The sequence below is a fragment of the Leptinotarsa decemlineata genome, unplaced genomic scaffold (assembly GCF_025532065.1).
Source record: "Leptinotarsa decemlineata unplaced genomic scaffold, Ldec_3_MD MMD2_tig00026369_RagTag_RagTag, whole genome shotgun sequence".
Lineage (NCBI taxonomy): Eukaryota > Metazoa > Arthropoda > Insecta > Coleoptera > Chrysomelidae > Leptinotarsa > Leptinotarsa decemlineata.
In genome coordinates, this window is record NW_027412709.1 from 5,372,058 (window position 1) to 5,516,236 (window position 144,179).

General features: G+C 34.5%; 2 protein-coding genes and 1 non-coding gene across 4 annotated transcripts; 1 reads left to right on the plus strand and 2 right to left on the minus strand.

Moving 5' to 3' along the window:
* The first annotated feature begins 12,844 nt into the window (after positions 1-12,844).
* Positions 12,845-43,962, plus strand: LOC111510407 (sensory neuron membrane protein 1). Its single transcript, XM_074185216.1, has 8 exons — positions 12,845-13,069; positions 14,336-14,493; positions 16,712-16,859; positions 20,301-20,555; positions 25,717-25,928; positions 33,835-34,120; positions 39,209-39,334; positions 43,564-43,962. The coding sequence occupies exons 1-8, from the start codon at positions 12,962-12,964 to the stop codon at positions 43,867-43,869; spliced, it is 1,599 nt and encodes a 532-aa protein (XP_074041317.1). The 5' UTR covers positions 12,845-12,961; the 3' UTR covers positions 43,870-43,962.
* An 11,197-nt stretch (positions 43,963-55,159) lies between these two features.
* Positions 55,160-120,601, minus strand: Ugt50B3 (UDP-glycosyltransferase family 50 member B3). Of its 2 annotated transcripts, none has more exons than XM_023166316.2 (6): positions 120,244-120,601; positions 73,716-74,050; positions 70,240-70,548; positions 63,291-63,482; positions 61,036-61,264; positions 55,160-55,731 (listed from the first exon to the last, which is right to left on the minus strand). In XM_023166316.2, exons 2-6 carry the CDS (start codon positions 74,043-74,045, stop codon positions 55,214-55,216), a joined length of 1,578 nt encoding a protein of 525 aa, XP_023022084.2. In that variant the 5' UTR covers positions 74,046-74,050; positions 120,244-120,601; the 3' UTR covers positions 55,160-55,213. The 2 variants fall into 2 exon arrangements, with proteins under 2 accessions (XP_023022084.2, XP_023022085.2); XM_023166317.2 differs by having other exon boundaries at positions 120,234-120,601.
* On the minus strand, positions 74,619-74,690 carry TRNAQ-UUG (transfer RNA glutamine (anticodon UUG)). Its single transcript has one exon. It is a non-coding gene; the product is annotated as a tRNA-Gln (tRNA).
* Positions 120,602-144,179: the final 23,578 nt, after the last annotated feature.

Consider the following 144,179-nt stretch of genomic DNA (forward strand, 5'->3'; position numbering starts at 1 on the left):
GGTATTCCATCAAATGTAGGAATCGATCATGCAGCCATTGAATGAAATGAAGAGAATTTTCAGCTGAGTGAAAAATGAAACATGGATTGGTAGCAAAGAAATATTTACGAAAACAAGTTTTATTATATATTTCAAGAAGAAAAAATAAATTGAATCAAACCAATCAATTCCTCATATTCACAATGTACCTATATAAAATGATTGTAAAATTTAGCTGTATTACCAATAACAAAAATACATTATGTTACTTTATTCTGAAATAACTAATTCTTAGAGGAAAATCTATGTTTTTGTGAAGTACTATCTAGACACACTTTCAATAGGGTTTTGTTGTTCTTACATTCATTTTTTTCTTCTGTTTTTACTGATAATCGGTTTTTTGTTGGTTCTGTCTGAATTTATATTTTGTGTTAAGTTAGTTATTTATAGTGTTATATTGTTATTTAGTATTATTTCATCTATGTTTTATTCATCAGTCTCGAAAATGGACTCAAGTGCTGATCCCGCGTGACATTTACAATATTACATTTCTGGCACAAACTAACATAACCCTGATCTCATACGAATAAAAAAATCTTATTAACAAAATTTTCTAGTTGTCATAACAAAAAAAGGAATCGGCGTCTCGGGTGAGTATACAGTTTCAGTTAGGCAGCGAATACGTTAATGAGTGTTATGTTTCACTGTTATAATGACAATCATAAAATTTAGTCGGGTTACGATGACTTATAGGAATGCTTTTCGGCATGTTGAAGTTCAAATTTTGCATGGTGTATGTTAACAAAAATCTTCCTTTATGTCAGATAACAAATGCTTTCAAACCCACTTATCCCCATTCGATTATGATTTGCAATATTACATTTCTGGCACAAACTAACATAACTCTGATCTCATACGAATCAAAAAATCTTATTAACAAAATTTTCTACTTGTCATAACAAAAAAAGGAATCGGCGTCTCGAGTGAGTATACAGTTTCAGTTAGGCAGCGAATATGTTAATGAATGTTATGTTTCACTGTTATAATGCAATCATAAAATCTAGTCGGGTTACGATGACTTATAGGAATGATTTTCGGAACGTTGAAGTTCAAATTTTGCATGGAGTATGTTAACAAAAATCTTCCTTTATGTCAGATAATAAATGCTTTGAAAACCCTCTTATCCCCATTCGATTATTATTTGCTACATGAAGACATATGAATGGGCCAAATTGGACACTCTTAAAGGAAAACTCCTGTTTTCAAACTGGATAGATGAGAACTGATAGCTGTGTCTGAATGTCAAATTTTATGACAAACTTAATGGTGAAAACCGCATATCGAGTTATCTAAGTTACAGCATGTTTTTGGAAAATGTGCACTTTCGAAAAGTTGCTGTTACTTTTTTTCTATAAAAATTTTTTTTCTCTATAAAAATTTTCTGAGCACTTTTTACTTAGAATTCAATGGTGTGAAAACATTTCTTCAAATGAGATATCAAATAAATATCAAAAATAAACATACAACACTACATAGTTATTGATGTGATACTATATTTTCAATAAGACACCCTGTATATTCCTGCATATTTCAATAGAGCTCAAAATTACTTTTCCAACAATGTAGCACACTTGATGCTGCTAGAGTCATCTTTGAAATATAGAGATTTTAGGTTTTTTCATGTAGACTATGAAACGCACACTTTGATTAAGTAGGTAGGCTTTGTACGATGCAGCGATAAAACAGAATGCAAATCTTTACTGGTAGGTATCAAATTTTGATTCAAGCAGTAAAGACGCTTGTTAATCAGTGGTTTTTGTTCAATTTTCAAGCATATTCGCAATGAAGTATTAACATTATAAAAAATGGGATATGATAGTTTTTTTTATACAAACCGGAAAAAATGCAGGAGCAGCAAGAAATTTGTATCTCGATAGGTATCCAGAGAGAAGATCATCTTTTAGAGACTTTTTCGCAAGATTGCGACACTATCTGATTTATACTGGTCAATTCGAGAAGGAAAGGTCAAAATCAAATGAATCAAATGGGGATAAGTAGTTGGAAGAAATTATCGTTTTAGGAGTTCTTAAAAATAATTCCAAATTGTTAACCGGAAATTTAAAAATATCAACAGGCCTACCAAGAACAAACGTTAGGGAGATTTTGGAAAAAAACAAATTCAATCCATAGAGGACCAAAAGAGTTCATCAACTCAGACCAGTAGATTTTGACTCTGCATAGCTTTTTGCCAGTGGTCCCTGGAAAATTGTAACCAAGTGCGATATTTTTCATTAAATTGTATTTGGACAGACGAAGCTTGTGTGGGCAGGGCTGGCATTCTCAATCGCTATAATTCTTATAATTAGTCACAACATTCTATTGTGGAGCAGAAAAGTCAAGAAAGATTTAAGCTCAGTGTGTGAGCAGGTGTATTTGGTGGAGAAATTATCGGCCCGTTCATTTATAATGGCATATATTGGCACTCTGACATCTCAGAGAGGTATTTAGAAATTTTGAGGCGAAGTACTCAACCCCTTCATGATGAATTGCCACTAATGGAGCTCACAAAAATATATTTTCAACAAGACGGGGCTTCGCCCCACATCACTGTAATGGTCACCAATTTTTTGGCTGCAAATTTCAGTAATAACTAAATATGGCCTTTCACCTCTAGGAAAGGTCGAAAGATCTCATTTTTGAATTTCCGATAAATCTAAATCACTCCTAACGAACCAATTAATTCGGCAAAAAAAACGTTTAGAAAAGGTGTCGCCTGACGCTAGTTAACATTTTATAACCCCCCAAATTTTGAAAATGCAAATTTGATATTCCAAACGGTTGGTGTGCCAACACTTGTTGCTGATAGGATGCCCAGTTTGATACGGGAGGGTGTGAGTAAGTTCAACACATGTTTGATTGATAGCTATAACTGATCAGTCAAATAAACCATGAGTTTACTTGACTAATTCTGGTAGTTGGACGCCAGGTTGCAAAAGACAAAACCAAAGAGGAAGGTATAACTTATATCTAGATTGAAAAGGAAGGCAACTTTATTTTCTTGGTTGACAATATGGCTAAAAGCCGAAAATATATATGGTGATGTTGATATATCTACACATATATACTTATATAAAAAATGACTATGCTAGAATAACAATAAAAGTGAAAATATTCACAGTTGTTCTCTAATTCGATTTCGCTGTGGTTGTAGGGAATACCTGGGGTGGCTGATGTCTAGTAGTTGGTCCTTAAGAGAGTTGCAGAGACTTGTAACTATCTGATCTGCCTGAAGATGTATTAAGAGCTCACCGTGGAGTATCTCTTTGACTGGATTAGATATGGAACCACCTTATGGTATCAGTACACAGTTTTTCGATATCATGCGAAGCAATGAAATTAATCAGTTACAGTCATACATAGATGAGGGAAACAAAAGACCTGAATACTATATTCTGAATAATATATTCTGAATTTATTAAACAAAATTCCAATAGAAATTCAGTCACATCAAAATGTAATGAATATTCAAAACTAGAAAAATGAAGGACATAATAGTTGGATACTAATCAACTATTTCAACTCTAGACTGAAAATTATCAAAAAGATATTGACAACTAATCCAAGAAAATATCAAAAGTAAGGTACTGAATACAAATGGAAAATAATCTTAGATAGATTGTTAATATACCTTGAGAGAAACAAAATATATTGATTTTAATCAACGAAGGGTGGCAAATCGTTCTAACAAGAAATACCAGATGAATAACGAAAGCAAAAGTGCATATAGACAGAGAGAATGATATCTGTTTGACGTTGTAAGATAAAGGTAATTTAGATAGAGTTGACTGATTGAGTATTCTGAATAAGATAATTCTCAAAACAAATTTGAACCTAAAGATAAAATTTAATTAATCAAATACTAGGTAACAAATCAGGCCAGAGAAACAAATTCCCTCAAGTTGGCATTTATTTCTCAGAGAGAAATTAATTTGACCAAAAATAGATCAGACAGAAAATAAATGCTTACCTAAGGAATTGTCCTTGAATGTTACTGCCTGAATGTTACAAAGCAATCAACTTCAATTCTCCTCTTCATTTCCAAACGTCCTAGTAATAATGATAAACTCACTGCAGCAACAGGTAGCTCGAGAATAATATTTTACAGAAATAAATTATCAATTATCTGATATCTGAAATTGTACTAAGCGTAGATACTGATTTTTACAATTCAAAGATAAAAGAGGTATGTAAAGCAAATACTTCAAGCTGAATGTATTCAGTGCAAAATTCAATTTTGGGAGAAAAATGTCACAATGGTAATTTCATGTGAACTAGAAGAAACTCTGTGATCTCACTGTATTCAGACGCTGACTTGAGATTACGATAATGGAAGAGAAATTAATCATCTAACCTAAAAAAAATGTATGATGCAGAATTTCGTCCTAGGTCAATTCTAGCCGAAAATACATTAAGAAATAGGTGATTTAGTGAACTAGCAATCTAAATTTCATCGAAGATTGAATGAAAGCCAGCCTAAGATAAATTGAAAGTTATAACCTCCAATCACATGCAGCTTAATTATCACAAATTAAGTAATTAAACGGATTTCTATTACTGAATAGCAAAATCCAGGAAAAGGCAAAAAATATACTCAAACAGATCGCATCAAATTTACTATGACTGAACATAATATGGAACAACAGGTCAAAACATACCAGATATCAACCGTTCTCGCCAAACGCTGGGAAGGAAGAGATTATTTCTAAGTTCACTTCGAAAACGAATCCATTCGGTCTTTTCGCTTTTTCAGATACGGCCGGCAGTGACTAATTATACCGTTTACAGAGTATAAAGATGATGAAAATTTTTGTGATGGAGCTATTGGTATTATAGATATCATTAGGAGTATATGAATGTAACGAAATATTCGTTACAATTTCGAACCCCTTCTCTGAAGAAATATATTTCATTACTTGTTCTTTATCATTATTGTTGAAGTTTCATTAATTATTAGTGAATATAATATCAATTTTCATCAGTTTCAATGAAATTATATGTTTCAGTTACTGCTATCAAAAGGTTCCTCAACATTTGGTACTAATCAATTTCTGATTGTTTTATCGCCGCGCCTTCCAAAGCCTGCTTCTTGATTGAAGTGCGCATTTCAAAGGCTACATGGATAACCTACAAGTACTATATTTCGAAGATGACTCTAGCAAAACATCAAATTTAGTGTGCCACATTTTTGGAAAGGTAAATTTGAGCTCTATTGAAGTATGCAGAAATATACAGGATGTTCTATTGAAAAAATAGTTTCACATCAATAACAATTGATATCTCACTTGCAAAAAAAGTCTTTTACACCATTGAATTACGTAAAAAAGTGCTTCGAAAATGTTTTCATAGAAACAAGAAATTTTTGACAGGAAAAGTTTCGTAAATGCACATTTTGGAAAAAAATGTTTCAACTCAGAAACGATGATAGATATCTATATGGTTTTCAGCATCAAGTTTGTCATAAAATTTAACCTCCAGTCAAAACCATCAGTTTTCATGTATCTAGTTTGAAAACAGGAGTTTTTTTTCAAAAGTGTCCAATTCGACCCACTCTATAAAATGAAATAATCGATCTTCTTCAGGACGCTGAAAAATTTTTCAAATCAAATAATTTTACATACAAGTGAGTATTTTCTGAATATTTTCTGTACGAAAAAATTATGGAAAATTTGTCATCGCAACAAAAGCATTTTGTGAAATAATGAGTGGATTTCATATTTGAACATGGAGATTTAGGATCCAGATCAATCGTTCGAATCGAATTCACTGCAGAATCAAAACTAGCATACACCACGCAAGGAATTTTTGAAAATCAATGTATTACCAAGCAGAATTTTTAAATTTTTTTCCAATCTGAAAGCACTTGAAGGTGTTGGTGTACATACATGATTACAATCCTGCAATTGGTGACCTAACTGGGCTTATTTATCTGAGGAATACAACAAACGCACATGACTGAAATTAATGTATGTATATGAGAAGAAAGCTGACTCGATACCAGTCTTGATATTGGCGGAATCATTAGAAATAAGTAGTCTAAGTATCCTCTGAGAATAGCGCCCTACCACTTGTTATTTCGACTCATTATTCTTGAATATTCATTAAAATGTCATTAACACATCCGAAACAGTTTCATAGTATGGAATACATAGAAACTTCTGACACTATTCCATTTGAACACCTCCCGTGAAAGTATCTGAAAAATAGAGACAAATCTGAATCCTTTCTTCAATGTTTCAAACTATTGAGATTACAAGTGATGTTCTTGTCTCCAATCAGACGAATTACTTTTTTCTGGATGGAATCCAATACCTTCAGGGTATGCTTAGGGGCGAAGCTTCTACATGTGAACAATATTCCAGAGAAAGTCTGATCTGAGCTTGATAAAGCATCAAAATTGCTAGGGATTGTACAGTTTTCTGATTCGAAACAGTGTTCCAAGCTTTTGAGAAGCGGACTTTGCAATTCTAGTGACATGATTGTGCCAAGACATTGTTGTTCATTCTAACACCCAACAAACTTATGGAAGCAGTAAGCGGAATTGTCTGTCCTGACATTATTATATCAAGTTCGGATACATTTTTGTTTTCGAACAGTTCTATGTTTTTTGATTGCGTTTTTCCAGATATGCGACGGTACAAGGTCGCATGGTAGTCTTCGTTTCCGAAAGCCATATAGATACTCGCTCAGTATGTTAAACATACAAACATCTAGTCGTGGGAAATTCCGAAAATGGTCGTGAAGGTCCTCTCACTCAGCAGATCTGTAATTCCAAACTATGAGGGGCTTTGATTGGTCCCCAATATCTATCAGTGATCTACTCAATACTGAAATGAGCTGATATCAGTCTTAAGTTCCGCATAAAATACGAGAAGGAATTCTCTCTAGAGACTCTAGAGATCATATGTATGCCACAATGACTTTTTCAGTTGAGACAACGATCTAAAGTGAGTCCTGAAAATTCACATACCTCTACCTGAAATACTTTTTCATCATTCACAGATATTTCTTTATCAGAGAAGTTTCTTTGACTGTGGTGAAATTGTGGAGTGAGAATTCAATCTGGGTGAAAATAGAGAAAGGTTGCATTGCACCAAGAAAATCTATAACCCTGTTGTATTTTTTGCAAGATCGTTATCTCCATCCGAAATCAGGAGAGATGTGTTGTCTGCATACATGGCGCATGTAGCGTCAGCAATTTTACTATTCATGTCATTGCAATATAGTATAAACCATATGGGTCCCAATATCTATCCTTGTGAAATTTTACGTCGAAAATGAATTTTCATTAATTTCCATCCGGTCTGTGGCTCGAAGAGACGTATCAAAATCTAATTCTCATAGAAAATTCAATCCAATCAATTGCATTATCGCTCATTCCAAATGAATATAATCTATTCAATGAAGTCGTAATGTCAACGCAGCCGAATGCCCTGCTCAGATCACAAAATATCCTCCCAACAGGAAATTCTTTCTCCTCAATAGTTTCCCAAAAGTACTGGAGTTATTGCACCGATTTCTTCGATCTGATGTTTAGAATATTATGGTTCTCAATGAAGTTCACGAATCTATCTCAGAAAGCAAACTCCAATATTACTTGGTGTTACAGTTGAGTCTATAGTTCTGCAAGCGATGAAAGTCTCATTTTTTTATTTGAAATGATTTTTCTAGTTTTCAGGATAGTAGAAAACATTCCTGATTTGGATGATGAATCAACTGAATCAGTTAAAACATTCATTTTAAATGGTTAACTTTCAATAACTGAGAAAACTGGGATTTTATTCGGTTTAGATGAACTCTTATTCTAGAGCTTATTTGTAAGGATAGTTCAGTTTCTTGAAAAATTTCAAGAAAAATTATCTTGTCGATACTGTGAGTATAATGGTACTTAAAATTTGCTGTGCTCGTGATTTCGATATCTTTCGTGATTTCAATTGGAGCCGTAAGAAAGAAGTTGTTGAGTAAATTGAAGGTTTCGTGGGGATAACTTACATTCTGATTATCCTTCAGCAATAGGATATTTTTATCGTTGAGGAAAAGTTTGTGTAACTGTTCGTCACATGCCGGGCCATGTTTTATGTATTTTCAGCTTTCAAGATACTAGTACATTCACTAAGTATTGGATATCGAATTGGAATGTTCTTTCTCTGCTACTTTATATGTTTCAGCAAGTTCAGGATGACTGTGTTTCGGAATAAAAAAGTCATAAAGGTTTCTGCTTGAAATTGTGACTTCACAAGATGTACACTTTCTATTAGTATCAGGTATACAGCTTGTTTATAGGGCAAAAAAGAATCGAAGCGATGAAGGTATGAGTGATAACAAATATCGAGTATTTCATTCTTTGTACACTTTTCAAAAATATGTAGCCAAATTCCTTCCTGGAGAGCTGAGAAAACTTCTATTTAATTTTGTTGATGACAGAACGTTTCAAAAATAGATTCATATGATAAGACAGGTTATTGAAGTATAATATGTTTCGCCTGACGATTTTATGATCCACGACTATATTGTCAATATCTCATATGGTAGGCCAGCTCACCTTCAAACCCAGTCCAAAAGTTGAAAATATCACCTTCGTACTTTGAAATTGATCTGAATTACGGGCGTTGGAAGATGAGTCTAGATTTTTACATCACCGACAAATATCACGTCAACGTTAGGCTTGTATGATTCTTCCATAATAAAAGACATATCTTCATTGGAACGTGCAGACTCACAAATTCAAGTACTTTTGCCAATTAGACACTTCATTCGTGGACGTTTATGGGAAACACTCTGACAGTTTTCTGAATTCGCTGGGTTTTCTATTGCGATTTTCCCTCCATTTACTTTCACTTTTTCAGTTTTTGTATAGATTTATTCATTTAGCGTATGGCTTATTCATATCCCAAAACTTAACATAACTAAAATAATTGTATAAAAGCATTAAAAGTCAGGAAGCTAGTTCGCCTCCGTATTAGAATACTACAGGTTCACCATCTACATACCACCATCTACAATACGATGTTCGAGCCTGTCATCATGTATCCTTCAGGCGTCTGGGGACAAGCGGCTCCGTCCAACATCTCCATCTTGGAGAGATTACAAAACAAGTTAATTAGGATGATTGTGAATACTCCTTAGTTCGTATGGAATGAAGCCATCTGCAGAGATTTACAGCTGTCTTCCATTCGACAGTCCATTCAGTCGAGGAATCGGCGAGTTTTTGAAGGTGCGGAAACTCACGAAAATCCGTTAGTTAGGGAAGCTATAGACTATGCTGTAGACGACCCCTTCCGATATAGAAGGCCCCGACAATCTGTGGAATGAGGCCCTCGTGTCCTCCGTTAACGGATGAATAGTTTTTCCATCCATCCCACCCCAGCTAGGTAGAGGTACACCGTGAAGGGCGGTACTGATGTCTGAGGACTTCATACCGCCAACATCCTCTCAGTCCTGAACCCATTTGTTGTTTTCCGACAAAAATCAGCTAAAAAGGTAAGGGATCTGGGCTCCAACCGAATTGAACTGAAGATATTGGTCAGAGAACAGGTACACTCTAGGTAACGATAAATGAACTAGCAAAACTGGCAGCCAGACAATCGGCTGGATCTCCTGGCATACATCATTCTCACTATGACACAATAGAATTATCTTTGGAAAGAGAACTGGTTGTTTTACTGCTTGTGGATTGCACCAAGTAAATAACCTCTTTGTGCTTTTTCTGGGTTTGAATTTTCAGAATATTCACAGAAATTCTTTTTACTCTTATGTGTGAGTTTTCAAATTCTTTACTGGATTTGTCAGCTTTCGAAAGGTTTACAGTGTTTGGTTTATTTTCGAAATATTCTGCTGCGGCCTTATCGACCCATTTTTCATCCGCAGGGTACAGCTGTTCGGTTTTTGTTTGCCATTTATCATTCAATAATTCTAGTTGTTTTTTCAGGATATCAATTTCATCAATGAACTGATCCATGTTCCTCAAATTCCTTAGTTCGTGTTATGATACCATCACCAAAACCATCAAGTGTGGCTTTTGAATCGACTCAATGATTTCACATTACATTTCGGTTTTTGAATGAGATAGCGATCAATCACCTCCACAATCACTTTAATGACGTTATGAATTTCATTGGCTTAATTAAAGGAAAACTATTCCAGAATCAGTATGAACTTCTGAAATTTGCATTCTCTAACTGACGATTCGACATTTGAATGCCTTCGTTATCCTCTCCATCATGACTCAACTGAAAACTTGGTGGAACAGTTAATTCTTTATGCTGATGGACCACCAAACCTGAGATTGGGGTAAACTGTCAAAAAGGGCGAAAGATTCACCACAATCACAAAAATACATCTTGACAGTGTTAACAGTACGCAGTAGAAAGTTATTTGATATATTATAAGGAAAAGTGAAAACAGTCCGTTTTCCCTTCGGATGTATTTGCTACGTTCAGAGTGTACACGTACACCACCAATGCCATACTTGTATCAAGCTAGAGCATCGTTTACGCACATTCCTTGGTTCGAAACTGGGAATGCACCCCACTATTTGAATCAACATCTCACCAATCGGCCACCCTCAATAATGAGAATTTTACAACCGGAACATTCAATGAATAGATGGCTGCATGGAAGTATACAGTCCACATAGACTCCCAGCGTAGGAAATACTGCAAAAAGTAGAGTTTGATATGCAGGCAGTGCGGACTCAATTGAGTATTGAGGCATTTCACATTCACGATAGCGGTTCTTCAACACCTCATACAAAGGTCAATAGTACCTACATGAATAGTTCCGCATTTCAACTAAGGATATTTTCATTATAAGCTGCTCCATGCATGCAATATTTTCTGGAAGACATACATTTTTTCAACTATCTTGCATTTCTAAAAATCCTTTGAAGTTAACTCAACTTGAAAGAGATTTTTGCCCGAGACCGGCCCCCTGGATATAAAATCGAAGCTTCTGTAATATCATAGCGGTGGGTAGAAACCAGAACTGGCTGAAATATTCTACTTATTGGTCATATTCATTTCATGGTCATAATCATTACACTGTCATAATCATCAGACGGTCATAATCATTACGGTCATCAAAAATTCTACCATCGCACTCTTAATGACGCTGACAAAATATACTGAGGTCAAAACTCACGTTCAGATAAAAAAAAACAAAAATTCAATTACCTGCATTTTGTTTTTCTTGGAGAAAATGAGAAAAGTGTAGAACATGTGTGAAATTGAACGTGGAGTTCACCATATAAATACACAATTTGTAACGAAATGAGTCAAGAATGATTGTTAACGGGCCATACACTGGGGAGATAATAATAATAGTTATAATATTAATAATATCTATTCACGTAGGGAAGAAAAATGCAGAACAATATAGTAAGAAGATGAAGGTGAATAAATGAGTACTCGATTAGTTTTTTTCCACACTTGTTTCGAGAAATTACAATGCAATAAATCTTATAAATAATAAACATCCTGACTGACAATTGTGTAAATATGAAAAAATCCAATGAGGATCAAACTTGTCTAAATCTAAGATGAATGTATATCAAACAGTTCTCTGGAAATGGGTCGTACTTTGCTACTCGTCCTGAAGAAAGACGTATAGGTACATGACAAAAAACTAGTATTAGAAAACACCTTGGCCCCCATCGAATAATTCAAAACTGAATCAGCGAATTTGACGAATTTGACATACCTCTATCATATGTCAAATATTTTTTGACTTCTGCTGAAAAATCTGAAAACGAGCCGAATTTTGAAAAGAGATATTTATGGCAATCTCAGCTTTTCCGAAACGATTGTGATCTCAGTTCAATATAGTTGAAGAAGAAACTGGGAACATGATCCGTAAGTCATAGTCCAACTCTTTTTTCTCCTCTCTTTCAACAATTTTTTTTCTCTCTGAATTAATTAAAACACTGCAACAGGGTTGCATGTTGTGATGCTCAATCCCAATTTAGCCTATAATGACATTTCGAAATCCCTGAAAGATTCTGTGAAAATTAAAAAGATTAGCTGAAAAATAGCAATTATATTAGGCGAAAAAACTTAAAGTCACAATGAAATAAAATACAAGCAACAATGAAAAAATAGAAATATTAACACAAGACGTAAATAAAAAAAAATATGAACAAGAAATGAAAATTAAAAAGTTAAAGATTCCAAGCCAAGTTAATTCACGACGTTTCGATTGTTAGTATCCACAATCGTCTTCGGGTGATAACTGGGTGATAATTTACATCTCGTGTCAATATTTCAATTTTTTATTATTGCTTGTATTTTATTCCATTGTAATTTCAGCTTTTTGCTTAATATAATTGTTATTTTTCATCTAATCTTTTTAATTTCGACAGATTCTTTCAAGGATAATGAAATGCAAGTCAGAATACCTTCTAATTATATTAAACATCGAACTGTTGTGTATCATTTCGTTGAAATGCTATCAAGCAGAGAACTATTCTCAAAGTTATGACTATTTTCTACATAATCAGTTTCATGCTTGCCAGCATAGCTTCGTGGATAGCAACCGGTCGATAATAGATTATGAAAAAGGCATTACCATTCTGGAAAATGGGGTAAATATAGCAAGCTTTATAAATTAGTCGATAAGCTTACTCAGGGATCCTTGAATACCAAGCAAGTGAAGTCGTTCAATGAATAATATATGAATTGAAATAAACATCTCTCGATTCTTAATGACAGTTTTTATTATTGATGACAACACAACCTTCAACTTCAGATCATGCTAGTCATCCCCTCTACATTACGAACTCAATAAAGTTAGTCAAAGTTTGACCAACTCGATAGATAATTCATTTCACTGCATTCAAATGTCGCCTGTTTGCCACAGATTTGCGAGATGTTATGAGATATTTTCATGTTACTGAAATGACATTTCAATAAGTCTTGACTAATTCGATGAAATGAAGTTACCTCTGAAGCTTGGAATAGGTGGATTGAGTTTGGCTCTGTTTTCGGCACTGATGGGATTTTTAGCATTTGATCCGATATTACGATTTGGAGTGAGAGATGTGAGTTGTTTTTGTTTTCTCAACAATAATTACTTCGAGGAGTAAAGTTTACAAAATATTTGAAAATGATTTGTTGCGTTTTCTGATTAACTTTCTACATCTCAAGAAAATGGCACACTCAAAAAAATGTTCTAATCATTTTCCAAATGTTTGGGACTTTTGTTGAATATTTCTAGTTGAGAAATTTTGTTACCCATCTTATGCTTGACCAATTTTAGTATATCTGACAATTTTTCACTGTGAAGATTTAACTGATTGATGGAAAAACAAGGCGTTTTTGAAAATATTTGTCTGGAAAAAGGAATTTTTGCAGATATCTTTGATCTCATACCAGATTATAATTCCGCTAGTTGCTTTGAATAATCTATTGAATTTCCAATAAGTTGATGAAAGTAGCCCTTAGTTACTACGTGGTAGGAAATCATCTTAAAAATGATAAATAAAACTTCCTATGTTTGTTGTATGTTCCTACATATATCGTTCCACTCTCCGAAAATATAGCGGTATGAAGAAACAGTGATGAAAAACTGATTTTTATATGTTCTCGCGCCCCTTTCATTCTCAGGGGGGCGCCCCGTTGCAAAATTCAAAAATTCTTTTTTATTGCACATCCACTGAGTGAGTCAACAACAATCCCTCGATCAATTGCTATCAAGGAAAACAATTTTATTTTTCGAATTGTTCAGCCTTCGAAAATATAAAGGTACCGAGAAACAGTGATGAAAAGGTAATTTTCATATGTAAAGGCGCCCCTTTTACCCCCCACGGGGGGCGTCCAAGTTGGAACACATTCACCACAGAAAGGGGTATATTTACAGAAGAGATTAGTTTTTATGAAAAAACTATTTTCTACTTCTTCATCTTTATAGGAATAATGTTGGAAAGTCTGAAAGAAAGAGATATATTAATTTTATATTGAACTCTCCACAAAGACTACTGTGCATGATCTAGTACACATCATGCATTGAAGTTACTTTCAGACACGAAGTGAGCACTCAAAACCCTCTCAATCTCTCTCGATCCAAAAATTATACTTTCATATAAACAATATTGATATATAAACAAGAAAACGTACTTTCAAAACGATGACAGTTTACTGTGCATGTTTTATTTCTGAAGTATCAATAATAAACTAGATTCAAAGATTCTGGAGCTCAAGAAATTAAGTAATTGAAAAACATACTGAAATTTTCTCAAAGTCTAGTGCAGAATTTTTTGTTTCAAACATTGGAGTTATGAAAATGTTCAGAATAATATTCATTTCAGCAAGTCGCTTTGAAAAAACGAAACGAAATTAGAGATATATATCTAAAACTGCCATTCCCTTTGGATTTTCGAGTATACTTTTTCAACGTTTCCAACCCCATGGAGGTTCAAAAAGGAGCCATACCGATTTTGAAAGAAGTTGGACCTTATTGTTATGAGTAAGTTAATTTTTCATCGATATCTACATACGTATATTTGTTTTACGGGATTTTTGACAATTATCAATTTTCATCTAGTTTTTTTACGTTCCGTCGCGGTTTTGTTCTTCAAGAGTGAAAAATCTGCAGTTGTCGTAAATATGGAGATGATAACCATGAAGGGTTGAGCATGAGATCCCTAATAAACAGCAAGTACACATTTATTTCGAGGGTGATTTTCTTTGAAACCGATGATTTCAGTAATTCATGGTTATCATATGATTCAAGGAAAATATGAATCAACGTGTTTGACAAAATAACAGACTCAAACGTATCATTATTATCGTATGCAATTTATGGTACAATTACATACGAGGTATTGGATAATTGACTGTAGTAGGACATTCTCCAATGAGTTCAGTATTGCTAATGCATCAAACTAAAACATTAGACATTCTTGACCCATTACATATATTTCATTTTATGATGGAATAATGAATATAAAAAGTGACGGAAGTAAAGTAATCCCAATAATTCAAAAATGGAACACTTGATTTTTGTGGTTCATTGACAGTAACGAAAAATTCTGAAGTATAATTTCTTTTTCTGTAACTGTCATTTTCATTTTGGTATTGAAGAAGTTCAAAAACATATTGCTTCCACCCTTGATATGTAGGATACATGTCATCAAGCAACAAATATAAAACTTCAATACACAAGTAATTCTGTTTTATATGTTTTATAGCTTAAGGCTAGCATATAGAATCCGTATCCTTGCTGTACCATTCAGATATAAATTTATTTCAGACATTACATAACAACAAACTATAGAAGAACAAATATCTTGTTGGAGAACGTCATATGTATTCAAGAGACATTCTGATACACTTCAAACAATTCTGAGATGAATACAATACACATTTTTCCAAAAAGAAATGTATTATTCATCAATGAATTTATATCATAGCAATTCAAAACCTGAATTTTTTCGAATATAAGAAAAATAATTACAATTGGGAATTTTTGGTAATTGTGTAATCCAGATTTCTACGATATTTTGTCCCGAATAATACCTCGAATAATACGGCCTTTTGTAAATCAATCTGGGGAATCGCTCCATGAAATTAAACTGATTGGAAAGAAGAGAAAAGTAGGTGAACATAGGTAAAGAAATTTATTTTACTAAAGAAATCATGGGAAAACAGTTTACATATCAATTATTATGCGGCGACAAAGTCTGTTCATTAAATAATGAAAATTTTTGTACTCATACATTACCATAATTTCCACAAAGACAAGTTCCAACCCTTCCTTCTGGAAATGAAGAGGTTTCAATCCATGGTTCAACTCATGTACTTTTGTGAAGAGGTGAGTAGCATAAGTTGAATTCATGTTTACATTCTAGAAACTGTTTCTGTGATCATTTAGGCGTGCTTACAAAGTTCTTCCAGTTCCACCTATGTTTACATATGATACAGATACAGATAATTTATTCATCATTGAAGTTTTTCACACAATGGTATAAAACTTACCAATATTACCAATATTATAGTATTACAACTCATAAAAACATTATAGAGCTCACATCGATTTTTATACACTTTCACATCATTATTAACATTAATGATTATTTTTGAAAACTTTTGAATAACTATTTTACAATAGTTATTCATCTTCTTAAAATAATTTTGTTATCTATGCAATATTCAATTGGGGTCAAACTCACAGGTTGATTTTTCAAAACTTTTGTAGTTATGAAGCTTTTTCAGATACACATTTGTCCCAATATAGTTGTGCACATTGTTTTGAACTCAATTCAATTTTCCGCTTCAGTGATTCTGTTGTGTTGGTTTCAGATTCAAGAAAATTTTGATCACACCACGCAATTGCATCCAGTTCAAATTACTTGATAATTATCCATATTAACGTAAACGAATCAGTAACCTGATAAATGAAAAACGTTATGTTACGTTATATAAATTTTAATGATTTGTAGTTCAAAATATCATTATTCTGAATTCATACTATTCTCAACTACTCACTTCTGAGACATCCCAAAAAGTAATATGATATTCTATCCTTTGGGAGTATAAAATACAATTTTTTGGGATGTCACTGAATTGAATAAAAATAGTTGAATTGGCTGTATTTGTGAGGTGTTCGATTCCACATTTCATCATTTATAATTTGAAGATACTTCCTTTGGGTACTTCGATTCATGATATTAATTTTTCCATAGCGAGTTTAAAGAAAAGATTGATGTAGTTGACAATGATGCAGAGGATAGTTTGATTTATTACCCTTATGATATATACAAGTTCAACACAAATAGATCAGGAAAGTTATCAGATGAAGACTTCGTTACAATTCTACACCCAGCGATTGTCGTGAGTACCTACTTTTTTTTATAAAATATGTGTAAGCATTCTCTAGTATCTACTGAGGCAGAAATTGACTATACCACCCATTCCGTTCCTTAAATTGATCAAATTTCATTATCGAATTATTGAAAATCAGTTGAACTATGGATAATATTGCCTCCATTATGCTTTGTTCTCAGAAAAATTCGTTGAGTGTTATCTAATAATATCTGAATATGTAATTAGCACACAACCAAATGTTTATTTCAATTGCCTTATTTCCACTTTCTTTTCATTGAATTCAATCGACACGTGATTTGAAAACTATTGATGAAAACAAAATTCTCTGAGTGAATTCAATCCTTCAGGATACACCATTCAGTCGACTGAAACGGTTCACATTTATTTGTCAGTGAACTGTCACTACTGGACCTGGAAACATACTTCTAAAATGCGCATCACAACTTCCTTGCGCAAGAAATAAGAACAATTGAGCAGCTCAATTACCTTACTAATAAAATTGGTATCTGAATTTTTCATCAATTCGTTGTGTTGCCACCAAGACAAGATATTTTTGTCTCATGTTTCCTCTTGTCTTGTCTCGAACGAACCAAGAGAAGATTTTTCTCATCTCTTTACAAGACAAGAAATTGAGACATCTTGGTCGAGACAAGATAAGAAAATGGTGGCCTCTCTTTTGACAGAAGAGGATAAGAAAAGTCAAGGGGTAAGTAAAAGTGTAAAAACCCACTTTATTTTTTATCCTCAGGACCCTGAATAAACACTTTATTCTCAATAGGTACTGAACGAACATTCAAGGAGGTGATTCTTCATCGAAAAAAAGATAGGATCTTTCATATAAAGGAACTTCATTGGAGCATCGCTTGTTAAGATGCAGCCCCTTAAAGGGAATACATAAAATTTGTATAACAATTTTTTTCACAAGCACTGAAATAGTTACAATATTGAAATTAACCTGACATTTTGTACTACCAAAAAGACACTTAGACAGTAATTTATTTGGTTTACCCCATGGTTGTGAGGGGTGGAAAATGTAACCCCTAAAATTTATTTCTAATGTAACTTTTTGTCTCATTATTTGTTTACCATTTAAAAATGTATTTCCGATAGCCTGTTTCATTCTAGACAAATAATGTCTTCTGGGTTTTTTTCCCGATATAAACCAGTTCGCAGCAAAAAATTATTTTACGAACAACTACAGAGATTCATCTTCATAAATGCGTCATAATTTATTGTTTTTATGTAGTTAGTACCTACATCAAGCGATTAAAGGGTAACAAACAATACTAATTTATCAATAACAGAACACAAAACATGTAGAAATCCTAGTTAATGTTCAATATGTCTATCTTCAGACATTACGCATGCGTCTAGATGTCGGCGCATTGAGCCACGTATTCGCTCAAATATTCCTGGAGTCTCTCTGATTACCCTGATCCGAGGATCAAGCGGGCCAGTTCTGTGGTTCTCATCGACCTGTCCACTGATTTGCATATGTTTCAGTTGAATGCTGACGTGCTACTTGACTAAAATGCGCGGTAGCCCCATCATGCATAAAAAACATATCCCTTCTGACGCCCAAAGAAACTTCCTTCAGCAGTACTGGATGCACTTCTCTTAAAAATTGAACGTATGCCTCACCATTTAATCGAGGAGGTAGAAAATGAGGCCCAATTAAATTATCCCCAATAACTTCGAGCCACGCGTTAAGAGAAAACTGTTCTTGATGGTTAGTTTCGACAATAGCGTGGGGGTTTTCATCAGCCCATATGTGATAATTATGAAAATTAATAATCTTGTCCTGAGAAAAAATACATTTGTGAGTGAATTCTATCGTCTTCAGAAAGTCACAATTTCTTCTAATCTTTCCAGCATCCAATTGCAAAATTCAAGACGGTTCGGAAAGTCTCATGGTAACAGTGCCTGTACTCGTTGCAGACGGTAAGGGTATAAGAGTTGTTCCTTCAAAATCGAAATACCGTCATATGATCAACATTTAGCTGGAAAGCAATCTTTCTAGTACTGGTAGTAGGTTGTTTTTCTATCAAATTAAGTACTGCTTTCTCAAGCTGTGGTGTTCGTACTTCTCGATGGCGACCACAATCCTGCGTTCTTTTGTCGAATGAACCATATTCTCGTAATCCTTGATGAAGTCGAGCATATATTCTATATGAAGGATGCTGCCGTTGAGGATACATTTCAGCATATCTTCTAGAAGCTTTTAACCCATTCCCCTGCGACAGACCGTAAACGTGATGCATATCAGCCACTTCCTCATTTGTGTATGCCATTTTAATAACGAGTGAATTATTAAAGTAACAAATTAAGAACAGAACAACAACACACAATTAGTATCAATTCAATTTCGAAAATTCACAAACTGACAGCGTCATACCAATTCAATTGTCACTATCGCTAATAGCAACCTACTAGATAGATTCGTTTCTTATTTTCGCATTTATGACGAGGTATCTCTGTAGTTGTTCCTAAAATAATTTTTTGCTGCGAACTGGTTTATTTTGGCCAAAAAACGCAAGAGACATTTTTTGTTCAGAATGAAACAGGTTATCGGAAGTGAATTTTCAAATGGTAAACAAATGATAAAACAAAAAGTTACAATGGAAAAAACTTTAGGGGTTGCGTTTTCCTCCCCATACAACCATGGGGTAAACCAAATGAATTTCTGGCTGAGTGTCTTTTTGGTAGTACAAATCGTCAGGTTGATTTCAATATTGTAACTTTTTCAGTGTTTGTGAAAAAAATTGTTATACAAATTCTATGTACCCCCTTCAAGCGGCTTCTTAACAAGGGATGTTCCAATGAAAATTTTTTATATGATAGATCCTATCTTTCCTCGATGAGGAAACACCTTCTTAAATGTTTTACACTTATTTAGTTACACCCTGTATAACATATTCAATATTTCTATTTGTTATGTATTGATGAAATTTCCTGAATGGAATCAAACTGTTTTCTCAGGACGAAGTGATTCCTGATGAATTCTAGTTGTGACTTTTCTGGAACTTTTCATACGAGGAAATCTGATGCGGAAGTATCATCAGAGTACTTCTGAAATTATGGATCCTCCAAGAAATTGATGGATTAGACATTACCCTGAAAAATTAGACAGGAATGAAAAATATTTTGAACAGAAACTGAATTTTTTCATTGACTTCATACATAGTCATTGATGCTTCTGACCCATTTTCGGATTGAAAATCATAAGATAATAATCAAAACATTCAGTGAGGAATTAGATGATTCTCTAAATTATTTCCTATAGTAAAAAACAATAAAGTTTAATTTCAAAGATTTGTTAGCACATGCTTAAATCATTTTATATATGCAAATACAATACAATACTGTGTCACATAATTCTCTGTGATCATTTTGTCAAAGAGGATATTGAAAATTTCCATATTGTATTCTGTCTCTTTTGAATTTCAGGGGATGGTAAATCAAGTGTCTAGAGACTCACCGGCCCTTTTGTCCATTGTTAATCAAGCTATAGGTCCAATATTCAAAAATCCTGAGTCAATATATTTAACGGACAAAGTGAAGAATATTCTCTTTGATGGAGTAGAGCTCAACTGCAAAGTAACTGAATTTGCTGCAAAAGCCGTCTGTACACAAATGAAATCTCAATTGCCGGGTATCAAAACCGGACCGGAGAATAATCCCTTGTTCTCGCTTCTTGGAGTGGTAAGATTCAATTTTAACAGGAGGAAGTTGAAAGGGAAATTTCACTGAGTGTGTGTACCCACGGATCAGAAATTTCAGACATCAGACATGAGAGCACTTTGGCACATTGTTTTGAAATATAAAAAAATGAAATATCCATGAATTGACTGTATATGTCACGAGAGGTGTGGTATACTAAATGTGGTATTTTATTTTTTTCAATTCCATTTCGAAATTCTGTATTCTGCTTAATGAGATCAATGAATTTCAAATTCAATTTCAGTCACAAGTTGACCTTACCGGTGGATTGTTTTCAGGTGATGTATTATTTTTTCTTCATTTACTGTAACGAAAAAAACTTGTTCGGAATGAGAAATCATGACTAAATACAGCATTTTACGATGATTCAACTACTTTCTTTTTCTCAAATTGAATAAAAATTGTATTTTCTCATGAATAAAATAAACAAACTCAATATAATCATTTTTTCCCGCGACATCATTCGCGATTACTTTGATAATCAGTAAAATTAATTCATTATTAATGTTCTATCAAAATTTTGTGTGACTGGAAACTCTATGAACAGAAGGGATACGTTACCTGGAAACAAAATGATTTTTGCTTAACCGTTACTGCCAATTTATTTTTCGAAAACTGAAAATATTCATTAAATTCATTTTTCACCATTCTATTCTAGAATGCTATCGAAAAATGAATCCACATGTTTCTAGAAATGATATGAAATCGAGAATGGTTAATGCAGTCAAACTGCTGAAAAATATATCCATAAAAATCAAAATATAAATAGATAAGTACTATCCTGATCATTCCCATATTGATTTCAATTCAAGAGCCACCGGTAGACAGCTGTTTCAGCCTATTGGGCATCGTCAGTACCGGGCAGGCGGTCCTCGATTGAAGACAAAATATGAATAAAAAAGATAGGTAGGTCGGAACCCGGGCGGTTCGACGTGGATGATTTGTTCACTCTCTCAATCGATCGATGTGTGAGTCGGTGGTTCGAACTGCAGGCTGAACGATCGATTTTCACTTGATATAGTCCAACCCATGTTAGGAATTACACGTTGACAGGTAGTCCTCGTTAGTCCCTAGCTAGCACAAGTTTCGACTTCTGAGGGTTGTGGTTCATAGATGGCGAGAGATGGTTAACGGAAAAACATGAATTTTAGGTCTTGTTGAGTTTTGATTTGTACTTGTTCCTCGATAAGTGATTTTTGATTGTTAAATTTATGGGTGTTTAAGTTTTCCCAAATGTCCATACGGTTTCCCTCATTAACTTGTTTTATGAGTTTTATGTTTTCTGGTGGGGAAAAGTTATGTTTGTTTTGTATGGCGTGAATTGCGAGGTTTCATTTATATACTATTGGGTATGCCTTTTTGTGTTCATCGTACCTTTGGATCAGTTTTTTCTTGGTTTGGACGATATAGAATTTGTTGCAGTCCGAGCATTGTATACTGTATATCCCGTTTTGGTTTTTGTCTTCTTCTTTTTCATAGCTGTTTATTTTATGTGTTATTTTCGTGTTTGGCTTGTATGTGATGTTGATGTTCAATGACTTGAAGATGTTTGTTAGTTTTTTGGTTTGGTGTCCTACGTACGTAAATGCTGTCCATCGTTGTGTTGTTTTGTCTGTTGGGTTGGCTTGATCCTTGTTCTATATTTTTTGTTTGATTCTGTTTTCTAATTTATCTATTGTCTTTTGGGTGTATCCGTTTTCGTTCGCCATTTGGTATATGATTTTCCGTTCTTTGTTCCGGGCTTCATTGCTGAGTGGTATCCTTAACATTCTATATATGAATGCCTTATATGCAGCCATTTTTTGTGATAGTGGATGGTTTGAACTTGCGGGAATGGTGGAGCTTATTTGTATTGTTTTCCTGAATATTGCCATTTGAAATTGTGTTTTGTTTTTCTACTTCCAACCAATCACTGCTGTAGAGGTGTGTAATGTAATCATCTGCATGAGAAATAATATATCTGTAGGTTTCGACCAGTTACGTAATAAATGAGTTTGTCGAAGAAGAAACGTTTTCAGATACTTCAAAAATATGAAAAATCATTCCATTATTTAAGAAAAATGATCCGCTTACCCTGAACAATTATCGACCCATCACGAATCCAAGTACTATAAGTAAAATCATCGAAAAATTTATTCATAATAAATTGCTTCATTTTTTGTTGAACAAGTTTCAGTACGGGTTTTGTCCGAATGGATCGACGAAAGGAGCGACTGCTGCTTTCATGGAACGCATTTACAACAATGTTGACAAGGGAAAGTATGTCGGTGCGCTTTTCTTCGATTTATCTAAGGCATTTGACTCTATTAACTTTGATATTCTATCGGAAAAAATATGCACTATAGGAAATCGTGCTACAATTCTACTGGAATAAATTCAGTAGAATTGTAGCAGAATGTTTCTTGCAAAATTCCTGAGACAGGTCGATTTTGTTTTCAAGAGAGATACATTTCTACATTCTAATGAACTAAATTACATGCATCCCTTACATAGGGTAGCTACCCCCTAAATTTTTTTAAATAGCAATAAAGGTTTCTTTGCTTTAAATTTTAAAGACATATTATTCCTCTAAACAACAGTGGTTGATTTTTAAAATTTCGTCGATTAGTTTCCGAGATACTATCAATTTAATAATTTGTTTCAAGGGAGAAACATTTTAACAATGTAATAAATCAAATTACGTACACTCCTAAGCAGGGTAGCTACCCCTAGAAAATTATTAAATAGCAAAAAAGAAACCATACATGAACTCCAAGAACGCATTAGGCATGAAATCCGTCAAATATCTCCAGACATCTTGAAAAATGTAGAAAATTAATTTTACCATCGGCTTGGACTATGCCAGCATGTACTTGGTGAACACTTTGAGCATCTATTGAATTAAATCTTATTTGTACCATTTTTTTTAACCGTTACCCTTATGTTTATTGTAAAACTAGATAGTTCACTATAATCTCCTTGATCAAATTTTAAAAATCGATTACTGTTAAGGGAAATAAATTATTTCTAAAGCACATCACAGCCCAACCTTTATTGCTATTCAATAATTTTCTAGGGGTAGCTACCCTGCTTAGGAGTGTACGTAATTTGATTTATTACATTGTTAAAATGTTTCTCCCTTGAAGGCAAAAGCGACCTATTTAAACATTTTTTTCAAAGTTGCGCATTTTTCATAAGACATGAGGATAATTTGAAAAATGCTACTGTTTTATGCAAATTATTAAATTGATAGTATCTCGGAAACTAATCGACGAAATTCCAAAAATCGAGCACTGCTGTTTAGAGGAATAATATGTCTTTAAAATTTAAAGCAAAGAAACCTTTATTGCTATTTAAAAAAATTTAGGGGGTAGCTACCCTATGTAAGGGATGCATGTAATTTGGCTCATTAGAATGTATAAATGTATCTCTCTTGAAAACAAAATCGACCTGTCCCAGGAATTTTACAAGAAACGTTCGGCTACAATTCTACTGAATTTATTCCAGTTGAAGGTACCACACTGTATATAAAGTACAGAAGGGTATACGTTAGATGGAATGGTGTTGATTCGGACATGTTTGACACTTCACTTGAAGTTCCCCAGGGATTCATTTTGGGGCCGCTTATATTTCTGCTATACATTAATGACCTGCCAGAGTATATTGTAACATCCTCGATTGTACTTTATACTGATGACACATCGATTTCTGCAGCAGCAGATAGTCCTGAAGAGCTCGAAGAGAGGCTGAATTTGGTGTCATGATAATAAGCTTGTCGTAAATGCAGAAAAATCAATATTTATAGAATTTTTTGGTAGAAAAAGATTTGTTAATCATAAACAGGTTTTAGTCAATAATGTCACAATTCTTTCAATTGAAACAACCATTTATATATATATATATATATATATATATATATATATATATATATATATATATATATATATATATATATATTAACTTTCTTCGAAAGCTTCTGATAATTCATCTTCCGTATTCTATGTTTCACTATCACTGTCGTCATTTAAATCAATAATGAATTTATTTCTTTCTTTATCTACTAAAATTACTTTTGTGAAAAACAATAAATTGAAGATATAAATTGACGTAAAAGTTAACATGTATACGATTTTTTTGTGAGTATACATGTTAACTTTTACGTCAATTTATATCTTCAATTTATTGTTTTTCACTCATTTTTACTGCCCTGAAGAAGCTTCCCATTAGAAGCGAAAGCTTGGCAAAGTAAAGCAGAGTTTGATTTTTGATTCTTTGACTGAGAGACCCTGTTCTTGGGTTTCTCTCTATGTTTGTGTATTTTATCTTCAGGAGAATTATTTTCACAACGTTTCGGCAAAGTCTCATTTGCCATTCAGACATCACCAGAAGATGGGGATAAAATACACAGAAGACAGAGCGAAACCCGAGAGAAATGCTCATCATATACTATATATGATGAAAACGAAATCATTCAGTTGTTTATGAGACAAACCATTTCAAATTAGAAAGAAAAATATTAGCCGAAATTCACCATGAAAAAAATACTTGAAAATCTATACAAGGTTAACCGGAAATGAACTGGAGTCAGAAATTTTCAATGTAAATCTTTATATATTTTCCATCCATATACTTTTTGGTATTTTTTTTTCCAATCCCTAATAGAAAGTAATATTTTTTAAACTTCGACATCAAATTGTACCTCTTTTATTACCTACAGAAAATGTCGAAGATACTATGCTGTTCAACGAATTTGAAGAAAATTGCTCTTGAGCCGTTGTTTTCGATGGAAGTGGCCATATGTATCACATCGTTAAAAAAAGAATCGCATATCAGACCAAATAGTTGAAATGATATATATAGTGTTCCTTTCAAAATTATTGACTTGTGTTTATTCCTGGTTAACCCTGTATAGATTTTCTTTCAAATTCCAAAATCATCACCTCATGAGTATTATTCATTGTTCATCAGTTGTTTTCATTCGTTGTGAATTAATCCGTCGTGTATTCTTGAAAGGTCGACGTTTCGCCTTCATCTCAGATGGCATTATCAAGTCTTGTTATCGTTCGATCTTCGTGAGACGTAACTTATTGAAAATTGTTTAATGTCTTTATAATAAAAAAACCCCTCATAATTTTAATATTGTAATAATTAATCTGAATTTCAGAGGAATGCAACTTTAGGTAAGAGTATGAAGGTATCAAGAGGTATTTCGAATGCTAGAGACGTAGGTAGGGTGATAGAGTTCGATGGTCAGAGAGCAGTTAAATTTTGGAGTACAGAGAGATGCAACCACTTCAAAGGAACTGATGGATGGATAATACCTCCTTTGCTCCGTCCTGAAGAGGGGATTTGGAGTTTTTCAGGAGAACTCTGCAGGTGAATACACGCTATAATTTTCTAGAAAATTATCGAAACGACTCCAAATAAAAAATTGGTTTCAATAGTGAAACCAGATGAAGAATATTTCTCTCACTTTGAATGATTTGAACTTCCAAGTCGTTCTACAAGCCTCTCTCTAAATTATTATTTTCTGAATATTTTTAATTGAATTCTGTTATTTATTTCTCAAATATAACTCTGAAATGCTCAAAAACTCGAGAACGTTAACATGAAAGTCATGAATATTTCCACTGCAAGTTTTCCGTTGACTTGAAAGAGAAACATCAGGAGAGATCGGTTTTGGAGAAAATAACAAAACAAACATAATTTCCCCCCACCAGAGAACATAAAACTAATAAAACAAATCAACAAGGGAAACCGCATGGACATTTGGGAAAACTTGAACATCCATAAATTCAACAGTCATAAATCACTTATCGAGGAATAAGTACAAATCAAAACACAACAAGATCTCACATTCAATATATAAAACAAAACCATACACATTCCTAGAGAAGATATAACATGAAGAAGAGTACTTGATGCAGAACAAATACAGGCAAATTTACCTAAAGTACCTGAAATACCTGAGTTAAGACGCTCTGACCGTATAGAGAGACAGACAACAGAATGACCAGTTCAGTTTGAGGAGTGCCAGAAGATGACAGTACTACCAACTGTCGAAAGCGCTCGCAGATAATCAATAGAAGATATAAAGCTTCAAATCCTTTTTGTAGAATTAGAATTTATAGAATTAGAATATATATATATATATATATATATATATATATATATATATATATATAAATATATATGTCGTTCATATAGATGGGTGGGAAAGTAGGGATTCAAATAACACAGTACTACTCACTCACATATATATATATATATATATATATATATATATATATATATATATATATATATATATATATATATATACAATCGATCGCTTCGAAATCACTTCACTAACTTTCTTCGATAATTCTTCTGATAATTCCTCTTCCATATTCTATGTTTCACTATCACTGTCGTTATTTAAATCAATAATGAATTTATTTCTTTCTTTTTCTACTAAAATTACTTTTTCAATCCTTTTCTGCCAGTCTTCTTGGATAATATAAGATACTCCTTCTTTAAGTAGCTCTATTTCCTTCTTATCGAATTTTGAAAAATTATTTTCACGCCTGATGCTTTGTTTCAATTTTCCCTAAATCATCTCGATGGGATTGAAAACACAAAAATAAGGGGGCAGTCTCAGTTTGGTGTGTCCATACTTTTCAGCAATACTCTCAAGGGCATATATTTTTTTCAAATGTTTTTGCCTGTAAAACTTCAAGTAGTTGGTGTTTGGTATATTTATCTTCAGAATACAAAGTGTTATTCATTTAAAAAACTTTGTATTTCATCTTTCCTCGAATTTTTATTCGGTACTTTGATGAGCTGTCGTGAATGATAGGAAGCGTTGTCAAGAACTATCACACTATTCGCATCCAAATTTGGGATCAATGTGTTTCCAAACCATTCCTCAAAAATATTAGCTTCCATGTTCTTATGATAGTCAACATTGCAGTCCTCAAGTTTTTTCCACATAATTTCAAAGAATTCGGAACCCATCGTCACTTCCTCCGCAATGCATAATGATCAGTCGCGATCCTTTGTTGCAGGCATGTTAGGCGTACACATTCTCGAACCATCAGTACACCCTTTCGTAACTGTGTCTTGAGTGTCATACCAAGTTTCGTCCAAATAGAAAATTTGCCGTTGTTCTTGTCTATATTTAGTTATTTGTTCTAAGTATTTATAACGCAATTCCACTATTCTTCTGCTTTCCATTACTGCTTGACGTTTGTTTATTGTTTCAAATCCAAATCTTAGTTTCTTTATCCAATTCTGAAGAGTTTTGTCACAGCAGCTCACATTATGGCCGAAAGTATTCAATTTCTTCCTTATGATTTCAGTTGTAGGAATGTTATAGCTTTTGTGACAGTCGTATATTGTTTTTGTTCAATGATTTTATCAGATGAACATCTAAAGGATCTGGTAGTACCGCATCACATCGCGTTTTGCGTTCATAAGATCTGTTTTTGACTATTTTAGGTACAGTTGAGAAAGGAGTATCGATGAAATCTGATGTTGTTTGTAATAATTTTTTTCCTGGAATCCAAACTTGAGATGTAGATTCTTATATACATTGAAGCACACTCTCTTTGTTTCAATTTTCGAATGCATCCGAATCTTATTCACTGGTTTCTCTTTTTCGCATTATTCACCATGGCTATTGGAATCACTACACAGGAAAAAGTCTGCGTTGTTATCACACTCATTATTACATTTAGTACTTGTCCAAGGATGCCACATTTTGAAAAGATAACAAAAATTTTAAATAATTATAACTGCACCAATATCGAAATTCAATACTCAAATCGCGTTCAGTTCCTGAACTGAACATTGACGACACAACGGCGATACTCATCCCCACATTATATTCGTTACCGTAACATGACTTCGAATTTAATTTCATGACTCTTCAGTCAATCATAAAACACGGTTAGTAGAAATTATCCAATACGAACCGCCAATTCTTCAGTCCACGTGGACTAGTTCGCAGCGGCATTATTCCTCTGTGTTGTTTTTTTTAGTCTTTGAGATGGCGATAGCTTTAAATATTCATAATAAAGGTTACTTCGACTATACATAGGTACTTCCTATGTATAGTCGAATATAGGATTTTCAAATAATCCAACTAGGGCGGCCCCCGATGGGATAAAATGGGAGCGTTTACTTATGAAAATTACCTTTCATCACTGTTTCTTCGTACCGCTATATTTTCGAAGGCTGAAATTTTGTTTGTGTGTTCGTTTTATCTTGCAGATGTGCAATGAGAATTTTTAAGTATTTCAACTAGGGTGCCACCCGCAGTGAAAAAGGCGCGTTAACATATGAAATTTACTTTTTCATCACTGTGTGTCTGTCTGAACGTTTATATTTTCGGAGGTTGAAATTATATATGTAGATTTGCTTCATGTTCTTAATGGCCAATAAGGAAAGATTTTTGAATATTCCAACTGGTGACCCAGCTGCGGGGAAAAGAGGCGCGGTCATAGAATAAAGTTACATTTTCATTACTGTTTCTCCATACTGGTAAATTTCCAGATGCGGATTTTTTTATGTAGGTTCGTTTTATTTAGGAGATGTGCAATGAAAGATGATTTTCAAAAAATCCTAAGGCGCGTCCATAAAACAAAATTATCTTCTCATCACTGTTTCTTTATGCCCTCAAATTTCCTGTGGGTGAATTTTTGTATGTAGCTCCGTTTTATGTTCCAGTCAAGACTGAATGATCGAAAAAAAAAATAATAGAGGGAGTATGAAAAAGTATGCTGCAAAAACACAGATGTGAATAGAAAGTGTGTGAAGAGGTATATTGAGAAATATCCGAAAGTGAATAGATATAGTATGAAGAGATATAGGGAGAAAAATCCAGAGATTATTGAAAAAAGTATGAAGAGATATTGTGAAAAAAATGCTGAAGTGAATATAGAGGGTGTGAGGAGGTATACAATGAGAGAACGGACACCATGTCTATTTTGTGAAGCCGAGAAATGAAGAGATGAAACTCCTGGCTTTTGTTGTAATAATGAACATCCATTGAACATTATTCGGAACCCTTACATAGTCTTCTAACAAATTGTCTCCTTGAATTTTTCCACATTTTGAACAGTTTGAGAAAATAGGATGGTTGTTTCCAGATTACTTCATTTGGAGGCAAGGAGATTCGACAGGGAAACTTTATGCTCACCTTCAAAGTTCAAGGACAAGTTAACACAGAATTGAGAGTTTACAGTTGAGGACGCCTCTTTTCTGCAAGTATATATTGTTAGCGATGAGGTGAAAGAAACCTCATTGGAGTGTGGAATTTTCCATCTGTGAACTCATCTTTCCCAACTTTAATTGATGCTCCATCAAAAAACCCGTACATTGACGATTTCAAAACCTTCATTGAGAATGTTCAAGAGAGAGAAGATTTCAGGGTAGTCATTGAAGCGGATCAAAGGCCTTCTGATGCCAACAAAGGTCGTTTCAATCAACCAACGGTTTCAGAGGTGGCTTTGGTGATTGTGGGTCAAAAGTTTGAGGAATAGGAGGAATTCTAATCTGCAATGTATTCAACAAAATACATCATTCATATGATGCTTCGCAGTATCTTCCGATGTTTTGCCGAAGAGAGGATGGCTACTCTATAAATATGACCCAAGTAGTAAAGACGCCCTCAATAAAACTGTTTCTGCTTCTGATTTCTATACCTACATGTTAATGGAGAGAAATGATGAAATGAATTACATTTTACTCATTCAAAATCTCCTAATTAAGTATTTAGACATGGATGCTAAAATAGGAGAAAGAAAGTCTGAAATGCATTCGAAATAATCGAAGTAGATTGAGGGCGGAACACGATGTGGACTCACGAGATGCAAAATGTAGGACTTAAGGTCAGGTTTCTGATGTGTAACTGACGATAGTACTTTCATCCAGTTTTATTGGTGAACCGCGCAATATGCACGAACGAGCTCAAAACTTCATGATCGTATGGTCGTCCTGAATTCTTCATTACATTTACAAAACAGAAATGACCTTATAGGTCGCATCTTCAACTTGGAAATTACGACATTGATGCATCTTTTGACTAAAGCTAACGGAGGTGTAACAATTATATGTTTGAGTGACGAAAGCGGGGTTCACCACATGTGCATTTTTTACAGAATATTGCAATCTAAAATTGACAATGTCATATCTCTAGGGATTCCAGATTCTGATACAGATTCTGCACTTTATGAAATTGTCGAAGCCACGATATCCATGTGGAAGTTTGGACAGTTATTTACCCTGCATCTTGGACGTCTCTTGTAGCAAAAGACATCTACGTCCTTTCTGTAATTTCACTCAAACGGCTGACTATGGATACCCTCAATACCGGTACCGCTTCCTTGCTGATGGTGGCTTCACCTTTACTACTGATAGTATTGTTTTTAATATTCGATTGGTGGTACCATAAACCCAGTTTTGTTACGTATATTCCTGGCAACTATCAACGTAGAACTTTGTAATCATGCCAAATCCATCAATTATTGGAGAATTGGGTTGATGAGGTGTCCAACAATTTAGTTGGGCGTTACATTAGCAATTCTGAGGCTGTGTGGAGAATCTTTTGTTTCTTTATCCACGAGAGATATCCTCATGTGATGCATCTAGCCGTCCATCTTGAGAATAGCCGAAGAGTATATTTCATTGCTGACAACATATCAAACAAATCACAAATAAATCTTCATTACAATTCGGCCTTCCTTGACCCACTAGAACAGACACTACAGCAAGTAATAATCGCGAATACTTGAGAGCGCTTTCTTATGACATTAAAGAGTTATCGTTGACGGTAAAGAACAATGTACCCAAATTGAACGAAGAGCAGAGACAAGCGTATGAAATAGTTCTCCTCAACATTCATACAAATGCGGGACAGTTGTTTTCCCGGGACGCTGCAGAAGGAACAGGAAAAAGTCTCCTCATTAACCTATCGCTTGCCAGTGTCAGAAAAAAATCATAATATCACTGATCTCGTCAAATATCAGTCTGTAGACACAGCAGTAGATTTGGCCGCGGTGGTAGTGCGCCCAACTCACGATCGGAAGGCCGTGGGTTCAATTCCCGCCTTGACCAGATATTTTGCTAGAGCTGGTTGAAGCTGGGATGATTCTGCAACGGTGTTAGGAATCATACGTTGAAAGGTAAGACCTCGTTAGTCCTTAGCTCGCACAAGTTAGACCGCTGATTGACGGAAAAACAGATTTTGAACAGATACAAACAGATCCTGTGGAGTTTTTAAATACTTTCAATCCACCTGATATTTCAGCTCACCATCTAAGTTTGAAAGTTGGAGCTCCTGTCATGCTTTTACGAAATTTGATTCCGCCAAAACTTTGTAACTGCACCATACTTCAGGTGAAAGCTTCACATAGACACGTTACGAAAGCCGTCATTTTTACAGGATGTGGTACGGGAGAAACCGTCTTCATGCCACGCTTCCCATTGATTCCCTCCTATTACCAGTTTTAATTGAACGACTTCAATTTTCTGTTAAATCATGTTTTGGCATAACTATCAACAAATCACAGGGTCAATCTTTGAAACTGGCCGGAGTTGATTTGAGACATGACTGTTTCTTACATGGTCAATTATATTATGCCTCTTCCTGCGTGAGTACACCTGCAAGTCTGGTGATTCTTCAACCAGATGGAAAAGTGAATGATATTGTTTATTATAAAGTTTAAGACCCATAGAGAAAGCGAATGCTCACACTCAGATAATTTCAACATTGAAATATAGGGAAAATCCTGTCTAACAGAGTAAATTACCTATTCCATATAATATTTCTTTCATTCACAACAACTTCGCCAGTGTTTAGTGTTGACAATGTCTACACTGTGATCACCGACTTGACAACGACACTTTTTTTGTCGGAGTGAAACATTTCCTCCCCAGCTAGCAGAATTTTCAAAGCAACTTCCTTACGAACCAAATTTGCAAGTTATACATATGAGTTCCATCCAGATTTCAGCCTCATGGGACTTCCTAAAAATCGAAATGTGTTTACCATAAGAGGTGCTGGAAAAAATGCCCTTTTATAATAACCATAATATGTGGAACATATTTTTATATTTTTTAACAATATAGAAACAATATTTGCGCCACCTGAAATTTGCCGGTAGGGAGAAACAGTGAGGAAAAGGTGATTTCGATTTCTTAACGCAGCTTTTTTACTGCGACTGGCGGCGTCCCAGTTGAAATATTTGAAAATCTAGAACGTGTACATAAGAAACCTACATTTTTATTTATACTCGAATTTAAGCCTTCTAGGAATATGGATATAGGATATAGATGAGAATCATCGATGCCTAATCTTCCAATATTATCGTCCGTAGTGAAACACGGGTAAAACAGCTAGTGTGATATAATGCTATATGGTTGTATTATGAAGCACTCAAGAGTTTCTGAAAACCTAACGTGATCTCTTTTCAATTTGAGAGGCATGTATATTGAATCAATCCCAATAGCATTCAAATCATTATTTGGGTATGAATATATCCGAAATATGACGAAATTTTAGAATTGATGAAAACCATTTTGAGCGACTTGTGAAGTTTTCATATATAAAACAAAATCATTCCCCTCATTATTTCAAAACAGAATACAAAAAATTTTAAATGGATACTCAAAGATTCCGTAACGATTATTCATCAGTCTTCATGCAACATTGCACTGGATATCACAGGGAAATTTTTTACCTCAGAATATCATAATAACAAACGAATCACGATATACTTGACAATGTATTCCTTTCATGGAAAGATCGACTGGCCAGAAATCTTATAAATATTCGTCAACAAGAAACAACAAAACCTCTTTAAAGTCATACTTATATACTTTGTCTTTTCATGTAATTATTGATATGATAGTATAATATACAATTACTATATTGTAACCGTATGATTCTGTTCATTTTGTTTATTTTATTTTAGGACATGCTCGAAATCACCAGTATTATTTACTTCAACACTTCAACTTGTTGACGTGTGTGGAGTATTGTTATATATTTTTTCATTATTACTATCATCTATTTCGTTATAAATCACTAATGTGTTTTGTGTTAACTCACCTGAAATACCCCTCAATATTTTATTCACGTGTAGATATATGTTATTATCTTTCAATGTGCATAATGCGTGAATGAATTATTATTATTATAAAATAATTCATATGAAATAATAATAATAGTCTAATTTGATGTTATCTTTTGATGCTGGATGAGACTTCGTAATGATTAAAAGTTTTTTTTCTATTTCAGAAACGTACATGCCGATTACGTGGAAGATATGGTGACGAAAGGAGTCAACACTCGTAGATACGAAGCCACTCTAGGGGACATGCAATCCAATGAAGAGGATAAATGTTACTGTCCCACACCTAAAACATGTTTGAGAAAGGGAGTTTTTGATTTATCCAAATGTATGGGAGTACCCATTTATGCTACCCTACCTCATTTCTTAGAAGCAGATGAAATATATCTCAAGCAAGTGCAAGGATTAAAGCCATCGGCTGAAGAACATATTATTTATCTTCTCTTAGAGCCGGTGAGTTTGAGCAATCGGAATCATCATTTCCATGGGAAAACAGCAGACTATATAAATATTAGAAAAAAATCCATTGTCTCATTTTCGATGAAGTTATTCTGAAATCATTCAGAAGATACCCTTTTACAGAAGAATAGTTTCAATAAAACATATATTTTCCAATTCTGGTCATGGAAAATTGACTAAATGATAAAAATGAAACAACTTCTTGTCCTCTGTGAAGGAAAAAATATTTTTTGTGATATGAATATATTCTCCATTTCAATTTCATCAATGACAAACACCTATAATAATTTTCACTTCAACCGTTCCTACTTTTTTCATTGAGAATTCGTTAATGACGAAAAACATTTGCACAATGATGAAAAACTACCTTTTCAAGTATAAGAGCTAAATCCTGAAGACTAGCATCACGAGAAATAATTTCGGAATACATTCTTTCGAATGAAGTAAAGATGAAAATATTGGCCAGCTTTGAAGTGAATGTAACGCTCCGAAGGAATATGCTGAGAACCAGTTTGAATGTTGAGAAGTTTAGAGCTTATATCCATCAGACTAGAAAATGGTAGATTGTTTAGAGTCACAGAGTTTTTGAGGTGTGGAAAGTGGTATCTGTAGAAAATATCATACACCGAAGGACAGCTAACTGAAAGTCAAAATGACTTGTATTAGAACGTTCAGATTTGGAGAGTTCAAAACATAACCGGATTCTGTTTCGTTCAAATGATCATGATATATTATTTTCAATTGTCATCGTTTCAATCTAGAATGTATTCTAATCCTGTTCATCACTTGTTGTGTTGTTGTTGAACTGACAACTCTGCTAAGAGTTGAATGATAAGACAGTACCTACATAGGGAAAGTTAAAGAATCCTAAACAAATCTCAGTTACCTCTTTCTGGTTTAGAAGAAAAAATTATAAAAAACACGTCATCAAGATGGATTTGTATCATATTCGTATCATTTTCACACTCGTTCCTTGAATTAGAGCAAGAAAGCAGTATTTGTGCCCAGTTGAAATGACCAACTCTTGATTTGCGGGAGCAAGGGCGCAGGTGGGTTCTTTATTTTTTTATGAATTTTGAGTGCTGAAAAGGGTTACCAGATTGTGAGCTTTCATTTGGACGCCATCTACAGAAGTTTCTAGAAATACTGTAGTACTTTTCAATACTTCTCACAGTGGACCAACTCAGTTACATCAGGACAAAAGATACTCCAAGCATACCAATGAAATAAGAAATACAGTTGACTTTAGAGTTTCAATAGGGGTTTGCACCCCTAACCGTGAAATGGAAAAATTAATGAAAATAATGAATAATGACATTTTCTGATCGAAAACCTATTTTCAGAAACCATCAAGGAAATTTCAAACTCCTCCAACTAGACTCCTCTGATTTTTGAGATCCGGGATGATGGCAGTCTACTAATAGCCATCTGACAGTGCAGCCATACACGTCAAAGACAATTTCTTTCCCGCATATAATGAAACTTCTGAATATTCAATATTCGTTGATTTTCCAATGTATTCATGTTTTTATGTTTCAGCGGTTTTTATACTTCTGTCTGTTTTTATGCTTTTGAAAAATTTTATTCAAATCACCACTGTGTGTTCTTAGGCGAAGCGAGGCACCGAGAGACTTTCTCAAAAAGTGTATCCTTCACACATAAAATCGGTATCGATTCAACATTCAGGCAATGCTACCACCTGTTCCATCAGTCCTTTTGAACATATACATGGCTAATACATGACATCACTGACATCACTGAAAGTAGATATCTCACCACTCTACTTCAATAACTATGAAAAACAAGTATATGACTGAACAAAAGAAGAAGACAACTTGTTGACATCTATTTGTGTACATTACTGTGAAATGTATGAAGATGACCAAAATAAACAATATGGACTTTGAAAAGGTGTCTGCATTCTGATAGTGATTTATTTGGAGTCATACTGCAGGCAGTGCAGACTGCTCAGAGGAATACCAAATCTGAGAAAATAGATATTTAAATAATTGTCATTATGTCACAATCTACGAGTTAGAATTGGCAAAGAAAGGTTTTTTGTGTTTAGATGGTCTCGCAAACAGTATAAAATAAAAAGTGGTAAATGAAATGGTTCAATTATGGATAGAGAAAGTGTTTTAATTAGTCTCATTCAATGCCAGAATTTTTGAAATTCTTGGGTAGACCGGGGCGAATCGGATCACTTTTTCGTTGAGGTTGAGCAAATCATACTAAAGTGTTGAGTATAATGTTAATTTCATTGATAAAAATATAAGCTGTAACAATCAGCTATGAAATGAACATTCTGAAACTTAGATCATCCATATTTTCTCCTAATCAACTATTAAAAACTGAAAATAATGTGGGAAGTGTCCTAATTTTCAGGGCGAATCGTATCGTACACATGTGAGTTTCTTAACACATAAGCTTTGGAATCAGTAGAAAATTATTGATGAGATCAATTTCAATTATCGGTACATAAATCACATATATGTTTTTTCCCTTTCATATCAGAAAATTTTTCGTGGCACCATTAGCAGGCATTGCACTGAATCCAATCCTCTGATAGTGGATGAACGAATATTTTGGAACAGTAAATTCATAGTATTTCCTTATCCGACATTCTTTTTCTTATTTTTCTCGCTTTTATTGTTGAGCTTGAATTTCTTCATTGTTTCTTTTTCGCAAAGAGTAGTATTACTCTTAGGTGATGTTAAATGCAACACCAGTTTTGAAACTTTACGAATACTCTTAGAAGCAATTGGTAACCTCACAGGTGGTAGAATAATCTCTTCAATTATTTCTGTACAGGCTTTGTCAGACTGTTGCGAAGTTGTGGATAGCACTATATTATCAAGTGGTTTTGTATTTTTAGAGATTGGTTTCGTGGCTGCGCCTGACACTCTCTCTGTTTTGCTGATGAATTTGGGACTCCACAATGTCCGACTCATGATCACCGATTTACTTGTGGTCAGTTATTGCATTGGCGTTTGATGGAAGTAGTTCAGTCTTTTCGAAGCCCATTGGGAGAGTGCTTCGAAAGCGACTCTTATCGCTTCCTTGATTTGGATGTGAATATTACCATGCTATAGCTTGTTGGTTTTGAGCGGTTTGAAAAACGACACAGCGAGCGGTTGCAGAGCATGTGATGTGTGGAGAAAGAAATACAAGTTCAATTCCGAAAAAGTCACACAAGTCTACCACTGAGTAGTTACCACTGAGTCATTTTATTGAGGTTCGATAGCGATTGAAATGTGATGTAGCCTTGTTGACCTAGCCCTTTTCTGTCATGGCAACTTCAGTAACAGGTGGAATACTTAGGAGAAAATCATCACGTTGTGTTGAAATCGTAATCGTTCTCTTAAAGGTAGCACGCTTTGGTGGATTTGGTCTTCTCAACAAAAAACACTTTTTATATTCGGAGACTTTCGTTTTGAAATTTCTTGAAGTTTTTACTGCATACACTTCTGGACATGATCCGCATGTATAAAAACTGAACAACACTATGTACGAAATACTCCATGTAGGTAGAAGCAAACAGACAGAAGTTGAACCTGCTGGAGTCTCTGGAAATAGATAAGGGGAAACATTCGGGTTCCCTGCTGAACAACCAACAGTAGGTCAAACATTGTTGAAGATTTTTTCATGAAACCAATAATTCATATTGAAAAAATCCACCTGTTGTCTGAAAACTGAAAGTATAATAAGTTTTTATAATTTTGCCTGGTATCGCTGGCACTACCAACCAATTGAGTTAGGTACTCACTGTAGTTCTATATAAGAATTGTAGCACTGTTTGTGATTTTCATTCCTACTAATTAAGCTACGATGTTAGCGAAACGCGTCCAAAAATAAAAATGTTTGCATAAATTGTGTAATTCTCATCATGGATTGTGTTATTGATTCTCATCAATGTTCACTTGAAAAGCGGTGAACACTCAATTGGTACTAATGATGAAATGGAAAGGAAGTTAACATGGTTGTAAGAACATGTATTCTGCTTTTCAAAGATATTTCATTGTTCTTCTGATGGTTATTACATATATGTAGGTGAAATTTGATGTTGCAGAAAAACGATCGATTCGACAGTCAGAAAAACACACTTCAGTTGTTACTTCTATATATTCCTACAGTGATATATAAAACGTTTCGTGTTTTTCATCCCATAATTGCGTGGTACTGTATCTCAAAAAATTATTCAACACCAATTAAGAAAAATGTCATTTCGTTATTTTCGTTTCGTCCATTCGTAATAATTAATCTCCTCCAGGCTATCAAGTATAAGAAATTATTCCAAAACTGTATTTTGTAAGCAAAAAACATTTTGTAAAACATATTGATGAGTGAGTATCGGTTGCAAATACATGGTGTTTTGCTGAAACAGAAGGAGAGAAAAGAAAATTCTTACGAAATAACTTTTTGACTAAAAAAAATATAGATTCAATTCATAGAGTTTGTTCGAAACGTATCTTTTATTGTTGACAGATACCACTTTTGCGAAAAAATACTTTTTGAATAATTGATAATCGTTGAGTACCCTTTTCTTTTCGAAAACAAAGTGGAAAACAATTATTTTCACAATAATTCACAAAATGGTCGGAGCAAAAAGCTGTCAATGAATTTAATATTTGCATAGGCACTACGATTCAGATAATGTAATAGTGTTGGAATACGAAATGAGGTGAAAAAATATCAGTTTTCGTGTTTTTTCGCAAGTGAAAAACTCAGATTACCATTAAAGTACATTGCATGAAATTTTTCGAAAAGTTTAACGAGTATTTCCAATAGATCCAAATGTAAAAAACCGTTCACTGAAGTAGATAGAAAATAAATACCGTATGTTATTTAATGTGCCGACGAAATTATATAAATCATTTTTTGTAATTTATCTCATATCATGTGTCCTGACCCACGTTGCCGATTCTAAAAATGAAATTCATTGATTTGAACTGAAAATAAACGCAATTTCATATGTGTACGATGTGAATTGAAACGAATTATCATAATTCAGGAATTATATTCCTCATATCAAATGGTTTTCACCGAAAGATGCAATTTTAAAATAGTATTTTCAAATTTCAGCTCACAGGGACTCCAATAATAGCGAAAAAAAGAATGCAACTCAATTTACCCGTATTTGCCAATGAGAAAATATCGCTGATGAAAAATGTATCAGAATCACTCCATCCTATATTTTGGATAGAAGAGGTAAGATATAATGGGTACATGTTTCTCCAAAAACAGAATTATAAAGAATTTTCATAAATTTTATTATCAACAATTATAGTGGTGGGTTAGTGAAACTATTGATGATGATGAATCGAATAATATATCTCAAGAAACATACATGTTCATACAGGAAATTGAAAGAGTTAAATATGTATCAAGTTTATGAATAGATTAAAAAAAAATAACAATTCATAAAAGCAAAAGATATATTCAGTCAAATGGGACATCATAAACGCCAATACAAAATTATATAACGTAACGATATTATCCACAACTCATCAGATAAAAATCTGATGAGTTGTGGATAATATCGTTATATTCTTTTATTTCTGTCCTAAATTCAGTAATAAGATTGATATTTCTATGTAACTGAATAGACAGTTTTCTGGTTTATACAGTCGATAGGATTGTTTCTGTTGAACGGTTGAAAAATAAGGTAAATGTTCAAATTTCTAGTACATTTCATTAGCGACTTCAATTTATTTATGTTGGTACACTTGTTTCGAACATATTTTCACAGTTTTAGTGGCATAAAAGTTAGAAGTGTTTTGCGTGTCCGGCATTTTTCTGCATCCGAAAAAATTTGATCAGAGAATTTACATCAAATTTTTGGTAAAAAAAGAAATGAAGTGCTCAGGAACAGTAACATGATTGTTCTCTGAGTCAGAAAAAATTCTACAAGTGTTGCAAGCTCCTCACAGATGATCGAAAAGATATGAATGACGACGCTCGCCCTGGACGATTACCAGCACATCAACAATCAATGAAAATGATGAGAAAGTGGAGAAAATCGTTATCTACAATCGTCCAGTCACCATTAGAGGAGTTGACGAGGATGTCGACATATTGGTTGACTCATGCCATGCAATTTCTTAGAAAATTTTGGGCATGAAGTGTGCGCCAGCGCAATTCGCCAAAAAAGTACGTCAAGTTTGATCAAATGACAAGCAATACGAAGAATACGTCCGGTATTGTGTAGAAAAAATTTCGTGGTTTTGGCATCACGATAATACACCTGCCCACTTGTTATTGCCTGTTCGTAGGTTCGTAGTTTTTTGGCCGAAAACAACACCGTTGTTTACCTCACCGGTGGCCTTAGCCACCGCATTCATCGGATCTGCCCCTACGACTTTTTACGTTTTCGAATTTGAAAAGACACATGAAACGATGACGTTTTGTGACAATTGAGGAAAAAAAAACCGAATTCCTGGTAGAGCTCAAGGATATACCAAGTGCATGTCAGAACTGCTCAAAGTATTGAAAAAACGCCATCACAAGTTTATAATCTGAGGGGAAATATTTTTTGTGTGGAATGAACCCTAATTTTTCAGCTGACAGCGTATTTCGTGGCGTATATCCACACTTTGCCTTTTGATGCCACCTCTTCATGTTCTCCTTCATCTACTATTATTTCAAAACCTGGACAGGTTCGTTTACTATCCTGACTCAAACTTCAAAACTCATTCAGTCTTCAAGTTTGGTGTACGTCATAAGTGGACAGGCAGTTGACAGAGAAAGTCATTTTACCCCCATCTATAGTTAACTGGTACTTTTGGATTTTGAATATGAGTCCACAGCTATATAGTGCCTTTTCGGGCTTCTTCTCATTATCACTTTGGTATCACCTTTTCAGTCTGAAGTATGAGATGATTGATCTAATTAATTTTTCATTTGGTTCAAGATTTCAATCATGTTACTTACAGCGGAGATACAGGTTTTGTGAAGTTTATTAGATTTCAAAAAATTTCAGAACCGAAAAATGTTGTAATGATTACGTCCTATTCATGGTTCTATTGAACCATTTGAAAGTGATCAATTGATAGTCTATAAATCATTTCCTCTCGAAGACATTTCCTTGGCATTATTCAGTTCAACTTGCATTGCCATATCAATTGTTCATTGGTGTATTTGATGAATTGAAAAACCATTGGAATTTATGGAAAACTGTTTTTCAGAATGAGTTGGTGAAATATAATGACCAGAACGAAACTCAAAATATAGAAGAGGTTATATTGGAAAATTATCAACACATAAATTCCTTTCCTCCGTAATGCAGAATATATCTGGAAGCATTTTATGAAAAAGCAGAACGATCACATATTTGGAACACTTGTTTCTTGGAGATTACGACCTTGAAATTCAAAATATTGACTTCAATTTCGAAATTTTGATTTTCAACTCGGATATTTCAGACTGAAGTTATAATTTTGAAATTAAAGTCGTGATTTCGAATTTTAAAGTCATTACTTCTAAGGAACAAATGATGAAAATTTGTGACTCATCTGCGTTTCGTAGTTTTTACATATTATGGCGTATCATTCGTTGTTGAGCCTTACACGAAAATAAAATTTCTGATGAAAGTGCTCAGACAATAAGAGCTCCATGAGTAATCAGTTTCAATTCGGTCGTATGTACACTCTACAAAGTATTTGTATGACTTGATGGTAATTTTTCAGTACGTAACCGTAGATAGGCACACCTTCAATAAGATTTTATGTGATGTCATAATCACGTGGAATTTAATTGGTAGCAAAATAATCTGAAGTTCAGCATAATATTTATTCTATTTACTCATTTCTCTTCACTTCTCCTTTTAATAGATAATGTTTCTTGAAAGGAAGAAAATGAAAGAAGAGAATATTTTTGTAAAAATAAAAGATAGCGGCTTTCACGTTTTTTTTTTCACATCTGTTGACACTATGCGATACCAGCTTAGAAATTGTGGAGATTTTAATTTTTTTCGTCTCTTAGAGTTTGACAGTATTGTCAGATGTCAAACTTTGAATTCTGAAAAAGAAATATCTGACTGCGGTTGGTATGAAAATTGACTTTAGGGAGCAAACTCTATTCAAGATAAATCCATATAATATAGAGAAAACAACACTAATCAACAAAATATTTAGGTTAATTTGTAGTGAGGATGATATACACAAAGTAATTTACAATGAATATCATATCTGATTTGAAAGGGTTATATTTTTAGGAGTGATTAATTTTTTGGGAAAGAAAGTTTTTGGCTTTCTATATATGAAAGTAGCTGTTTCAGGAGGACTTTCTTTCAGTTTGTGCCTGAAAGTTACTTCTTTGCATGATCTACACATCCATGTATAGAGTTATTTATTTTCAAATTGATTATTCCTTCCTTTCTTGGAAGATTCTCTCATCCATTTTTTTTTGTATCAGATGGAGTAGTAGAAAGCCAAAAACTTTCTTTCCCAAAAAATTAATCACTCCTAAAAATATAACCCTTTCAAATCAAATAAGATTCCTCATGGCTGGGATTAAATCAAATAGGTGAATGAATGTCATTACGATGTCATCGATGACATAAGCAGATCAAGCTTATTCCGTGACATTCAAAATCGTAATTCATGAATGAAGTGTGTGTATTTTCTATAATGTTATCCAATTTGGTACTGAAGAGCCTTAGGGCAAGTGTCTTAAGGCGAAACACGTGTATACCAGTTAGGGTGACAGTGTTCCATGTGAGTACAATTTATTACCATTCAAAGTAGAACTCATGTGAATGATATCTGATTCTTATTCCTCCACGAATGTTCGATAATCAAACTGAATAGAGGAAAGTATCTTCTGTATAATTCAGTGTTCATATAGAAGTATTTGTTTCGAAAGAATTTTTTCTTTCGTGTAATTCAATGTTTATATGAAAGTAGCTGTTTCAGGAGGACTTTCTTTCAGTTTGTGTCTGAAAGTTACTTCTTTGCATGATCTACACATCCATGTATAGAGTTATTCATTTTCAAATTGATTATTCCTTCCTTTCTTGGAAGATTCTCTCATCCATTTTTTTTTTTTTTGTATCAGATGGAGTAGTAGAAAGCCAAAAACTTTCTTTCCCAAAGAATATCATATCATTCCTTTCTTTTCACTTTCTGAATTTCATATATCATCATTCATTCTCTATTTTTTGACGTACTCATTCATATATGTTGGAGTTGAATATATTCAACTCATTTATTATTTATATTTTCTCATGTCTCAGATGTGTTGATGATTTCATTTAATGAAATTCCAAATAACTCAGAATGAATTCAATTTCTTCTATGAAATTGCCACCAATTTTTTTGTTGAGTTTAATTTCAGTGTCTACATTCTGCAATAAATTCAATGTCAAAAATTTATTTAACAAAATCAGTTTTATACATAAACTCCATTATTCCAGTTTACTCAAGTTTTTTATTTTTCAGGGAGTTGAATTGGAGGGGCCACTCCTCAAGAAACTCACCGATATTTTCTTGCTTATCAAACTGGTTAAAATATCTTGCTGGATAGGAATTGGACTTGGATTAGCCATTGTGGCTTATAGTGCATATTTACACACCAAAAATTCGAAAGTCGTTCAAATTACCCCAGTCCACGAAGTCTCCAGTGATGAATCTGACATCAAAAGAACAACGAATGAACTCGTAGCTAAAATGAGACAAGAATTCATGAACGACAGAGGACATGTTATCCCTGTAATGACCGGACATGAATTTGATAGGTATCATTGACATGGTGTGTGGCATAGACATGAGAAGGTCGGGAATAATTAATATTCATGTTTGATTGAATAAAAACTCTCAATTGGAAAAACTATGTTTATTAGGTTCCTTTGAAGGTGATTGACAATGTTTCATGATGACTTTTACTAGTTTGGACTTCCATTGTCTGATATTATATAAAATGATTTGAAATCCCTGAAATAACTAAAATAAAAGAATAAATAATTAATGAAGAAGAGTAAAAATGAATATCTGAAAAAAAAACAATTAAATTGAGCAAAAACCTGAAATGAATAAGTAGTGAAACAAAATACAAGTGGAATTGAACAAATTTAACAAAAAATAAATTAAATGAAATTAAAAAGTCAAGAAATTCCAATCCAAGTTGATTAACGACGTTTCGATTGTTAGCATCCACAATCGTCTTCAGGTGATGACTGTCATCAACCGAAGACGATTGTGGATACTAACAATCGAAACGTCATGAATTAACTTGGCTTGGAATCTCTTAACTTTTTAATTTTATTTTATTTATTTTTTGTTCAATTTGTTCAATTTTACTTGTATTTTATTCCACTATTATTTCATTTCAGGTTTTTGCTTAATATAATTTTTTTTTCAGCTATTCATTTCTATTTTTCTTCTTCAATTTTTAATTATTCTTTATCAGTCATTTCAGGGATTCCAAATCATTTTATATAATATCAGACAATTGATGTCCGAACTAGTGAAATTCATTATGTTTATCAGAATATCATAACATATTGAAATATGGCATTCAGTTTCCGAGCAGAGTAATGCCCAATTTTTTCTTTGTCCCCATGAATATTACTAGAGATCTTTAAGTGATCATCTTCAAGAGGAAATTCAAAACAATCAGTTACAAAACTAACTTTAATTATACCATAGATACCTGTCCTAGGTACCTGCTTCTTGAAATCTTGAATTGATTTCACAATATTGCCTTATCTGCTAGTCTTTATTTTACAATTTGTCCTTATGTAATAGTTAGGTGAATCTAAGGTGAAGGTTACTTTTATGAACAACAGGAGAAAACGGCTATATGTAACCCCTTGTCCCCTTACCTGGCAAACCTGTTCATGAGCAGAGTAGAAATGGAAACCAAAGAAAAGTCAAAGTATTTTCCTAGTATATGGATATGGACGATATTTTCTCGATATTCGAAAGCAAAAAATTGAATATTGGGGACTATGTTTCTTTTCTAATTAATAGATTTCCATCAATAAAATTCACGTATGAGTTAGAAAATAAAGGACAACTTCAATTTCTTGACGTTCTGGTAATAAGGAGCCAATATGGAAAGTCAGAATACGATGTAGTTAGAGAAGAAACAAGTACGTACAGGTATAATCCTGACAGTTCACATCACTGTGGACAGCACAAAAGAGCTGGATTAATTTATCTAGTGCATCGTCTTTTGAATTTTCCTCCAACATATGATAGGTTCACAAAAGAAGAACGTACAATACAGGAAAAAGCAGCCAGTAACGGTTTTTTGAGGGGTGTTGTAGATGACACAATGAGGAAGAAGAAGTTTAGGTTGAGAATGAACGAAACCTTGACTCTTAGGAAGGACAAAAACCAAAATAAATATATCCCAGCTCCATACCACCAATATACAAAGAACTTTGGAAAATTTTTCGAAGAACTAGGTATAAAGGTGGTTTTTCAAACAAGTCATACAATACAGAGCCTTTAAAGATGTTCAAAAGACAAAGTCGAGAATTCCGATAAGTCTGAAACTTACGAAATTGAATATAAGGACTGCGATGCAAAATATTGTGGACAGACTAAAAGATCTAATGAAATAAGATATAAGGAACACTTAGTACTCTTAAAATATGGAAAACCTGATAAATCAGCAGTCACCCATTCCATAGACTTCAGTTCATTAAGATTAGTTAGAGAAGTTAACAACAACAGGCATCTAGATGCCTATGAGAGTGTAGAAATAAGTAAACATAATCATATTATGATTAACGATGGTGGACCAATACCTGATAGTATACTATATGTATAGGTTGTCAAAATAATATTTTATTCATTATATTCACCTGACTATCACATAAAGACACATTGTAAAATCAATTCAAAACTAGATAGGGCAATATTGTGAAATGATTTCTATATAACTCATCATATCTCAATTATTAGATATACCTGACTATTATCTATGTACCATAGATAGTATAAATAAAGATAGCTTTGTAAGTATGATTAGTTTGATCTTTCTCTTGAAGATGATCACTTGGTGATCAAAACACGCATCGAGATGTTAAAAATGAAGTTTCAGTGTTGAAAAAAAATTCCCGTAATATTCATTAATACATCAAAGGTTCTCCAAATAGTGCATCACAAGTACTTTGTCCTCTTGTTGCATCAGCTTGTTACTGATAATGATGACATTTGATGAAGTTAACTGAAAGAGAAGTTCTTTCACAACCATCAAATTAAATTTCATAGTGTGAGTATCAAGTGAGTATTTTTATGCCAGAAGACAACACAAAAGACAAATGCGACTTCAACCTTTGAAGTAATTCACGACGGAAAACGAAACCAATGCAATTGCAACGTTTTTCCATTACGCATGTGAGGCCTATTGTATTTATTACTTATGAAATATTTTTTTTTTATTTTGCGAACTTTGAACAGATAAATTTAAATTTCATGATGTAGAAGGCAAAGGAAATGTACATGAAATGCTTAATCATATTTTATGTCCAGGCTTCAAAATTATAATTATGCAGTATATATTCACTTGTATTACATATTTGGATTGGAAGAAAAGGCAAAAGTCGGCCTTGTCCATCAAGCTAGTCCATTACCAGGGTTGTGCTGATTATTATAATCGTGATAATTCAATCACAGCTGCCTTTTCTCATTAAATCATCACGTAAATTCCATAAAAGAGATGAATTCATTCTATTTCCTGATTTAGAAGTTCAGGGTGGAAGATATTGAATTGTGAAGGGGAGAGAAAAGAAACATCTAACATTAGTTGAGAAATAATAATTGACAGTGAACAAATGTGTAATACACCCAAACTAGGGAAAGATAATTGACAGAGGAAAAACTGTATGTTATATCGTTGTTTTTAATGTTTATGATTGTTTAGGTTTTTCTTCATCAAACAAATATTCACAATATTGTGATGACATAATAGTAATGATAATTTATTCCCACATGTTTTTCAATAATGTTATTAAAATTAATGTGTTGCGAATCAATAAAGATAACTCACAAAAGGTAAACTTGAGCTTCGTAACAAAGAAATTCAACCTTAATTACTTTTTGGAAAATCGTATGATGAAGATTTCTTTGAAAGAGAGATGCTAGTACTGCTAGTCTAGAACCAGTAACATCCGACAGTGGAGAAAATGATGTTGGCATGGACATGGACTAAGAAAGTAGTGATATTGAAAATCTAACTGAGACTATGAGGAAAAAAAATAGGATTTCCAAAGCGCTTGGATAACCACCAGCAAAGAAGTGTGGCATGCTGAAACAATTCAAAAAACCATTCTGTTAATATTATAGTGAGATCATAAAAGGAGGCATAATATTGAAGAATATACATTGTGTCACTGAGTTCGTTGTTGAAGCAACATTCAGAAACTTCCAAAATAGATCAAGGAGCAAGAACTTGAATTGGTGATTTTGGTTAATAAGCACAACTTATCGTTTTCAGTAGTAGAATGCTCATTACAATATATATCCTCTTTATGCGATGACTATCATTGCAAAAAATATTGAATGTGGAAGGAAGACGGCAACTAGTAATTGTTAAAATGTTATTGGCCCAACAGGTCAAACAATTATTGGTATTTTTCCATAATAGATGAAGAACAAATGTTTCGAAAACACAATACTTGACAATCATTGAGAGGTACCGTAATAAGTATGATACAGCGGAAGATATATGTTCAGGATTATGACAGGTGGAAGTGACTACTTGTGAAGAACTATTTCATTTAGTCAAAAAAACTTGTGGATATCTATGAAATTTCGCAAGAGAAGTTAATTGATTTTACTGTTGGCGGTTATTGTCTTACTTGGCGAAATAATTTAGAATGGTTCAGAGACTGATTCAAAAATTAATGCCCAGTTCATGAACAAGGGTGTTTCTGGCATTTTTTTCCCTTTTCTCCTCAAATGCTTGGTAACAACCCCCTAGATCAGTGGAAGCTATGTCAGAAGATGGAGTGAATTATTTTCGTCAAATTTCAAGAAGACTAACTGATTTTACTATAGTTTGTTTCGAAAGTTTCATGTTTCATATGTGTCTGTAGATTTTATCGTGTTATCTTCAAGAAAAACTCGGACGTTAATACCAACTGGTTTCATTTCAACTCTCATTAACAACTGAAAATCTCTGAATGTCAACAAACCATCGGTGAGAATGCAACCAAGTATACGGGGTGCGTTTAATAACTTTTAGGCTTAATGGCACATCACCCCTTTTTTCAGAAAACTCATTTTCACCGGTAGCTCAACTTAAAACGCAATTAACATAATCTGATAAATAGGCAGACTTTTTAATTGTTCTTTTAGGCCTGCAGAAATGTTTATTTCTTGTTTACCACAACACTCGCGAACTACTTTACTTAAACCGCTCATTTTTTCTTCTATGACGGTTTCACTAATTTCACCACTTTTTTCGCAGCACTCTAAATTTTGCGGTTTGAAAGATATATCGCTACTTACACAATTATCAGGACATACAGGTAATTCCATATGTGTATCATGGGTATTGGGAAAATAACTAGGCGCATGAATTAAATGCCACCGATTTCTTTGGTATTGACCTACATCAGTCTCCACAATATAAGAACGTGGTTCTTCACAAATTTCTATAATTTTCCATACTTTCGAATGTCTACAACCCATACGGAATCTCCTATATTTAATGTGTCCGTATTTTTAGCATTATGTCTTTTATTGAAATTTGTCTCCATTTTATCTTTCAGGTGTTTCTCTTTCTGTAAAAATGTTGATTTAGTATTTAGCGTCTCCTCCTATTTACTAGGTAAAATAGAAAGTGTTGACCTTAATTTTCTATTCATGAGGAGCTCACTTGGTGAGAACCCTCGATCCAAAGGACTCGTTCTGTAAGCTAGCATTGCTAAAAATATGTCATCATCTTTATTCTTTTTAATCAGCCGCTTAGCTGTTTGCACCGCTCTTTCTACCCCTCCATTACTTTGAGAGAATTTGGGACTACAAGTGACGTGAAGAAAGTCATAATTATGTGCAAACTCTTTAAATTTTCTAGAAAACTGTGTCCTGTTGTCAGATCTGACTACCTCTGGAATACCGAATCAAGAAAACAGCTCTTTAATTTTAGGAATTATAGATTCCCCTGTTGAGCTACTTAACTCAAAAATCTCAAAATATCGAGAGTAATAATAAACTATGATTATATACCATTTTTCATGTTTGAAAAAGTCTACTGCAACTTTCTGCCATGATCTACTTAGTGTTTCGTCTTTGTAAAAAGTTTCTTGGATGTTTTGGCGATTTTCAATGCCTTTCGCACAGTGTTTTACAAGATTTTCTATTCGAGTGGACAGACCAATAATGAATAAATTCCAGAACTTTTAGCTGTAAGCTTTTAGGGATTATTATTCGAGTATCTTTTAACAAAAAAATCTCTGTATAGGAACTATCATATCTATGTTGATAGTAAGAGAAAAATTCAGGAGGTAATTTAGATTTTTCTGGCCAAGAAAGAATAGAATATTCTTAGAGTTTTTTTTTACAGACAAAATCATTTTGCTGCTCTTGTCTAATCAACTTCAAAAAATATAATTTTATTGTCAAATTTTTTATCATCGCTCGAACGAAAGTATCGACTTCAACCTGTAATTCATCATCAAACTTAAGTTTGTTGATAGGTCCGCTACTCAAAGTGTCTGGTATAATTAAGTTCTTCCCCGGTATGTATATAACAGAATATTTATACCTCATTAAACGCATCCTGAATGTTTGTAATGTAGGTGTCAAAGAATCTAAATTCTTGGTTTGTAAAATTTGTACCAAAGGTTAATGGTCAGTTTCGAAAATAAGATTTCTAACCCCTGAAATGTAGTCTGAAAAATGCCCTGCAGCCCATGTCAGCGCAAGAGCCTCTTTTTCGATCTGTGCATAGCGTGTTTCTGCCTGGCTTAACAATCTTGACCCAAAGCCCACTATTTCCCGTGATTTATCATTGCATAAGACAACAACCTTAACCGTATGAACTCGTATCGGCGCTAACAATAGTCGTTTTGTTAGGATCAAAGAATGCTAAATTCGAAGGTTTTTCTACTATTAATTCAATTGTATTGAAGGCTTTGTCTAGTGAAGGTCCCTATAAAAATTCTCAATCCTTTTTCAAGAAAGTTGTGAAAGGTTCTAAAAGCTCAGATTTGTTGTTAATATATTTTGCTGTGAAATTTATCATCCCTAGTGAACACATTAAATCTGTCTTATTACGCGGAATAGGAAACTCTCTAATTGCTTCTACTCGATCTGGATCAACCGCAATACCATGTTCAGAAGTCAAATGACCCAAATATTTTAATGATTTCACCCCAATGATACACTTTTCTGGGTTTAAAGTTATACCCACTGTATGTAATTTTGACAAAATCTATTCAATATTTCATCGTGTTTCTCTATACTGCCTGCATGTATCAATATATCGTCTATATGGCAAACTACTCCTTCTAGCCTTGTTAGAATTTTGAAAAAAATCAGAGCAAAATATTCTGGCGCACAAGAGATTCCAAAGGGAAGTCATTTAAAGAAAAATCTACATTATGGTGTAATGAAAGTAGTTGAATGCTGACTGTTCAACTTGATTTGATAAAATCCACTAGTTGCATCTAGTTTTGAAAAATACATCAAACCACCTAATTGTGCTAGAGTATGCTCGATTTTTGCTGGTGGGAAGTGAGAACGAAGCACACTTTCGTTTAGCTTAGTGTAATCGCAGCAGAAGCGCACTGTATCGCCTTTATCCATGCAAACTATTGGACTCACCCACGTAGTTGGAGTCTCAATCGATTCAATATCTAACCTTAGTAATCTATCTAACTCAACTCTTAACTTTGGAAGCAAAGCTGAAGGAACGGTTCGAAGTACAGATTGTACGAACGGTTTAGCGTCTGGTTTAATCTTTATAGACATTTCCTTTTTGAACTCTCCAATATCACCAAATATTTCCTGAAACTGCTCGGATATTACATCTAAACTATATCTAGATAATCTTTGACTTCTTTTGCAATCAAAATCATAATCATTAATCAGGCATAGAGAAATTTAGAACTTTGAACCAAGTTATGGTATTTCTACACAAAATAGGTTGTCGTAACTTCCTAACTACATAAATAATATCTTTATTTGTGTCTCCCTCGTATGTCATATCAATTTTAATTTTACCCACGGTATCTAACTTGTGATTATCTGCTGCTCCCACAGATTCACATGGATTTAACTTATTTATGAATTCCCCTGGTAACATTTCATAAGGAAAGCAATTGACATCTGCCCCGGTATCGACGAAAAATGGAATCATATGTTAGTGATTGAGCAAAATATCTACATACCATCTGTCTTGCCTATCTAGATATACCTGTCCTATGAAACTTCCTTCTGCAGCATCCTTTTCGATCACCGGTGATACCCTCCGCTCTTGTGACTCCTCTGAACTGCTGCCAGAATCACTGCGTTCGACTACACGAATGGATTTTTTGTTGCTTCTACACATGGCGCTCCAATGCCCACGTTTGCCACAAGCTCTGCAAATAGATGTCTTCGCTGGCCATTTTTTCCTATCTTTGCAAGTATGCGCACCGCAGTAGCCACACTTCTTGACATCATTCGTAGATGTAGATTGTTTTTCTTCATTTTTGTACTGAAATGTCTTATTGTTTGCTCCACTTTTGACTGTACATATAGACTGTTCTTGTCGTAATATCTTATTCTGCGTATTTTGTAGCTCTGCTTGTCTAACTGATGTTATTCCTTCTGTCAATGTCAACTCATCTCGTAGCTGCAGCCTTTCACTGAGTTTTATATCTGCTACCCCAATGACTATCCTATAACGGATTAGTTCTTCTTTCGAAGCATTTCGCAGTGCTCTGCTAAGGTGTGTGAACTGGTGATGAAATTTTCTACTGGTTCACCTGATCTTTGTACTCGAACTTTGAATTGATATCGCTCGAAAATGGAATGAAATATCTGTCAAATTTTTCTAGTACTTCTGCATATGTTTCGTTGCCGCTCAGGTTTTGTTGCAGTAAAATCTACTCTGCCTTATTTCCCATTTGGTAGATGAACATGTCAATTTTGTCTTTATCAGCTTTCTTATTGAACCCACTTACTGACATATAGTGTTCAAAACGGGAACATTGACTCAGCAGAAGTCGACACTGGTCAACAGAAGAGGTTTGATCCTGCTTCATGACAACGCTCGTCCGCACGTTACACAAATCACCACCCAAAAATTGAATGAATTGAGCGTCAAACTTCTGCCTCACTGACCACCTCTCGCCAATCTCGTTTGAAGTAAACTGAAAGTAATACTGGACAAAACTTTCGAAACAACCAATATATTTGAAATATTTGCAGAAACCAAACCTTATTTTCTACTGAAACATAGCCAGACGAAATGTTTTTGACTTGATGCAGTTGTAACTCACATTTTAGAGTATGTAGGTAGGTCTGAAGTAATTATGTCTATTCGACCTCCACCGCAACCCGCAAGGGTTTACTGTGGCTGACACCTATTCACACTCTGCCAAATAAACCCAGCTTCTTAACGAAGCCGATTAGTTTGTATGATGAGTGGTCTTTCAGGTCGGATGGTGAGAGTACGGATCTACCGATTCCAAAGAACATGATTCGGTCCCCAGCGGGGCAGGCACAAAGTATATGCTCTGCTGTTTCATAATTTTTCAGACAGAGGCGACACACACTGTCTTCCGACAGTCCAAGTCTCTGCATATGATGATTCAAATGATAGTGACCTGTGAGAAGGCCTGTTAGACATCGTTGTTCATCCCTACTGTAGTCCAACAACTGTTTGGAATCAAGCTTCGAAGGGTGAATAAACACTTTGGAGTGAGCCAATCCTGGAAGATTCTGCCAGAAATCTATAAATCTTCTCGCCATCCAGGTGTTCAGTGTTTGTTTGGCAAAGCCCAAAGCGATGCCAATGACTGGTTCTGATCAAATGAAGCCGCTTGCAGCACCCTCCTTTGCAAGAGAGTCCACAGCTTCATTGCCTTCCAGACCAGAGACAATCTGTTAAGTCTTGCTTCCCAGGAGCCAAGAGCTTACAACGCCGCTTGACTGTCCGGGAATATTTTTATTGACTTGTGAGTGAGGTTGGATTTATCCAATCTCTCCGCATACAATTCAATAGCGTAAATTTCCGTTTGAAATACAGTCGCATAAGTTCGCATAGGCAGGTAGAGAACTCTGTCCTGGGTCTGCGACTGAAAACACCTGCACCAGAATCGGAAGGTGTTTTTGATCCATCATTGAACCAACAATTATCTGCTCTTAATATTTCCTTCTCCCGGAGGATCCAGTCCCCTCTACTCGGAAATAGTTCTCTATAAGGCAGTTCGTAGTTGACAGTTGGAGGCATAAAGTCAGAGGTCATTTCCAGAATGATGTGACTTCCAATATCAACCAACAGTCTGTTGCACTCTGCATTGAATTGATTTGTGCAATTGGCAATGTGCACAAGTCTGTATGAAGTCCATCTAGCCACTCTTTCCAGAAAAATGTGAAGAGGAGGTACATCTAGAAGGATCTCCATGGCCGCTGACGGTGTGGTACTGATGGCACCACTGATTGCCATATAAGCCTGTCTCTTTAAGCCAGAGAGCTTCGCTTGGGCCGTTTTAGAGTAGTGGCCTGAACTTATACTTCATTTCACAAGTGAAGTTTATGAAAGCGAAAATTTTAATTATCCGAAGAATATTCTGGAAGGTCTCAAAAATGATATTCCCAGATAATATTCAAATTTTCCATAATACATTTTAGACATGAGGAATGTAATCGAAAAGTATTCCAGAGTGAATCTCCAAAATTTTTGTGAAGTGTCTTTCCATAGGAAATAATGTTTTTGGCTTTCTACTACTCCATCTTGATACAGAAAAATATGAGAATCTTCCAAAGATGTCATCGATGACATAACTAGATCAAACTTATTCCGTGACATGAAAATCGTAATTTATGAATGGATTGTATGTTTTTTCTAATAATGTTATCCAGGTTTACCGCATTAGGAATCACACGTTGAAAGGTAAGACCTCATCAGTCCTTAGCCCGCACAAGTTTCTCAACTTCTGAGAGTTGTCGTTCGTATGAGCGCGACAGCTGATTAACGGAAAAACAGATATTTTTTTAACAGATTGGTACTGAAGAGCCCTATGGTGTCTTACGGCGAAACATCGATGTCTACCAGTGAGCATGACAGTGTTCCATGTAAGTAAAAGTTTTACTTTTCATTCAGTATATTATTTAGAAATCCTGTGAATGATATCTGATTTGAATCCATAACGAATGTTTGGAATACAAACTGAGTAGAGAAAAGTGTTTTCTGTAGAATTCAGTGTTCATATAAAAGTATTTGTTTCAAACGAATTTTTCTTTTCTGTAAATCAATGTTTATATGGAAGTGGCTCTTTCAGGAAGGTTTTTTTCCAGTTTGTTTCTGATAGTTACTTCTTTGCATGATTTATAAATCTATGTATGAAGTTACCTTTCTTTAAAATTGATTACTTCCTTTCTTTCTTTGGAAGATTCCCACATGTTTCTGTATCAAAATGGAGTAGTAGAAAGCCAAAATCTTTTTTCTCAAAAAATTAGTCACTCCTGAAAATATAACCCTTTCAAATTAAAGATAAGGGCAAACTCTGCCATTTTACTAGATTTACTGCGTGAACTCAAAGTATTTTCCACATTTTTTTTCATCAGTATCTTATTATATATGGTGACTTTTTTTATGAAAAACAGCTAAGAAGTTATACAGATACCCATCTCGAAGTTTCGGATAATTAAATTACTCTCCGTCTTCAGGATTCCCTTCATTCCTGAACTACCATGACAGATGTCATCAGATTTTGATATGTTAAATATGTAAATGTTATGTTTCTTCAAGTTGGGTAGCCAAGAACAATGCATTACTGAGTAGCTGTTCGAAATACACTTTTTCCGTGTATTATTTTACGTCTTTAATGACTGACTTAGGTTGGTTTGGATTGTCAGGTAAACTAGCTAATGAAGAAATAACATTTATTTACAAATGAACACAATAGTTAAGCAAATAAAAATGTCAATCAAATTTTAAATTTTTTGCACTTCCTGCATTAACACTACTTGTAACAAAATAGTGAACAAGAGATTTGAGAGCATATTTCACAACGTAATACAGTAACACTAAACTGGCGAATAACAAAGCCGCTACATCCAGTAAGTAATATTGTATAACTCCCAGATTTCTTGAAGGTGACTGTAGATGTTTAGCGCCCCGATGTCTCAGAACGTATTCAGTCCAATAAACTGCTCTTTGCAGTGGAGTTACAGGCTGATCTAGCAGCAGATATTGTCGCTTTTTCACTTCTTCCCGGTATTTGGGGTCACGGATGACTTTTCTAATGGCCCATAGAAGTTTTTCAGCGGTGAGTGAGCCTAAATCTAGTTTCAGAGCGTAGCCATCGTCTTCCGCTTTGGCCGCGTTCGAGTCGTGATCGCAGAAAACTGGGAGTGAAACAATTGGAACTCCATGAAAAACAGTTTCGAACATGCTGAGGAGGCCGCCGTGAGTGACGAAAGCTCTCAATTTTGGATGACCTGGAACAACAAATCATGTGAATTAGAATTATAATTTTTTTTGATCACAAGGACAATTGATATGAAGTTGTTAAATCCGGTTGTATCTTTATCATACATACATACAAACTATTGAATTATCCAGCACCGAATAAAAAAAAACGTAATTTCTTCTATGTGGAGACTTTTTATAGTTCCCCAAGAATTGAATACACTTGCGTCGAAAATTAAGTACATAGTGAAGTCTATTCTGAGATGGCTCTATGTATAAGGAGTTTCATTTGAGAAAACCGAGAAAAAAGATGATAATACACTATCTTCAAAAATATTGAGTATTTTCATTCCATTTGATCATAAAGGAGATGTTGAATGAACCCTTATTCCAACAAGAATTTCACCATTACTTCTTAACCAATTCCAATATTTCGTTAAAGTTTATTATCATTATCAAGGAAATGCTACAAAAAAGTTATGCAATAATATAATTTTTTTTACAAAAAGGCTCAACTTACTGTTGGTGAGGATAGCCGTGTCTAAAAGAATGTTACATTTAAACAGTTGAAACATGCCAATAAAATAAAACAAGTTACCACATTAAAAAAAAAGTTTTGACTCCTCACTGATACAACGAGGATTATTCAAATTCACATGATGAAATCGTTATATGGTTTGAAATTATAACTTACTGGTGAAAGCCATGTGACTGCAGACCACAGAGAGAAATAAAAAACAATCGACACTGAGAGCTGTCCTGTCAGTTTGAAAAATCGTTCGTTTGTAAGTTTATGTTTGAGTGTAGAATGAAAGAGAACAGTTATGGTGCAAGTGTGATCAGAGTCATCTGTTGTTTTGTGAAATTATCAATGAGAAAACTTAATGTCAAAAACATGAAAATTTATTATTAAAATGAAGTAAAGCCCTGCCTTGGGGAGGTTGTATATTCGTTATTTTCTTTAAATATTTTGTTATTAGTTAAGATATTGAGAATTCAGCAATGTTACTGATTTGAAAATCATGTAAATTTTTATCAATATCAAATAAGAAGGCATAGATATCGCTGAGGTGATCAATGTCTGATCTTTTATTGAGACAACTATTTGATTGCAATATAAATGACATTTCTGAAAACAACCTTTTAGATGTATTTCTTTCAAATGCTAAGTTTTTAGTTGAATTGTAGTCCATATCGTGACCTTCTTTAAAAACATGATTGCTTAGAGCACATCTCTCAGGATATTTTCTACTATCACTTTTGTGTGAAGTGTTTCCATCTTCAAGTGGTATTGACGTTTGACCAATATATTCATTACTACAATTTATTGAAACATGGTATGGAATAAACTAAATGAGATTGAAAATTTCAAGGAGTTTTATCATTAAGTTTTGAGACTGCCATCCTCACCAAGAGTAAGTTGAGCCTTTCTGTAACAAACTAGTTTTCCTCAGAATAAAAAGTGTTTCGAATTTGTTGCTCACCAGGAGTATACTAAATACCCCTTGAGTATCAGCAACAAAATAGTTGAAACCGATCGGCTGATTTTTGTATTTTTTTCTTTTTCTTCGTTCTTGCTATCTTGGAACTGGTTAAACTGGATACTGAAACTGGACAGTAAGAACAAGGAAAATAATTTTAAAAAAATCAGCCTATCAGTGTCAACTATTTTGTTGCTGATACTCAAGGTGTATTTGAGTATACTCCTAAGGAAAACCAGTTTCAAGATAGCAAGAACGAGGAAGATGAAAAAAAGAATTAAAATTCGGCCGATCGGTTTCAACTATTTTGTTGAATTTCACTAGTTCAGACTTTCATTGTTTACTATATAAAATGATTTGAAATCCCTGAAACAACTAAAAAAAAAGAACTTAAAATGAATAGCTGAAAATAAGAATTATATTAACCAAAATAAACCTGAAATGAAATAAAATACAAGTAAAAATAGAACAATTGAATAAATAAAAATAAAGAAAAGAAAAAAGAAAATAAAAATAAAAAGTGGAGAGATTCCAAGTCACGTTAGTTCACGACGTTTCGATTGTTAGTATCTACAATCGTCTTCGGGTGATGACTGGACTGATTCCTCCGAGAGATGACTATTTATAGGTCGTTCGAGTACTTTCACTTATCCCCGCTTTCCATTTTCCGCTCTCCTGGTTCCGTGGGAGATGACCGTTTTGGCGGGAGTTGGCCATTTTTCGCTTGATGATGGGTTTCCATATGTTGCGTATTTCTACGCTGGCTTGGCTGAATACGTTGTTGGACAACATGTATGCAGCTTCCTTGAATTTTCTCCTAAACCAATGTTCCTCTCTGTGCAACATCTCAGCTTGGGACCACTCGATGTTGTGTTGATGAGTCCAAACTTGGTCTGCTATTCCTGATTTGCTGGTTTCCCCTCGCTGTGTGTGTTTCTTGTGCTCGGCAATGCGAACATTCAATGGCCTCTTAGTTTCACCAATATAGGATTTTCCACACTCACAGGGTATTCGGTGAATGCAATTCTTGGAATCGCAGTCCGCGTTTGGTAGCCTGGTTTTCGTGAGGCTGCTACGGATAGTGTTACCGGATCTGAAGCAGGTTCTGATGTTGTACTTGGAACCAATTCTTCTTATCCTCTCCGATAATCCTCTGATATAGGGAAGTGCAAGCATTGGTTGTGACGGCTTCTCTTTCTTGCGAGGCTCCTGCTGTCTTCTAGCCAAAGTCTTTTCTACCATCGCTTTGGAGTAGCCATTCCGTTGAAGATCATTTTTGATGATGTCTAGTTCCTTCTCGAGACCTTCCTTCGTATTACCAAGCTCAAAAGCACGGTCTAATAGAGTCTTGATGATTTCTCTTTTAGTCGATTCATGGTGGTTGGATTCGTGGTTCAGATACTGTCCCGTATGAGTGGGTTTTCGGTATACAGATGTTTTCCACTTAGTGTCGATCCTCTTCACCAAAACGTCTAAGAATGGCAATTCGTTGTGGATTTTCTTCTCCATTGTGAAATTGATGGAAGGTCTCACGCTGTTGATGTGTTTCAGGAAGGCGTTTAGTTCAGTATTCCCATGGTTCCATATTATGAAGGTGTCGTCAACATATCTCAACCAGACTCGAAGTTTCTTGTGGGCTTCTTCAATGGCCAGAGTTTCAAACCCTGCCATTGAAGCGGGGATAAGTGAAAGTACTCGAACGACCTATAAATAGTCATCTCTCGGAGGAATCAGTCCAGTCATCACCCGAAGACGATTGTAGATACTAACAATCGAAACGTCGTGAACTAACGTGACTTGGAATCTCTCCAATTCTTATTTTCTTTTTTCTCTTCTTTATTTTTATTTATTGAATTGTTCTATTTTTGCTTGTATTTTATTTCACTATCATTTCATTTCAGGTTTATTTTGGTTAATATAATTCTTATTTTCAACTATTCATTTTTAATTCTTCTTTTTTAGTTGTTTCAGGGATTTCAAATCATTTTATATAGTAGACAATGAAAGTCCGAACTAGTGAAATTCATCATGAAACATTGTCAATCACCTTCAAACAAACTATTTTGTTGCTGATACTCAAGGTGTATTTGAGTATACTCCTGATGAGTAACAAATTTGAAACACTTTTTATCCTAAGGAAAACCAGTTTGAAGATAGCAAGAAAGTGGAAAATGAAAGACAGAAAATTTAAATCGGCCGATCAGTTTCAACTATTTTGTTGCTGATAATCAAGGTGTATTTGAGTATACTTCTGTGTTACCATCAAATCCATCAAATCTGAAACACTTTTTATTCTAAAGAAAACCAGTTTCAAGATAACAAGAACGTGGAAAATGGAAAAAAAATTTAAATCGGCCGATCAGTTTCAACTATTTTGTTGCTGATACTCAAGGTGTATTTGAGTATACTCCTAATGAGCAACAAATTTGAAACACTTTTTATTCTAAGGAAAACTAGTTTGAAGTTAGCAAGAACGAGGAAAATTTAAAAAAAAATTAAATCGGCCGATCTGTTTGAACTATTTTGTTGCTGATACTCAAGATGTATTCGAGTATACTCCTGGCGAGCAACAAATCTGAAACACTTTTTATTCTAAAGAAAACCAGTTCCAAGATAGAACGTGGAAAATGGAAAAAAAAAATTCAAATCGGCCGATCAGTTTCAACGATTTTGTTGCTGATAATCAAGTTGTATCTGAGTATACTCCTAGTGTGCAACAAATTTGAAACACTTTTTGTTCTAAGAAAAACCAGTTTCAAGATAGCAAGAACGAGGAAAAAGAAAAAAAATAAAAATCGGCCGATTGGTTTCAACTACTTTGTTGCTGATACTCAAGATGTATTTGAGTATACTCCCGGCGAGTAACAATTTTGAAACACTTTTCATTCTAAGGTAAACCAGTTTCGAGATAGCAAGAACGAGAAAAATGAAAAAAAAAAATTAAAATCGGCCGATCAGTTTCAACTATTTTGTTGCTGATACTCGAGGTGTATTTGAGTATACTCCTAGTGTACAACAAATTTCAAACACTTTTTATTCTAACGAAAACCAGTTTCAAGATAGCAAGATCGAGGAAAGAGAAAAAAAAATTAAAATTGGCCGATCGGTTTCACCTATTTTGTTGCTGATACTCAAGGTATATTTCAGTTCCCTCCTGATGAGCAATGAATTCAAAATACTTTTCATTCCAAAAAAAGCAGTTTCAAGGTAGCAAGAATAAGGAAACTGAAAAATAAATTTGAAATCGACCGATCGGTTTCTAATATTTGTTGCTGATAGTCAAGGTGTATTTGAGTATACTCCTGGTGAGCAACACATTTGAAATACTTTTTATTCTGAGGAAAACCAGTTTCAAGATAGCAAGAACGTGGAAAATAAAAAAAATTGAAAATCGGCCGTTCGGTTTCAACTATTTTGTTGCTGTTACTCAAGGTGTATCAAGTTCACTCTTGGTGAGTAACAAATTCAGAACATCTTCAATTCCAGGAAAAAACAGTTTCAAGATAGCAAGATCATAAAAAATTAAAAAAAAAAATATTTAAACATTTTTCGCTATATCCAAAGTTTAGCAACTAAATAGCAACTGAATATTCTGTAACGATCAAAGGGAAACTATATAATTCATTGAGTTACCTTGCTACCTTGATATCCCGATAGCATTATTTGAGATTTCTAGGAATCGGCACGAGTAACAAAATCGTTGGTTTGGTAACTAATTAGCTGATTAGCTAATTAGCCTGACGTTTCGTTGGCTAGAGTCGTTAATTCCTTAGAGGTTTATTCATCCTGAAATATTATCTCCGATGACGGAGTTATGTTTTCAACAATTTGCACACTAGAATCGATACTCACCCAAAATATCTTGTTGTGGCAACCATTTTCCAAGTTTTACATTCGCTGGTAAATCGGACATATTGTCAGCAGCTTCGTATTTCCATAATACCCTTTGAGGTAGGCTCCTAAAGACCATCATGAGCATTTTTCTCAAGTAGATAGGCATGTTGGCAGCCTTCACTGAGGACCCCATGCTGAAGTAAATGAATCCTGCTTCACCCGAACCCCTGATGAACTCTTCAAGGTCCTTCATAAAAAAACATAGTATTGACAAAAAATAATGGCATTCTAACAATCGTAACTTTGATAATCAACTGATGAAGACGATGATAATGTAAGATTCACTTTGAATTCATAATGATTGAGGTAAAAATGAAAAAAAGAAACGTATCGTACTAGTACTTTGGAAATCGAACAAGGTTTAGTTGAAGAAGTATCATTTTCATATAAAAATATTTGTGTGACGTTACTCGTAACAAAAAGGATAACTATTTTCTTATAAAAAAGGAGACTCAATTGAAACTCCATAGATTTCATTGATGTTACTGATGTAGTGCAACAGAAGTATTCCGGCCCTAGTATTATCTAGTTGCCTACTTGTAGTGGAATCTGCAGTAAGAGTTAGAAAACAATCGATGTTTGAGATTGGCTTCACAACATATGGCCGTTGAGGATATAGTTCATCAAAACTAATATCACAAGATCTCAAAATTTTATCAATATTTAATTTTTTTTCTGAGAACTTTGTTTAGCAATGTCAATTATCATAATAGTAGATCATGGTGCTCATTTTGGATGTTCATTAAAACTGCCACTATTCAGAATGAAGTTCGAATTGAAAATGCTTTATTATATGTTCGATATATTCGGTCTTTCATTATCTAAAAAGGTGGACGAAATCTATGGATGATGAAACTGAATGGACAAGGTATGATGAACAATACATTCTCATTCTTCAAAATAATGTTCGGATTGAACTGGAATCTCTCACGGAGTATGTGTGACATAAGCTCCATTCATTCACAACAAATTATTATACTCAATGGGCTTATTCAGGCTAATTTAGTTTTTTATTTAAAATTATATATTATAAAAGTAAATCATCTTCCAAGTGTTCCACAAAATTTTCGGGTTGATATGTCAATTAACAACTGAGCAAGAGCAATTGAAAATGTGAGATCGCCTGCGGTACATCTTGACGTCACACCAGGCAACGAGTTTCGAGCGGTGGCAACCGGGCCTGTAGTTGGAGATTATAAATCGCTGCTATCGTCAATTCAATTTAATTTTCTTCAAAGTAATGTATATATCAACTAGCGTTACGCTAGTTGCACACACACCGATTTTGGACGGCCGACTTTGTACCGGTCGTCCAAATTCCAATAGTGAACCACATGTGGGAACGGGACCTTGCACACATGCCTACCGGTGATCGTCGTCGGTAAAATATCGGTGAGCAGCCGTCCACTACCACTGTATCGCCGGCAGTACCGGGAAGTAGTGGCGTACATGACTAAATACACTCTTGCATACTCACCGGTTTTTTACCAACCATTCCAGTCTCGAATACTCGGTGAAATTGTAGTTACTACGCATTAACTTCGTTCTGGTAGTGCGTGCTAATCACGACAACAAAGCAACTGCTTGTTTGACCGATAAGAATCCGGTGAGTGTGCAAGCACCCGCTACCAATAAAATATCGGCCGATTTTATACTGGCCGTCCAAAATCGGTGTGTGTGCAACTAGCGTTACTTGGAAGTGAAATAAAGATTTTGTCTGGTGCAGTTACCAAAGAATTCTTGTATTTAGGAACGATGCAATTCTTTTTTATCATTATTCATATTCACGCAGTTGACACACTGCAGTAAACAACACACAACTTGCTTTCTACTGCTTTAGCACACGTATTTCGCTTATCCGCCAGCACTCCCTTGTCGCCGAGTCGACTGATGTGACGTCAAGCTTGACCACGCCCCGTTTTGGTGAACGCCACATTGACTATTAATTTGAGGGGGAAGATAAAAAGTGTAAATTCAGATTTTTTACAAATGTACTATTTGAAACATAAACGTTCAAATAATGAAATTAAAAAATAAGTTAAATGAGCCCATTGATTTATGTTGACTATTTAGATTAGGAATCACACAGGTAAGATTCGACTTCTGAGATTTATCGTTCGTAGGGGTGCCTCAGCTGGTTAACGGAAAAAACATATTTCATATTTGACCATATGACTAGAATTCTCTGGCATGGTATGGGATACGAAACTTACTTGTGGTAATGACTTTGCCCTCTTACAATGAATACAGGCTATTTCAGCCACATTAGGAAGATACGGCCTTGGATATGTCATTGTAGCATGTCCATTTTGCAGAATAAAGCTGACGTTTTTTGACAGTTCGTAAATTGGTGGCGTGTCACTTCCAAAATGTTTCCTGACGATATCCTGCATTGTCCATCGCACCTGTCATGTAAAATATATTAAACGATTTCATGCACAGTAGTCAACTTATTCGGGTTAGCGATGAATAATATTTTAAGGAAGAGTCACCTATAAAATTCAGGAATATTTCGTTAAAAAAATGAACAACGAGTACTGTTCAAGTACATCCTCTGTGAAAGACCTGAAAACATTATTTCAAAATTGTGTTTAGAATTCTTGAATGATAAATATTGAAAGGAAGAAGTTTAAAAGTAGCACTTCAAAGTTTTTTATTATATTAGAACTGACTTATTTCATAGTGTTGGGAATATAAATAAAATTCAAATTGAGTTTTCTAAACACTGTTACGTTACTGTGTAATTGTCTATGTCTGGTTGTCAAGGGATACCAACCTACCATAGGGAACCAATAGTGTGGGTCCTTTTTTCTTTACCTCTCGTTGAAAGAGTACCTTCGTTCACACGGTTTCAATATACGGTAAGAAAGGTCAAGTTAAATACGAAGTGTTAGTTTATTGTGGAGAATATCCAAGGTTCTCATTTGTATAAGCTTAGTGATAGTGTGTCTCACATCAAATTAAACGGATCAAACCAATTGTCGTATTCGACATTCTGTGGAATCTGTAAACTAGGTGTGACAGAATAAAGTGTGTTATAGTCTATTTCAAAAAAGTGTAGAGTAATAAATCATGAAGTGTCATAAAATTTGCCTGAATTTCGTTGTCGTCCATGGGCGTAGGCAAATCTTAGGATTATTAAACTTAATAATTAAAGTAAATTAAAAATTACAGACATAGATAATAATAAAAGGCCATTTTTGGGAAGTAATTTGGTCTAAAACTAAGTACCTACATGTATTTAGGTAAGTAAAATTTCTTAAAAAAAGATTAAGATTAATTTTAGTGGTTCTTGTAAACTTATTTAATATGCAATTTGGGTTCATATACTTGAGCATGATTTCTCAAAAAAGGGTTAACACTTAGTTCCGAGGTGCCATGTCATTATAATAATCCCTTTTTGACCCTGCCCACCAATCATGCAATACCTATTAAACCCAGGTAATTAAGAAAAAGGGTTTAAATATATTGTAATGGTGTCTTAAACATTCGAGTTATAATAGTAATTGTTACTACACCAATTAAACGTACAGTGATATTGTGATATAGAAATAGTGAAAAAGTTATAAAATGGGGACATTTACTCCAAAGAAAAGAAGTGTAAAAAATTCTCCGCTATCTGTTTGCGAAAAAGTTATAATTTTAAATGTATATGATTGCATAAAACACGATCACCCTAGTTTGTCTGTGCAAGAAAGTGTTGAGCGATGTGCCCGAATGACTGGAATTGGACAGTCCACGATTTTTAAATTATTGCGAGAAAGAAAGATATCAGGCCAGGTAAGTCCATGCAAGAGAAAATCAGGAAGACCAATAAAAATCTTAGATGAAGACACCAAATGTGACATTCGAAGAAAAGTTCATTCGTTTTATTTTAAAAAGGAAATACCCACTCTTGAAAAAATATTTATCGAGATAAGCCAAGATAACGATATTCCTTTGATATCCAGAAAACTTTTATGGAAAACTTTAAAAAGTATGAATTTTGCCTGGGAAAAGCACAATCGAAAGGCACTATTACTGGAAAGTGATGAAATTGTTTGCTGGAGACGAAAATATTTGACAACTATAAAGCAGTACCGCAGAGAGCAAAAGAAAATTTTTTATCTTGATGAGACGTGGATAAACGAAGGTTATATAGTCAAAAAAATGTGGCAAGATAAAAATATAACAAGTTCTCGCCAAGCTTTCATAGAAGGCCTTTCGACGGGTATTAAAGTGCCTTCGGGAAAAGGGAAGAGGCTTATAATTGCTCACATTGGAAGCGAAGACGGATTTTTAAAAGAAGGTTTGTTAAGCATTGAGTCGTGCCGGACGGGAGATTATCATGAGGACATGAATTCGGATGTCTTCGAAGACTACTTCGGGGAAATGTTAAAATTTCTTTCAGCTGATTCGGTCGTGGTTATGGATAATGCAAGCTACCATTCAAGGCGCTTAGAGAAGGTACCAACTTCAGCTTGGAGAAAGCAAGAAATTATTAACTGGCTGTCAAATAAAGGTATTCAGTTTGAGACGAATTCAGTAAAGAAGGAACTACTAGCCATAGTAAAACAACATAAATCTCGCTTCATGAAATATGCCGTAGAAGATGTAGCAGAAAAGTATAAAGTAACTGTGCTGCGCCTACCGCCATATCATTGCGAATTAAATCCTATAGAACTTATATGGGCACAAGTTAAAGGATATGTTGCAAGGCACAATACCACATTTAAAATGAAAGATGTCAAGGTATTGTTTGATCAAGTCATTATGGAAATCACATCAGAAAACTGGCAAAAAGCAATCCAGCATGTTTTAAAAGAGGAAGATAAAATGTGGGAACTGGACAACTTGGTCGATCAGGTGGTTGACCCTATAATTATAACACCAGGGGATGATGACAGTTCTTCGGATGAAGACTATACTGATGTAGAATAATTTAATTGAATTGTAAATATACTGTAGCGGGATAAGCAATCTGGACAGAGACCAGTGTATCAGTGACAGTGACACTTTTGCTTAGGTTAGGGTTTAGAATTTAGGGTAGTCTGAATAATTATTTTCTCGGAAGGTTCTCGAAAATTGTACCTAGTAATCTCTAGAACATTCAATTAGGGTATAAATAGAGTGTTGTTAAACGTTAAGGGAAGTTCACAGTTTTAGTATTGTTCAAGTGTCAAATTGTAATAACGTATCCAGTAAAGTTCTTGTCGTTTTTGTGAATAAATTGATTTAAAGTCCCCACAAGTGTTTCAATACGTAAAGTTCGTTCGTGTGTGTTTGTGAGTATTTCCCGATTTCGGTTCGTATATATTTTATTGTTACATTTTATATTTTTTTAATAACACAAGTGTTTCAATACGTAAAGTTCGTTCGTGTGTGTTTGTGAGTATTTCCCGATTTCGGTTCGTATATATTTTATTGTTACATTTTATATTTTTTTAATAACACTGTTCTGCTGTATTAAATTTTTATTTCCTTTAATATAATTTTTATGAATGCATATTCTTTTGGCAATTATCCCACTAGCGCGCCTCTGGCTCAGTATTTATCCGTCGATAACAATGGACAAATCCCTTAAAACAGGGTGATACCTACCTGCTCTTTATGAAACGACATAATTTTGCAATGCGGACTAGGGAAGTGACAGAATTTATTGACGGATCACCCTGTAGCGCTTTTGAATACTTAATGAGATTTTATTACTCTACACTCTTTTGAAATAGACTATAACTCATTATCTACGTCGCATTATTTAATAGTATACAGTCCACTGCAAGGGGGCCAGCAAGCCCAGAAACCAAAATTGGTACCCAACACATAGATTGAAATATCATACCAGTTGAAAATGTTCACCTGGAGTTTCTGACAAATGTTGGCCTTTTCTGTATAGTTGGTGTTCCAACATCTTTAAAGTCCTCGGTTTTTGGCGAATATGAATTTCACATGCAATTATTGTACGCCTGATAATGAAAAACAAAATGAAAACTTGGACGTAGTGAATATCAACAGTCTTACCTTTCACGCAAGAATAGCATAAAAGCTGACGTAGGAATTGAATATTTGGCGAATCAGATCAAATCAAGTTCGGAGGTGCCAGGCTTCTTAAAAAATATAGGCAATAGAAAAGTAAATAGATGTGCTAGACATGGACTATCAACTTCTCATAGGAGAATTGATCCAACTGTGGAAGTACCAAAATACATAATTTGAGACCAGATCATAAAATAACACAATGAGTATTTTGAGTGTACAACCGGGTGTACATACGGGTACAACTGAACATTGAGAGTAACTTAATTAAAATTGGGCTAGAACAATTTCTAACAGAGTACACTTACAAATTGGGGAAGGAAATAAATTCAAAGGAATCGGTGTCATGGAAAGATGAAAAAAATGCAATTCGACCTAGCATGGATCAGTATTCACAATAGCGAGATTTCCTGAGCAAAGTTCACGACGTACATAATAATGTCCACATTTCTGCAAGTCGAGAGTGACTGAATGAAGTTCATTTGCCAACCGGCTACCGTCTGAAAGGTATGTGTTCGAAAACAGTAGTTTTAGAATTGTCAACATCTTCACCTGAAAATTTGAAGCCAGTGTTCTCTCATGTCAGGCCTATCGTTTCGTAAGAACTTTCATACGAATACGTAAACGATGATTTTAAGGAGATTTCAACGGGTAGTTATAATTTGAGATTCAAGTTAAGGAAGCTGGCACTTCTTTTCGATTACAGCATATCGACTACCTTCAAAAAAGTGGTGGTCGACATGAATTAGATGCGAAGGACCAATCTTGTATTGCAGGAAACGGTTCACATTATGAATACGTGGAGAAATATTTAATATTCATCAAAAACTATCAGTTATGAAGTTGAATATTTGTGTTATTCTAACACGTGTGATATGTTTCAGAAGCTACTGACATATTCTTCTCATTATTAAGCTGTGTTAAAAATGTGTGAGAAAAATGTGATTGATGAATGGCAAGTTTTCGAAATTCAATGATGATACAACATTAACGAAATTAAATGTAAATAACATTATGAATAATAATGGTGGACCAAATACCTAATAGTATACTATAAACCTTGTTGAAATAATATTTCAATTATCATATATACCTGACTATTACATAAGGACACTTTGTAAAATCAATTTAAGACTAGTAGATAAGGCAATATTGTGAAATTAATTTAAGACACTCAAGAGGCTGGTACCTAGAAAAGATATCTGTGGTATAAATAAGGACAACATTGTAAATATATTTAATTCAATCTTCCTCTTGAAGATGATCACTTGGTGATCGAAATACGTGTCGAGGTAATGAAATAACGAATTTGTGTTTGGAAAAATCTCCAGTAATATTCGGAAATAGTAGTTAATGCGCTAAATACAACAGGAAAACAACCAGAGCACCAACTCGGGTATTGTGACCGTTAGCACATCGCCATTGAAGATCTCTACCGCAGCAGTAGACGACACGTTAGGCATAAAAACCTGCAGACCACGGCCAGAAACCCAAAAAATGACCTTCATATGATTATCTCCTACCGTGAAATTTAATATTATTCAATGAACCGTTCGCAATGGAGTTTATTGAATGAGTTATCGTGAATGTTTTTGAAATATCATCATGTTTTTCACTATTGATGCAAAACTTGAGTGTTTATAATTTGTATTGAAATAAACATTGTTTCTTTCACCCCCTCAGCGGAATGTATTCCATTCCTTAAATCTTAAGAAGAACACCTTTGCTTTGAACCTTTGACCCCATAAAGATGTGGTAATGAAAATCGAAATTTCACTAATTAACTTTTCATTTTGGAAATTGTTCAAAATGCAGTACTGCAGTACTGGTTTTGTTCAAAGCATTTTCATGAGGTGCAGCAATAATTTTTAACGATAATTATCTAGTAAGGCAGGTTTATATTTTTGAATTGTAGAAAAACATAAAAATCTTCTTTTTTATAGTTTATTCTCCAGAAATATCGCATGAAATACAAATAAAGAATCAATAATTGCTCGACCCTCGTAATTAACCTCAATACTATTGAAAGTTCAAGTATTCTATTGCGTCTTGGTGAAGGGGTGAAAATAATAAGTTGAAAAAATAATAAGTTGAAAGTGGGCTTGAAATAGAAATCTAAGTGTTTGAGTGATTTCTCTTTCTAGACGTCAACTATGACCAACAACCTTGTTTTGTTTTCATGGGCCCAGCCTTTTTGAAAACATCTGATGTTTGCTCAAAATTGAAAGGTATTTCATTTGCAACTGGACTTCAACTTTACCATAAATCAATCATTAACTCTACAGGCTCAATTGATTTCAATGTTTCTTTGTTGTCTTAGATTCTACGAACAAAACTATCAGTGTGGATATAAAAAGTTCCAGATAACAGGGTCAGATGAAATATTCATTTGCAATTATTTTCTCGTCACCGGGAAAGCAATACAATTTTTTTTTCTCCAAATGTAAAGGATATATCTCATTTGATATATATATATATTTTATCTGACCATGCTTCAATTATCAGTTTTATAGAATAATCTGCAAACAAACGATAAATATATTAATTTCAGAAGCAAATGCATATAAAATTCATTACAGTTTATTTCAGTTGTGATTCATTTCATAGATCATGAAATGTTCCTGGTGTTAACTCCATTGCAATAACCTATTTTTCTATCTACATGGTCCGAAATGAAGTGATGCGGTTGTGTTACGTATATTATGTCACGTATCACTTTTTAAACATCTAGAGATATCGTATCAGATGATATAGTGGGCCAGTATCGTTATTCAACCGCAATTAATTATAGAGCTCATGAATCGAATGAAAGGTGATCACAATCAAATTACTACTGAAATATTTCATAATGAAAGAAATGTATTTGTAAACAAACTTTATTATTGCCAGAACGTGAATGAGTAACGTCTTCAACATTTATTGATACGAACTGGAGTTTTGATTATATTTTTCCTGAAATTTTGATATTATAATATGTCACTTGTTTGTAGATTCTCAAAACAAATATTCAATTCTTATTGAGAAAAGTTAGCTTGGTATCGCCATGTTTTTACCTCTACACTATATAAATATTCTGTTGTATGTTGCCAGATGTCACTTTCAGTGATTGTTGAGTAACTTAACGACAGCAAACCTCAAGGCACTTACCATAACGGAGTGCATAACATTTCCAGCCAGGTGCCATATTGTGTTTCTAGTTCGCTGATACAAATTCATTTCATCTGTAGCGGCATATGCCAGAAAAGGGGTGACCGAATATGGTGTTGGGTTGCCAGCCAGAGAAAGAGAGCCGGTATAGAATCCGACTGTGTTGATATACATGAAGGGGACGTTGAAATGATGTACGAATCCCAGAGCACACTCTGGAAAGGCTCCATCAAGGATAAGTAGGTCGAATTTCTTCTGCTGATAAAGAAAATCTTTTGTTTCTGGGTCAGAGAGAAAGACGTCGCAACTCTGAAAATACGATAGTATTAGTAAAACACGCTTTTGTATTGTTGGAGGGTGGGTTAATGATTTGTTAGAATGTCTGTTCAAATATATGTACATGAGAAATAGCTGGGTAATGATTCTGATGGAAATCTGTTAATCAACTTTGCAGTATCCTAAAATTTTCAACATTTCATCGTGGTACATGGTTATATTCATCGTGACTAGTTCGAAAGAGTCTTGATTATTCGCGGGTTTTTTTGTGGAAACTCCTTTCACTCACAAAATTCTTTTACTCCAACAGAATTTATGGAAATCACTACTACTGATAGAAAGATAACAGGATTATTTTCAGGAACGTAGGCTTTTAGGGCTGGCGTCAATGTTTTGATTGGCTTCCGGGTTTTTGCCGTGATCTTCTTTCGTTATCATCCCCAAACATTTCAACTGCAACTGTGGCAGTCATATTCAGTGGCGTAGTCAAAGTACTCTTCTTGACGTTTCAGTTGATACGTCAAGAGTACTGCGACCATGCCACTGGAAATGACTGTCGCAGTTGATATATTTGGAAATTTTATCCAAAGCAGACCACGGCAAAATTCGCAGATCAACCAAAACAAAATTGTTTCTTACAGTAGGACGATAACCTGATGGATTGACGTTGGCGGTCAACTTCACTGAGTCAATCTACTGCTGTGCGAACCGGTGGTTCGAATCGCAAGGCTGGACGATAAAATCTTTTCTCGATTCGGTTAATTACTGATTAAAGATGCAATGTTGAGATATTAAAATATGTGCTGGGATATTCTAGTTGTGATGAATGCGTAAAAGTGGTATACGGTGAACGGTGAGAGATAGAGAGTAAGTTGAATTGTCGAAAAATTGACCAAAATACTTCAAATTGTTATAAAGTCACATTGTAATTGAAAGATACCAAATAATCCACCCTACTTTTGATTCTGAAGATATGAGTACGGGAATATCCAAAAATTTCAAAATTTTATTTTGGCCTTATCTTCTTGATCTGCATCCTCTAGTTTTCCAGCAATTTTCTGATCATTGAAGTTCAAAAGGTAAAGTGTTTACGAAGTATTCTTACTATCCTTCGGTAACATGATGATCAAATTACTTTTTCATTACGAACCAGTTCCAACTAACAAGCACAGCTGATTTTCAAAAACTACACCTTTACAAAATCTGTTTATATTACAAATCTTTAATATTTCCAGAGGTTTATCAAAAGTATATACTTCAATATACAACATTATTCTTTGCGGCTCCCGCCGGGCTCATATTCTTTAACACCAGGAGTTGATCAGTATTGAAATATACGACTCTTTAATGGCAAGGACTCTTTAATGGAAGGAAGGAAATCATCTTTTCCAATTGAAAGATTATAAGCATAAAGTTCTAGGGCAAAATTGCATATTCCGTGAATTGATAATGAGAGTTTCTACAGGTTCTGAAGGACTGATATCTTTCATTTCGGTGAATTTTCCGAACAGTTTTCAAAATTTTTCAGACACTGTGCAGGCATCTGATTAAAAAAATAAATCCATCTACATGATGAAATCGATACCAGCTGAGTTTTCAAAGCACCGATAGATATTTTCCAATGTTTGAAAATAGAATTGATAAACAAACAATCTGAGTAGAAAAATGTTCACCAAAATCAGATATCTGAGTTTATTTCCACAGTATCTTCGAAACTGAGAACTTGCCGAAACTTTCATTATTGGGTTATATAATATACAATTTCTCCCAGAAAACTAACATAAACTTATAATTGGGAAAGGTAGTCATTTACAGTTTAAGTTTAATAGCGTGTGAGTTTTCTTGAACAAAAACTCTAGTAATTTGCAATTTGAAGGTTGGAAATTAGAATTCAAGTTTCTCTAAAAGTTCTGCTCAACCTGCAAAGTAGTTTTATAATTTCATGGTGCTGCAACAGTTTTATTTTGTTGGTATTTTATAATCACTTCCAAAATGCTGATTGATTATATTAGACGAGCCGTGAACATAATACAGTTGTGAGCAATAAAAGTATTTTATAAATTTGTCATAGAAACGTTTATAAAATAAAATTGGAAATCCCTTATAAAATAGTCACGAAATTATCGCAGAAAAGTTTTTACAATTGAATTATAAAACATATTTTCCTATAAAAGTAAACTGTTTTTAGCAGTTTCATAGCACTTTTCTGTGAGGTTTCAATGCTCTTCATAGAACTATTTCAAGATCATTTTATAACTGCTTCCTGTAGATTTAATGAAATTATTTCATTGGGATGCTTTCAAACACAATTTTGTGTTTATTACCATATTGTCATTTTAATGATAGTTTTCCAACTATTTCATAGTATGGTATATTTACTACAATTTCAAAATAATAAAATACCTGTTATAAAATCAAATTGCTTCCGCTAATATATATTTGCTGTTGCTAAGTATAAAATGCAGCATTTCGAAATTCAGCCTTCATAATCGATGCAAGAAGCTTTTTAGCCAAAACATCTCGAAAGATAATATTTATACAAACAATACGTGAGAAATCATATCTTGATGTTTATAGAAATCTAGAGCTTCAAAAGTAGAGCGACTCTGCCGTAATACCATCACTTCTAGCACTATGTGTTTTTAACAGTTTTATAGGGGTAATATATAAGCTGAAATACGTTAAAACTCTTGCTATTGATAACAAATCATTTCATAGAACGACGCCATTTTAAAATGATAGCAATTCGGAATACTGGCATTAGATGCGTTGAAAATATGAAATACTGCACATATAGTGTTAGGAATCATACGTTGAAAGGTAAGACCTCGTTAGTCCTTAGCTCGCACAAGTTTCTCAACTTCTGAGAGTTGTCGTTCGTATGGGGGCGAAAGCTGATTACCGAAAAAATAGATTTTTTAAAACAGATATTACTCGCATCCACGTTAGGATGGAAGTGAAGGAATAAACTTATGAAATTTCAGTTCCTTAGGTTTTGCACTAGAAGAAACTTGGGGAAAATGGGAGGATGTACCCCTTGCTCTGTTATAGCATTTACCTATACTGAGCTTGCAGTTATTGTACAAGATTTTTTTTTCACATCTTGAAAGACAGTAATGCATATTTATTGGGTGGAAAATATTATAATCACACCCATATAATGATTACAATGTCAAAAATGAAAAGTTAATACATCTCACCTCATATCCGTATCTAATCATATCCAGTGGGTGAACCGGATCGTCTCCCTTCATCCTAGCTCCCACTAAGTCCCAGTTGGTGAAATTTCGGACGTAAAACACCAGTTCTGCAGGTGATATCTCTTCTAAACCAGGAAGAAGAAAATCAGCAGGAAAGGCGCTCATGAAAGTGATGTTGTGTCCTCGTGGAATCAGCCCTCTTGCCAATTCCCAGAAGGGAATTTTGTGAGATTTTGTCCCACCCATGGTTATCATGAGAATGTTTGCACAGGTACAAATATTTATCACAGCCAATGACGCCGTCACTATCGACAGGCGTTTTCCATACATCGTTTCTGAAATTCGTAAAATATCATTATAGGTCAGAGAGAAATCCACTTATTTCTTTTATTTCACAATGAGTAACAAAATTAGGCGTATAGACACGCCTGAAGAAGCTATTTTATAGCGAAACGCGTGATGGGTCCTTGTGAAACTGTGTAGTGAAAATCTCATAATGAAATGTTTCTTGAATACGTCGTGGATTTTCATCAAGAAATGGCCGATTGATCACATATAAAAATAATATCTATATGGTTCAATTGATATTATATTGTTTTCACTACCAGATGTTTCTGTTTTCAAAAAATTCAGAATAACAATCATTTGGAAAAAAGTCGTCAAAATCGGAGCTGTGCTTGTATCAAATCTGAGAAAATAAAAAAAAAAATACTTGTACGATTGGCAAATTTATGTAGCAATCCTTTTTCTTTGGGTGTCAAATTTGGGGATATTTTTATATATTCGAATGTTTTTTCAAAACTAAAAATTAAAGAATGTTGTATGCAAGATGATTCATATAATGGATTTATTCCATATTCCACTCATCTTTTTGATTCAGCATACAGATGAAAAAAAAAAGGTAGGTTCCACCGAGATTTGAACTCGGATCGCTGGATTCAAAGTCCAGAGTGCTAACCATTACACCATGGAACCTGTATGATGATTGCTGTCAAACAATCACACGCAGGGTACTATTTCTGATTATTTCAAATACCTACTCGAAAAGATTCCTAAAATGTAAAAAGTAATTAAATTAAGTAAGAAATGGTCGAACTTTTCTAATAATCATTCTGATTTGTTTAATGTTGATCTAATAGAAAATGTTCTTGTCATTAAATTTGAAAATATTTTTATTGAAGTTTGGGGACTTCATTATGAATCTTAAAGAATATAAGCAATATATGCAAGTACTACCAACCTTTATGGATTCATATAGAGTTGAAAAGTATTAAAATATCGAATCGGTTAGTCGAAGAAGTGAAAATAATATACGAAAGAAGAAATGAACAATGATAATGACTATGAAAATATTACCTACAGGTACTTATATGATTTCTGAATAAAACCAAAATACCTTTCAATTGTCTTCTGAAATTAAATTAAATTTGTAGTATGAGTTAGAATGCATAGTAATTATCTACTTATCATCTTGACATGTGTCCAAAAACATTAATTTAATCAACACCTAAGTAGGTATATCAGATGAAGGAGTGAAGTGGATAATGAAATCACTGGAAATTAACCAACAATATTGTATCAGAAGACATCATAAAAATATAGGCCCATAGTTTTTTCCATAACTGATTTTAAGTTAAATCTTTTTTTAATTCAATTTAATTTTTCCAAATAGGCCAACGACTGAGCTGTGTTTTTCGAGATTGAGTTTATGATGACTTGTATTTTTATGGATTTATCATTATTTAAATAATATTTTTGATTCTCTTTGGTTCATAAATGTAAAAGAAAAACATTTATATTCTTTGTTTTCTATGGTTGATAAATGTAAAAGAAAACTTGGTATGAATCGGCCATGAAAATTGCTATGAAAGAAGCAAGTAAAACATCATCAGATATTGCCGCAGTCAAGAAATATGGAATGAATTTGTCATATTACAAAGTCTTTTTGAAGAAGAGAGCGCACAATAAAATTAGTTAACCACTCTCTTCACCGAAGGTCATTCATATGAGCTTTCAGAATACCCACCTAAGTGTTTCTTATGGATTATATACTTTGGGACTCAGAAAAATCAACTAGCACTTATACAGGCTGATTCACGGTGGATGGCACATTAGACGTTTCTGGTGAACCAGACAACGGATCACTTTGAAAATTCAATGGAGGGCATATTCGGACATTCTCTAGCCAACTAAAATATTTTCGACAATGCGGTGTTGCCGCTTCTATTAGAAAGCAGTAGCAACTTTGATTTTTCAAATGGAACACTCTGTATATAATATTCTTTTTGGAATCTCCAACAATTGCCCGACAACTTTTCTTGATATTTCCCTATACCTATCTGTTACCGTTTTCGAAATAAAAATTAATTTCAGTTTTTTTCTTCGAAAATCATGACTTCTAAAAATGCCGATATCTTTCAGTTAAGAAGTACTATGATATCGAAATTTGGTTTGGAGTTAGGTGATACTTGGACACTTCCCACACGTCAGCGTAATCTCCGTTACTTCAATACAGGGTGGTAAAAAAATACAGTTTTTTCGTTTGCTTGAAAAAGTTGCTGAAATTTGATTATTTTAAATGGAACACCCTGTATATTATTATGTTATGAACATTCGGAAAGCTGCTGAAATTTGCTTTCTTTCTATGTATATCATACCTATACCTAACTAGTCAAGTTTCGGACTTATGAACATTTATTTGTGAAAATGTCCCTTCAGAATGGTATTTCCATTCGGTATTTGCTAAGCAGGCCATGATTACTATTTGACAGTAGCGTTGTGACATTCTCCTGATAATATCGACATTTTCGTCACTTCAGAAGTTGCAAATACCTTCAAAACGATGGAACAAAACTATTCAAACGAAGTTCTTATGAATTTGTTTAGTATTTTTGGACAGTGTGACAAAATTATCAGCAGAACATGTAGAAAGTTCAATGAAATGTATCCGAATCTACCGCTAATGAACCTCAAGAAATGTATACGAATTCAGAACAATTTCAATGCATTTGGATCAATTTTAAAAGCACCAAGAAACTTGCCTCGACCCGTAACTTTCGAAGACAACCAGATTAATGTCTTAGCATATTTTCACGCATTTCCCGAGTCATCGATAAGAAGTGCTGAAGAAGATTTGGGTATAAAATATTCATCGGTTCAAAGAATCTTGCGAAGACATAAAATGCATGATTATAAATTCACCAAAATTCAAGCAATGAAGCCTCAAAATCCTCAACAGAGAGTAGAATTTTGTGAAATGTTGTTGACACGCATTCAAGAAGATCCACTTTTTTTAAATAAAATTATTTGGACTGATGAATCGAAATTTTCGAGAGAAGGGATTTTCAATAGAAAAAATCGTCATTATTGGTCCAGTGAAAATCCTCACGTCACAAAAGAAGCCAGATTTCAAGAAAAATTTAGTTTTAATGTCTTCTGCATGTTGATGGACAACAAATTGAGGTACGTGATATACGAGGAGTCATTAACATCCAGAAGCTACCTGAATATTTTGGAGAATACTGTAGACAGTTTCGTGGATAATCTGCCACTCGAAGATTATCGAAACTGTTGGTACCAACTAGACGGAGCTCCTGCACATTGCACAAGAGAAGTGAGCGCAGAACTGGCTAGACTATTTGACGATCGGTGGATGAGGCGCTTGGGACCATGGAATTGGCCAGCGAGATCACCCGATCTTAATCCATTAGATTTTTATTTGTGGGGAATGTTTGAAGAAAAAGTTTACAAAATACCCGTGCGTTCGAGAGATGAATTGTTAGAAACGATTGCCCAAACATTTGAAGATTTGGATCCCAATGAAATCAGATCCGCCACCACGAAAGCAGTCAACACCCGCATTTTAAAGTGCTTGGAAGTGAACGGCCAGCGATTCGAACATATTTTGAAATATTCCACATGATTGTTTTACTTTTTTATAATTATTCATATCAATATTTCCAATTTCAAGTTTCTTGGTGTTTTTTTAAAGTTTATCCAAACATATTGAAATTGTTCTGAATTCGTATAAATTTCTTGAGGTTCATTGGCGGTAGATTCGGATACATTTCATTGAACTTTCTACATGTTCTGCTGATAATTTTGTCACACTGTCCAAAAATAATAAACAAATTCATAAGAACTTCGTTTGAATAGTTTTGTTCCATCGTTTTGAAGGTATTTGCAACTTCTGAAGTGACGAAAATGTCGATATTATTAGGAGAATGTCACAACGCTACTGTCAAATAGTAATCATGGCCTGCTTAGCAAATACCGAATGGAAATACCATTCTGAAGAGACATTTTCACAAATAAATGTTCATAAGTCCGAAACTTGACTAGTTAGGTATAGGTATGATATACATAGAAAGAAAGCAAATTTCAACAGCTGTTCCATTTGAAATAATCAAATTTCAGCAACTTTTTCAAGCAAACGAAAAAACTGTATTTTTTTACCACCCTGTATTGAAGTAACGGAGATTAGGCTGACGTGTGGGAAGTGTCCAAGTATCACCTAACTCCAAACCAAATTTCGATATCATAGTACTTCTTAACTAAAAGATATCGGCATTTTTAGAAGTCATGATTTTCGAAGAAAAAAATTTAAATTAATTTTTATTTCGAAAACGGTAACAGATAGGTATAGGGAAATATCGAGAAAAGTTGTCGGGCAATTATTGGAGATTCCAAAAATAATATTATATACAGAGTGTTCCATTTGAAAAATCAAAGTTGCTACTGCTTTCTAATAGAAGCGGCAACACCGCATTGTCAAAAATATTTTAGTTGGCTAGAGAATGTCCGAATATGCCCTTCATTAAATTTTCAAAGTGATCCGTTGTCTGGTTCACCAGAAACGTCTAATGTGCCATCCACCGTGAATCAGCCTGTGTATCATTACGCCAAACAAATTGTAGGTGAAGATTGGATTGGGTTTAAAATACATCACTCTTAGTTGAGTTTACGTCGTCCGGAGCCCACACAAATACCAAAAGTATAAGGTATTGATAAACCTTAAGTTCAAAGATTTTCAGATATACTGAGATAAGAGACTAAAATCATTTAATCCTGACATGACGTGCATCTACAATGTCCGTGAAACTGGACATCAATGAAACTGGGATTCACACGAACATCCATATACCTTCTAGAAATCCTACTAGAACAAGAAATAACAATTCGGTGTTGTCTTAGGTGTAGAACCATCACCTATAATTTTTTATGAACCGGACGCCAGCCTCCAACAACTTCCCTGATGTGCAGTTACAATCGTTTGATTGGTAAATTTTAAAACTTCTTTTGAATAAACTGTGGAATGGATGAATATTTCCTAATTTAACCGACAAAATTGATTAACATGATAAGTACGAACATAAAAAAGCTAATATTTGAGATAATTGAGGTTTCGACATAGGTATTTCAAAGTAGTCTGTCACAAGGTGTGTCTCGCAGCTATATTATTATGCAAATTGTAAATGTTTCGAGGGTAGATACGTGGGTAGAAGTATGTTTATGCAATTCGCTTATCGTAAATGTGCAAAACCAAATCAAAAATATAGAATACTTTTTTTTAGGTTATCAAAAAATGCATCGGAAAATATATCATTTCCAACATTGATTTTCATTTCCAGCAAATATGAATGATATGAATTTGAATCAAATCTACAGGTAATCTACTCTATTGGAAACATGAAAGAGATATATGTAATGACAAATCGTTTGCCAAACCCCATCCAGAATGAAAATAATACTCAACACAAAATTTTGACAACACTATCTCTCGGGTGATAACAGTTATCACCCGAAGACGTTTGTGAATACTAACAATCGAAACGTCGTGACGTAACTTGGTTTGGAATCTTTTAATTTAAATTTTTAATTTTTTGTTAATAATATTTTTTAATTTATTTAATTTTCAGCTTTTATTAATATTTCAATTTTTTTTGTTCGTTGCTTGTATGTTATTTCTTTGTAATTTCAGTTTTTGTTCAATAATTAATAATTATTTTCGGTTGATCTTTTGAAATTTTTTTTCAGGGATTTCAAATAAATTTATATTTTATTAAATAATGGAAGTCCGAAGTGATGAAATACACCACGAAACATTGTCAACCACCTTCAAACATTCTCGTGCTTGTTCATCGTTGAAACCTCTTTGTCAAAATTTTCATCACGAAATGCTTGTAAAATGCTATTCATTTAGCGAGTGTTTCCTAAATTATCGAATCCAATTTTCTTCGCAAGATTTTCAAGACAACTATCTACTGATTCGTAAGGAAGAACATGTTCCATAAAATCATTTCTTAAGCTACAACCGATCCTTCCTAGTGATGAAGGATTTCGTAGAGAGATCGATTCGGCTCTTGCTATTATTGAAATGACTAAATATCAACAAAATATTTCTTGTTACATTTTCAATTTTGAATACGAACCACTCTGGTACTCGATCAATTTTAGTGTGGTTCGACTGCATGTATGAAATCTTCGTTTCAGAGAAAAATTTTGAACTATATACTAACATATCCATCGAGATCTGGGCATTTTGCTGTTTGACACTTGACAGAGTTATATTCGTTGAACAAAAATTACCAAAAATTACTCTCTTCAAGAAAGTACGTAGATCGAGCGAAAACATTACTTCCAATTAAAACTGACAAAATAATAGTCCACAAACATCAGTTCTGTTTCTCAGTTTTTCTAATCAATATTCATGGAGCAATTTGATATCTCTTTACTGTTTTATGAAAACTGAACCTCATTACAAAATTTCGAAGCTTTCATATCGATGACTTATTGGAAATTTGGCAACACTTCGCCAATTAGTTGGAGACGGCAAAACAGTCATTAAAATTTATATTTGGTATTCTTACATAAGACTTCGACGTCATGCCATATAATAGATTAAGCACAACTTTCTTCTTTGCATTTTTGTTGCGTTATGATACAGGTGTACTAGCGTATGATTACCTTGATACAAATTACCTACTTCGCTACTGAATATATTAATTTGTCTGTAGTTTGTTTTTATGATTAGGTTGCTTCAAACGGTTGGGTTGATATATGGAATACTTTTTGCGGAAGAAAATTGTGTTATTTCAATCATAATTATAATAATAATACTGATGATTTCTTTACTATTTTCAGATAAAAAAACAGAAATGTTCAATAAAGTAAACATAATGATTATTGTATTCATATCCAACCTGAAACATAAATCGCAAAACAAAAATCACAAACATTTATGATAATACAAGAAGACTTGGTTCAAGTTGAGAAGGATATATTATTAGGAGAGATCAGGAAGGTTTCAGCTTTCAATTCTCCATCTTGATACAAAAAATGTAAAAAACTTTCAAAGGGTAAAGAAAGCAATTGCTGCCAAAAACAAAGATGAGTAGGTCTTTCATAGAAGTAACATTCAGATACAAACTGAAGAAAAAAATAACCTCGAAACAAGAACATTGAATGACACGACAGAAAAAGTACGTTCCAAACAACTACTTCTATGTGAACACTGAATTATACAAAAAAATTAATCTTTCCTATTCATAACATTCGTTATGAATAGGATATTGAATTGAAATTGAATCAGATATCCTTCACAGGAACGCCAGCCAATATTGTAAATAATAGCGATTAAATTTCACTTACATGTAACACCGCCATTCGCAATGACGGACATCGATGTTTCGGAATAAGACTGTTGTCTTATTGACACTTCAGCACCAATCTGTTACGACATGAAGCACCCGATTTATTCATGACATAACAACTTTATGTCACAGATGACTTAAATCTACTCATGTCAAGATGACAGTACGTAATGACATTCAAACGCTTATCCGACTTAATCCAAGCCATAGTAATTTAGTATGAATTGGAAGGGGTATATGTTTTTGGAGAGATTAGTTTTTATAAAATAAATCTGATGTTTTTCCACTTCTTCATATGTATACCAAACATGTGGGAAACATCCGAAGGAAGTGAGAAAGATCAATTGATTACAAAATGAACTGAATATTACTGGATCAAAACTCAGTTTTAATCTTCCTCTTTGAAGATGATCACTTGGTGATCGAAACACGTGTCGAGGTGTTAAAAATAACGATTTAGTGTTGGGAAAAAACTCCAGTGATATTCATTACTACACCAAAGGTTCCAAACAGTGCATCATAAGTACAAAATGAACTCTTTACAAAGATGTTTATGTCTTGCATATGCAAACAATAAAAATGATCTCTTGAAAAGAATACTTTTATATGAATATTGAATCATACGAAATAAGAAGTACTTTCGAAACTGGAATAAAAAGCCCTCTCAAAATAACTACTTTAATGAACATTGAAATGAACAAAAGAAATATTCTTCCTATTCCCTAACATTCGTTTTGGAATTGAATAAAATATCAACGCTACCCAATATGATATACTCCTATGATATGATATGAAATATGATATTCAAACAAGATTTCTCTGACTGGAATTGAATCAAAAACGAATCAACGTCATCACGTACTGTCATCGATGACATGAGTAGATTCAACTCATTCGTGACATGAGGTCGTAAATTTATGAGTGATTTGAGTGCTCCCTCTTGCAATATCATTCGGAATGGTGGTGAACGGGCAACTAGAAAGTTGCATTATTCGAAAACATCGATATCCACCATCGAGGAACTTCAACTTCCTTAAAACTCACTTGAAATTTCGCTTGAAAAAAAAATCTGCATATGGAAATTTGATCGAATTAGTCATGAAGTTTGGTCAATTTTTTATAAAAGCTAAATAACTTCTGGATATGGAAAGAACTTGAACCTTTGGTGTATTAACGAATATTACTGGAGTTTTATCCCAACACCAAACTGTTATTTTCACCAAGTGAATATTTTCAAGAAGAAGATTAAACTATAAATACGTATGATGTTATCCTTATTCATACCACAAATACCTCTTCTAGGTACCTGCGTCCTAAATGTCTAACATTAATTTCACAATTTTGCCTTATCTGCTAGTCTTGAATTGATTTTACAATAGTCAGGTAAATATAATAATTATTTTAACAAGCTATATAGTATACTATCAGGTATTATTTGTCCACCATCGTTATTCATAATATATTATGTTTACTTATTTATTCACTCTCATAAGCATCTAGATACCTGTTGTTGTTAACTTGTCCAACTAATATTGATTTACTGAAGTCCATGGAATGGTTTTATTACAAAATATGATGGGCGTCGAAAAGATTTTCAAGAAACTAGGTATGATGGTGGTTTTTGAAAAAGGCATACACTGCAGACGTGTTTAGGAAATCCAAAAGACAAATTCGAGAATTCGGAAAAGTCTGGAATTTACGAATATATTAAGAATTACGAAAATATTAAGAACAGAGGGGAAGATCTATTGAAATAAGATATAAAGAACACTTAGCACACCTAAAATATGGAAAATCAGAAAAATAAGCGGTCGCCCATCATATTTTGCAACAAAACCATTCCATAGACTTCAGTTCATTAAGATTAGTTATACAAGTTAACAACAACAGGCATATAGATGCCTATAAGAGTATACAAATAAATAAACATAATGATATTATCAATAACGATGGTGGATCAATATCTAATAGTATATATATAGCTGGTTAGAATTATTATCAGATTTACCTGACTTCTACATAAGGACACATTGTAAAACAGATTAAATACTAGTAGATAACTTGTAGTAGTGAACTTAATTTATGAGGATAAATGAGGATAACATTGTACGTATTTTTTGTTTAATCTTTCCCTTGAAGATGATCACTTGCTGATCGAAATACGTGTCGTGGTGTTTAAATAACGGTTTTGTGTTTGGATAAAACTCCAGTGATATTCAAGTAATCTACTCACATGGATAATGAGGAATAGGGTTTTCCATAAACGGTATTAAACAATACATTCGTAGCATATCATCATTTGATAAACGATCGATTCCTTGTCAAAAAATAATAACTGACTTGGAAGAAATTATCAGAATAAAAAAATCTAAGTATGTGAATCCACTACGTAGTATGAAACAAAGTGGCTTTCCGCTGCCTGTCCCTATGTATCCTTAGATCCTTGAAACTACGCAACGGAATTTGATACTGATTTCTTCAATAGCTAGAGTGTGTATGTATGAAGAAACAAACAAACAAACAGCAAACTGAATAAAACCGTTTAATAAAATGCATAATATAGTAGAGAAACACTATTCATTTTGGAGGTTTCTATTGCAAACGCTGGCTGAACCCTACCGATTTGAAATCTAGGGAAATAACGGTTGCGGCGGTATCGGCCGGAAGGCCAGCGACGCGTGCCAATAAATAGCGCACAGCACCTATGATTAGCAGCGATCGCATGCGTTTATATGTATATTCAGTATTAGCATTTCACCCGTGTGACGCTAGGACGGTTCGCTAGTAGAATATAATCGAAATCTAATGGCTTTTTTAAAAAAATCGAAATCTGACTGTAGCTTTCAATAAAATCAACGTTAACAGCATTCAAAGTATAACGACCCACTTCTAAGATGTTCTCATTTTCATTGCAAGTCAAATTCTTAGTTTTTTTTTGTATTTTACATGATCTGGTCTTCAATTTCAGTTTTATGTTAATGATAAAATTTTCTCAACTTCTACTTTCATTGCTTTCAAGAGGTAATGATATCTATCGACAGTGCTGAATACTCCAGATCTACTGAAGAATACAACGCATTTGGAAAATACTACATGAAAAACTTCTAATGTTTCCATTATCAGATAAATATCACTACACTCCTGATATTCATTTCACATTAATGTTCCAGAGTTGCTGATTCGATGATTGACAAAATTATCTAGGAAGTTTTTCAATTGAAAGAAAAAAATGTGATGGATTACAACGTAGCATTATATCACATCTAGTCCATAAACATCCTGGAACAGGAACGTAAATAACTCACGATCATATCTTGACCATAATTCAACATCTATTTCAAGGTTGACGAAAGAGAAATGTATTCACTTTCATAATCAATACTTGATGTCATTCCTAATAATGTTGTACACCGGGAAAAATGATTGAAATTTACCTCGGAATTTTCATTTCGAACGAAGAAAATTACTTCAGTTTTATTGAAAATATACTTTCTCTATTGAATAATTCACATCCCCGAGCGTAATTTCAGTAGGCAATGTACTTTTCATTGAGAATTAAATATTCCTCTAATATATGTGTGAAATCATAACGTATTATTTCTTGTGAAGAGAAGAACTAACTGGACGATGGGTATTCCCCCTTAGTGAAATGTATATTTTCGCCATCTCTTTATCGAATGTAAAATTACGCTTGTATTTGTGAGTGATTATTGTATTGTTCATTCTTGTCTACAGAAGCGCATCGGTTTGTCTGACGTGTGCATTAGAATATTTTTGTTGTTGGTGAAAATAAGTAAAGAAGGTGAGTACATTTCTTGTAAAATTTCAATAACTACTTAGTCCAATAAACAGATGAATTCATTGAGTTTTCTCGTTATGCATTATAGAGTATTTTTTATTACAAGTATATCCTAACCTCACAACGCGAATTATTTCATACTGTATGGAATAGTACAACATATTTTAACTGATTTTCAAATAATAACAGAACATATATTTGAAAATGTTTGTGATAATTACTGAATGGTATTGAGAAAAAGAGATATACTCGATAGCAGTGGCGTAAATCATCAGTGACGCCGTATGCACTATCCATTTTAAAAATGAATTTCGATGAGGAATAAAGTTTCGTATTGGTGATTGCAAATATCGGACAATGTTAAATCGTAATTTCATTAACCTAAAAAATATCTGAACGTTTTATTCGTATCTCTCATAATTTTGGATAAATTTGAGGATTTGTGATTCTTATTATTGAACTTGAAAACATTTTTGCGATGGAAGGCAAGTTGAAATTGAAGGAATCGAGAAACACTTTAGGACCTTTTTGTTTCTGTTGAAGAGGTGAACAAAACACTTCATCACCACTTCATACCATATCATTATAGCTATATTTCAGAAAATGTTGGAAAACATTTGGAAAAATCTAATTTTTTATTTAAACGGTTGAATATGTATCAAAAATTTTTGAGAAATATTAATATTGAATTCAAACTAGTAGTAGTTTTTCTCTAGGAATGTGTGTTCGTCAACTTACTGTGTTTTTAGATTTCTAAACCTATTCATTTGATGATATTTCATTTCTCTTTTAGGATAATACCACCATGAGCAAGAAAGAAAATGTGTTAATTTGAAGAATGGTTTTTTTATTTTGTACTGTTATTTGACTTTTTTGAAAATGAAAAAAAAATGTTTTGTAGAATTTCATTTCAAGAATGTATATGAACTTATTTTGTATATACATATTTTTTTTAATATATCAATGTGTAATATGTCTTGTGCATTCAATTATCTAAATTATGAGGAAAAATGGTCACTTAAGAGTCAAGAGTCAACATCCGATTGAGGTATATATAGGTATATATAGTGTATTCAAAACTACTCTGAATACGGACCTTCTTACAACGGAATATCCCAAGGTAATATAACCCGTAAATGAAAAATTACAATGTAAAATGTTATCAGACTATAGAATTCCACTGTGAAATTATATAAAAGTGTAAAATTCTACTGTAAAATTCTGTGAAGAGTGTAATATCTCGATATAAATTTATATCGCAAATTTACCCTATAAAGTTTTATTTCAACACAAAAGTACACTCAAAATGAAAAATTACACTGAAAAATTCCACACTTGTCTTCGGGGTAGAATTTCCATCGGTACCGGTGGAAATTTTTTTACCAGTGTAAACTAACATATATTATGTTATTTTAGAATTCTTGTTGAATTGCATCTAGTAGAAGGAATTTGATCAATCAATGCATTCCACTCATCCGGTGCATCGAGTGAATTCCATATATTCCATATAATAGACTTGTTAATGCAGTATGCTCGAAAATAGATTTATGAATGACGAAATATTCAGTACATCAAACTCTTTATGGACCTGAGAAACAAAATTTGTGAGAAACTGCACGGACTGATTATCAGTTATATTAGGAAATGCTAGTTGAAGTTCCAGGAAATCACATACGTTTTTGCTACCTTTCGAACATTTACTACAAAGTAAACAAATGAGGATTTTTCTGGCAAAATATCTATAAACACAAGACAAGACGATAAATTCAATCCAGAGTGGTCAGAAGTATTGATTTTCGCATTTGTTTGCTCACGAAGAGTATTCAACAAGAACCCCAAGAATTCGGGGCATTCTTCTGGAGTTTCAAACAAGAGAAGGTCGTAGCGCTAAATTTTCGCCAATTAATTGCTTTCTTCATTTCTCTGGAAGAATGAAGAGTTAGAAGGCCAAAACATTTCTTTCCCCAATATCAATCTCTACCAAAAGTATACCTCTTTCAATTCAATTTTGAATAATCTATAATAAATTGTACCACTTCATTTATCACTTCATTATTGGTCATTTAGAAGTACTTGATGTTGTTACATAATTAAGTTCGTTGCTCTTTCATAAGAAGGAAGTACGTGAAGGCTACCTCTCCTCTCCCCACTTCCTTGCAACGGGTGCTAAAACTAGGATCACGAGTACGTTCATTCGTTTATAAGGAATTATTTTAGTAGTTTGTCACGAGAAATGCGAATTTACATTGTGTGATTAGTGATTTGAAGACAGTTGTACAACATGTTGTACAAGAGGGCGAAGATAGAGAAACGGAAAGTGTCGCAAAGGTGTCTACATCAAGGAGTGAGTCTTATATGGGTTAAGCTGAAATTGAAGCAGAAAAAAGAAGTTGTATGATTGGAGGAAGTGAGGGAGTACCCAAATTCAACTTCAACTTCAGTCTGAAAGAAAACTAACCAGCTACATGTGATTTGGAAATCGTTTGTTTATTATTTGTTGTGGTATAGTAATTCTCGATAACCAGTAGCGATACAAATCTACACTTCTGCCTACAGAATCTACTGAAACGAACTAGGAGCCGGAAGAGAAACATGCAGACAGAAATGACGGCTGTCCCCATCCCCTCTCAATTTTAGTGTAATTAACCCCCTTCCAATTGTCATGACTCCTTTAATCAATAATGAATGCTTCACTCAAATTGAAAGGGTATATTTTTAGGAGACGTTAATTTTTGGGAAAGAGAGTTTTTGGCCTTGTACTTCTCCATCTTGATACAAAAATGTGGGAATCTTCCAAAGAAAGGAAGTAATCAATTTCAAAAAATTACCTCCATACAAATATGTATAGATCATGTAAAGAAGTAACTTTCAGAGACAAACTAGAAAAAATCCCTCTCATATGAATATTGAATTACCGGAAAGAAAAATACTTTCCAAACAAATACTTGTATATCAACGCTGAATTACAATAAAAACACTTTTCTCTATTCCGTTAGTATTTGAAACATTCGCAAGGGAATGAAATCCGATATCATTCACAGGATTTCTACACAATATAATTAATGAAATAAGTGAAATTTCGCTCACAAGGAGCACTGTCATCCTCACTGCTAGACATTCGATGTTTCGCCGTAAGACACTTGCCTTATCGGCTCTGCCGATATCGGATCCGGCATAGGTCTCCTCAGTAGTGTTAGGCTGAACAGCTGAAGTATTGCTGAACTCGACTGTCCTAAAGGTGGATATCAAAGATGAACGAGGCTCCCCAGCCAGTCAGTTGCCAAGTCAGCTTCGACATCGATACCGACAAAATTTGTCCTCTGTCTTTCACTGCAGTTTTCAGTGCAAGGCAGCAAGTTGAGAACCAGAGCCCAAACATATCGCATTATAAGCGCTGTTTTGATCTACCATAGGTCTGATCAGTAGTGTTAGGCGGAACCACAAATGTAACTTCCTTGAAGACCAAGACTGAGTTCAGTCTGTGCTTTATTCAGCCTAGTGCAGTCAAGTGTTGAATTATAAATGCATTGTGTTTGAGCTCTAGTTCAGAACTAGTTTCGATGTTGTAGTGGAAGACATAGAACAAATCCCGTCGGCTGTCGGAGCTTGGCTTGGTAACTGTCTGCCTTGGTATACTTGGTTTATAATCAATTTGTCCCACAATTATCTTCAAATTCAAATACTGGACTGGTTGATAGACCATCACTTTTTGCTGTCATCGAAATGGTAAACAAAATCTTTCGAAGTCGGTATAAGAAGAGAAACGGAAGAGTAGCTCCCTACATCCCATTAGACTTTCGTTATGGGAATATTATGAATCTGAAGTCTCCACCAACAAACATTGCATATTCATCATCAAAATATCTTAATCAGGTAAAAAACGCAGAACATAACAGCCGCTATGCTACAAAATAATATAGACGAATTCATGTCATTGTCTAGCGGTCAGTGAAGAACACTTTGAATATTAACATTCGCTTATTTTTGGTGGAGACTACCTGCAAAATGAAGATTTTTTTTTATAATTATGTTTTTACCCCTGAACGCGCGAAGTAACTTTAACGTATACTCTCTAACTGAATTTTCAAAACACGTGTTGTATCGTTGTACAGTTTGATATCACTTGAGATTCATTTTTGAATAACTTCTGGAATTCAAAGAAGAAAGAAATGTGTCATTCAGAAAGACAGATAATTACGTTATTTTCAATGGTAGTTCACTGAGTATACATCATTATCATCTCAAAAAAACTGTGAGTTCTTCCAGGATATTTGATGATATTTTTTGCAAGGACGCACTGTATAATAACAAAAAATATTCATTCATCCGAGAGAATATTGTGAATCTTTTTATATTACTTTTGAAAGGATTTCATTTAATTTCAATCTACTTATGTTCGAACCCCCTTTTTATAGTAGTGCATAATTGAATACTGAGCCACCAAAACACATCAATGGTATATTGTAGAAAGGACAAGTTTGATTTCCTTCTTCTTCAGTATGTATTAGAGAATAATACCAGTTATACCAGGTCAGGACTCTTCTGAGCTATTATTTCAACATAATTATTTTAACGATTTACATTAAATTCACCATTTCCTGCTTTCAAGCACTTATTCAATGATAATTCTTCGATAGTTTCATGACTTCCTGACATCCGGCAAAATATATGAATTGTACATTCATGAAAATCATATCAACAAACACAAAATGGTAATCATTCCATTGAATTTTGATTATTCTGGAAATTATACTTAATTGAATTCTATAATGAGAGTTACACATATAGGGGTATCCTATATCTTATTCGACAATCAAAAACACATTTTGGCAGACACACAAGTTATATATTCACAAAAATGTAATCATTGATAACTGATATAAATTTTTGAACGACACTCAGCCGTTCCTGAGACTTCGAAATATAACTCTCGTCTTCGCAATCAATGCACATACCACTGATGATGTCTGCCGCAATAGCAGAAGAAACGTTTGGTATTTAAGGTTCCATTCGACCATGGCTGACCAGCCCGGATTTTTTTCTCTTTAATAAAGAAGAGAGAATACGAGAAAAATATGCCATGTACCCCAGATGTATTCAAAGAGATTGATACATAGACTTCAGTAATACAAAAAAGCATGATTTTGCTACAGACAACAGAACATTTCATGATTCCAGTCATTATTTCGCCGTGAAATGGCTTCTTCGCGCGTGTCTTTACTAACTGTATTCTACATATTCAATACTTAATATACCTAATTTTAAAATTTAAAGTACTTACATTTCAAGTACCTGGGTTTTACCTGAGTTTGTAATGAATTAAATTACCAAAGCTCATGTCCCAGTTTCCCCATTTGAAAAAATATTTAGTAACGGGAGTTATTCAATTCTAATCGATATTTCAGTGAATTACCCGAATTCTTCACGGGAAAAAAAGATTTGTTACTTCAAAGAAATTCATTTAGTCTAATTTATTTCATCATTTTGATTAAATACCATTTATTCCAAACGACGTGTGTATTGTATCGATTAGATGATAATTTTGAGGAGACAAAATGAAATTCTCATTTTGATTTCTCTAATATTTCAATTCAAGAGGTCTTTTACTTTATCAAATGAATTGTGGATCATTTCAAGAATAACATTTATTGAGTTCTCAAAATAATTCGGTTGAGTCAAACAATATAATTTCATCAAATCAAAAATACGTCTGTTGAAAAAAACTTTCCAATTCAGTTTAGCAGTATGGGGTGATGTTTTGACACTAATATATAATTGAATCAGCTGAATATTTATTTTCACTTCAACAATACATATCAATACATGTAACTAATTTTGGAAATAATTAAAGTCTATGGATAATTTCATTTCAATATTTTTATTATTTGTTGGTTTGAAAAATTAAATTATTTCCTTGAAACAAAAAATTGTATAATTGAAACACTTCTAAGGAATAGAGTGCCGGTCGGCACCATTTGCGTTTGCGCAAGAACCGTAAACTAATCACGAATGGAATAAGAATTGGAATAAGAATTGCAAGGAAATGACGAAGATGTTTACAGTTTCTTTTTGATTATACATGGATTGAAGTTTTTCAGTGTTTTCACAGGTATGTTCATATTTATATACTTTGTTTCATTCCTTATTTTGAAATAATTATGAATAGCATGTATTGGATGAACGGACATCGTTTTTTTCAAGCACGTGCCCATACATTCTTCTCGACAGCTATCCTCTATAAAAATGGCTTGAAGTTCTTATTGTTTGATGTAATGACTGAAGGAAAGCTTCGATGTTCTCAATTCTGTTTTTGAAGTTGAAGTTGTCGAGTGAAATGATTATCATTGAGAGGTAGATAGGTATGCCTACACTGGGTACCTATTTGACCTTTGATCTTTGGATACGGAGGAATTGGACATTTTCAGAGTAAATACAATTAAGGTGTTTGCCACAGAAGTAGGTGTAGGTATACAATGTCAGCTAAGAACTGTACCTTCATTTCGAATTGTAAATTTCTTACAACATAAATAATGGAATGGCGCCGTAAACAATGATTTGATTTTCATCATGATAGTATGACGAAGGAACCTCTTTTTAAGATTTTTCTTATAAAGAACATTGTGAAATAATAACAGTTTCCTTTTACATTACTTTAATAAAATCAATAAGACCGAAAAAGGAAAGTTATTTGTAACATATTATATTTATAAAATTATTACAATGTGTTAAAACAACGATAAAAATAAAATAAATATAACAATAAAAATTAATTGGCGCTCCGGGGCGACTTCATTGATTCCAGTGGCGCATTTGCTTTTTCAGCTGCAGGAAAACCCGGAAAAACCTGCAGCACCACATCATCTGAAGATCTAACAATGTCCTCTCTCTCATAAAACAAAATGTAGGGTGTCTCCAGAGGCTCCAATAAATTCAATGCATCGCCAGAACACTTCGTGACACGACTATCGTCAAACTTAAACCAGTCCGTTTCTGTAACATATTTACAGAAATGATGACATACAACAAAACTGCACAACAACAAAACTAACTTGGGATTAAATGACCTGATTGGCATTTTTAAAGGTAAAAAAATACATAAATTATTTATCTCCAACTAATATACTCAAAACACATACTTTTCAAACAGAAAATGATGTAACCTAAGACATACCTAAAAGGCTCACCGATGAAGAAATCAAAGAAATGATTCCCTCAATTGGCAAAAGAAAAATATTCAATCAAGGAAGCAATTGATGGAATAAATTAAGAATCAAATATGTCTTTCATTCATAACTTTTATAATAAATATGTATACCATTACAATTGAAAACATATTCAGTTTTCTCAATTAACTATATATTTTTCGATTTGCTGCAGATACTTATTATTATTCAGGTCTGTACCTAAGCAATTGAATGCTAGAATTCTCAAATTTAGTATATTTGAAGGCCTGAAAGTTATGGTTGGAGAGCCAAGTAAATTTTGTCATCACAGTCATATTTCTAATCAAATTTTTTTGTGATGAAGTACGTCATTGTTTTTTTCCTATTATCAAAAAATAAGGATACCTCCGTTTGTTAAATTGAATTTGTACAAAAAAAATCTATTTCTATGAGATAAAATCCAAGCTAGTTAGTAGAAATTGATCCAATAGTATTATTGCGAAAATGTATACAATCATCAATCTCTGTTCTCTTTCATTTAGAACATTACTTCACTAAAAGATTTCAAAATTGACTCTAATTGTTTTTTAGTAGATATCACCAATAATAACAATGAATAATGAAATATGTAAATGTTTTAGATTAGGATTATCTATTTGTGAAGAATTTATATTTTTATTTAAATATTTGTAGAAGTTTATTATAATATATTAATTGTTTGAATAAATTTGTTACTGAAATTTCTCGATTTTTATTTATATTTTGCTCATTCTTATATTGAAAAATTCACCATGGCATTTACATAATCAGTATCTATCGAATATAAAATATTATCCGCAGGACTCCCATCAGCAGCAGCATGATACGTAATTAGATCAATTATCGAATTGAGAAAATGATACAAATTGTGTTTCATGTATTAAGAAATTGGGTTGTTGAACAAACTATAATATATTCTCACAATTATTCAATAACTTCATCTATTTCGATTGGAGATTCATGTAAATTCAATCACGGACTCTCTGTATTTCTGATTCTGCCGAAAAGTACTTTCCTCAATACTAAAACTACGTAATGCTTTTTATCTACAAACTTCATGTACTAATTGAATCAGCATCAGCAGGAGATGACAAAAATCGATGGTCTAATGATGTTTTTCATGGGAAAATATTTGATGGTGAAAAGCATATTGAAGTTTTAGAGAAGAGAAAAGTAATTTTCAAAAGAACCGATCTGAAGCTTCATTACTACCAACGAGATGCTGGTACTCAAATTAGTACAATATTTGGTTGATTGAATCCAATAACCAAATTCAAACAAGAGGAAATGATTTTGATTTGTAACTTCATTTCATTTGGTTCATCATTATTCATACCTATTTTGAACTTTCGAAATGATTTACTCCATCAGCAAGATACTCACAATGAGGTATAAACATTGTTCGTTCAACTACTATTCATTATTTGTTCAACAAAATCATTACTTCAGTGGAAATTTTCCCATTATCGAAAGAAGCATATTTCTCCATCATCCTGCAGATATGTTATGTTTCTTCAACATAACTTTCACTCAAATAGAAAATACATTCGATTATTTTAATCAGTTTCACTACTTCACCCATTTTTAAATTTTGTTTGTTTAATAGAATATTCGAATTACTCTAAATCATTCTCGCTATCAATTAGACAAAATATTACTTGAATTCAATTCTTCTTTAAATTGAAATAACTGATCGATGTGATTGTTTCAATCAAATTTTTGTTTGATACAATGAACATATGCTTGAAGAAATAGTTGGGAGTCAAGAATTCTTTTTTCTTGCATCAACAAAATATTTTGTCGTGCATATATGACACTTTTATTTCTTTGAACAAATCATTTTTTTCCGTGTATGCTCTTTAATTCTTTGAGAAAATGTTTTCCCTGTTTAGCTAATGTACAGTTTCGGGAAAGAATCACAAGTCAGTTCATATACTCCTGATCTATTCGACATTGAAGTTTTGTCTTATTACTTTCAATAAATTTACTTAGGCTATTCATTCTGTAAGCTACGTTTACGCATTCTCTCTTTAAAAAACGGGAAATATTATTGGTTGAAATATGACAATGACCTATAAATGACTTTATCGCATCTTAAATTTGGGTAGATCATGGCTTGCTTTTGTAGATTTTTGGAAAAAATTGGGTCTGTAGTATCTACTTCATAACCGTTGTTGACCGTGATTTGCTTGATCCTACTCAGCTCTCTCTGGAAATCACTCTAAGGCAGTGCAATATTCATTAGCTTGTGAAGCATACTATTGAGTGCAGCAACTTTAGGAAGGAATTAGTTATGATAATGTCCTTGTAAGATGGATTATGGAAAATTGCAAATTCATGTTCATTGTTAATTTTCGTAATGATTAGATTGAAGTAATTCATAGTCAGATATGTTAGGTAGATATTTCAGACTCCATTCTTTCCAAAAAACTACAAAAGCCAGCCATGGACCAGGTCTACCTAATATCAAGATGCGATAGCGTCAGTTATAGGACATTGTCATATTTGGGTGAACCGTTTTTTGAATAAAGAATGCATTAACGTAGCTTGCAGAACGAATAATAGTCTCAAGTGAATTCATTGAAGGCAATAAAGATAAAAGTTCGATGTCGGATAGATCAGGAGTATATGAGCTGACTTGTGGCTCTTGCCCAAAACTGTATATTACCAAACAGGGAGAACATTTTCCCAAACGATTGAAGAGCATAGAAGTAGTTTTGTAAATAGAAAGTCCAATTCCACATTTGCGAACCACCTTTTAGCAGACGGACATGAGTTTGAAACTCAATCTTCTAGAATGTTTAGAAATCAAAAGATTCAAGAATTCGGGTAATTTACTGAATGATCAATCAGAATCCGTTACTTAATATTTTTTCAAATTTGGAAACTTGGACATGAGCTCAGGTAATTTAACTCATTACAAACTCAGGTGAAACTTGAAATGTAACTACTTCAAATTGTAAAAGTATATAGGTATATAATAGGAACTGAATATGTAGAATATAGTTAGTAAAAGACACTCCCGGAGAAACTATTGCATGGCGAAACATGTGTTGCATTTTTATAAAACTGTTTAGTGGAAACCTCACAATAAAGTGTTTTTTGAATACGCAAATGGAGGGGGGGGGGGAACGGTGATTAGTAATCGGTTCTTCTTCATGGTTGGAGCTGTATGTTTCCAGTTTCTGCACAACTTTTGGATCAGTTGTGTGTTTTTGCGTGCGTGTAATATTTCAAGAAATGAATTGTGAATTAAATTCCAAAAGAGGTTATTTTTCCACACTTGTGGAAGCATAAAAATGTCTAGTATCCTAGAGTAGTTCAACAATTCGTTGTAGTGTTTTTCAGAGCGTGCTAAACGATATCACCTTGTTGTAAGGTACATGTATATTCAGCCAAATAATCACTTCATTTTTGTTCATAAAGAATTGGTATCAACTTCAACTTATTGCTTTTCCACGAGTTCATACTCTCTGGATTTACCCACGGATACCAGAGCCTATAAGATAATATTTTCCTTTTGTTATTTCTGTCATTATCCCTGTCGTAACTTGTAACCAATAATAATGTAATTTGATAAAATTCACTGAAGATATATAAAATACTATCAATTTCAATGCCAAAATAGGGTAATGCCAATCTGACTGAAAACAACACGAAACGAAAATTCAACCTCAACCTTGACAAAAGTTCATAAGTAAAACAAAGCTAACGCAACCTGTCCTAATCATATATGTCCCATAGGTTTGTGAGGCCAGTTGAATACGTTTGTCGCCCGATAGATTCAATTTTAATAATTTATGATATATCAATAAAAATTGTATGGTGTGACTCATACAAAAAATCCATTATGAACATTCTTGATGATGAACGTTAGGAAACCTGAATATTATATTTTGTCTATGGCATACTATGAAACGGATGATAATGGTTCATCTCAGATTAGTTTGAATAAAAATGCTCTCGAATTTGAGTTGCATACAGTTTAGCTACCAATTTTAAGCAATTGTTATCGGGATAATTAGATTACATTAGATTGTAGCTAAATTATTGAGCATCGGTTTGGTTAGATTCCATTAGATTTTCAACCTCACAACTTGATTTGGACAAAAAATTTCAGCGCAGCCAATTTCAATGTTTTCGAGAGATAATTTTAGCTGTGAAAATGATAGGTATGATTGGGCTTTAGGTGAGGTGGAGTTCAAGGGGTGTTTTCCAAGGGCTTTTCGCCGTCAGTACTCAATGCCGATATACATTTTTTCCACGACCGAAACAGATATTCATATTTTCCAATCTCGTGTCCAGAAATAAAAAATATTCTATTAAGATTATATCCAATGACGAAAGCTGTTACATATTGCATGTATGGGGAAATATTCCAATTGTAAAAATGAAATGGGTTATTGTATTTCAACTTAAATGAGATCAACTTAGGTTGAGTTGACTTGAAGTTGTATTCAGCTTAACGCCCGAATTTGAGTAATTATTGTGGTATGACTAGTGTTTTTGTCAGGTTCAAGTTGGATTTAGCTCAGTGAATATTGTAAAAATGATAAGGGTTGACGTTAGATTAGGTTGGGTTTAACTTAAGTTCAGCTTACGTTATATGTTGTTTCCAAAAGTCATATGAGACAAATTAAGTCTGTGGAAGAAAATTTCAACTATGAGAATGAGATGCATGATGAAAGCTCAGCATGTGGAAGGTTAGAACTGAGTTACATTCAGAATAGCGATATTCTAAGGAATTTCCTGATACCGTTTACAATAAACCTTGCGTGGATAGTACCGTCGTACTGCCCAGGCTCTGAACGAATAACATCACCATATTCCAACACATCTACAGATGAAAAAAATAAAATTATGCACATAAACCTTCCTCTTCGAATCAATACTTTGATCATTGATGAAAACCGTATGAAAATCCGTTCGGTATTTTTTGAGTCAATCGCGTTTAGACAGACGAAGCAAAGAAACTTTTTTTAGAATATGTAATAATGTTGCTATAATGGTAACTCCTTGAAATTCATTCTGAACAACATTTTATCTTCTTTATCTAATTTGCACTGCCAACATCAAGAATATGATCAGTATTCAACTAAGCTTAAATTATTTATAAACATAGACCAATTAATATATCCTTGTACAAAATAGATATTTTTTTCTTCTGGGATTTTGCAATGTCACATATATGAATATTGTTATCCTTATTTCATTAATTGACATTTATAAACACATTGCACTGGATAAGAAATGGTTACAAAATATTGAGAAATATGTTCAGAGTCAGCTAATGGAAATCGATTATTTTGTAAATGTAAGTCAGCGCACAATTCAATTTCGGGATTCTAATAGAAAGAAAGGTAATATCAATATCACTGGAACTGTAATCCTGAAAATTGTATAGGCGGCAAATAATTTACTAGCTGAACAATTTGCGTCCCAATCCACAGTCGATTTTCTGGGAAAGACACCACCCAATATTCCCACACTAGAATCCACAATGCCGGAAATAACTTTTGGACAACATCTAGTCAGGCAAATTCTGATTCATACAAGAAAAGGGTTTTTTCTTCTAGTTGGAAAAATGTACGCGTTTAGTCCTTCTCCCAAAAACGGACAAGAACATTTTTACAAATAACTATAGATCAGTCGCTTTGCTATCAGTGATAGCAGAAATCACGGAGAAAGCCGTAAACCACAATTTTCTGAAATATATGGAGGACTTCAACATCTTGAACTATCATGACTGTCGAAAACAAAGATCAACAAGCGATTTTCTATCGTATGTCACCTATATTTGGAATAACGCAATCGAGAAACATGAATAGTCAAGAGTTGTAGTAGCACTTGACATTTCTAAGGCCTTTGACCATGTGTGGCATGAGGGTTTGCTGGGCAAACTTTGAATCTATGGCTTGTCGGATCATTTTTGAGTATGGCTCTTCAGCTTCCTGAAAGAACATTTTCTACAAGTCGCTGTCGATGGATATCTGTCGGATACTTTCACCATCAACGCTGGTGTTTTCCAGGGATTTATATTATCTCCAACCTTCTTTCTATTGTATATCAATGACTGATTGGAAAAAAAAAAGCAAGAATCCAATATATTGCTTTGCTGACGACAGCACACTTGTTTCGTCATTCCATTTGGATTCCAGGACATCGGCGGCTGCACATCTTCACCGGCAGCAAGAGGTTGCATATTTTAGTGAGGATCTAGAAGTTATTTCGAATTGGAGTGAAAGTTACCAGGTTCAATTCAATGCCACATAAATCCAGGCATCGGTTTTCTCCAAAAAACAAATGTCTACGAACGGGATATAATAATGTCAGGTCAGACACTTCCACTTTCTGCTTCGATAAGTTTCGGCACAATTGTGTTACTGGAATTGCAAAAGTCGCTTCTCAAAAGCTTGAAACACTGTTACAAACTAGAAAACTGTACACACCTTGGCAACTTTTGATGATTTTCGAAGCTCAGATCAGATCGTCTTTGGAGTTTTGTTCTCATGTATGGAGCTCCACCCCGAAGTATACCCTGAAGCTGCTGGATTCCATCCAGAAAAGAATTATCCGCCTGATTGGAGACGCGAACATCACTTGCAACTTCGATAGTCTGGAACATCGGAGGAAGGTTGGAAATTTGTCTCTCTTCTATAGATACTTTCACGGAGAGTGTTTAAGTGATTTGGTACATTTGATTCCATCAAGAGCGATACGTTTCAGAAATACGATACGGAGTTCAAATCACTACACCTCAAACTCCACTGTTCAAGAACTTTTTCGTTTGTAGAATGACGTTTATGTGAAATAAACTTCCTGAAAATGTTTTTTCAAATGGATTCAATCTGCAGCAATTCAAATCCTATATGAATCACTACTTTCGCATGGGCACCGCCCTTAGAGCGCCTTGAGGATTTTCCTGTAGCGCTTGAATTTTTGGGTTATAACATCCGTCCAAATGGAATTAATATTACAGAAAAAAGAATCCAAACAATAAATGAAATCAAGCCTCAAATTTATTAAGCAAGGCTCCAAAGAATTTTTATTTTTATCCACTACTTATCTGAGCAATTTCATTTCTGAAAAAATGAAAAAACGTATGTATTTTGGCCACGTCTGAGGAACAACATGCAGTTGATTCAGGGACCAGATGGAGAGAAATATTTCAATAATATGAAAGAGTCCATATCAGCCAAAGCTGCAGATATTTTTGATAGAAACGAACCCATAAGTTCATAGATAAATGCTAATTAGGTATGGACTTGAATCTGTTTCAACTCGAAACTGCAGACCATTAGCATATTCCTCACTTTCACTCACTTCAGCAAAATCAAGATATCTGCAAACATTTTCAAACTTCTTTTGATAATGGATTTAGCTCATCAGATCATTAGTATTGATTCCACAAACCAGTATTATAATGAATAACTCAGATGACCGCTCAGATAAAATCCAAAATTAATTTATACACGAGTCTTCACATGTTTAGAAATGAAACTGTTTATACTACATATATGAAAAAAATTATGTTGCACGTGTTGACTCACTCATTTCAATTTAAAGAATCACATCAAACACTTATTGGAATAAAAGAAGTATAACAATACTGTGCAACTGATACATTGGTTAACAATATTTTTAGTTTGTGAAACGATTTTCTCATGAATCAAAGATAGATGAATTCATGAGATCATTCAACAGACGGAAAATCTGGAAAAACGCAAATATAAATATAATTATATTAATTTTTGGGATTTAGTCAAATTTTGTCGACAAAAATAATATTCAAATTTTATCGGTTTTGATGGCAAGCACGATAACTTACTATAATTTCATACTAACTGAAGAGAAAAAAAAATGTTGAATAACAGTAGATATACCTGTCCCACTGAATTTCTGTAAATTTTATTCAATCACACAAAAGTTGAATGTGTTGTTGCTCTTATCTACCTTCAAAACAAATTAACTTCTCTGTATTTATTTACCACCATTTAGCAATAAGAAATGATAACAACTTGAGCTCCTGGTAACCACTGTATCGGATTTGTTTTGGACATGATAAAAAAACATTTAGCGATATTCCAATGCAAATGCAAACTGTGGGAATTCGATGGAGAAGTCACAGAACCTCATTAAACTTTCCAAAATTGGATTGCAGAATTTTTCAATGTCAACCTTGGAAATAAATTGATATCAAACGAAATGATCACGTTTTGGCAATCAAATCAATCAACAATAAAAATGCTAATGATAGATTCATGCAATTGACGCCTTATATTGAAATTTAATATGTTTTTGTTCAGTTAAACTCTGGTGAGTGTTTTCAATTCAAATTTTGAATCATGCAAGTGATTTAATAAGTGTTATCGAAATGGGGATTGAACTAAAATAATTTCGACTATACATATTCAAAGCATGCCGGTAATGTTTTGAATATAACTGAGAAGGGACCGTGGGTTGAGAATGATCAAAACTGCTCATTGAGTTCAACCCAACTTGCACAAAAATGAAACAAATTCGATTTATGCATCAAAAATCAATTCAACATTGAGACCAGCAATGCAGTTTTGGTTTAGCCCAGTACCAGTGATGAGACCTATGGAGGGTCGAAACATCGCTGTTTGGTATTCAACTATAATACGTTGTGTTTGAGCTTTGGTTTTCCGCTAGTTGCCCTGTAGTGAAAGCTGCAGTGATAGACAGAGGGCGAATTTCGTCAGCGATCGATGTCGAACTTTAGTTTTGCAGCTGTCCGCCTTGGAGAGCCTCTTTTATTTTTGATGTTCGAGGAATGAGGTCTCAGTCAACCTCATAGATGACGTCTTCGTAAGGGGATACTTCATCGCCCTGATGAACCTGATGAGTTTTGAATTGGTCTTCAAATATATGGCATATGTCGAGTTTCATTGAGCCATCCCAAATACTTCTATCCAACGAGTGTTTCATTATTTCACCTGGCATGGAAATTTAGGTAGATTGTTTCTTTCCTTGAATCGATTTGATGTGGTGTGGATTGATATAAATAAATGAGATTCCTGCAAAATGATTGCAGGAATCTTATTGTTCGTTAAGCTTTGGGTGGATTGGTAGGTCGGATGTTAAACACCACTATTCAATGAGAAAGACAGTTTTTGGCTTTCTATTATTCTATCTTGATACAAAAAAATGTTGGAATATTTCAAAGAAAAGAAGCAATCCATTTTGAAAGAAGTAACTCAAACATATAGTTCAAAAACTACACCTCACGATTTGATCTCCACTATAAATTGATATATAGATCATGCGAAAAAGTAACTTTCAGAAAAAACTGAAATTATACGAAAGAAAAATTCTTTCGAAACAAATACTTCCACATGAACACTGAATTATATAAAAAACAATTTTCTTCACTCAGCTTGTATTCCAAACATTCGTTATAGAATTGAATCAGATATCATTTACAGGATTTTACACAATATACTGAATGAAAGGTGAAAATTTCACTTACATGGAATACTGTCATCCTCACTGGTAGACATCGATTTTTTGCCGTAAGACACTTGCCTTGGGGCTCCTCAATTCATACATAAATTACGATCTTCATATCTACTTGATCTTGATCTTGATCTACTCATGTCATCGATGATTTCGTAATGACATTTATACACTCATTTGATGGAATCCCAGCCAAAAAAGGATCTTCAATAAATTGAAAGGTTATATTTTCAAGAGTGACTGATTTTTGGTAAAGGAAGTTATTGGCTTTCTACTACTCCATCTTGATACAAAATGTGGGAATCTTCCAAAGGAAGGAAGAAAGCAATCAATTTTAAGAGAAGTAACTCTTCACATAGATGTGTAGATCATGCAAAGAAGTAAGTTTCAGACCCAAACTGGAAGAAAAATCCTTCCTGAAACATTTACTTCCGTACAAATATTGAATTAAACGAAATAAAAATTCCTCCGTAACAAATACTTCTATATGAACACTGAATTATACAAAAATCACTTCTCTCCATTCAGTTTGAATTCCAAACATTCGTTCTGGAATTGAATCAGATATCATACACAGGATTTCTACACAATATACTAAATTAAAGAAAAAATTTCACTCACATGGAACACTGTCATCCTCACTGGTAAGACACTTGTCTTAGGGCTCTTCAGATTCCCACAGTTTTTTTGTATGAAGATGGAGTAACCTAGTAGAAAGCCAAAAATTTTTTTCCCGAAAATTAGTCACTCCTAAAAATATAACCCTTTCAATCTACACTATTTAATGAAATATAGTTTTTTCACCCCTAAATTTATTTTCGAAAACTGATGAGAATATTCATTTCTACAAATACATCTTTTCTTTGTACCTACTTACTTACACCTGGTTCTGATTCTCCATGATCGATCCATAGATGGAAACCGTGTGAAAATTTGTTAGGTGATTTTTGAATTGAATGCTTTCAGACAGACAGGGATGGTTTTCTAATAGGTATGTCATAGACATTTGAGCATCGATACAATTATGTTCTTCGTTTATGCATATTTTTCATGTTGTTGATTTTAAATTGAATTATATTTATGCATCGTGGGAAATTGAGATAGCATAAATACATCATTATGATACTGTCTATCATATTCGAAACGAAAGACATATTTTTTTCAATTCATATACAGATAAAAATGTTTACCCGGGCTATCCCGGCTGAATGTTCGTAGATATATGTTTCAAGAAGAAATATATATATATATATATATATATATATATATATATATATATATATATATATATATATATCTATGTAATCATAGTAATTTGTTAGCAGAGATTTGTTTCAGAATTTTAGTAAGGTATATAACTTCTAATTACAAAGAAGACCGACAAACATTTCACAGAGATGATGTAATTGGTAATAAATATTATCTTGGAACGAACTATACAAATCCTGTTTGTGAAGCGTCAGACGGTTAGCAAATAGCTGAAAGCAAGATATGTTAGTGATAATTGAATAATTCAAATCTAGAAAAGTAAATCTTATTTGAATAATTCGATGTGTTTATGATCAAATATATTTTTATAAAAGAAATAGAGATCAATGAACTTTTAGGATGTATATCTATTTAATTTTCGAGTGAATGCTAAAATAGTTTTATGATATTTGCAATATAGGTAATATTTCGTTAATTTTATGATTGTCCATATTTTTTAATTCAATTGTGTTTCAAAAGTGAGTGCATAAGGTTAAAACGGATAAATTGATGGATGTAGCCGTTACTACATGGTAGGAAATCATAATGAAGAAAAGAGAATAGAAACTTTCTATGTTTTTTACCACGTTTATTTGTAACTAACGTTACTGCAGTTTCGTCCTATAAGGACATTTTCAAACTTGTACACTAAAGTTTAATGTATACCTACCTACGTTTGAAAATGTCCTTATAGGACGACAGTTACGAATAAAAGTGGTAAAAAAAAGTTTCTATTCTCTTTTCTTTGTTAAAACGAGTCTTTTATGACACACATTTTTGAAACAATCGAAAAGCATGTAGAAGTTTTTTATGGAGATGTGGTACGGCAAAATGAATTTCAAAATTCCACGAGAGCGGTAAGTGTATGAAAGGCTACTGATTTCCAAAGCGAAATATTTTCAAGAAGTGTAGTTTATTGAGAGTGCGGATTGATAGTTTCACTTTGTCACGTACTGGTGGTTAGGTGGTCACCACCCTGGTGAATTTCACTACCCTGACTTAATCGAATACTTTTCGTGAAAATATATATCAGTTAAAAATGAGTTCCCAGTTTACCTTTCACTGCGTGGATGTAGATGGATGCTTCATAAAAATTCGGAATTATTTCATGATTAATAGGTTTTTCTGAATTTCTTTGTTTACTTTCAATTTGTTCCTCGAAGATAGAGTTGCAAATCAAGGATATACAAGATCTTGTAGCGAAATTCCGCCCAAAAATTGTTCAACAGTTTAGCTGAATGTAAAGTTTGGTCAACTTTCAGTTGACCAAACTTTACATTTAAAATAATTTGATGAAAAATGAAGGACTCACGTATTTCTGATCAATTTGAGGTGGAAAGTATGACACCAGAACCCAAAAGAGTTGCATTCAATTTCTACACCAGCGAGCGATGTTTCTAGACCATCACTAGAATAAAAATTGAACATGACTTTTGAAATTTTTCACCAACCATTCATCTATACTTACATCCATATCAATATAAAATAGCAGCATTTAATGATATGGTTCACAGACTACTGAATATTTCACTTCCAGAAAGCAATTTTCAAAGATAACTGAATTTTATTACACATTTTGCTGTCAACAACTATTACGAGGTGCATATCTATTATTGACTTGATTCTTCCTTAAAAATCACAGAAAGAAGCTATGAACCAGGTCTATCCAGTGTCAATGAATGATACCAAACATCCTAGTAATATTATAGCTCATGTTAAAAAAAATTAAAACTAAGAATTGGACGTAGCCTACAGAACAAATAGTAATTCATTAAAAATAGTTCAGACATAACTCCAGTGTGTGATAGATCAGAAGTATATAAGTTGACTTGTGGTTTTTGTCTTAAATTTTATATCGGACAAACTGGAAACACTATTTCCAAAACAAAAAAATAAACGAGCATAATAGTAGTTTTCGGAAAGGAATAACCTATTCAACATTTGTGAACAGTGAGGCACGAGTTCAATCACGATTATGACGTATTGCATTTGGAAAAGAAAGGTTCAAAACTCAACGTTTTGGAATATTCAGAAATCAATAGATTTGAAAAATCGAAATTATTGCTCAGTGATCAAAAATATTTGAATTGTTCTTCTTTATTGAATTCAGTTTGCAACGTGGAAATTGGTTATTGGGATGGATATTTTAAATAGATAAAATGATGGCACAGGTTAAAATTGATTTCATTTTTCTTCAGTTTCATGAGTCGTTTTTAAAAAGGTGAATAGTTCAGGTGATTAATTCATCATGTAGAAATTTGTCATGAAGTGGAAGTCATAATGATTCAAATTACTACCAAATCACAACACATTATTTCCCACATAATATTGAAGTGTGTTTTTCGAGGATCGGTTCTAGGTCCAATTCTCTTCTTGTTACATATTAACGACCTAGCCCGCATTAATATAACTGCAGAAATAACCTAATTCGGTGATGACACTACATTATTTTGACATTGCAAGAATGAAAGGGAACTGCATGATTTGATCAGCATTGATATTATGAAAATAAAAGACTGGTGTGATGCTAATCTCTTATCATTCAATATCTCAAAAACTAGCATCATCACCCTCAAGTGCTCCAAACTAGATATCTACCTGGGTACTCAATTAATAGAGAACAAAATGTCAGCAAGATTTCTGTGATTACAAATCGATAAAAATTTGGATTTTGAAGGTCACATAAGTAACCTATGTAGAAAATTTCATCAGGATGCTTTGCAGTCAGAGTATAAGTAAATGAATTGGGCACTAATATGGCAAAAAATGTGTACTTTGCTCTCATCGATTCCCATCTGAGATATGGTATCTGTTTTTGGGGAACGTGTTGCCAATACATGTTTGGTATGGTGTTTGTACTACAAAAAAGAGGATTTAAAAATATGTGTAGAGTTGAATTCAGGGATTCCTGTCAACCTTTATTCAAAAAGCATAATAATACAGGACGGAAAATTTTAATTTCACCACAGCGAAATACCAGAAATGAGCTCAATATAGGTTTACTGATTCCAATATCATCAAAAATGGAGGAGTCTTTCATATATAATGGAAAAAAATGTTCAACCATTTACCAATTAAGATCAAAGGAATAACAGGTACCACTAAATTTAGAAAGTCTGTAAAAAAGCTTCTGATTTCAAATGCATTTTATTCTTTGGAAGATTCTATTCAGATAGAAATTTAAATTATATAAACAATTAATTCTAATTATTGTGTTTCAGTACCTACTGGTATTTAAACTTCGTTACTTTTTTATTATTTTGTTGATGTTTACATTCGCTCTGAACTGTATAGTTGAAAATGTTTACGAAGTTGATAGTGTCATTTTCTTTGCATTCATTTTTATATTTTTATGCTCTATAGTTTTCATATTTTCATACTTACATTTACGTGTTGCATGAGAATATTCATTATTATCATTATTTATTTCAATATGTAGCATATATAGTATTACACTCTGACTACTTTTTCACCCCAAAATGCTGAAATCACCAAATGTTCAAATATTACTTTCAATTTGTATAACTTATATTCTTCAAAATAATAACACTTTGACAATGATAATTTATTCGACAATATCTTTTAAGTTGTGTATCTTATATTTCTTAGAGTACTAACACTTTGTCAATGAGATTTCATCTTCGCCAATAAATTACATTTTGATTTGATGATTTGATTTGATAATTTTGCTGATTTCAGTCCTGACCTGAACATGCTGTAACACGGTACACTGGTGAGTTATACGAGTATACATATTTGCCAAAGTCAATTAATCACACACAAAAGAGAGGGAATAATAAACGTAACTCTTGTTAGCTCCTTCGTGCTTTATGCTTTCGCTGCAATTTGAAGTGGTCGTAATGAGTCCTAGATTGTTCTGATATTCTGTTATGATTACTATCACCAATATTACACAATATTTGTTTGCAGATAATAATATACATAGTTATTTTAACGAAGTACTTTCATTTGCTGTTTTTTTCAATACGTATCCTTTCCTCCAGGTTGCTGAAGATGTGGATTATCAATTGGAATTATTTTACAGGAGACAGGAACTTATACAATTCAATATTGGAAGATATTTCTGAAGGTTATTATGGGATCAAATCTACTAGACAGAGTTCTGAAAACAAAATTGTTTTCGTGTTTATGAAAATAATACACAGATCTATCTAGATTCGTGAAATCGGAAACAATAATAAACAACACATCAACAAAAACAATAACAATGTCGAGAAGAGTTGGTAAACAATGGTTGTTTTTGATTTATTTCACACCAGAGGTTCCAGTTGTATCTTTCAATAATACTCAAGTGATAGAACCAGGTATGTTCCCTCTCTCTTTTTACTTTAGTACCGAAACAGGTATGTCGATGGTTATCCCGACCATGAAGGTTTATATGTAATGGAACACTCTGTATATAATACATTTTTGGAATCTATAGCAATTACACGACACATTTTTTGGTATTTCCTGTCTATAAAATTTCGAAATATGAATTAATTTCAAATTATTTTCTTCGGAAAATTAATGAGATTGATTAAAGAAGAAGGCGAAAAAAACAAAGAAGACATTGAATTGGAAAACAAAAAGGAAAATAAAGAACTCTTGTACCTCCTAGATGAAAAAAGGACTAGAATAGAAAATCTCGAGAAAAAGGTTGGGGAACTGTAAAGTATATAGAACTGATTTGGGGTGAGGTGTTGCTTTTTATGTGAAGAATCACTTAATATGTTCTGTCTTGCACTCCAATATTACTGAACATTTTGAACAGCTATGGGTGTCCTTAAAATTCAAACATAAAACTGTTGTTGTTGGAGTTGTCTATCGGCCACCATCAGCTAACATTATAAGTTATGCCAATGAATTAGAAGAGGCCGTAGTTGATTTACTTCTAGGAAGTGATACATTCATTATTCTAGATCTCAATATAGATCCATTAGTTTCGGATAGAAAATGTCAATTATTCAATAATTTTTTAGACTCATACAGTTTGGTTGAATTGGTACCAGAACCAGGCTAACAGAAATCAGCTAAACTCTCATAGACGTTCTTGTTGTGAATAACTTACAGCACATTTTGTCCTCATATGTTATTGATATTGATGGTGTTTCCGATCATTTCGCTATCATTCTTGAGGTTGATATACCCAAAACAATATATGAAAAGTTTGTTAGTTACCGTGATTTCAGAAATCTTGAGGTGAACTCCTTTGAAGAAGATTTACTTCAAGTCAATTGGGGTAGAATTTATCTTTTAGATGATGTTGATGACATGCTTTCCTTCTTTGATGATAACTTAATACAAATTTTCAATACTCATATTCCTAATCGCACAATTAGAGCTACCAAGCCGCCCAAACTCTGGATAACATACAATATAAAACTAATGCTTGAACTGAAACATAAAGCATTCCACCGATACAAAAGAATGAGAACATCGGAATCATGGGAATACTATAAAGAATTGCGTAATTGTGTGTCTAGCGCTGTCCGCGCTGTTTATCTCAATTATGTACTTGACAGAAGAATTCTAAGGCTACATGGAATACTCTCAGATCTCTTGAAGTACTTCGAGATAATAACACTCCGGCTATTCCGCTTTTTTTTGAAAAATTTGAATGATCTGAATGAACATTTCATTGATATACTAATATTTTAAAAAACTGTCAGTCAAATAGCTGTATGCGATACATATTACAATTTCAAATATGAACCAGAGTTTATTTTTCATAATGTAAACTCGTATGAAGTAAATAAGCACTTTAATAAAATCAGTAGTAATGCTATGGGCTCTGATGAAATCACAATCCGTATGTGGGATTTAGTTTTGCCCCATTTATTGGAATACATAACTATGCCATTGAGACTAGTGAATTTCCCTCCCAATGGAAATATGCTAGAGTTAAGCCATTGGCAAAATGTAACGATCCCTCAAAGTTCTCTGATGTTAGTCCTATAAGTATTCTTCCTGCCATCTTAAAAGCTTTCGAAATGATCATTAAAGAACATATCACAGATTATGGTAAACGAAAAAATCTTATTACCTTCGTTCAGTCTGGATTTCGCCCTCTATATAGCACTACTACGGCTCTGAATCTCGTCACTGACGAAATATTCAAATCACTTGATGAAAGAAATTTCTCTTAATGCTTGATTACAGTGAATCATTCGATACTTCGGATCCGATCCTTCTTTATCGTTCGAGTGCTTTGGTTTCACCCATAATGCAGTGTCACGTATGAATAGCTATCTCTCCGAAAGGACCTAATCAACTCACCTTGATGGTAACCAATCAACAGTGATATACAAAAAAATGTGTAACGCAAGGTTCAGTTCTGGGACCGCTCTTTTTTGCCATTTTTAGTAGTGACTTTCATGAATTTGTTAGTTTTGGTAAAATACATCACTACGCCGATGATACTCAATTGTATAGTTCATCCAAATTTGAAGATATGACACTCGCTAATGAAAATTTCAACAGAAACCTTAAAACTATATAATGTATCCTGTGCACATAATCTTACTATCAATCCATAAAAATCCCAGGTCATGTTATTTGGTCCCAGAAGTAAACGAAATATTGTGTGTGAGTCATTGTCGATCCGTGTCAACAATAACATAATTCCTGGTGTGAATGGATGTAAAATATTCACGAACCATGTACGCCATCTGTGTTGAACCTCATTCAATGTATTGAGACAACTTTATCCAAGTAGACACCTTTTATCAAAAAGTCTGAAGTTGAGTCTCTGTGGAACACTTATTTTTTCAAGATTATCTTACTGCGATTGCATCTTCGGACCCGCCTTACAACAATTAAATGTGATGCCACTCCAGCGTATACAAAATAGTTGTGTCAGATTTTCCTACGGTATCCGAAAATATGATCTTTTCGAGATTCTGGCTAGCTTTCACTCAAATATCTAAGAGCAATTCATTTGCTTAGTTTCACGCATAGAATTCATCTTTCGGGATATCCGCCTTACTTACGTGAAAGACTAGTTGCACTATTACACAGTGGCAATTCTCGTAATAGGCATACTTTGCTCATTCCCAGGCATTCGACAGCAATATTTACTCGAAGTTTCACCTACAATGCGGCAAAGTTGTACAACACCATTCCTACAGACTTTAAAAAATTCAATGAGAAACTTTGAGAAAAGGTTGAAAGACATGTTTCTTACACGACAGTGATAGGGCACGACATATGCAAAATGATTTTGGCAATTTCTCACACATCCGAATATTTTGAAAAATAATAAAAATACATGCCAATCGAGGTTGGGTTTAAAAGCAGCTATCATAGCTGAACTCCGTCTATTCATCATTTTTTTGAATTTTATTTGATTTCTATTTCTTATTGTGATGAATAAAGATATATTATTATTTTTTTTTCACCGTAGTGTGCGCTGGTCAGGACCTATCCCCCGACGCCCTGATACATTCGGGAGGGCGCGTCAGCATTATCAACCAATGACCACCCCCCACACCGTGTGGTAAGTGATCATTGGGCCCGAGAATCATGTGCCCTGAGCAAGCGCAGTGAGCCAAGAATGACAGCCTTCTGCATTTGTGCGACTAAGATTTCGGCCTTAGTGCGGCAAGCCGGTATTATTTTAAGATTCGAGAGTAGAGAGGACATCATTCCACCAAGGACTCCAATAATCAGAACAAACATCTTGACAGAGTGATCTGGATAGAGTCTGCGGAGTTCGAAGAGAAAATCTCGATATTTTATCCGTTTTTCCTCTTCTTTTCTGACGATATTCGTCTTGCCAGGAGCTGAAAACTCCACGACAAATATCGTTTTGCTCTGGTGGTCGAGAAGGACCACATCAGGATTATTAGCTTGTATGAGCCTTGAGGTGGGGAACGAATAATTTCAATAAATTCTGCACTTCTCGTTCCCCACAACGAATTTAATATCCCCCGGAGCGTAGAGCAACATCGGTGTCTCGTCAATACCGTGAGAGTGCCGTAGATGGTAATATAGCACTCTTAGGGCCGCGTTATGTCGATGGATATAGGCCGAGACCGCATATGCTGGACATGCTGATAGCAAGTGCATTAGGGTCTCGGACGCCTCGCGGCAGGCCCTGCACCTTATGTCACGAACCTCTATCTATCACGCGACTGCGGTAGACTTAGGTGTCGAAGACACCTTCCTGGCAAGCCATGATGAACCCCTCAGTTTCCGACTTCAGCCCACTCGATCTGATAAAAGGGAAGGTCAGGCGCTTTGATAAGCCAAGGTCTCCAATGTTATTGAAGAAGACCCCATGCATTGGCTTATCCTTGTGTTTCCGCAGAAGTAAGGTGATCTCTGCGGCTTTTATGTGAGCTTTTTACTGAACAGGTTCCAACTCGGTGACAAAATTGTGGTCACCTCGTTCAGTATCGCAAACTATACCGAGTTCATCAGCTGCTCGGGCAGCTGCCCTAAAGAGAAATGCTCCAGTTCCTGCTCTCTCATGGTCACGGACCATGTATAGAAGGGGATCCGAACTCCTGACGACTTTACAGGCTGTATCCAGTAGCATTCTGTCATGTAGACACTCCAAACTCAAAAGTCCACGGCCTCCCTGTTGTCGGGGGAAGTACATTCGTGGAACGGACGATTTGGGATGCAAACTATTATAGAAATGAATCATTTTTCGGGTCTTTACGTCGAGTTGATACAACTCCTACCGAGTCCACTTCACTACTCCGAACGAGTAGAGTAAGATTGGAACGGCAAGCATATTTGTTGCAGAAACTTTGTTCTTCCCCGACAGTTCCGATGACCAGATTTGTCGAAGTTTGTGCTGATACTTGCCGCGGAGAGAGTTTTTCACTGCAGTTACCTCTTGTGAGTGGCGTTGTTCCACCCCGAGGTGAGTATACGTCTCTCCGGCATCCAGATGGTATAGGATGCTTCCATCTACGAGCTGCACATCCTCTCCGTAGTCCCCGCATCGTCCTCTTTTGAGATGAATCATTGCACATTTGTCTATCCTGAATTTCATACCGATAGCATGCGTGTACTCTTCCACCACCCTCAAGGACTGATGGAGATCCTCCTCTCCAGAGGCATAAAGTTTAAGATCATCCATATGAAATAGATGGGTGACCTTGTGCCTCCGGTTTCCGGGGGTGCCACAGTTATACCCTCGAGTCTTTCTGAGCGCAACGGATAATGGCAATAGTGAGATGCAGAATAGAAGGGGGCTGAGGGAATCACCCTGAAATACATCCCTTCTAAAAGTGACCCACCCTGTTTGAACTTTTGCTTGGCCAGATGTTATGGTGAAGCGAGTTCGCCAAAGTGGTGTCAGTTGTTCAATGCATCTCACTATGTTGTCGTGTACCGCAAGGCATCTGAGCAAATGCAAGATGAGCTCATGCGAAATTGTATCAAATGCCTTACGGTAATCGATCCAGGCCATAGAGAGGTTACGCTTATATTGTATCGAGTCCTGCGTTACACATCTATCGATGAGCAGGTTCTCTTTACATCCAGCGACTCCTCTCTTCGACCCTCTCTGCTCAACTATCCGTTCGAACACTCGGTCAACTGCGGTGAGTATTCGTGTGTATAAGATGCTTGTAAACAACTTATAACACGAATTCAAGCATGTTATCGGTCTGTAATTCTTAGGAATCGACAAATCTCCGCTTTTGGGGATAAGAACGGTCCGCCCCTCGACAAACCAATCCGGAATCGGCTGCTCTCCATCGAGTCATTAGTTGAAAACTCTGGCCAGATGGCGGTGGGTACTTGGTAGTTTTTTCCACCAATAAGTGTTCAGCCCATCTGGGCCTGAAGCAGCAAAGTTCTTGGAACCAACGAGGGCCCTTCGAACGTCATCCGGGGTTATCGGGTTGCGCAGTTCATTGGGCTCAGGCTGTCGAAGCTCTCTGTTGAAAGCTTCAAACTGCGCTAGGGCTGGAGTGTCTAAGTTGAGTAGCTGCGGGTGTTCATAGATATCCTTCCAGAAGGATTCCACCTGATCAGCGGCCGTGCCAACGGGTGGTAGAACTGCCACTTCTACCACTTCGTTAGCAGGCTGGGAAGGAGCTATATAGCCCCCATGCGTCCACTCAAAACGTCCGTTTTTATTGCCAGGGTTGTCATCAGTAGGCAAATCATCGTTTTGGGCCCCACCACCTTGCCTCTGACCCCTCCAAACGGGTCGATTGTGGGGGCCCCTTCCTTGATTATTGGGAACCAAGTGTTGGGTCCACCGGGTGGTTAGCCCTGTGGACCCACGGCCGGCACCAGAGGGAGAATAGAGTTCTCCTTCCCGGGTGCGCCTGGGCTGCCGGTCCGGTTTTGCACCAGTTGCTCGGGTAAGTGGTGTCGCAACTCACCAAAGGCCAAGGGTGTTAGTGGCCATCCCTGCTTATATAATTATTTTTTTTTTCACCGTAGTGTGCGCTGGTCAGGCCCTATCCCCCGAAGCCCCGATACATTCGGGAGGGCGCGCCAGCATAATCAACCAATGACCACTCCCCACACCGTGGGGTAAGTGATCATTGAGTCCGAGAATCATGTGCCCTGAGCAAACGCAGTGAGCCAAGAATGACAGCCTTCTGCATCTGTGCGGCTAAGATTTCTGCCTTAGTGCGGCAAGCCGGTATAATTTTGAGATTTGAGAGTAGAGAAGACATCATTCCACCAAGGAATCTCCATTGGTGGTATGATGCGAGTCTCCTCTCCAGCCGTGCCAACGAGTGATAGAACTGTCACTTCTACCACTTCGTTAGCAGGCTGGGAAGGAGCTAAATAGCCCTGCCGCCGAAGATAAGATACATAATCCCTAAGGTTTTGGGTGGAAAAGGCGGCATGCTCCGGATGTGTTTCACACCACAGAGCATGCAATCTCGCCATGTACTCTCTTCGCGCAGGCTCACTACTCTCGTAGCAATGCAAAAGGCTATCTCTTAGCTCATGCGTCCACTCAAAACGTCCGTTTTCATTGCCAGGGTTGTCATCAGTAGGCAAATCATCGTTATGGGCCCCACCACCTTGCCTCTGACCCCTCCGAGCGGGTCGATTGTGGGGGCACCTTCCTTGATTATTGGGAACCAAGTGTTGGGTCCACCGGGTGGTTAGCCCTTTGGACCCACGGCCGGCACCGGAGGGAGAATGGAGTTCTCCTTCCCGGGTGCGCCTGGGCTGCCAGTCCGGTTTAAGTATTATTATTATTATCAATCTTCTGATAGTCATTCGCCAGGAAACCTGAACGTTTACGCTTATTGATTTCCAGAGACATCCTTTCATCCTTCTACTCGAAAAATATTGGTAGGTTGTTTGAGCTCAAGATGTGGGATTTTTATGTGATGTAACATTGGAATATGTAGAAAGATACTTTGGGAATCCTTTATCACATCAGAAAATCCTCACTTTCGAAATTCTGAACAATGATTGGGTAAGAAGAAGTAAATTCATTTATGATATTAATATGTGATTGAAATAAGTAAACGTTCCAAAAATGAATCTATCGTTTGTTTCCGAATTCAAATCTGAGCTAAAACTTTCAAATCAAATTGTCGAAAACAGTTTTTTATTTCTTATGCAACATAGATATGTAACTGCATACAATTCAGTATTCGATAGAAACGGTCAAAATATATAGTCGTTTGTGTCAGTGTCCAGTTCATCTCATTAGTCTATGTGAAAAAGAATGAATTTTCTCAGTATTGACGAAATTTGATCACAGTAGAAACGATCAAAGGGTGCTCCATTCATCATGAAGATTATTTTGAGAGACAAGGAAATTATCTTCAAAAAGAAAATATTTGATATGATTCGTTTGATTAGCAATATCATCTAAACTTGTTATTAAATTCAGCACAAGCCTGTATGTTGTGAATTTTACGGATTTACCAAATGAAACTCTACAACGAGCTTGCCAATATGACTTTGATGTGCACTGTACATCAAGAATTCGACAACAAAACATAACTCAATACGTTGTTGTGTGAAATTTTGATATATTCCAATCGCACCGGTGACAGACACCACTAGAAAGTGGTATATTTCGTAATTACAGTGAAGAAGCATAAAACAAAAACCATTTCGAAATAGCTGTCGGATTCTTAGTAGGTAAAACCAGTCATTTCTTTATAAGTTTGTTGCATAAAAGTTGTCAAGAGAGCAGAACGTATTTTATCTCTTCATTAGAAAACAATTGTGCAACAAAGTTTGCCAAATGTTAAAAAAAAAATATTGTCAATATTGAGAGGCATGTTGAACTGAAATATTTGAGTTTTCTCAAGAAATTTATTATCTGTTGGATGTGTAGTATGTGCGTAGATGGAAACATCGCGTAGTAAGTGAAATTATTAATCTGAATTCAAAATTCATTTTATGTATGGTAGAAATCGTCAACTAGCGTCAACAATATAATGTTTGTGAAAATCTCAATTTATTTTTACATACATATGCTGCCTCAGTTCAATCCTCCGAGAACCACAAAAATTATTCACCACGATAAGATATTATTTTGGGAAAGGGAGGGTTTGGCTTTCTATATCTCCATACGAAAAAATTGTGGAAATCTTTCCAAAAGAGGGGAAGAGCAATTGATTTCAAAATGAACTATTTATAAAGATGTGTAGATCGTGCAAAGAAGTGAGTTTCAGGCACGAACTTGAAGGAAGAACAAATCCTTTTGAAATAACTACTTTGAATTACACGAAAGGAAACCACTTTCCAAACAACTTCTTCTATATAATCTATATGAACATTGAATTATTCAAAAAACACTTTTTTCCATTCAGTCTACATGAAAGACTGTCATTCTCACTGGTGATGTGTCGGAATAAGACCATTGCCTAAATGTCACGAATGGGTTATATCTACTCATGACATTCATTCGCTGCTTTCATTCAATCACAGCCATATGAATCTTGTTTAAATTGGAACAGGAATATTTCAAGGCGGGATTTCTTTCTTCAGAATCTTCCAAAGAAAGGAATAAGGCAATCAGGTTCGAAGTCAACTATTCACATCGAATCACAATCATTTCGTATGAAGACTAAAAAAGAAGTAGAGAACCAAAACCTTTTTCAAAAATTGCATCACTCCTGAAAATATATCCTTTTTATACAATTTGAGATATTATCCTTCAGAATATATTTTTAAAGTCACTGAAACTATTTCTTCCTATCCAATCAATACATCAATACGTTGGTTTCAATTGAACAGTAGACTTTTCTGCCACTGGTATTAGCCAGGGGAGTAGTTGTTTTCTGATAGGTGTCAGTCCATTAACCTACTGTGTAGGGTGTTGAGACTGGCCTGAACGAATTGTTCTTTTAGATGATTTGATTTATAGCCAGTCTTCAAGTATGCCCACTGACTATACGTGAAAGATTTCTTTCCTTTTACGAGGAATTGGTCAAATTTGGATATGCAGTTGGTTACCTCGTTCACAGGCAGATGGAGCGACGACAAACCTGTTATTTGTTGTAGTCTTCAGCTTAGTTCGAGGAATGATACTCTGACGGAATTCGATTTTCAATTATCGGAAATCATCGACTTTATGTTGATGATATATACTACCTTGTACTGACGAGTGGCCAAACAGCCCGAAACCGGTCTGCAAGTGTGTTCCAATAATTGAAAATCTATTGCGGCAGTTGTATCGCCAATAGCATATGCAGGAATAACTTCAGTGAAGAATCCTGCACTGACACCTGTCGGATATAATCCAACGCCCTTCGTGGTATTAGCCAGGGGAGTAGTTGTTTTCTGATAGGTGTCAGTCCATTAACCTACTGTGTAGGGTGTTGAGACTGGCCTGAACGAATTGTTCTTTTAGATGATTTGATTTATAGCCAGTCTTCAAGTATGCCCACTGACTATACGTGAAAGATTTCTTTCCTTTTACGAGGAATTGGTCAAATTTGGATATGCAGTTGGTTACCTCGTTCACAGGCAGATGGAGCGACGACAAACCTGTTGTTTGTTGTAGTCTTCAGCTTAGTTCGAGGAATGATACTCTGACGGAATTCGATTTTCAATTATCGGAAATCATCGACTTTATGTTGATGATATATACTACCTTGTACTGACGAGTGGCCAAACAGCCCGAAACCGGTCTGCAAGTGTGTTCCAATAATTGAAAATCTATTGCGGCAGTTGTATCGCCAACAGCATATGCAGGAATAACTTCAGTGAAGAATCCTGCACTGACACCTGTCGGATATAATCCAACGCCCTTCGTGGTATTAGCCAGGGGAGTAGTTGTTTTCTGATAGGTGTCAGTCCATTAACCTACTGTGTAGGGTATTGAGACTGGCCTGAACGAATTGTTCTTTTAGATGATTTGATTTATAGCCAGTCTTCAAGTATGCCCACTGACTATACTTGAAAGATTTCTTTCCTTTTACGAGGAATTGGGCAAATTTGGATATGCAGTTGGTTACCTCGTTCACAGGCAGATGGAGCGACGACAAACATGTTGTTTGTTGTAATCTTCAGCTTAGTTCGAGGAATGATACTCTGATGGAATTCGATTTTCAATTATCGGAAATCATCGACTTTATGTTGATGATATACACTACCTTGCACTGACGAGTGGCCGAACAGCCCGAAACCGGTCTGCAAGTGTGTTCCAATAATTGAAAATCTATTGCGGCAGTTGTATCGCCAACAGCATATGCAGGAATAACTTCAGTGAAGAATCCTGCACTGACACCTGTCGGATATAATCCAACGCCCTTCGTGGTATTAGCCAGGGGAGTAGTTGTTTTCTGATAGGTGTCAGTCCATTAATCTACTGTGTAGGGTGTTGAGACTGGCCTGAACGAATTGTTCCTTTAGATGATTACATTCAAGATGAATGAAATGAATGAGGACCCTATAATGCATAACAATAGTCGAAAGTAGTTGCAGTTATTCATTGAGCAAGATACATATTTCAAAATTGAAGCGATTTTTTCATAGTCAAGTTCATTCTGCGTAAAAAATCATATAGAGCCTTGGCACCTGACAGAAAGTAATGTAATGAAACATTTTGAGGTCTCACTTGTTTGGGATGAAACGAAATTGTTTTCAACTAAAATAGAAAATCTCAATGTAAATTGTGTATTTAAGTTTGAAATATACCTACTCGTGAACGACTATTATTCAGGCTACATGCTTGGATAAATTGAATGAAAGTTATGTTTTCTATAACAATGCAACGATGTTTAGAAATAGTTTGGGTTAGACAACTCCATTGGAATTTGTATCTTTCCTTCACTTTCTATAGCCCATATGAAGGAATTGAGAAATAATATGCATGCTGAAATGTCATCCCGGGTGTCGTCTGTCCGTTACGGCGTTTCGGCAAAATCGCACTTGCTAAATTCATGTGCTCTTCTTGATTGATCACCAAACGTCGTGATAATGTCAAAGACGAACGGATGTACACCCAGGATGTACAGCTATTTCAGCAAGTTGGGCATGATCAGTTCCACCAAGGTGGTTCCACATATGTCTCGCTTGCGTTCACGCAGTAATCAAGTGCTCTTCTTGGTTCTTCATATTTTTTCTTCAATCTAGGACTGCCTACCAGGTACAGATTTTATGATCGAAACCGGTCGCAACAAATAAAATTTGACGAAAGTTATTTTGAGAAAAATGATCACTTGACTATCACTATGATTCGTGAGGGATATTCTTACGAAGCAGTAGTAGTACCAAGTCTTGTTTGTGCTATTTGGGATGACAACGAAATGTTGACTTTGTAGAACTCGCAATGGATGAACACTCAGAAAAACAGAGCAGCGTATTTTATTATCCCTGAAACACCTGTACTGTGAAATATATATGGTACTATATGCGGAGTAATTTTTTCAAACATCATTGTTTGACATTATGTGGAATAGCATTATCGAGTTATTACAATTTGAATTGAAGTGAACGTTTTTGTTAAAAAGGTTTTTGTCTTTCTACTTCTCCATCATTGATGATGGAAAAGTAGAAAGACTCAAAACTCAAAAAAATAAAATAATATTATTCCGTGTGAGTGAAATTTCATATAAATACGTTTTCATAGGTATATTAATGTTTTGAAAGGGTTTTCTTTTACAGTTTGTTCCTGAGAAACTTCTATGCATGATCTATATATCTATAGAGTTTTCCAATGTTATCATTTTTTTTTCTTGGGAAGATACCCAAATTTTTTCAATAATGGGGCAATGATGAAGTGGAAAGCTGAATAGCTCTTTACTCCTCAAAAAACCTATCACTCCTTCAATTCAGTGATTTCCAGCTTTTCATAAAGATTGAATTTGGTTGATGATTATTGAAGGTTCTTTTTTTGATGATACACCGATATTGTCTACTTCATACGTTTTGATTTTGTTAATGGTAATATGTATATTTCTCTATATCTACGTGAATGCGAATGAAAATATTTTTCTAGATTCAATTGAAATAATTTTCATTTGTATATATAGGTATATCACGTGAATTTTCATAAACCTAATTTCTCACTCCACTTTGTGTTTCAACTTAGTTAACATATTTTTGCATTCACCAATGCTGTTTTACCTCAGGTATCTGTTCGAATTACGTATTTCATTCCAATCCTTTGTTACAATAAAATTCGATTCATATATTTTTATTTTCATTTTGTTTCTTCAATTCTGAATCATTCTATAGTTGTATTTGAATAATATTTCAATATATCCTTTCGAGTTGAATCATCTTTGTATATTCTAACTATAGTGTTCACATTTTTTCTTTATGTATTTTCTTTTACTATCTCATGATTGAGAAGAAATTAGAAATTTTCTATCTTTAAATATCATGAGAAATCAATTGATTATCAAAAATATGATGTGTTTTCAATGGAATAGCGAATGGAAATCTAAAAATATTTCGTTAAAGCATCTGAAAATGGAAAGAATTCATAGATATTGTTTGGTGTTTCAAAAAGAGATTGTGTAGGTGTTTCAAAAAATCAGTTCGCGTAATGAAAAAATCCAATTCATTTACATTTTTATTTTTATTCAATGATAATGGGGCTAACCTTTCCTTTGAAAAATAGCTTCGATTACCGCCGAGATCAAAATACTCTTATTTTTATGGATCAACATGGTTTAATATTCATGGAAAGTGTACTGTAATATCGCTGCATTGAGGTCAGCAATGAACTCACTTTTACTTACCGGTTGACTTCAACTAGAATCAGACTATACGTAATAACAGAGATTAATGAAAACTTATTGTTCACTTTGAATAAATCACAGGGTTCTCAGTGTACGGTACGCAGCATTTTCTCAATTTTCCCAGTCATGTCAACACCAATTTCATCGAAAACTATCACTGAAACGTACGAACGAGTTACGGCGAAAACTCATTAGATTGAATAACAATGATTACAACTGAAGAATTGTTTAATAAACAGCGATTGGTAATGATTATGTAGTACTTGTGGTACTTGCGTTACTCTGCTGAAGCGTTAAGTCGGCACTGGAAGTACCACCGAATGACTCGAAAGTAGGAGAAATGTAATGGTACTGGAAGTAGGCGCCCAGATATTTCGTACATAGACGAGAGACCATCTTCCCCAGTCAGTGGGTCACATGTTGATTAAGGGGATTTATGTTAGCGATAGTAATACTCATATAATTCAATAGCATGTGTTTTACTCTGAACATGAACATGAATGTTTGACCAGGATAGGTCAGAGAAGCGTGAAATTTTTTTTTCCTGATATTGAACACAGAGGATGTGATTTAAATACAGTCACCGAATATTTCATTGACTTGTAACGACTGTAATACTTTCAATGATAATGATTGTTATTATCATCATTTGCATTTCATTTGATCACGATGAAAGTACATGTTGTATAACTTATGGACATGAGCAGAAAATTATTTCTTCAGATATTATGTGATTAATTTGAGAACATAAACAAAAATGGGTATGGCTTCCATCAGAATAGAAAATAATCACTGTTGAAATACAGGTTGAAAGTTATACATTACAAACTTCTCTCTTCTCCAGACCAACTTCATGAATCGGAATATACACGCCGTTCCTTTCATTATATGGTAACATTGCTATTAGTTAGGTTAGGTCAAAAGTGAGTGGGTCTATTCGACCCACCACCATAACCCCCAAGGATTTATTGTGGCCCACACGTATTCACACTCGACCAAATGAACCCAGCTTCTTAATGAAGCCGATTAGATTGTATGGTTAGTGGTCTTTCAGATCAGATGGTAAGAATACGGATCTGCGAAACTCTGAAAACCTGATTCGGTCCTCAGCGGGGCAGGCACAAAGTATGTGCTCTACTGTTTGACCATTCTCCAAACAGAGGCAACACACGGCAGTCTGAGTTTCTGCATATTCAACTGATAGTGATATGTGAGAAGACCTGTTAGACATCACAGTTCATCCCTACTGTTGTCCAACAACTATTTGGTAACGAGCTTCGAAGGGTGAAGAAACGCCTTGGAATGAGCCAATCCTTGAAGATTCTGCTTGACGTTATTTTTGATCCATCTGTTAACCAACAACTATCACCTCTAAATATTCCCTTCTTCCGGATAATCCAGTCCTCTCTACTCGGGAACAGTAATTTATAAGGCAGTTCGAAGTTGACAGTTGGAAGCATAAAGTCAGAGGTCATTCGCAAAATGTTGTGACTTCCAGTGTAAACCAGCAGTCTGTTGTACTCTGCATTAAATTGATTTGTGCAATTGGCAATGTGCACAAATCTTAATGCAGTTAGTTCATGGCCGCTGACAATGTAGTGCTTATGACATCACTGACAGCCAGACAAGCCTGTCTCTGTAAACCAGAAAACTTTGCCCGACTCGTTTTCTGTGAAGCCTCCGGCAACCAGGTAATTGAAAAAATCTGTTCAAAATCCGTTTCTCCCTTAATCAGCTGTCGCCCCCATACGAACGACAACTCTCAGAAGTTGAGAAACTTGTGCGAGCTAAAGACTAACGAGGTCTTACCTCTTAACGTGTGATTCCTAATACGGTTGCAAGTGTTTCAAGTGATCATTGGTCTGATAATCATCACATGAATTCAATGGATTGGTTTGTGACCTGAATCCCAAGTTTCACCACAAATTCTTCGACATATCCATAGGGACACTCTGGCTTCGTGTGAAACTGTTTCCGAGTGAGCGTTCCAGGTGAGTTTTTGTCAAAGACAATGCCAAGGTATTTCACGTCCGTTTCGAATGGAATAACGTCACCATTGAGGGAAAGTAGCGTTAAATCGTCCAATTTTCTTCTCCTGGTGAATTTTGCTATATTCTAAACCGTAACAAATATGGAGAAGATCGTATGGGAGGAAAAAGTTACTATAGTGGTGAACAGTGCAATGGTCAAAAAAATTGTAGGTACTTTCGTTCTAGCATAAAAATTGATGTTTCTTGATTTTACGCATATAATTGTTATTTCATAAAATATAATGAGATGGCGAAAAAACTTTCATTGTATCCGAAATTTTCTAGACTAATGAATGAACGTTTCATATCAACACGGGCACCATCAACATTTTATTCGAGTGCGGACTTGAACATATTCATGTAGCGATCAAATCACAATTCAGTGTTATTGATTATATATTTTTGAAGCGTTTTATTTCGAATAACCAGCATCATCTGTAAGAACAATCAAATTGAAAATTAATTCATTACACAGTGAATTGCAGATTGAAAATAAAACCAATACAGTAGATGAACTGAACATGACAAATTACATTGATTGCTCGAAAGGACGACCTCTTTCTTGAATGCATATAACTGCTGTCCATACAATATTTGTGGCAATTTTCCAGCATGATGAATGTAATGCTATTGGATGCATCTCTTATTTTTTGATCAACAATATTTACAATAGGTGTCAAAAAACCTCTAGCCTTCATGTATCCCAAGATAAAAAAAGATAAAAGAGTAAGGTCTGGGATTGAGCTTGCCAGTAAATTGGTCCATTGTTTTCAATCAATTTCATTGGAAATATTTCCCCTGAATATTTTCTTACAATGGTTGTATTGAAAACAAGGGACCTTCTTGATGAAAATATTATTTTTCCCGGCGTCATTTTGGAAGTCATTCAATTGTGCATAATCATTTTCGTTTGATGTATATATTAGTTTTCTATATAGACTATATTCATCTAATTATAAGTGTCTACGGTTAGAGTGAAGATGATCGATTTCAGAAGCAAGCCATTTCTCTTTGACGAATTTCTGAACTTTATCAGAAACTGCAGATTTGATAGGAATATTCACGTTAACAAATTTTGGAGAGAAGTATATTTCGGATGAGTGGAACAAAATATATCAGAAAAATGTGTACTCTGAACAAGAAACTCAAAGCCCTTATGTCTAAGAATAAGCCAAAAGAAGCCACTCCGAAAGTCATAAACATTGGTAAGAATCATTCATCACGAAAATTTGATAAGGAAAAGATCCCCCTATTGAACAATGATATAAAAAGTGGCATTCCGTCTTCCGAGAAAGCCCTTGAATTCCTTGCTAGTATTGAAAGTTCGATTCAATATATGCCTGATTCCTCGAAGGGACTGGTTCTAGAGAAAGTCAGGAATCAAATTTCAAGGAACATGATAATGAAAACAAAAAAGTCATCAAGCGATTGAGAGACAAAGACATATTTTGAAAGCCGATAAAGGTAACAAAGTAGTAATTCTGCATAAATCCGACTACTACGAAAAAGTTTATACTCTCATCACTATCGGATGGTATGCGAAATTATCCAGGAACCCGTTACGAGAGGTTATTGCCAAACTAAACGACATCTTCAAGAAATGCGACAACATACCCAACTGAAAAGGAACTTACAAGTTTTCAACCCAACGGTGTCACAACTATATTGCCTTTCAAAAATCCACAAATCAGGAAAATCACTGCGCCCCATCATGTCAGCTATGGTATCTTCTTTGTTATTACCGAAACCGGTCGTAGTAAATGATAAAATTAGTAGAAATTAGACAAAAGTTATCGCCTGAATATCCAGGAGGATATTCATCCATCCAGGAGGAATCTAGTCATTGTCTTCAATAGCGACTAAAAGGTAGTGATGATGCATCCTGGACGGTTCGAGTGGTTCAAGTGGCAACATTTCTCACATACCAAGAAACATTCAAGCGCCCATTAAATAAATTATGTCCGCTCCCAGATCCAGTGTTGGAAATTCACTGTATTCACAAGAATAATGTATTCAGTGAATTCATTTATTTTGTTTATACAAATTATTCTTTTATATGCCTATGGCGTGGCTTCACGGTTATTGAGAATCATTTTTTTTACTTTTTTTTAACGTTCCTTGAAGGAGACTGGAATATTCTCAGCAGACAAGTGGGATTGGTATGTTTCTGGATGAAATTCTATCGCCGCTCCACATTGACTTAACCGCTTGTTCAGTTCAGTGTTCATATAAGAAACCGTTACCTACTTTCAGGAATGAAGGATGATTCTGTCGTGGGGAAACCCGAATCTTCAGATGATATCAAGATCGATAAGTCTGATCGATAAGTTCACGATTTATATATACATTCCACTGGTCTCTCAACGAAATCTATTGAAGTGGTTGCAAATAAGCAGCAGCAAGACTGAATAACCGAAGATTGTGCTAATTCGAATTATGAACAAGCCAATAATGATTTGAGAGAAGGAGAACTTGTTAGTCTTCTAGAAAAGTACCCAACAACTCATCCTAAACTATACATTATTTCACTTCGGAATCTTCTTTGGGATCACCTGGCGTTAAACATTTTTTCTTCGGAGTGGATTACTTATTAGTGTTTGAGAACAATCCAAACTCCGTTAAGTTTGACATTACAGATATGCTAAATGGAGATAGTTTCAGTGTTATTTCCGAATGTCTAAACGATCGATATGAATGTGATGAACTATCAACTTATGCTTTTGAAGAAACAGAGGTTAGTCTGCATCGATGTATATATATTCCTTTTTCAATGAGTAAACTACTAACGAAATATGATTCAAAAACATTGCGAGCTTGCTATCACCCTTGAATAAAATAAACCCATCGCTTTGCAGTCAGTGATATCAAAAATCATGAACAAAGCCTCAAATATTTGAAAGAGCTTCAACATATTGAGCGATCATCAAAATGGCTTTTGGAACCAAATATTAACAGGCGACCTTCTATCGTATATCACTCATATTTGGAATAACGCAAGTCAAGAGCTGTTGAGCCTGATATTTCTGAGGCCTTTTACCGTGTGAGACATGAGGATTTGCTGACTGAATTTTGATGCAATTGCTTGTCGAATTACTCATATGTATGGCCCTCCAGCTTCCTGGAAGTTCCTTTTGAGTGGTCATCGATAGATATCTCTCGAAAACTTTTACCATCAACGCTGGTGTTCCCCAGGGATTCATTTATCTCCAATCCTATTTGCATTGTATATCAACGACTTATTAGAAAAAAAAGAAGAACAAAAATGCTTTGCTGACGACACTACACTTGTCCCGTCATTCCATTCGGATTCCAGGACATCGACTGCGGATGCACATCTTCACCGGCAGCAGGAGGTTGCATATATTAATGGAGACTTAGAAGTGATTCCGAATTGGAGTAAAAGTAACCAGGTACAATTCAATCCCACGAAATTACAGGTATCGGTTTTTTTTTAAAGAGATGAATGTGTTTTGTGCTTGAAAAAAACGAAAATAGAGGATTGCTTCAGAGAATTAGATACAAATACTTATTGTCGATTCTGATCGTTCTGGGTCTTTGTGGTGAGTTTCTAATATCGTTGGTCAGAATTTCACTAGGTCGGTAATTCCAATAATAACATAAGGAAATTGATTCATTACCAATCATAGTGATAAGGAATAAAATCATTTGCGAAACAATTAGCATTCTATTCTACCTTCAACTTCAAGTTTTATCGAAAATCGTAGAGAAAGCTTTTCAGTCAATACATTTCCGAATGTTCGTTATTCTTCAATATCTTGAGCGATCATCAATATGGTTCCCAGAAAAAAGATCAAGAGACAATATTCTCACATATGTAGCCCACATTTGAAACAACGCAATCGAAAAACGATGATAGTCTGGAGCTGTTGCGCTTGATTATTCCGAAACCGTTAACGATGTCTACTCTTCAGACTTTGAGGTCAGATCGTCTTCTTTTGAATATTTCCAGCAACATTTTCTCTTTTGAATACCTCCATTACCACCATTAGTATTCCACTAGTATTCCATATTGTCTACAACTGTTTCCAAGTATACATTAATGATTTGGGAAAGAAAGTTTTTGGCTTTCTACTACTCCATCTGATACAAAAAAAATGGATGAGAGAATCTTCCAAATGTTTATATGAAAGTAGCTGTTTCAGGAGGACTTTCTTTCAGTTTGTGTCTGAAAGTTACTTCTTTGCATGATCTACACATCCATGTATAGAGTTACTTATTTTCAAATTGAATAATCCTTCCTTTCTTTGGAAGATTCTCTCATCCATTTTTTTGTATCAGATGGAGTAGTAGAAAGCCAAAAACTTTCTTTCTTTGTGGAGGCCCACAAAATACTTGAAATGTTGCTGAGGAAACACCCCTTGGTGATCAGCTACATTGAGAATATCAGAAAAATTTTTCAATATGGTTCTCACAAACCCCAGATAATGCTCAGCTATTGAAGTACCATCGTAAAATACTGCCTTGATGATTTTTGACCCGAAAAGACACCACCACGAGCGTGTCTTTACAACTGTGTCTAGACACGCCCGAAGAAGCCATTTTATGGCGAAACACGTGTTGCGTTTCTGTAGAATTGTTGGGTGAAAATCTCACAATGAAGTGTTTCTTGAGTAACTTTACATTGATGCTGAAATATACATGTATATTACAAGAAAGATTTTGCCTAAAGTTTTCATTACTTCAAAAATTATGATTTTTTTCTAGTATACATGCTAAAATTAGATTCGTTGCTCCATAGTATCAGTATTAGAAATCAGAAATACTATTTTAGGCATTAACAAGCCATTGGAAAAATATTTATGTATAATATAAGCGACTTTCTTTGATCTGGAATTATTCTTTTTGAAAACGTAACATTATTCATTTATTCATTTATTTATTTCATACACTATTCCACAGGATGAACCCAATTACAGAATACGGAGTAACAGTGGCATTTACAAATATGTACTTACATAATTAATTGTGAATCTATATTAAAAAAAATAAAAGCAGAACTGTCAGTTAGCTAAGAAATGTCTTTTGATTTGTATAATCTGGCAGTTGAATATACCTAGGACATGACTAACAGAATTAGAGGTATCGCACATTGTATGAATTGGAGTTTTTTTAATCATATATTTAAGCGGAGTGTTGAGATGAAATGTGACACTATTCCTAGATGACCGTCTAGGAACCCAAAAATTCAACATATGTAAGTAACAGTTGAGAGCAAGTGATCATATTGTTTATGACCTTGAATAAAAAAAGAAATTAATAATATTTACGCTTCACCTCGAAACTACAAAAATTGTGAGTCACAAGCAATTCATAATAGGGTATTTGTACAGTAGGATACGTGCCTTCAAGTTCAAAAGACATACATTTCAGGAAGCGCCTCTGTAGGGCTTCTAGTTGATTTATATGAACCTGATAGTTAGGACTCCACACGACAGATGTATATTCCAGCTTAGATCAAACAAAAGTGAAATAAAGTATTTTCAATGTTGAAGCTTTTTCACAGTCTTTTGTATTTCTTAATAAGAATCCATACATGTGATAAGCTGCTGTTAGAGTAATGTCAATATGTCTATTGAAAGAGAGGGATGAATAAAAAGTAACACATAGATCAGTGAGTGTGTCAGGACGCTCCAGAACTTGATTGTTTATGATGTAATTGTGTAAATTCAAGTTCGTTTTCAGTGAGTAAAACATTACATTACATCAGTATATGTTGAGAGATACATTTTTCTTTCGACACCATGTAGCAACGCGATTCAAATTCAGGGAGAGACGTTTGCAATCATCAAAACATGTAATATTGTGATTGAGTTTCAAGTCATCTGCGTATAAAAGGAAATCAACATAAATCTCAGCTCCGATATCATTAATGAACATATTGAACAGTAGGGTTCCTAGATTTGATCCTTGTGGTACACTAGATGTGGCTATATATTCGATGGACTTGAGGCCATTCAGTTGGACGTACTGCTTACGGTTGTAAAAATACGATTTGAAGAGGGTAATTAATTCATTGGATAACTCAAAAGTCGAAAGCTTGTGGAGCAGGATACTATGGTGAAGTCTGTCGAACGCTTTAGAAAAATCAGTGTAGATGACATCAGTCTGAGACTGACAATCAATACCCTCTGCAATACATTGAGTGATTGTTACAAGATTGGTGGTGGTTGAACGTCCTTTCTTGAAACCGTATTGATTGGGGCTAATAATGTTGCTGACATGACAATAGATTGTCTTCTCAAGAAGCATCTCAAACACTCAAACACGGTCCGTATTTTTTCGACACACTTTGTGTATCATCGTAAGAATGCATAACTGTCTGTATACCCCACAATGTTATGACCATAGTTTTTCTTCTTTCTAAAATAGTATATGATGTTAGGTTAGCTTAGCATTCACTCTCTTTGATGTGATCGTTCCTGTAAACTGTATATTTTTGTAATGTGGTGGCGTGTTACTTTTGATGAAAATATTTACCGTAAATCATTTGTATCACTGTACCACCAGTTTTGGTACATTGCACTATGTATGCTTCAAGTATATTACTTTTTTCTTAATGAATAAAAACCGTCTCTCATCGAATAATTTGTTCAGTCCCATTGTTTGTCGTGAAATATTCAATCTTGGCTTGAATAGCGGTTTGGTAAGTGCGTCTGCTACTTGGTGTTCTGATGCTATGTTTTGAATCAAAATAGCTCCATTTCAGACCAGTTTCCTTAAGAAGAAATCTCTTATATGAATATGTTTGGTACGTCTGTGATATTCCGGATTTTGGGTCAAGCGTATTGCAGCTACGTTATCGACCATCAATACTGGATTACATTCCATACCTAAAAATTCATTATATACCTGTTTCAATCAAACCAGTTCACGGGAAGCTTCACTTGCAGCTACTATCTCCGCTTCCGTTGAGGAAATATCTACTGAAGTTTATCATTGACTGAGCCAAGATATTGCACCGCCAGCATACATATAAATAACACCTGTTGTTGAACGTCCTGTTGTTTCATCTCCGCCATAGTCAGCATCAATAAAACTTCTCAGGCCATCCACACTGGTTGTTTTGTACGTTATACCGTGATCTGTTGTTCCTTTGAGGTATCGAAGTATTGTTTATACTTGAATACAATTATGAGAGCTGGAAACAACACTGATTGGATAAGCAATGTCTGGTCTTGTACCTGTTATTAGATACATAAGAGCACCAACCGCCTCTCTGTACGAAAAAGTTGTATTCAAATCTATTTCGGATTCGTTCTCTAATTGAATACAGTGAATCAGTGTTGAAACGGGTTAACAGTCACTGTTGAAACGAGTTTACAGTCTTGTATGCCGAAGCGTTATAATACATTTCTTGTATAAGCTGCTTGATTCAATTGAATGGAACCATCGTTTCCAGTTTTGATTTCTCATCCCAAGAAATAGAAAGCAGGTTTCACTGTCATTTTGAAATCATTCTGCAAGCTTTGCAAGAAATTATTCTTCAATGTATCATTATTTGTTGCAAGCAACCGATCATCAACGTATATGACCAGGATTATCATATCATTCCCATGTTTATTTATGTATAAACATGGATCTGCATTACTCTGCTGATAATCAAGTTTCTACACAATATCATGGAATCGCTTATTCTAACATCTTGGTGCTTGCTTGAGTCCATATGAACTTTTCTGAAGCCGACACACTCGATTAGTACCAATCTCATATCCTTCAGGTTGCTTCATATGAACTTATTCGTCAAGCTCGCCATATAGAAATGCAGAAGTAGTATAAAACTGGGTGAGAGTGATTTCTCTAATAGCAGCAGTACTCAGAACAGCTCTTATCGTACTACCTTCTGCTACAGGGATGAAGGTTTCATCGTGGTTTCCCCCCCTCCTTCGTAAATAACCTTTGATAACTAATCTGGCCTTGAATTTATCTACAGAACCATCTACATTCAGCTTCTTTTTGTGAACTCATTTACATGAAATTGCTCTCCTACTAGGTGGCAGTTCTTCCATAATCCTAATTCAATTTTCATTTAGGATTTCAATTTCTTTTTCCATTGCTCGAATCCAATGATCTTTCTCAGGGCAGAAGATTTGAGAATTCTCCACCTCCATCAGAAAATAATTTCTGAATGCTGTAGCCCATAGCTCTAATCTCTACGAGTGAAATCTTCAGCTTCTCTACAACTTCAGATTTCACTTCGATGAATAAGACATAACGGAACCTACTGAAATCATCTTTGTACTGGACATAATACCGGTAACCTGACTTGGATGGAAAAAAAGGTCAACATACATCAGCATGTATTCGTTGTGCAGGAACATAAGCTGTGTCTCTGGTACCAAACGTCATTGTGTGAGCTTTTCCGTAAACGCATCCCTCACAAAATTCACTGTCCAAATTGACATGTATACCAAGTTCACGTTCGAGTAGCGATTTCACATGTTTCTTATTTTGGTGGCCAAGTCTCTCATGGTACAGCTGTGATACGTTTTCATTGCAAACTGTATTCACATTAACAGCAACTTCAGGTTTGAAGAATTTCAAATACAGTTTGTACAATTCTCCATATCTGTTTCTTGTTCTAACTAAAATAGTTTCTCCGGAGAGTTTTATTTGACATTTTTCAGCACTTGAAATTATTAGGCTATCCGTGTTTTTATCTTGCACGGATAAAACAGAGAAAATATTTTTGTTCATTTCTGGAACATACCATACGTTTGTCATGCTGGAAATCTGTTTTCTTCCATTCACACTAGCTTTCACTCTCAGAGTACCTTGACCTAGAGCTGGGATTGAATATCCATTAGCTATTTTGACTCGGTGATTTCCATCAAAATGTGTGTATTCTTGAAACATATTACTTTGATTGGTGATATGGTTCGTAGCCCCATTATCAACATACCAAATGTCTTTATCACACGTAGAATACAACACAGAGCTTGTTTCTTCTACGATAGTCACATTGGTATCGCTGCTTTTATTTTTTCATTTCCTGGTTTTGCAGGTTTCCTATCTGCTTTCCACTCAAAACACTGTTTCATTTTATGACCTTTTCGTATACAATATTCACACAACAGGTTCATATTGTGATTTGCTTTCAATTTTTTTCTATTTTCCAAGAACATCACTTCCTTTTTTACTAAGAATTGGGATGATAAAGCTTATTCGTATGCACAAAGTTGGTTAGTTAATCTATCAATTTTTCTATCGTTCTTCGACATTAACATCGAACTTGACTTGAACCAAAAATACTCTGGAGGAAGAGTCTCCAAAATCTTACAAATCAGTAACAATTCTGTTAGATCGCATTTACAGGTGTTTCCATTTACTACTTTATCCTTGGTGATTTCATTTTGCAGAATATTCCAAAGATTTTAGAGTTTAGAAATATGAGATGGAATGTCATCTTCTGCGTGTCGTGTGTTGCTGAAGAATTGCATGCATGTATCATATGTTTTGTCCTCAACATACCTACCCATCATACAGCCTGTGTAACTCTTGCCACACTTCACGTGCAGTAGTGCACCTCATCACTTTTTCAAGAGTTTCTTGAGTCATATTTACTGTGAAAACCACTAAAGCATTATTGTCTACTTGACTTGAAGTCTTTGAACTTCTTCTCATACTTTGTTTTCTGAGTTTGGGTTGCGTTTTCTGGTAAAGATTCGGGCGAAGTTAAGTTTTCTTCAAATACCTCAGTACCGCCTTCAATACTTCGTAATGATGACCAGTTTGACTTTCCCTCAAATAATCCTATTTGTATTTTAGTTGCATCCATATTGCTTTTGGTAGAGATTGGATTCAGCTGGATGAAATGATTGCTACAATCTCAAGAATTTTTCAGCATGAAAATTTCAGCAGTTTCTTTTCATTTGCAAATATCTCATATACTTCGGAACCTCAGGTTAACCAACTACGCTCTGCTACCATGTTAAAGTCGACAAAAAAAATATCTCAAGTAAACTCTTGAATGAATGTATTTATTTTAGACAACTCAACTCACACCTTTTTTTTATTATGCTAAAATTAATTTCTTAACTACGTTTATTCAAAATGATAACAAAATAAAACAAAAGCAAATTATGAAAATGGTGGTTTTTCAACATATTGAATGCACAATGTATTAAAGGGACTTAATTCAATAAGGACCGTAGGACACGTAGGAACACAGTTCAATCTTCCTCTTGAAGATGATCACTTGGTGATTGAAACACGTGTCGAGGTGTTGAAAATAACGGTTTGGTGTTGGAAATAAACTCCAGCAATATTCATTACTACACCGAAAGGTCCAAACAGTGCATCAAAAGTAATGCTCTATTGCTTGAAATCGCTTCGTAAATAAGCTATTATTTATTAGTGGGAATTAGACAAGTGTTTTCATTCATTCAAGATAATTTTGAATTATGAATATATAATCGTCATCCTAATGATGTTTTGTACTGGTTGTCATATATGAGTTTTTCATGATTGAAATGGGTATTTGGTGAAATAATGAACTCAATAAATATGTCTCATATCAATTCAATTTTTATCAAACTCTCGTGGAGCTTTTCTTTTTCGTCAATCTAAAAAAAAATTGGAATTATAATGGAAGAATGACGCAATAAAAATTTTCAAGGAAAACTCTGATTTACTTCGTATACAATGACATTTGTTCAAAATGAATGATTCTGATGAAGATACCTAATTTCCTGAACAACGGAAAAGTATATTGTAGCAAACTCAAAAACACATTTTTGAAAATATTTGAAGTTGTCAGTAATCCATAATGATGTTATTTCAGATCAGTTTAAAAGATATCGTTGCAGAGTGTTAAAACGACCAATTATTTTTACCCTATAAGAAACGACTTATGATTTATGCATTATGCATCTGAAAAACGTTTGTTTTGTATGTTACATATATTTTTTCCGGGATTGATATCTAGATATATAGATAGAAAGATGTTTATTGACTACGTTATATAAAAAATTACATTTGTAGCAGGTCATGAAGTGTGAACAATGTGTATTGATTATAATTTAGATTTTCAATTTCGTCAGGTAATTTGTTATATATCCTAATATCAACAGAGTTTCTGACTGACTTGCTTAGACGATGTCTTGGTTCTTTTAGCAGATTTTTGTTTCTGATATAATAATTATGGAACTTCATATTATTCGTAAGATTTGCGAAAAAGTTCAGATTTTGTGTTAATCAATGTCGTAAATGTTAATCAATGTCGCATCATCAGCATACATGACAATATCATTGATGTAAATGATGAAAAAAAAGGGGTCCCAAGATAGACCCTTGGGGCACACCACATTTCATTTCACGTAAGTCATATAGTTTTCTGTTATCGGAGATATACTGAGTTTTTTCTGTAAGTTGAAGAGGTAAACCTCTAACACCATAGTGTTCAAGTTTTTTTATTAAAATATCGTAAGAAATACAATCGAACGCTTTACTGAGATCTACAAGTGTGATTGATGTATAAATACCTTCCTCGAAACCGTCGATGATGTTTTTTACTACCGTATAAATAACACCAAGTATTCCCAGATGTTTCCTGGATTACGAGGATTACGGAGAGGATTTACAGTTTGTATATGTAACTCTTTGAGCCAAATGCTGCAGCAATACAAATATAAGTCAATACATGGAGTTTTTTTTTTATTGAAGACCTCAAAGCACCTGACCTGTGCTTTTCTAAGGATGAATGATGAATGGTTCACCGTAAGTATAGAAGGTACAGGCCCTGCCACCAGGCGCTTACGACCCTGATGCACATGCGGCCTCGGCCTATATCCATCAACATGTAATAACTGCCATTGCGATAGTAACAAGAAAATTTTATTTTATTCAGGCGTCGAGGTCGATCACCCTGTTCTTCGGTGTCGATATTTTCCAAGCTGAAAAAATGTTTGAACTACTTTATGACTGTCGGACATTCAACTGTTGTTCTGGTCATGTTCAAGTTGGGCTAGACTAAACAAATATATATATATATATATATATATATATATATATATATATATATATATATATTACATCCTGCCGATGATCATACGATTGGGAAACTTGAAAACGCTGGGATAAGGTTTTTGTGGTTAGCGTTGCGGACACAACTCTCAGGGATATTTGGAAAAGGCGGGCGAGTTAGAGCTTATGGAGTCTTGCGAGAGCCAAGAAGGGTGTCGTTCACGACAGCTCGTGGATAGGGTTCGAGGGTGTCATCCCTTCGCCTTCAAGGCTGAGCGGTAGCGAAATCGTAATCCAATATTTGGTACAGGGAAGTTGAGAATAATAGTGTTGGTCGGATCAACGGAAAATATGGTTGACCATGAACCACCAAAGAGGCGTTATGCAAGTGTTTGTTTTTTTGTATACTAACCAGGTGATATTGAGAGAGAGTTCACATATTATTTTGTCTGAGTTTCCTTCCTATTTGCAAATAGTTTATATATTGTTGGGTTCCTAGTGTGGGTTGATTAGCTAGAGTTCAGATTACCATTACAAAAAAGGAAGCAAATTCAAGGTTAGACACCACTCTTCCTAAAGTAAAAGTAACTGAAAGTATTTCGTACCAAGTTGGTGCGTTTGTAGTTTTTTAAGAGGTTAAATAATTAGTAAATAACACAGTCAAATTGGCGGTATTTTCTTCTGATTTATAGAGATTAACCTTTTTTATAAGATTTTTCACGTTGTTTTTTGTTTGTCCATGGAGTCGTTGTTTTACTCATTATACTTCATATTTTCTCTTGGACTGGGAAAAATACCATCCTCGTAGAGTGATATGGAGTTAAAAAAACAAAAAAAAATAGAGACTTCTTAGTCAATCTATCGAGAAGAGAATGATAATTGAAAAGTGTATTAACTGAGAATAAAATACAGTTAGAGCATATCCGGCATCGTTCTGAAACCGTACTTACAATGAGAGAAAACTATAAGAAGGTGTACCAAATGATTAGATTTTAAAAAGATCGGCCTTCTTGCGATCGGCACGAGCCTTTTTGGAATTGCCTGACATTCGAAACTTGATGTGGAGAAATCCGTATCTGATGACAGCAGCTATCAAATTTATTTGAATAAACAAAAACTGCAATAACGAAAGAATTATCATGGTTTGATAGACAGTTCATGACGTTTTATTTCACAAGTGACCCAGCTAGTAGCTCGTAGATGTTATTAACATAAGGCAGCCCTAAGAGTGCTTCATTCCACCTATTACAATTTTACGCTATTGACCAGCGTTGCCATATGCCATTGATAATAAATCAGTGGTGTGTAATAAGGGAGAATGTTATGTCTAATTTAAACTTGACATTCTCCACCCTTAGGTTCATACATGCTGATACGCCTGATATTGTTCGTTTGGCAATCAGAGCAAACGATATTAGACCACTCTGTTCAGATGATTGAAGACTTAAACTTATCAAAGCGGCTGACCTTTGCTTTCCTCAGGTTGAGTGGGCTGGAGTCGATAACTGAGGGGTTCATCTTGGCCTGCCACAATGGTGTCTTCAGCCCTCTAGTCTACCACAGTCGCGCTATGGGTATAGAGATGTACGGTTTTTTCTACAACTATTCAGTTTACAGACAATGTATTCCTTTATTGACTTTCACTTTGTATCATAAATTTTCATTACAAAATTAACGTTTCATAACTCTTTTATCGCGCAGCCGTTCAGAATATCTATCTGCTTGGATTTTCATGTTAATTCTTTTATTTTTATTATCACTTATCATTTTCGTATTTCATCTTTGCATATAATTGAAATGCTCTTCTCTCCAAACGAAAGTTTATTGTCGAAAAACAAATGGATATTTAGAACGCAGAAACACTTGGGATGTTTCGAGTAGGTACTCATTGTTAACACTTTTATGGATTAAGACAAGGGCCCAAGTGGTTGACATTTTTTGACTAAATTTAAAGAGTTTTCAGCTCCTGGCGAAACGAATGTTGTCCGAAAAGAGAAAAAAAACGGATGAATTATCGAGATTTTTTCTTGGAATTGGCTGTCATTCTTGTCGCACTGTACTTGCAATGATCACTTACGCCACGGTGTGGAAAATGGTCATTTGTTTATAATGCTGGTTCGCTTTCCCCAACTTCGAGGATAGGGCCCAACTAGAGCAACATAATTGATAATAGTAAGAATGATATCATGAATTGAGAAATGTATCACATCACATCGATTTGAGAATAGATGTTAGAATACATTTTTAACATTTTGGAAAAGACATTTAATAAGTTTCAAATGAATTCATAAATCGATGGTCAGATTTATTGAGAAATTCACATACATTTTTTTGCGAAGGTTTATGGATTTATCTAATGCTTGAGACTATTTCACAATCAACGTTGCCCTCAATAATCAATTTTCAGCTTAGTCAATTCACAAAATAGTTTTCACAGTGAACAGAAACAGTCTGTTCCAAACAAAACACTTGCATATCTGTTTAAAATCTGTTTTTCTGTTAACCAGCTGTCGTACCTCTACGAACGACAACCCTCAGAAGGCGAAACTTGTGCAGGCTAAGGATTAACGAGATCTTACCTTTTAATATGTGATTCCTAACACGGGATTGGGATTGGCCGATACTTGATGAAAATTCATAACTTATTTAAGTAACACATACAATTATGAAGATGCATGAGAAAGCTATTGTATAGCGAAACAAGTTTTGCAGTTTTGTGAACTGTTCAGTGAAAATCTAACAATGTATTGTTACTTCAATAAGAAACTTCGACCAATCTGCCATCGATTTTATTAGTGATACTTCACGAAAGGGATTTGAGTTTTCTATATATTTCAAAAATGGCGTCTTCGATGCAGAAAAACTCAAATGTTATTTCTCAATATTTTTGGAGAAGTGAATTCAAAAAGCTGTACAAGGAAAAAAAATCAAGAGCATATCGCAAATGAGAACACTTTTTCGGAAATACTCCGAAACTAAGGAATATGATCAGATGCAGTTCAATTACGGATGTGATAACAAAATGATAACAAAAAATAAATTCGACTTACCCATTATTGACCTCTGTTCTATGCTATGAACAAAAAATATACTGTTTCAAAACTCGTTATTCCAATGAAAGGAAGATCAATGTAAATTACGGAATGATTTCATCGCGACAATATGATTATCTGAATGATCAAAACATTAAGTTTTGATGTACCTATGAGTAATTACAACTGATATGGGGGATACTCAAATATTTTGAAGTGAATCACAGTTTATATTATTGATTTTACTAATAATTTGAAGAATTGGAAATTCATAATATACATTCTCGGTAGTTCGAGAGTCAAACGTTGTTTTCCGTCCTTCCTCTAATATCGGTGCAAAATTAAATAACCGTGTTCTTGTCTCCTACAAAATGCACTACCAACAGAATAATATCCATTATCAAAAAAATATATTTTGAAAATGTCAACTCGGGTCATATTCCAAACTACTTCAAAAAGATAAATTCCCAGGCGAACAATTTTACACATTTCACCCTCCGTGAGAAGTAAAAAAGTGAATATGGTATCAGAAAAATCACTACTAGGTTTTTACATTGTTCAGTGTATAATTTTCGCCTTCGTATTTTACACTGATTTCTTTGGTTTACAACCTTTCACAATCTGAAAAAACAAAAGATGAATCAATATTACAGTGTGAGGCAAGATTTTCATAGTGAAAACAGGATTTGAAAACGGAAAAGGATTGTTTTCGGAAATGCTAACCACCCAAGAAAGCTAAGTATAAATAGTTGATTTTTCCAATTGATTTTTTTTGTAGACAAAATTTATGTATACGACAAGATACTGAGTAATTGATCTTTCCCGTAGTTCATATTACACAGTGACTTTTCGGGGTGAACTTTTCAGTTTGCCCTTTACTACATATATTCTTTAGATTCATATTTCATTTTTTAGATTATGGAAGGCTATAAAATAAAAAAAAACAGTATGAAATATCGAGTCCCCTACAAAAAAAATCGTTTTGAGAATATTTTGCTCTTCCTACTGAAAATCTTTAGTGACATCAATATGTCCATAATGATCTTATTATTCGTTCATGCAGTTTCACCAGTTTCATCATCTTCCTTTGATGAATATATGATTTTCATCAGTTCAATACTCCTCGTTCATTGTCACATCCTGTTTTGACGGAATAATAAAAAAAAAATTACAACTCCCAATAAACAAAGGCATAGGTATTTATTTTTCACTTCATTGATTTCTGATATTCGTTTCCACAAATAGTGTTTTAAGAAATTGTGTAAAAAAATTTCCATTATATGATTAGATGTGAACTCTTCTGATCAAATCAACTTATTTTTGAGTGCAGAGTCTAATGAAAAATGTATCATTTACAATATGATTTCGTTTGCACTCTCTAGAGATTTGTAGGTATGATGTAATAAAGAAGACGGAAAGGTAACATTTTCAGGTTGAATTAGATATTCAGTGGAAATGAAATATTACTCTGTGTTCATAATCTCACTGAATGCTTGAAATAATGATTTTCATTTCTCCCGGGAAAAAATGCAAATAATCATAATTCAAATTTCAGTGACGCATATACGAAGCATATACGAAGCCTAATATCTCTAATTTAAATGTACGAGAAATATTGAGATTTGTTAAAATTCATCAATTCTCGTTGCTTCATTAAAATGCAGAGTACAAAAAATATTTTTATTGATAGTATGCTTTGATAGTTTCAACTGATAAAATTCATTCATTCAAGGTGAAATATAGAATCAGCAACAAATGAACGTGAGTGTTCAGGTTTCTGATTCGATTTTTGAAAAATATCAAGAGCATATGTCTAGGTCGCAAAAAATGTCATTTCTTTTTTTTTTAGATTAGGTGGGGATAGGTTAGGTTGAGTTACATTAGGTTGGGTGAGTCGGGTTAGGTTAGATTAGATCGAGTTAGGTAAGGCCAGGATAGGTTCATTCGGGTTGATTAAGGCTAGGTTGAGTTGAGCCGAAATGAAACTCAGGCTTGGAAATTGCGGAATAAAAACTGAGGTATTAGTGGCCATCGTCGACAAATTTATTTTGGGACTAGACATCATGCCCCCCTACGGATTTGTGGTGGACATAAGGAACAAACTGTTGAAAGTCGAAAATGATGAAATTATGTTCGTCGAGCCCTTTCAGCCTTATGACAGCATCAAGGTGGTTACACTGAAAGGTTTCAGAATCTCTCCCAACACCGAGAAAATCTTTCAAGCGGAGATTGCTGCACCTGGCGGCGGCTTAAGATGGAGATGAAGTAAGATAAAGCTGCGTCCATTGTGAAGGACATGTTGAAGGAAGGAGTAATCGAATAATGAAACAGCTCCTAGTCGTGAGCTGTTGTCTAAGTGACTAAGATAAATAGATAGAAGAGATTTTGCGTAAACTGCAAGAGGTTTAATGTTGTGACCAGAAAGGACAAGTACCCTTTGTCCAGAAAAGATGACACCCTGAATATCTTGGCTGAATGCAGTGAAATTATATCTGACCTAATAAGAACATGATTTATAATATAAAAATGCATGAATATCTGTAAATTATGCATTTAATATTGTTTGGACCCACGTCCACCTCTTTCATGACCAATTGAACGATTTTGAAAATAAAATAGTTTTTATAATTATATCCAATGGATTTCGAGATCTTGATATTTGACTTACTGTTCGAGGTAACTATTCAGTGTATCCTTCTTTCAATAATTTGGATCAGTTCATTTCCAGGTTCTGTTTGAAGCCACTTTTTGATATTTTCTTGAATATTTCTTAAATGCGGGTATGTCTTAACTCATTGAGTATTTCAACATAACCGATTGGACTCAGATAAGACGGAAACTTCTGTTGTTTGATTGTTCCCACTTTGTGTATTTTGGTTGTTTTTTGTTTGAAAATCAATATTTTCGACGTTTTCATAACTGATATCACCAATCAAAGTTACACGATAATTGATAATAAAATAAATCCATAAGAACACAATATACATGCTGATACAAATATTAATTCAACATCAATAGGGAACAGACTATTTATTAGAATATGAAGTTTTAATGAACATTTTTTCGAATTGTGAACGATAGAAAGATATCGGAGTACAAAGTTGGTGGAGACTTCTTTGGAACAAAATGAATCTGATTCAACAATCACAAATAAGCCCTATTGAGTTAGTCTGTATCTCTTTCTGTCTGGGCACTCGTTTGTTTGGAGGTTCCTCATCAGAAATGTTGAAGTATGCATTGTCAAAATCGTAGTTATTTTCTCTTATGCGTTGAACTATGATTGTTGTTCAAAATTTCATGAGGGACAAATGGAACGTTACCTGAAAAACAGGTTGTCTAAACATGAGGGAAATGTAAAAAACTGAATATTATCTACAGTCCTGTTGAACACCTAGTAGAGACTTATTCCAATTTTTTATTCGGAATCCTTCACATTCAAGAATTTCACACTACTCCTCGTACTTCGATAGCATTCTGTCTCATACAGTTTCAAAAACAGTTAAACAAAAAATTTCAATTTTGATCAGTTATCTCTCCTGCATGTACTAGAATGTTCATTGTTTCTCTGAAGAATTATTTCATGTCAAAGCCATGATGATGGATATAATGAAGTCCGAAACGTTAACAAAAGGCTTAATTGTTCGTTCTCAAGGAACACTCCATTGTGAACATTTCACTTATTCAACAGTTCACAAAACCGCAACACGTGTTTCGCAATACAATTGTTTTTTCGGGCGTGAATCTTCATCAAGTATCGGCCAATTCCATCACATAACTATTTTTTTCACGGAAATTTCATCCTTCATCAACAAAAACAACATTTGACTATATAAGTTGTGTAACCAAATTACTTGTATCAAAATCAATATTGCTAATATTAGGAACTAGATAAATTAAAATTTCTGTTTGCTGATGATTTTGAAATAGTTTCCATATAAATGAATTGAACTGACAGAAAATATTCATACATTGTATCACCTAATTCAATCCCTAGTATCATGAATCCTCGTTATGAAATTTTTGAACAAAACTGAACGATACCTGATGAAAATTCATATTGAAAAACTCAAGCATGCTTGAGGAAGCTATTAGAGTAAAGCTTCTCTTCTGGCTAGTACGGAAGGTTGACGCCGCCGCAGCACTAGTCACCTGTTATCATTTGTAGAATGCACCACTCCTACAGTTGCGGTTGCTGTATTTCTTGATATCGAAGGAGCATTTGACAATGCACTACCTAAATCTATAGGATTGTCTCTGGCCAGAAAGGGTATAGAATCGATCATAACTGGCTGGATCTATACCATTCTAGTAAACAGAACTGCAACTACGACTCTTCAGGTTCAGGGTCACCAGAGGCTGCCTTCAAGGTGGGGTACTATCTCACCTTCTGTGGTCGCTCCAGGTGGATAGTCTGCTTGATGCCATCGACAGAAGAAAAGTTGATCTGCAAGCTTATGCAGATGACCTTGTCATCCTGACAAGGTCCACGTCAGGAAGAGTAGCTTGCAATATTTTTCAGACTTGTCTGGCTATCAGTGGTCCCATCAGTATTACACCGTCAGCGGCCATGGAGATCCTTCTAGATCTACCTCCTCTCCACATTTTTCTGGAGAGAGAGGCTAGATGGACTGCATTTAGACTTGTGCACATTGCCAAATGCACAAATCAATTTAATGCAGAGTGCAACAGAATGTTGGTTAACACTGGAAATCACAGCATTCTGGAAATGACCTCTGACTTTATGCCTCCAACTGTCAACTACGAACTGCCTTAAGAAGTACTATTTCCGAGTAGAGACGACTTGACCCTCCAGGAAATGGAAATATTAATAGCAGATAGTTGTTGGTTCACAGATGGATCAAAAACACCAACCTCACTCACAAGTCAATAAAAATGTTTTCGGCCAGTCAAGCGGCGTTGGAAGCTCTTGGCTCCTACCGAGTAGAGTCTAAATTGGTAGCAAACTGCCAAAAAAGACTCTCCCCGATAGGAATACTGAACATATCGTCTCTGGTCTGGATTCCTGGCCATACTGGCCTGGAAGACAATGAAGCTGCTGGCTCTCTTGCAAAGGAGGGTGCTGCAAGCGGCTTCATTGGACCAGAACCCGTCATTGGCATCGCTTTGGGATTTGCCAAACAAACACTGAACACCTGGATGGCAAGAAGAGTTATGGACTTCTGGCAGAATCTTCCAGGATTGGCTTACTCCAAGGCGTTTATTCACCCTTCGAAGCTTGATTACAAACAGTTGATGTACTACAGTAGGGATGAACTACGATATCCAACTGGCCTTCTTACAGGTCACTGTAATTTGAATCATCACATGCAGAGACTTGGACTGTCGGAAGGCAGTGTGTGTCGCCTCTCTCTGGAAAATGATGAGACTGTAGAGTATATACTTCATGCCTGCCCCGCTGGGGACCATCTGACCTGAAAGACCACTCACCATACAAACTAATCGGCTTCGTTAAGAAGCTGGGTTTATTTGGCCGAGTGTGAATAGGTGTGAGCCACAATAAACCCTTATGGGTTGCGGTGGAGGGTCGAATGGACCCACTCACTTCAGACCTACCTACCTACCTACTCTTACAGTTATTTTTTTGTTTTATTGATACAATTTTGTGAATGGTGCCATTAATCCAGTAAGTGAACCTCAGAAAAATTAGTAAACCGAATTTTGGAAAAGATTTTTGGATCAAGTATTGATGATCAGATTTGAATATCATTATTGTGGTAAACAAGGCTTCTAACTTAACTGTTACCATTTGTTACGTTTAATTCATTTACGCGGGCTTTGTAATTTTTTGTTTCAATCATTCTCTCGTATTTTGGGGTAATATGTCTCATAAAACGGTAGTGCGGCATATTACCTCATTTCATTGTTTGATGTAATGGATGGAGTGGATTATAGAATTTTTCATTCCAGATTGAAACAATGCCACGTTCTTATGTCTGGAGAAATTTAAGAGGCCAGTGGTCAGAAGAAGACGTTCAGAATGCAGTTAGGGACATTCTCAATGGTAGAGGGTCAGTTCGAGAAATAAGTCGAATTTATGAAGGTCCGGTCAGAACTATAATGAGAAGAAAAGAATCAGGAAATTTGAAGAAAATTCCCCCAGGCCGCAAAAGCTGTCTTACTTTTGAACAAGAATCTAGTTTATCTAGATACATGGTTTTGCTTTATCAGCTCGAGATATAAAAAAATTGCGTATTCCTTTGCTATCCAACAAAATATTTCAATTAATTTTAATGAGACAAAAATGGCAGGACAGGACTGGTTTTTGTCATTTATGAAAAGACATCCTGACCTGGCTGTACGTAGAGCTCAAGGACTATCCACCGCCAGAGCTAAGGGAATGACAAGACAAGAATGTGCTAAATATTTCGAATTACTAGTAAACGTTTTGAAAGAAAATAGTTCGTTGAATAACTCACAGAAAATCTTCAACCTTGATGAATCAGGATTGCAGCTGAATAATAATCCGGGTATAAGTTGTGACAAATGAAGGCGCTAATATGGTAGTTGTATTTCACTAGTTCGGACTTCTATTGTCTACTATATAAAATGATTTGAAATCCCTGAAACAACTAAAAAAGAAGAATTAAAAATGAATAGCTGAAAATAATAATTATATTAAGCAAAATAAACCTGAAATGAGATAATAGTGAAATAAAATAGCAGTAAAAATAGAACAATTGAATAAATAAAAAATAAAGAAATGAAAAAAGAAAATAAAAAAATTAAAATTGGAGAGATTCCAAGTCACGTTAGCTCACGACGTTTCGATTGTTAGTATCTTCAATCGTCTTCGGGTGATGACTGGATTCCTCCGAGAGATGACTATTTATAGGTCGTTCGAGTACTTTCACTTATCCCCGCTTTCCATTTT

Excerpts from the sequence above, each read along its gene's own strand:
- LOC111510407 (XM_074185216.1), top strand. The coding sequence starts at position 12,962 with ATGAAGTTACCTCTGAAGCTTGGAATAGGTGGATTGAGTTTGGCTCTG. Across the intron at positions 34,121-39,208 it reads TTTATCTTCTCTTAGAGCCG|CTCACAGGGACTCCAATAAT; the intron begins GTGAGTTTGAGC and ends TTCAAATTTCAG. Across the intron at positions 39,335-43,563 it reads CTATATTTTGGATAGAAGAG|GGAGTTGAATTGGAGGGGCC; the intron begins GTAAGATATAAT and ends TTTATTTTTCAG.
- Ugt50B3 (XM_023166316.2), bottom strand. The coding sequence starts at position 74,045 with ATGTATGGAAAACGCCTGTCGATAGTGACGGCGTCATTGGCTGTGATA. Across the intron at positions 70,549-73,715 it reads TGATTAGATACGGATATGAG|AGTTGCGACGTCTTTCTCTC; the intron begins GTGAGATGTATT and ends TCGTATTTTCAG. Across the intron at positions 63,483-70,239 it reads ATGTTATGCACTCCGTTATG|GTGCGATGGACAATGCAGGA; the intron begins GTAAGTGCCTTG and ends TTTACATGACAG.